At 45.5% G+C, this 144,179-nt stretch overlaps 1 protein-coding gene across 1 annotated transcript; it reads left to right on the forward strand.

Moving 5' to 3' along the window:
- Positions 1 to 30,742: 30,742 nt before the first annotated feature.
- On the forward strand, positions 30,743 to 109,440 carry LOC115081120 (extracellular calcium-sensing receptor-like). The gene is made up of 6 exons (XM_029585632.1): positions 30,743 to 31,000; positions 32,458 to 33,297; positions 63,810 to 64,019; positions 67,772 to 67,786; positions 71,591 to 71,714; positions 108,505 to 109,440. The coding sequence occupies exons 1-6, from the start codon at positions 30,743 to 30,745 to the stop codon at positions 109,425 to 109,427; spliced, it is 2,370 nt and encodes a 789-aa protein (XP_029441492.1). The 3' UTR covers positions 109,428 to 109,440.
- Positions 109,441 to 144,179: the final 34,739 nt, after the last annotated feature.

Consider the following 144,179-nt stretch of genomic DNA (forward strand, 5'->3'; position numbering starts at 1 on the left):
TATGCTACAAATGTTCCCTATAATGATTAAAAATAGCGATCTATTAAGTATACAAAAAGATTGCTCAAGGTTCGTTTGGAAAGGTTGGAAATCTCAGCTAACTCTGGCTAGAATGGCAGCCCTGGTGGAAGAAGGAGGTTGGGGGTTTCTCAGTTTTTTATTGTATAACATGGGTTGTTTACTAAGATCATTGGGAGACTTGATTTGATTGACTAATTTATACTCAGATGTAAAATTGGAACATTTGATGGTGGAACCTATTGATCTACAATGTGTGCTACATTCGCAGGCTGATAAGTCAACCAAACAGATCCGCAAAAATGAGTTAGTAAAAAGTATGAGAGGAGTATGGAAATTCTTGAGGCATTTGGTGGCCTTACCATGGAGAGCATCCTTATGGCCACCAATATGTGGCAATCTAGACTTTATGCCGTGGCAAAAGACAAAATGTTTTAGAGAGTTAAAATAGAGAAATATAGATAATATTAATCCTAAGATGGGAGTGATGCATGGGTATGTTCAATGTCAGGAAGTCTTGGGCTTTAAGGCATCAGATGTTGTTGTTGTGCTACCAGATCGCGTTCATACGCGATCCGGCCCCCCTACCTTCTCCAGCGGGTCCGCCCCGACTTCTTCTGCGCGCGGGCTGCGGCGCTCCGGCCGCGGCACCAAGATGGCGCCTTACCGAGGAGCAGCATCGGCAGTCACGGGGTTAGCCCCGCCCCTTATAGGGGTCGAGGCGCGGAAGAGAGGCCGTCCCCGGAAGATGACGTCAGCCAAGGCGGGAGATTTAAGGGCGATGCTGTGAGCAGCTGATTGCCTTTCAATAGGTTCCCTGTCTTGCCTGTTTCCTGTGCTGTGTTGGACTTCTGCCTTTTGACCCTGCCTTGCCTGCTGCCTGCCATTGACCCGGATTGAACTTGGACCCTGCCTTGCCTGCTGCCTGCCATAGAACCGGATTTGGACTTTGACTCTGCGTTGCCTGCTGCCTGCCAGTGACCCGGATTGAACTTGGACCCTGCCTTGCCTGCTGCCTGCTCTAGACCCGGATTTTGGACTTTGACTCTGCCTTGCTTGCTGCCTGCCTCGACCCGGATTGGACTTGGACCCTGCCTTGCTTGCTGTCTGCCTCAACCCGGATTGGACTTGGACTCCGCTTTGCCTGCTGCCTGCCTCGACCCGGATTGGACTTGGACCCTGCTTTGCCCGCTGCCTGCATAGACTCAGATTGGACTTTGTTCCTGGTTGTTCGCTGTCTGACTCGCACCGGATTCCACCTTCCGGAGACAAAAGGCACCAGGTTCTTCAGGTGGGTGACTTCTCGCTCTGGGCCAAGGGTCCACTATTAACAGATTGAAAGGCCATGGACCCGGTGGATCTGTCCAGTCTTCAGGCAATTCCTGGTCTTGCCCAACAGTTGATGCAGCAGCGACAACAGCAACAGCAGCAGCAGCTGAGTTTAGAGGCATTAACGGCTACCGTGGACAGATTAGTACGGCGGTTGGATGTTCCTCATGGAGCTGAAGCGGCAGCCCGACAGCCTCCTCCGCCCAGTAACTCAGCCTCAGTTTCACATTTACCAGCACCACCTTGTTTCTCTGGGGAGGCTAAGAATTGTCGAGGTTTCCTCAATCAATGCTTCATCCGCTTTTCCTTGCAAGAAACCCAGTTTCCCAATGATCGGACAAAGACTTCCTTCATCATATCTTTACTGGACGGGAAAGCAATGGCTTGGGCTTCACCCATCTGGGAGAGAGGAGATTCGATTTTAAACGATTTAACAAGATTCGTTTACCTCTTTCGCCAAGTATTCGACGAACCTGGAAGACTTGCTACTGCCTCGTCAGAACTTCTTAATCTGCGTCAAGGGTCAGGGACCTTGGCTGACTTTGCTATTGCCTTCCGCACCTTGGCTTCTGAACTAGGATGGCAATCTGACTGCCTCTGAGGCATTTTTCTGGAAGGATTGTCTCCTCGCATAACAGACGAACTGGCAGGACGAGACCTCCCGGAGGACTTAGACGCACTTATCGATTTGGCAGGTCGCATTGATCGAAGGATTCAACAACGGGCCAAAGAATCCAGACTTCCTCGTCGTCTGGTACCCTTGGCTCCCCACTTCTCCCGTCCTTTGGTGGCTCCTGCTACCACTGAGGTTTCTACAGAGTCCAAAGAAGAACCCATGCAGCTTGGTAGGAGTCGTCTGACGCTTGAAGAAAAACAACGCCGAAGGAGGATGGGTCTCTGCTTATACTGTGGCAACAAGGGTCATCTTCTCGCCCAATGTCCTGAGCGTCTGGGAAACTACCGATCCTAGGCATCTCTGAGGAGCAGACCCTAGGGGGAGATCCAGCTCCTCAGTTTGTGGTTCCTGTTACGTTGCAAGGAGGGCATGGTTCATTTACCACTCAAGCATTGGTTGATTCCGGAGCAGGAGGGAATTTTATACTGGCCGAACTGGTTCATCAACTCTAGATTCCCACACAGCCTTGCGAAATCCCGCTGTTTATTTCCTCCATCCAAGGGGAGAATTTGCCTGGACGAGTTACCTGTAAAACCGCTCCCATAGTGCTACTCACTGGAATTCTGCACAGAGAGGAGATATCTTTTTTTATTTTAGAAAAAGCTGTCCATCCAGTGGTCCTGGGCCTACCATGGCTACAAAAACACTCTCCAATCATGGACTGGAGGACCCTGCAGATTGCAGCCTGGGGGCCAGAATGTCAGGAGGTCTATATTCACTGTCTCACCAACCAGTGATACCGATGACCGCTACCGAGATCTGGCTGCCGCATCAATACTCCAAATTCTCGGATGTTTTTTCTAAGGAAAAAGCGGAGATTCTTCCTTGCCACCGTAGATTCGACTGTGCGATTAATCTACTACCTAACGCCATCCCACCTAGAGGGAGGATTTACCCACTTTCGGGACCTGAATCACAGGCTATGGCTGAATACATTGAAGAAAATCTTGCACGGGGTTTCATTTGACCTTCCACTTCTCCTGCTGGTGCAGGATTCTTTTTTGTAAAAAAGAAAGATGGGTCACTAAGACCGTGCATCGACTACAGAGGACTTAATGCTATCACTCGCAAGGATCGCTACCCGTTGCCCTTGATACCCGAACTGCTAGACCAATTGCATGGTGCCCAGGTATTCTCGAAACTCGACTTACGAGGAGCCTATAACTTGGTTCGAATCAAGCCCGGGGACGAGTGGAAGACCACTTTTAATACCCGCAATGGGCATTATGAATACCTGGTCATGCCTTTTGGCTTGTGTAACGCACCTGCGGTTTTCCAGAACCTGATGAATGAAGTTTTTCGGGACATGTTATATAAACAAGTGATCATTTCTCTGGATGATATTCTCATTTATTCTAAGGATTTGGATACCCATCGCAGAGATGTTAAGCTCGTTCTCCAACGACTAAGAGAAAATCACCTGTTTGCAAAGTTAGAGAAATGTCTTTTCGAAAGACAATCCATACCTTTCTTGGGATTTATTGTATCAACCACGGGTTTTCAAATGGACCCAAAGAAGGTGGCCTGTATTCAAGATTGGCCACAACCCAAGGGACTACGGGCCATACAGCGGTTCCTGGGGTTTTCCAATTTTTATCGGAACTTTATCCCACACTATTCTCACATCATTGCACCTATTACCGCCTTAACCAGGAAAGGAGCAGACACCAAGATTTGGCCCCAGGAGGCCATACAAGCATTTAAAGAATTAAAGACAGCCTTCTTAGAGAAACCATGCTTGCATCATCCGGACCCGAGTCGTCCATTTATCGTGGAGGTAGACACCTCTGAAGTAGCTGTTGGTGCTGTTCTTAGCCAACACTCTGCCCGAGGAGTGTTGTTTCCCTGCTCCTTCTTCTCTCGGAAATTTTCTCCCGCAGAGAAGAATTATGGAATTGGCGATAAGGAGTTACTGGCCATTAAGATGGCTTTTGACGAATGGAGACAGTGGTTGGAGGGAGCGTAACACACCATCACGGTCTACACGGACCATAAAAATCTAGAATATCTTCACAGGGCTCAATGCCTCAATCCCCGCCAGCCCGCTGGTCGCTGTTTTCTTCCGATTTGATTTCGTCCTTCGTTTTCGGCCTGCTACCAAGAATGGACGGGCTGATGCTCTCTCTCGCTCTTTCGAGGTGGAAGATCTTCCGGAGACTCTGAATCACATTATTGACCCCGCCAAACTGATACTGGCGGTCACCGACATGGTACCTCCCGGGAGGACGGTTGTACCTCTCAGATTACGCCCCAAATTACTGTCTTGGGCTCACGACTCTCTGGCGGCTGGACACCCTGGGTTTAAACGAACCTGGGAACTATTGGCTCGATATTACTGGTGGCCTAAGATGAAGGGGGATGTCCGGGCCTATGTGTCTTCCTGTCCTAAATGTGCCCAACAGAAGCCGTTACCGGGTCAACCTTGGGGGCTCCTCCAACCCCTTTCCCCTCCTCGTGAGCCCTGGACTCACATTTCCACAGACTTTGTCATTGATTTACCTGCGTCTGGTGGGAACCAGGTTATTTGGGTTGTGGTCGACCGTTTTTCCAAAATGGCTCACTTTGTCCCGTTACCCAAATTGCCCTCTGCCCCTGAATTGGCGGACCTCTTTGCTTCTCATGTCTTCCGTTTTCACGGCCTCCCACTCCACGTCACCTCGGACAGGGGTCCTCAGTTTACGGCCAGATTCTGGGGCGCGCTTTGCAAGAAGTTCGGTATTCACCTGGACTTTACCACTGCCTTCCACCCGCAAGGAAATGGTCAGGCTGAACGGGTCAATAGAGGTTTAAAATTGTTTTTACGCCTTTTTGTGAACCATCGTCAGGATGATTGGGCCGGTCTCTTACCGTGGGCCGAGTTTTCCCACAACTCACATGTGCATTCGGCCACTGGGCAGTCTCCCTTCCAGATCGTATTTGGGAAGCAACCCCGACCTCCTCTCCCGTTGCCTATTACGGTAGCTTCACCTGCGGCTCAGCTTTCGGCCAGAGGCTCCATGACCTGTGGGAGGCTACTAATGAACGCCTTCACAAAGCGGCTGAGACTGCTAAACGGATGGCGGATAAGCATCGCCGTCCCGCTCCGCAATTCCTTTCGGGGGACAGGGTGTGGCTTTCCACCCGTCATTTACGCCTCCGGGTTCCTTCCATGCGACTCGCTTCCAGGTACATTGGCCCCTTCCTCATCCGCGAATGTCTGGGTCCGGTTACCTACCGGCTTCGACTTCCCCATTGCCTTCGAATTCACGACTCTTTTCATGTCTCCCTTTGAAGCCTTTGGTTACTTCTCCGTTCCATGCCACTCCTCGCCAAGTTCCGCCCATAGAGTCAGAGGAGGATGCTATCTATCAGGTTCGTGAGGTCCTTGATTGCCGTCGCCACCATAGGAGATGGGAGTATTTGATCGCCTGGGAGGGTTTCGGTCCGGAGGAGAACTCCTGGGAACCGATGGCTAATATATTGGACAAGTCTTTGCTTCATCACTTTCATCTCACACACCCGGAGAAGCCAGGTCCCTCCAGAAGGGGGCGTAAGAAGTGGGGTACTGTTGTGCTACCAGATCGCGTTCATACGCGATCCGGCCCCCCTACCTTCTCCAGCGGGTCCGCCCCGACTTCTTCTGCGCGCGGGCTGCAGCGCTCTGGCCGCGGCACCAAGATGGCGCCTTCCTGAGGAGCAGCATCGGCAGTCACGGGGTTAGCCCCGCCCCTTATAGGGGTCAAGGCGCGGAAGAGAGGCCGTCCCGGAAGATGACGTCAGCCAAGGCGGGAGATTTAAGGGCGACGCTGTGAGCAGCTGATTGCCTTCAATAGGTTCCCTATCTTGCCTGTTTCCTGTGCTGTGTTGGACTTCTGCCTTTTGACCCTGCCTTGCCTGCTGCCTGCCATTGACCCGGATTGAACTTGGACCCTGCCTTGCCTGCTGCCTGCCATAGAACCGGATTTGGACTTTGACTCTGCGTTGCCTGCTGCCTGCCAGTGACCCGGATTGAACTTGGACCCTGCCTTGCCTGCTGCCTGCTCTAGACCCGGATTTTGGACTTTGACTCTGCCTTGCTTGCTGCCTGCCTCGACCCGGATTGGACTTGGACCCTGCCTTGCTTGCTGTCTGCCTCGACCCGGATTGGACTTGGACTCCCGCTTTGCTTGCTGCCTGCCTCGACCCGGATTGGACTTGGACTCCGCTTTGCCTGCTGCCTGCCTCGACCCGGATTGGACTTGGACCCTGCTTTGCCCGCTGCCTGCATAGACTCAGATTGGACTTTGTTCCTGGTTGTTCGCTGTCTGACTCGCACCGGATTCCACCTTCCGGAGACGAAAGGCACCAGGTTCTTCAGGTGGGTGACTTCTCGCTCCGGGCCAAGGGTCCACTATTAACAGTTGTGGCATATAAACAACTGTCAAGCTATATTAGATCAATTATATCTTATCAGAATACTCACCTTGCATCTAAGGCTTTTCAAAAGCTGTTGCGGATTTATCGAGCAGGGAAAAATAGATTGTCAAGTATTTATAAGTATTTGCAAGAGCAAACGGACTGTAAGTTACTTGTTGGGTGGCAGATAAATGGGAAAAAGACCTTACTGAAAGAATTTAGATCTGAGTGAAAGCTTTCTCTTGATACACAAAGCTCTGGTGTCTGCTACATTATTGATCAACATTTGCGCATAGTGCATAGGTTAGTGGTATCACCTATGAAAGCATTTAAGATGGGAATAGCTAAGCCGGTGATTGCGTCAAATGCTCTTATGACCATTCCACCTTATTTCACAATTTATGGGAGCAAGCAGGTGCAAAAAATTCTAGGAGATAATTTTACACGAACTGTCAAATTAGCTACAAATCAGTTTGCCTAAGCAGGCCCAGTTATGTTTATTTGGGGATGACTTTGGCAGAGTCTTGTGCAAGTATTGGATGTTTAAGATTTACAATTAAAAGCTTGGCAAATGCGAAAAAAATGTATTTTGACATATTCGCTTGCACCAGACGTACTCGCTAAAGAATACTGGGCTGCAGAAATGCTGGAATTGATGATATTGGATTATAGACGGGATCAATGAGATTTAAGAAATCACCTAAACAATTTTTGGAAGTCCGAGGGGTATATATGGGCAAGCTTACCAAAGGAGCTTCAGGAGAAATTTGGTTTGACGCTTTGCACAACGGTGTTGGACTAATTTAAGCCGTATAATTTTAATACTGCCATGCACTCATTCGGGTATCAGAAATGTACAATTCAGCATAATAGGAAGGTTAATAGTGGTGCTAATTCAGAATGTTTGCAGGGTTGTTTATAGTATGCTGTTACGGATAATTCTATAATGATATATTCTTTAAGACTCCTGATTGTTGGAGGGGGGAACTGGGAAGGGAGAGGAGAGAGAGGAGTAAGATGGGAAGAGGGTTTTATATTTGTTTGGCTTATATGTGTAACTTGGATAAAGAATGAGATGATGTTAATGCAGAATGAAATGTCAATAAAAACATTTATACAAAAAAAAGTCAAAGTGTATAGAGGAAAAGTCCGATCTGGTATATAATATCCTTGACCTGCACGTCTACCACATTATGGAATGTTCAGGCCTTCTGGTAAAATGAAGTCAGTCCGGGATGCACAGTCCAATTCCATACAACAAATATAGGTTTCCACATTTGTGGGACTAATGATAGTATAAAGTCATCTGGCTCAAGTCTCCTCACGCAAGACTTTCAAAAAATAGAAAGACACACATCATACATATCCAAAATATAAGAAAACATCTCTGAGGCAGTCGTGAACTACTTTGTACAGTAGGAGGTGAATTTTAAAAGAATTGTTCATATAAAAAGGCTCAGATATGCAAGAATATGGGCCAAGCATGCACAACTCTTATTTTAAAAGTGGCAAATTACACGCATATGTGCATGCATGAGCAACAGAAAGCGTTTAAAAAAGGGGCACATTTGGGGTGTGTCGGGGCATTCTAGGGTAAGGCCAGCATTTACGTGCATAAGTCCCGATTTAAAACTGGCGAATGCAGCATGCCTAGGGCTGTTACCTGCGCATATTTACTTCTGCCCTTTATCAGGTGTAAGTGTGAGTAAAACTTGTTATAACCAAAAACGGACTGGGAGAGGGGTCTGGGTAAACTGGGGAGAGTGTCGGCTAAAGAACCAGAGGGATCTTGATGACCTTATCTCTAGGGCAAACTGGTGGACTACTTGGTCAACGTGGTAATTTCTTTCATGTGCGCATGTTTTAAAATGCGTTTACTTGCACATGTAAAAGCCAACAAGTCCTAAGGAAAGGTAAGAATAACATTCACTCCTATAACTGCTTAAAATTAGGAGCCCACATGTGTGTACTAGGCATATTTTATAGTGATGTGAATCGTTTTTTGACGATTTATTTATTTATTTATTTATTTAAGTTTTTCTATACCGACATTCACGAAGAATACCGTATCATGCCGGTTTACAATTAACAAGTGGTGAAGGAACACAAAATAATAATAAATAGTAATAATAAACATTAACAGGTGTTTGATAAAAGGTTGCAGTTACAATAAAACAAAGGGAATTATACAACTTGGAACCGAGAAAATGGGCTAGGAATTTAACATAGAGAACAAGTTTGCCAATTAATGGTGAGAACTAAGTTATAGCATTTGCAACGTCAATCAATTACCCTTTTGACGTAGAGTTATTATTTACCATGGTAAGAAAAAGTCTAAGCGTTAGTTAATGGTAAATGAAGGTTCAGTTGGGGTCTGGAAAGGCTTCATAAATAACCACGTTTTGAGTCTTTTCCTAAATGTAGGAAGGCAGGGTTCCTGTTGCACATCTGGTGGGATGGAGTTCCATAGTGTCGGTCCTGCAGTGGAGAAAGCCCTGTCTCTGGCGGTTATGTGCCGAGTGGGTTTTGGAGTGTGGTACTTGTAGGGATTCTCTGTGGGACTCTCTGATGGGTCTGGAGATGTATATTTTCTGAATGGAATTTGAGGGTTAAGCGGAGAGTATTGAATGATGGCTTTGTAAATAGTAGTTATTGATTTATATAAGATTCTGTAGTGAATTGGCAGCCAATGAAGGTCTTTGAGGATTGGAGATATGTGGTCTCTTCTCCGAGTGCTTGTTAATATTCTTGCTGCCGTGTTTTGTACCATCTGAAGGGGTTTGGTGTGAGATGACGGGAGACCTAATAGAATAGAGTTGCAATAATCTAATTTAGTGAAGATTGTTGATTGCAATACTGTTCTGAAGTCGTGAAAGTGGAAAAGTGGTTTTATTCTTTTTAAGACTTGGAGTTTATGGAAGCAGTCGTTGGTAGTTTGATTTATAAATGATTTTAGGTTTAGCCTGTTATCAAAGATAGCTCCTAGGTCTCTTACTTGTGAAATTTGTAAGTTGTGTGGAGGATTTGTGTTGATGTTACTGTTTTCAGTGGAAATTAGAAGGAGTTCACTTTTTGAAGAATTTAGTATTTGGTTTAGGCTGGGGAGGAGTCCGTCGATTTTAGAAGACAAGATTCCCAGAATTCTAGAGTTTTTGTGTAGGATACTTTGTGGGGGATGACGATCTGGACATCATCCGCGTATAAAAGTGTTTAAGGTTTAATTTGGTTGGCAGTTGGCAGATTTTAAAAAATCATCCGATATTTTTTAATCGTGAAAAATCGTTTGCGTGTGCGATACAATAGAAATTCCCCCGATTTATCGTGAAAAATCGTTAATGGGTTAGTGTCCACTAACGGAATTATTTGGGGGGAGGGCGGGAAAACTGGCACACCAAAAACAACTCCTAAACCCACCCCGACCCTTTAAAACTAAACCCTTACCTTCCCCAACCCTCCCGAACCCCCCCAAACCTTTTACGAGTACTTGGTGGTCCAGTGGAAGCCCCGGGACTGATCTCCTGCTCTCAGGCCATCGGCGGCATTTGGCTGCCACTAATAAAAATGGCGCCGATGGCCCGTTAAAAAAAAAAACCCACCGACCCTCTAAAATGACCCCTTTGCTTCCCTCACCCTCCCTCACCCCCCCAAAACCGTTTTAAATAACCTGGTGGTCCAGTGGGGACACGGGGAGCGATCTCCCGCTCTCGGGCCGTCAGCTGCCACTATAAAAATGGCGCCGATGGCCCTTTGCCCTTACCATGTGACAGGGTATTCATGCCATTTGGCCGGCCCCTGTCACATGGTAAGGGCAGAGGGCCATCGGCGCCATTTTTATTAGCGCAGCCGATGGCGTGAGAGCGGGAAATCACTCCCCATGCCCCCACTGGACCACCAGGTAATTTTAAAATTGGTTTTGGGGGGGTTCGGGACGCAAAGGATCATTTTTGAAGGGTCGGAGTGGGTTTTTTGTTATCGGCTCAAGCGCAGCCGATAAACAAAAAACCAATCGTGCCGGACTATAAAAATTGTAAGATTTGAATCAGAACCGGAACCGAACCGATTCTGGTTCCGATTCACATCTCTAATATTTTATATAATATGCATGCACTTGTGTGGATGATTTAAAATTCCAGCGCAGGTGTACTCGCAACTACAATTACACATATATGAGCGTTTGCCTACTAGTTACCATCTAATTTTGGAAATCTTAATAACAGGAGGAAAAACATGTATCTAACAAGTTTAGTCTAATCTTTAAGGAATTTCTGGAACTTTGATGTAACAGTTCTTGTAACAAAGAGCAACAAACACAGTCCAGTCCTTTCAACAAGGTAGGAACTCCCTCGACAGGCCACATAATGGGCTGGATTGGATATTAGGGATATGCATTCGTTTCAACGAATGTGCAATACGCTATGAATAGGACCCTGTTCGTTTGATTCGTGGGTCTGTGAAACGCATGGCAATCCCGCACAAATAAAACATATCATATTAGTTTCATTCTTATGGTTCGCAGTGCTTTCTTAACAGCCGTTTGAAATAAGAGAAGGCCATGTGGGAGTATACATAGCAACAACCAGCCCTTTCCTGTGAGTCATAAGTGACCTCACAGCCCTGTCATAGAATGGGTCAGACAGGTTGGCAAGGAGACCAGAATGCCAATGTATCAGAGCGAAGCATTTTTCTAATTTAGCCAATCGCTGCTCTTAGTGCTCTGTGATGCTGTTCCTGCTGTATTTCTACCTTAAGCAAGCATAGCACGCGGCACGCCATGCAGTGCACTTTCTTTTGGCTTTGTCTGAGGAGGTTGCTGTACTCAGAGCTACTGTCTGAGTGTCTCAAATCTGTATTCAATTGCTATTGCTTTCTTCTTTGATAGAATTTGCCATTGAAAAAGATATTTGTTCGTTTTTGCTGCTGTGCCAGCCAGGCTTTTTTTTACTGCACTTTTTTTTTATTGAACTCAGACTATCTCTCTGTCTCAGTGGTGTCGGTGGTGTGGGTGGGAGATAGTGTGAGAGTTGTAGTGGCTGTCTCAGAGTTGGTATTTTCAAAGAACAAGCAGTATCACTGTAGGAATTTGGCTTGCTCAGGCTTCCAGTCTTTTCTCTGCAGTTTAATTGTTTGTGCATACAGAACAGTCTCAGTTATAGTGTACAGCAAGACACTGCACTGTGTGTCTGTGTGTGTGTGTAGTTTTCCATACTCACCTATATTGGTACAGCGGTATTCTTTTAATCCAAATCCCGAGTAGGCATCTGGAGTTTTAATTGTGTTTTGTACACATACAGCAGTCTCAGTTGTAGTGTAACAGCAAGGCAGTGCACTGTGTGTCGGTGTGTGTGGATAGTTTTAACACACTCACGTATATTGGTACATAGGTGTTCAGTCACAATAAAGAAATAATTCTTTTCATTGAAATCCCTAGTAGGAGCAGTGACATGAAATCCATGATGCCAGGGAAAGGTAGACGTGGTCGAGTGATTGGGACTGGCAGGAGGAGGCACTGGCAGAGGAGGGCACTTCAAAAGGCAGTACTGGTCCCCCATTAAAGTTAAAAAGGGAGCTGTTCCAATTTAAAATCTATGGAGGGTGCAGGCAGTTCCATCCGGAAAAAAAATGAATTTAAAGATTGATGCAACCGCCACCACCTGGTTTCTGACCCTGTTGTTTTGGAGATGAGGGAAGGGGAGGCTGAGTCATGCCAAGACAGAAGGGTGAGACCCAAAAGCAGCAGTGCAAAAGCAGACTCTAGTTAGCACTGAAAATGTAGCGCAGACCTATTTGCTTCTGATTCCGATGAAACAATCATCTTGTGTGGGTATTCTCATCATCAGAAAGGAAGAAGTAATAGCTGAAGAAGGTTTTGGAGGATTAGTTAGTTCTGTCTTAGCCTCCACTTCAGTGCTGCAGGGGAGAGATGAAACTGATGAGGAGGAGGAAGAGCAGTCCAGCGCAGGGCACAGAGTGTGACTGATGCCTCTGGCATTGCTTCTCAGGGTGCACCCACTACTTCAACTCCAGTGCCAGCATCTACCCCCCCGAAGGCTATAGAGACAGGATCACAAAATAAATCTGTGAACTGGAGCCACTTTAAAGTGACAGAGGAGCTGCGTTTTCTCAGTGTAATTACTGTGCCAGGGCTATTAGCAGAGGCAAGCAAATGGGACATCTAACTGAATTTTGTCATGATGCAGAAGCAACACCCAACAGTACTGCCAACTGGGGATTGTGGAAGTACCAGTCAGGGGACCACTTTTCCAGCAGCGTAAAGTGGTTGAAAAAGGATCATAGTCATCCCACGCCCCCAGCCCCTTCTAGCAGTCAGGTGGCAGGCCAGCAGCCCCCTGCCATGTGTCAGAAGTAACAATCCACCATGGAGGAAATGGAGTGGGTGTTTCAGTAACGCTGTCTTGGGGAAAGAGGCAGGCAGCCTCAAATGTTGTAACCAGGAGCATTGGGGAAATGATTGCCATTGATGACAAGCCCTTGCAGATAGTGGAGAATGTGGGTTTCAAGAGCATTCAAGACTTTGTAATTTGGAACTAAGGTCTTAGTTCCAAATTAACAAAGTCCCCTCCAGAACCACATTTAAGCAGAAAGGTCTTCCCAAGCCTGTACAACCAGTGCCGCAGTCGCATCCAAGTCTGCTAGCTAAGGCAGAAGGGAGTGTGCATTTCACCTGCGATATCTGGACCACAATGAATGCTGCACACTCTTACCTCTCCCTGACAGCACACTGGTGGTACCTGGCTGAGGCAGGGGCAGGTAGCAGCTCTATTAGTGAACAAGTATCAGGGTGGAGGTGGGCTTTACTGCACACCCACTGATGGATGATGCCCATACCTCAGCCAATATCTAGCATGCATCAGACAGATGCTGGCGGCTGGCAGCTACACCAGCGAGACAGGAATCTTCAGGCAGGTTCTTTGTCACAGACAATGGTGCAAACATGGTAAAGGCAATAGCCGATGGGCGCTTTCAGAACATCCGATGTTTTGCACACACTCTGCACCTGGTAGTGAAGTCAGCCCTGGGGTTGGAGTATCACCTAGAGAATGAATACCTGCATATGTTAATACACAAGTGCAGGAGCATAGCAGCACACTTCCACAGAAGTGTGAAGATGGGGCAGGTTGTCTGTGAAAAGCAGACTGATTTGAGGATGCCTACAAGTCATTCAATACATTGGCACCCGATGGAATTCCACATATATGATGCTGCAGAGGTTAGTAGAGCAGCAGACACTCCTTCATGACCTTTCTGTGGAAATGGACATAGGTGTGCAGAGTCCCTTAGGCATCATGATTGGTTAGTCATGAGTCAGCTGGTAAAAATCCTAATGCCTTTCAAGGATGCCACGGAGGAGCTGAGTTCCAGAAATGCCACCTTGCTGACATCATCCCTATAGTTAATTTTCTGGAGGAAAATTTGGAGGGCTTTAAACAGGAAGAGGGAATGACAGCTGAGGTGCTGCATTGTCTGGACGTTTTGCAGCAGCAGGTGCAAGAGAGATTAAGACCTTTAACAAAAGACCACAGTACATGCTCGCGACACTCTGTGATCCCCGTGTGAAAGGGAAACTCGCCCTACAGTCTGATTGTCTCACATATGTAAAGGACCTGCTGTTAGTAAACATCCGTGAACAGGAGCAACATAGGCAGAGACAGATTAGGCATGAAGCAGAGGAGGAAACAGCGGGCACTTCAGAGAGTAGTGCAAGCCCAAGCAGGAGCAGCACTCTGTCAGTGCCAGCTAGTACTTCCTCCTCCACTTCAGTACGCCAAAGCCATGTTGCCCCTAAAAATCATCTGTTCTGGAACGGGAAAGAGCAAAGCAGCTGGCAAGAAGAACTCTCAGCCCACTCAAGCAAAGGAGACACCATGACAAATGTCAGTGACACGGTATCTCACAGATCCCATATAGGACATGCAGGCAGATCCACTGGCATATAGGGCACACAAGTCCACTGTCTGGCCACACCTAGCCAAAGTGGCTTAGCGATATCTGTCATGTCCACCAACCAGTGTACCCAGTGAATGTGTATTTTCAATGACAGGGGATATCATGAGCCATCATCACTCAAGACTTGCACCAGTTTGTACCTGACCTCAACCGCTGTGCCTGTCCATCCAGCCCTTACATCACTACAAGGGCCTGACCTCAACTGATGTGCCTGCCTGTCCAGACCTTACATCACTACAAGGGCCTGACCTCAACTGATTGCCTGCCCATCCAGCCCTTACATCACGACAAGGGCCTGACCCCAAACGCTGTGCCTGTCTGTCCACTGTCCAGTGTCCAGCCCTTACTTCACTACAAGGGCCTGACCCCAAATGCTGTGTCTGTCCAGCCCTTACGTCACTACAAGGGCCTGACCTCAACTGATGTGCCTGCTTGTCCAGCCCTTATGTCACTACAAGAGTCTGACCCCAAACGTTGTGCCTGTTTGTCCAGCCCTTACTGCACTACAAGGGCCTGACCCCAAACGCTATGCCTGTCTGTACAGCCCTTATGTCACTACAAGGGCCTGACCTCAACTGATGTACCTGCCCATCCAGCCCTTATGTCACTACAAGGGCCTGACCTCAACGGATGTACCTGCCCATCCAGCCCTTACGTCACTACAAGGGCCTGACTCCAAACGCTGTGCCTGCCCATCCAGCCCTTAATTCACTACAAGGGCCTCACCCCAAACACTGTGCCTGTCTGAGTTTAGTTCTAGTATCTCTAATTTCAATGTCATGTATTTGTGCAACACTTCTTTCCGGAAAATTCTTTTTCCTGTTTTGCAACATTTGGAATGTAAGAACATAAAAAGCTGACTTAAGATGTTTGGATTTTGCATATTTCATATGCTCAATAGTTTTCATGACCTTCATAATATGGGCCATTTCCCGTAAATCTTTCTTAGGAGCCTACGTTAATGTTTCTAGTACTATAGAAAACTGGTGGTGGTAGTTGTACTCTAGTTCATCCTCTGTGTTCCCATAGTTTACAGAGGCACTGTGTAGGGTACAAAGTCAACATAGGTTGATATTGTAGATTTGGACTTGAGTAGCAGTTTTCTTATTTCTGAGAGCTCTTCAAGTTCCTTTGTCATCAGCTGAAGTCCATTAGTACAGTTAATAGATTCTGGGTATTCACAAATAATCTCCAGCTCAGTTCTTGCTTCACAAATGGCAGTTTCTATTGTTCTAAAAGCATCCTCTGTTGAATTAGTTTCACAAATGAAAAAGATGCCATTTTCTTCTGGCAGTGAACCAGTTCAGGAAGAAGTGACAGATCAAGTCATCCACGTCGCAACACTTTCCGAGTCTCGTGCCCCACTTGGGTTAACCCATTTTAGGGAGCCCTTTCCTGTGCAAAGGAAAGGGATCTCTCCCCAGGTGTCACCTATCTCTTAACACCCGCTGACATATGTTGAACCGCTGTTCACATGGAAACCTACCCCACATCGCCACACTTTGAAGGCGGCGGGCCCCACTCTGGGGCGAACCCATTCCAGGGAGCCCTTTCTTGCACAAAGGAAAGGTAACTCTCCCTGGGTGTCACGTATCTCTTAAACCCGCTGACACATGTTGAACCGCTGTTCACATGGAAACCTCCTCCACATCGCCACACTTTGAAGGCACTTACCCCATTCTCGGGGCGAACCCATTTCAGGGAGCCCTTTCCTGCGCAAAGGAAAGGGAACTCTCCCCGGGTGTCGCCTATCTCTTAGTTTATTTATGTATTTATTTTTACGCTTTTATAGACCATCCTTTAAATGTTAACTATCACAACCTTTTACAGTAAGGCACCCAATAAATTACAATATAAAAGTTAAAAGTGCCATCCTATTATATCCGGTTACAGAGTAAAACATAAAAATGGTAAAATCAAATCCAAAATCTTAAATCATAACTATGCATAAAATCTTAATCATCTATAAAATAATAAATCATGTAAATAATAAAATTGTAATACTAACATTAAGACTAAAATTTTTAAATGTCAAATCATTAATAACTTAACTATTTTTAAATGTTTGGTGATACATGGTGATCTAATTACTATATCATTCATTGAGTACACAACCATTCTTTATCTCTCCTGTTCTTTGCAAAATGCTTGTTTAAAGAACCATGTTTTCAGAATTCCTTTAAATAATTTGTGATTTTGTTGAATTCTTAGTTCCAACGGTATTCCATTCTATAAGGTGGGTCCAGCTAATGTCAATGCTCAATCCAGCATAGCTCTCTGCTTCAACGGCAGGGGAGAAGAAAAACTGATACTTCACGCAAATCCAGCATAGCTCTCTGCTTCAACGGCAGGGGAGAAGAAAAACTGATACCACACGCATATCCAGCATAGCTCCCTGCTTCAACGGCAGGGGAGAAGAAAAACAACCAATAAGGGCTGAATAACACAGTCTGGGTAAAACAAATAAGCATGGGTGTAGCTTGCTTATTGCGGCGGTTACTTCCCCTACTACCCATAACTAATCAAGCTTGTTATTTCACTTGGTTGCAGCTCCATCACTGCTCTCTACATTAAAGGCGGGGGTGGAAGGGAAATAGAACCAAAGAGCTAAGAGAAACAGATAAGTATGAGAAAAAAATGTGAAGCTTGCTGGGCAGACTGGATGGGCCGTTTGGTCTTCTTCTGCCGTCATTTCTATGTTTCTATGTTTCTAATCCCTGACTTGTGTCAAGCGTGCTGATTTTAATGAGGATATTGATAGTAATTCTTTATTAGCGGAATGAAGATTTTTTTGAGGTATATATAACCGCAAGACCAGCGACACATGTTGAACCGCTGTTCACATGGAAATCTCCTCAATGTCGCAACACTTTCCGAGTCTCATGCCCCTCTCTGGGGCGAACCCATTTCAGGGAGCGCTTTCCTGCACAAAGAAAAGAGAACTCTCCCCGTGTGTCGCCTATCTCTTAACACCCGCAGACACATGTTGAACCGCTGTTCATATGGAAACCTCCTCCACCCTGGTCTTCAAAATTCTCGTTTGTATATCTGCTACGTCCACCAGATTTTAAAAAACCAGTGAGAGCTCACTAGACACAAACGGAACCACCACACTCTAGGGGCGAACCCATTCCAGGGAGCCCTTTCCTGTGCAAAGGAAAGGGACCTCTCCCCGGAGCTCTTGTTTGAATATTTGCTACTATCTCCAAGTACTACACCCGCAGCAGCTCCACCCCACCCAGGCATAGTTCATCATGTTTCAGGTCCTCGCACACGTGTTAGACTCCTTGGTCTGTGTTTCAAGAGGGGTCAGGTGGACAGTACGCCCAGGTTGACAGTCACGCCGCTAGCAGGGGGCCCCGTCCCCTTCACCCCCGCTCCCCTCTTCTTGGGTTCTATCTGAGAAGCTTGTTTGCTGTTTGAGCTCTCTCAGAGTGTCTCAGATCTTTATTCATTTGCTATTGCTAGTTTGCTATAATTAATTTTCTATTGCTGGAAAAGATATTTGTTCTTTTTTGCAGCTGTTCCTGCCAGGCAGCAAGGCTTTTTTTTGCTGCACTTTTTTTTATTGAACTACTTGCTGTCTATCAGTCTCGTGCTGGTATTTAGCCTTAGATGGGGTTTACCACCCACTTTCGGCTGCATTCACAAACAACCCGACTCCGAGAAGACCTGGTTCCGGCACGCCGAGGGCCACTACTACCAGCCTAACACCATCCGCGGGCTGAGCCTCATGTTCTTTTGCTTCCTTGTCTTTCCCCTATCAACCCTCAAATGCTGCGGGTTAAAGGAGAGCCCGCAAGAAAAGAAGTTTCGCAGTGAATTCGCCGCATCAACGTTATTTGAAAGACGACCCGTGATTTCCCCTGAAGCAGGACAATCGTCCGAAACATGGCCATGTCGGGACTTATGGGACTTGATTATTTTGGGATAAGTATTCCTCTTCAATTATGCGGTATCTAATTGGGAATTTTCCCTATAATTTTCGTATGGTTTCTTTTAAAGAAAATTTGAAAAATTTAGCAAATTTGCATGATTTATTAAAGCAAATTAGACCTCTATGGGAAACGAGAAGCTACTTTTAAATGTCTTACTCGTGAATAGACGGGTCTTACATTAGTATCCTGGCGATAGAGTGCTTTCTATTTAAAATTAGACCAATACATTTATTGCTTTGTCATTTGTTTCCCCTATCAACACCACAGCGGCCTGACTACCTCCGCTCTGCCTGCCTATCTTGCCCCTATCAACATTCTGCCACTCTGCCTTGCTGACTGTTGTGTCCGTCAGTTCCCGACGCCCTCTCTCCTCCCTCCTTACCTCTTTGGCGCCTCCCTCTTTGCCCACGGGAAGTTTGGCTGCTGCGGCGTCCTCCTTCCGAAGTCCTCCAGCGTCCCCGGACCGGCTAGACGTTTCACACCCCCATGTTTCCTGGAGGCCTAGGGGCGCGCACGTGGCGCGGCCCCGACTGAAGTACTGGCATTGGCGCAAACCTCAGGGGCATCCCCCTGAGATGACATCATCCGCTATGGATATATAAGGTCTTAGAATTTGATAACAGATAGAGTTAGCAAGGGTTAATCTACCTAAGCTACTCTGCCTCCTCGGACTTACTAGGGTTACCTGCTCCTCAGGGGCCTCGCTCTCTCCTTTGTTTTTCAGGTGACAGTCTGGAACCAGTACTCGCTCCTCGAGGGCCCTGGTTCCCAGACTTACTTGGTACTCTCTCTCTACCTGGAAGTCATCACTGCCAACTACATCAGTGAGTTACCATCGCTCTCTCAGAGCTTTCCCTGGAACCAGGTACTCGCTCATCGAGGGCCTACACATTCCAGCTCCTGGGCTTCTATGAGACATTGTGGGAGTGCTACCATCAGGTTCAGTACATGAACACTGCATACCTTGCCTACTCACTATCAGCCCGATCCAGTAAAGTCCGTGGGAGAGCGGACTAACGCCCGCTCTCCCGGCGCGCGCACCGGCCCCGGTCCTGCGAGCAATCCAGTATTTAAATTAGGCGACACGGTGCAAACGAGGAAAAGGAGGCGCTAGGGACACTAGCGCGTCCCTAGCGCCTCCTTTTGGCCTGGAGCGGCGGCTGTCAGCGGGTTTGACAGCCGACGCTCAATTTTGCCGGCGTCGGTTCTCGAGCCCGCTGACAGCCACGGGCTCGGAAACCGGACGCCGGCAAATTGAGCGTCCGGTTTTCGGTCCGACAGCCGCGGGCCGAATTCAAAATTTTTTTTTTTTTTTTTTTTACTTTTGGGGACCTCCGACTTAATATCGCTATGATATTAAGTCGGAGGGTGCACAGAAAAGCAGTTTTTACTGCTTTTCTGTGCACTTCCCTGGCGCCGGAAGAAATTAGCGCCGACCTTTGGGCGGCGCTAATTTCTTAGAGTAAAATGTGCGGCTTGGCTGCACATTTACTTACTGGATCGCTCGGGAATACCTAATAGGGCCATCAACATGCATTTGCATGTTGAGGGCGCTATTAGGTGCCGCGGGTGGGCCGCGTGTTTTCCTCCCCTTACTGAATAAGGGGTAAGGGAAAACACGCGTCCAGAGCAGGGTGACAGTGCGCTCCGACGGAGCACACTTTACTGGATCGACCTGTATATTTCAGTTTCTCTACAGCTCAGCCTCCAGGAACCCGCTTTTTCCAGTATCTGAGGGACTACAGTCATAGAAACATAGAAACATAGAAATGACGGCAGAAGAAGACCAATCGCGGCCCATCCAGTCTGCCCAGCAAGCCTCACACTTCTTTTTTTCTCATACTTATCTGTTTTCTCTTGGCTCTTAGTAACCTTTGGTTCTATTTTCCCTTTCACCCCCACCATTAATGCAGAGAGCAGTGATGGGAGCTGCATCCAAGTGGAAATATCAAGCTTGATTAGTTAGGGGTATTAACCGCCGCAATAAGCAAGCTACACACATATTTATTTATCCAGACTGTTATTCAGCCCTTATTGGTTGTTTTTCTCTCTCCCCTGCCGTTGTAGCAGAGAGCTATGCTGGATAAGCGTGAACTATTAGTTTTACTTCTCCTTGCCGTTGAAGCAGAGAGGTATGCTGGATATACGTGAACTATTAGTTTTACTTCTCCCCTGCTGTTGAAGCAGAGAGCTATGCTGGATATGCGTGAAGTATTAGTTTTACTTCTCCCCTGCCGTTGAAGCAGAGAGCTATGCTGGATATGCATGAAGTATTAGTTTTCTTTCTCCTGCTGTTGAAGCAGAGAGCTATGCTGGATATGTATTGAAAGTGAAGTGTCAGTCTTCCTCCCTTGCCGTTGAAGCAGAGAGCTATGCTGGATATGCATGAACTATTAGTTTTACTTCTTCTCCTTGCCATTGAAGCAGAGAGCTATGCTGGATAGGGATGTGAATCGTTTTTTGACGATTTAAAATATCGTCCGATATATTTTAAATCGTCCAAAAAATCGTTAGGGCCACGATACAATACCAATTCCCCCGATTTATCGTTAAAAAAATCGTAAATCGGGGGAAGGGGGAGGGCAGGAAAACCGGCACCACTAAACCCCCTAAAACCACCCACCCCCCGACCCTTTAAATTAAATCCCCCACCCTCCCGAACCCCCCCCCCCCAATGCTTTAAATTACCTGGGGGTTCCGACCGCCGCTGAACGACCTCCTGCACTCGATCTCCTGCCGGCGCCATTTTCCGTACGAAAACGATTCGCGGCAAGAATCGCTCCCGGAACCCCGCTGGACTCCCAGGAAACTTTTGGCCAGCTTGGGGGGGCCTCCTGACCCCCACAAGACTTGCCAAAAGTCCAGCGGGGGTCAGGAACGACCTCCTCCGTCGAATCGTTTTTGTCTATGGCCGCCGCCATTTTGCGGCGGCCATTTTGAAATATGGCGCCGGCTGAAGACAACATGATTCTATTGAGGGGGCCGTTCCGGACCGCCGCCATTCTGGACCACCGCCGGATCCCCAGGTAATTTAAAGCATTTGGGGGGGGGGTTTGGAGGGTGGGGGATTTAATTTAAAGGGTCGGGTGGGTTTTAGGGGGGTTTTAGTGTGCCGGCTCACGATTTTAAACGATTTTTCACGATAGTTTACACACCCAAACGGCAACAATACGATTCCCTCCCCCTCCCAGCCGAAATCGATCGTTAAGACGATCGAGGACACGATTCACATCTCTAATGCTGGATATGCGTGAAGTATTAGTTTTTCTTCTCCCCTGCTGTTGAAGCAGAGAGCTATGTTGGATATGTATTGAAAGTGAAGTATGCATTGAAAGCCACATTATCTATCAACAAATATTGAATAAGCCTAATAATTGGTAATACCTACCTATAGCTTATGAACTCTTCGTTAATTTTACATACTCTTGCCCACCCCTGTTTTTTTTTTTTTTTTTTAAATTTGGAGATGGCAGGCCTCCATCCTTCCGCTCAGTGAAGGTGGAACACCAACCACTGGCCACTGGCATCCCACAGTCCAGCCGGGCATTCCAGCTCACTATTGCCACCTCTGGTGGTTCAATATATTGTCTAATAAAATAACTAGTGTGTGTCTGTCTCCATACTCTTAGCCCTACCGGTGGTCCCTCTCTGGATATTCCCCCAGGGGCGTGGTCATCTGCCACCGGCCCAAGGATCCACCCACAACTCTCCTAAATAACAACACTGCCATACACCAGTCGACTCACTCTACTCCTTGTGGTGTTCTTGCCACTATCATGGTTCCTCAGTGTGTTGGCGCTAGTCTTTCTGCTGCTTTGTCTCTTTATCGGCGCCTTGTGGTTTTTTCTGACACTCTTTCTGCTTGCTATGTTCCCCCTTCATTGTGCTGTAGGATGTTGATGCCACTTGTCTTGCCACTTTGCCTGTCGTGCTGCCTTTGAGGGTTCATGCAACTGTTATCGGTGCTCTCTTTTGAAGCTGTGGTGTGTTTTTTACACACTCGCTGCTGCTTTGCACCTCTGTTAAAGCATTCTTGCCACTCCTGGTACCCCTTTGCCCCTTTACAGTGCCTTAGGCTATTCATGCCACTTTGGTGCCACTTTGCCACAGTCTAAGTACCTTGGAGCACTTTTCTCATTCTGATGATTGCTCCCCAGAAGTTTCATCAGAATTGATAAGAAAATTCCAATTCTGCAGCCAAAAATAGGCTGCAAGTGCTTCCCCCATTGAATTTAATGGCAAAAGAAAAACAAATGAAACTAATAAATGAATTGGGTTTTTCCCCTTTGAAACCAATGAAATGAATTTGGGTTCCTGCGAAACAAAAAACAAAACCAAACAAATTGTTTCCTTCTGCACATCCCTATTATTTACCTCTCTGGTGACAAAGGTATAAATCTCCTTTTCTTCAAAGCAGACTTTGAGCTGGCACATGGGCTAACTTGTGTAAAACTTAATTCCTCTCTTAATTTTACCAGTCTCTCTTTTTCAGACATTCCACTAATTCTATTCAGAATGGAGCCGGCACTGAGGAGTATGGAACTTATTTTACTGAGGAAAAGCTGAACAGGAGTCAGTTCGACAACATACTTTACTTTTGAAATCCAAAAAGTTCCCATTTTGCTCCCAGAACAACAAAATGTTGCCCATTACCATTCACCACAAGTCTGAAGAAATACCAACTCCCCCACAACCCAAAAACGTGTTCGTTGGCATTGATGCGGATGCCCAAATTTAAAAATCCTCAATATTTTCATTCCAAATATAAATGTAGTACTTATTTATTTAATAGCTTTCTTATACCGGTATTCGTGGGTACATCATATCGGTTTACATATAAATGAGTGAAATACAAAAAACAGGGCTGAGGAGAGGGGAGCAGGGGGTGAAACCAAGTGAGAATACAAAGGGGGAAAGAGACGAAAAAAAAAGGACAGGAAATTAACTGTTGGAGGAACCGTACTTTGCAGGAAAAACAATGTAACTTGGAATACATCTTACTAATATACAATATAAGGATGCACCAAGCTAGAAGTTTTTAGTAACCTGCATAAGCATATTAATGTTAAAATCAAACTGCCTAATTTGTTCCTAACAATCAGGTTTAATTTACATACCTAGTTTATTATTTTACATTGTTATAGTACTATGATGGCACACGAGTAATTTGTAATTTATACCACCCATATTTCTCTATTCGTGCCCTTCTGTAAACCGTTGTGATGGTATTTAACTTAACAACGGTATAGAAAATTTTTTAAATAAATAAAATAAATAAATAACATGCAATAACATATTTAAGAGCTTAAATTGGGTACTGGAGAGAGACTATTAAATGGGTACTAATGGCGAGGCGCCTTGTACAATTGAGCATAGTAAATGGCATAATTAAGGGGATAAAAAAGGGGTTGCTAAGGCTCTAATATGAGAGAGGCAAAAGTTACAAAAGAGCAGGGGAAAAGCATAATTAAGAGGGATACCCAGCCCCTCCTCTGGTGTCCCCATGGTTTGTTCAGTTTAATTTTACCCATTTTATGAGGTTTTTACCCCAAAAGCAAGCCAGGAAAATGCCGTGATTTTATAAATATTTCATAGCACATTCTCCATGAAGTAGGGGCTTGCACAGTGCCCTTAACTACTATATACCTGTCCCGCATGGTTGTTTTATTTAATTTTACTTTCTTTCATTTTATTCATATTACCTTATATGTTCCAGTCCAGAGCCACAGTAGCCTTCTGATGCCATTGATGATAGCAATCTATAGCTGTAATATATCTGTTGGAATTCTGCTTGGGAGTAGCAATCTGATGTAAATCTGTTAAGAAAGCTGGGAGTTAGATGGAAGGAGCAATCAGAATGAATGGCTCCTAAGAAGGAGGAGTCAGCTATCTCGTAGTGTCTCAGATTCTGTATATTCCGCTATGCTGGGAGTAGCAATCTGTTAGGGTTCTCCGTGAGGAGTTAGCAGTCTGTTATGAATCTGAGATAGTAGTTGTGAATCCCTGGGCTGGTGGGCAGATGAACACGCCCCCGGGAGGATACCCCGAGAGGGACCACCGGCTAGGCTTGAGTATGGAGTATGTACCTCTGGTAAGTCCGAGGAGGCAGAGTAGCTTGGGAAGAAAGCTGAAGCAATCCCCTTTCTAACTCAGTTAGATAATGAATTAGAGACCTTTAAATATGGAAGCAGATGACGTCATCTCAGGGGGACGCCCCTGAGGTTCGCGCCTTTGCTGGTACTTCAATCAGAGCGCGAGCGCCGCCCTTGGTCATCAGGCAACATAGCAGATCGGCAACGTTGAGCCGGTCCAGGGACGCCGGAGGGAGACGGCATGGAGACGCCGCGATAGCTAAACTGTCCATCAGACTCGTAGGTGAGTCGCCACAGAGGTAAAGAGGGCGGAGTGAGGGTGTCGAGCAGCGACGGACACAACATAGCCTTCATCTTTACATCATGCAAGGGGCTTCTTGGAGTCACCAGGCATTTGAGAGAGCCTTGTTCCTTAAACCATGGCCATGCAAACTTATTTTCTTCACTGCCATGGCCGCTATCATCAAATGAAACGGAAGCAGCAGCCTGATGCAGTGCTGGCCCACTCCAGCCCATCCCCCATATGACCTAATAATGGATTCCTTAGTACCATGGGAGCCTTTCCCTAGATCATGTGGCACTTTCTTCAATACATCTTTCAGGCCACTCAAGGCAGCCATCTCCACCCAGGGCTCTCCTGCCTTTGGCTGCTTCCACCAACTTTCAAGCAGCTCCTGGGAGTGCCTTTACAGACCTTGCTCCTGCAGTCTGGACCTACACCCAGGCCTTAAGTCCAGCTCCAGCCAGCACAGTGCCATGCAGCCATAAACAACCTGGACTCTTCATTAGACCCCCACAACCAGCCCTTGACAATGCAGGATTCTGGTGCTGGAGCAACCTTATGCTACCCTCCAGCCATGATATCCAACACTGGTCCAAAATTGCTCTTAGTTGTCTAGCCTGAACCACTAAGACCCTCACGCTGGTCACCAAGTAGTAGGGATGTGAATCATGTGCCCCGATCGTCTGGCAGGAGAAGAAATCGTGTTTGGCATGATTTTTTAGTAAAAAAATCGTTTTTTTTTTCCGATTAGTTGCGCACTAACGGGAGTTAGTACGCGTTAACAGGAAGTTAGTGCGCACTAACCATTCTTAGTGCGCACTCACAGAAAATGATACAATTTGACACTTTTCAGGGCAGTTTAAGGTCAGTTTAGGAATGAATACGTATTCCTATTGGCTGCCCTCTTATTTGTTCATGTTACCAAGGTCCCACTGACAATATATGGGGGATGGGAAATGGAAACGTTGGTAGCTTGACAAAAAAAGTAATGTGATCAGTCAATGTGACTAGAACTTGTGCCCTATCCCTGATACTGGGAGAGTTGTGATTTTCCTGCAGGCAGTGCTGTATCCCTGATACCGGGAGTGTTGTGATCTTCCTGCATGCAGTGCCCTATCCCTGATATCGGGAGTGTTGTGGTCCTTCCTGCATGCAGTGCTGTATCCCTGATACTGGGAGTGTTGTGATCTTCCTGCATGCAGTGCCCTATCCCTGATACCGGGGGTGTTGTGATCTGCCTGCACACAGTGCCCTATCCCTGATACCGGGGGTGTTGTGATCTTCCTGCACTCAGTTGCCATATCCCTGATACCGGGAGTGTTGTGATCTTCCTGCACTCAGTGCCCTATCCCTGACCACCGGGAGTGTTGTGATCTTCCTGCAGGCAGTGCCATATCCCTGATACCCGGGAGTGTTGTGATCTTACTGCATGCAGTGCCCTATCCCTGATACCGGGAGTGTTGTGATCTTCCTGCACACAGTGCCCTATCCCTGATACCGGGAGTGTTGTGATCTTCCTGCACTCAGTGCCCTATCCCTGATACCGGGAGTGTTGTGATCTTCCTGCACACAGTGCCATATCCCTAATACCGGGATGTTGTGATCTTACTGCATGCAGTGCCCTATCCCTGATACTGGGAGTGTTGTGATCTTCCTGCACACATCCCGCTATCAGGGATGGGCACTGTGTGCAGGAAGATCACAACACGTCCTATTAGCGTGCGCTAACTTCCTGTTAGTGCGCACTAACTCCCGTTAGTGCGCACTAACAAAAAAAAACGATTTTTCAAGATAATCGGGGGAATTTCTATTGAATCACACTCTTTACCAATTAATGACGATTTAAACCTTATCGGGACGATAATCTAAATTGTTGAAAAACGATTCACATCCCTACCAAGTACAGTCACTGACTCTACAGTTCTAGCTCGCAAGACCTCTGCCAAGCCCAGTGCACCTACCCCCATCCCCTCCCCATGAATCCTACCTTCCAAAAAAACTTCAACCATGGTGCTTTAGGGTGCCCCTCCCCCACACTTCTATCCCATATGTTGAAAACAGATCCTGGTGATCTAGAGGCCTCCAGACTCCCTGCCCGCTACACACACACACACACACCTAAAGAAGACTCGTTGGTGTTATGGAGCGGCCCTGAGCACTCATAGCTCTGGATGGTTAATACCTTTTTCAAATGTTGCCAACAGGTCTTTGCTCCTAACATGTGCTGGGCCTTATGATGGCAACACCCATGGCCTGTTCCTCAGTAACATTCAGGGCAGGGTGCAGGCAGCTTCCTTTTGCAGGGTATGTAGGGTAAGCAGAGTTTGCCCTTTATGGGGATGAGGTAGAATGAATCATAAGGATGACATCACAATAATGGTGTTGCTGACATCACAGTGACACAATAAGATGTCTGCAGATAACTTACTCCTTATCCTAGCCTACGGCATCACCTTAGACCTGGCCTTTAACATGAAATACTGAATAATAACTGAAGACAAAGACATTTCTCACACTCATCTGTTGCTGCTGATATGAGCTTTACATTTCATTCCACAGTGAGGAAAATGGCAGATAGCTTTTAACCTTTTATGCATAATTGCAGCCTGGGTAAAATAGCAGCTCTTTTTTAGCATCTGTCCTATATAGCAGAGTAGTAAGAGTAATTTCCCTTAAATGTGCTCATTTCAAAGTCCATGGCTTTGTTTATCAATCGCATTCTCCTCCGTGGCTTGTGAAAACCACAGAACAATTAGCAATTATTCCATCATGGAAATTGGTCCTTGCAATGGGGGAATACCTGAAAAGTAATAAACCAGGAATCAACAGCACCAGCATCAGACCCCAGGAGAGAGCTCCAGCTTCACTTCAAGGAGGACGAGCAGAAGTGCGTAAGCTTTTCAAATCTCATTTATTGAAGAGACATTAGAACGCAGTCACAAATCTGAGCAGACAGATTTGGGCAAAAAAGGTCCAAGAAAAAGGCCTCAATTCATTTGGTTTTCCACAAGTTTGAAACAGGGCAACGTCTTGAAGGGGCAAAAGATCCACCCCAGCACAGTGACCAGCGAACACGTGTGCAGATAGCAAAGGGGGGACTATTGTCCCTCGCATGGCTGGAATGTAAAAACCAGGCAAATGTCCCTGGGAGTCTCACACTTTTCTCCTGGCTCCATTTTACTGTGCATTTTATTTAGCACTTCCTAGATGATGCAGGACATTAACAGTGGGGGCAAAACCTGTGCCACTTAAAACTTGTGTGAAGCCAACTGTCTGGTAGCCCGGGATTGTTTTCTTGTTTTGCATTTCTTTTGCCTAACACTTAGATAAGGTCCTTATTCTTGCAGGGCATAGAAAGAAAAAGTTTCTTCTCCAGAGATTTCCCATCTGTCTGACATTTTCTAAGTGAATCAGCTTTTGGCAGGCACTGCTAATGCTTTCCACCCTCCCTGCCCCTCTCTCTCTCATAATATCTCTCTGCTTATTGCCCCCCCTCCCCCCCCCCCCCCACTTGCCCCCTCCTCTCTTCTGCACTTTGTGTGCTTCTCATTAATCCCCCTTGGTTTCCTGTACTTGTTTGCTTCTTAAAATCAAATCCTTTGCAGGAGCCGAACATGAGAATTCTCCAAACAGGTCAGTGAGTGTCTTTTACTGAGAGCACCAAGCTGGCCTTCTCCAGATCAACGTCTGGAGATCTTTAGCTAGGACATGGACGAAGGGACTCATAGGATCTCCAAGACTCACCTTCAACAGCCCCTTTGAATGATTTGTATGTTGATCCTGCAAGGAATCCAGCTTCCTCCAGGACCGGCACAATGCTCCCATCAAAACAGAGTCAGCACCCAACAGAAAAAGGGGGGAAGGTGGAAAATGAACTGAATTTCATAAAAAATAAACATTAAAACATAATAAAATAATAATTTATTTGAAAATAAATGATAAACAATAGCAGTACCTTTACCAAAAGTCGGTAATCTGCATCCATGGAGGTTGGAGACTAGAGTGGAGGGCGAAGTCCATGGCCACATTTTACCTGTGAACTTGACATTGGTTCTCAATGAGGAAGGACATTCATGATATTTCACACTGGGAAAAAGGACCTGGGGACATCTGCACCAGCGTTTTATGACTTATTTTCTGATCCTGCCCAAAACAAACCCCAAGGAACACCTCCCTTAAATGTAGCTTGCTGAAGAACACGTGCACGTGTAGATGGGCTGAGGGAGGGCAATTTCAGAGAGGCAGTTTAACTGAGTAAGTTATCTTTCACCCATGTAAATGGCTTTGAACCTTGTCCCTGCAATATTTATAGTTTTTTTGATGCATGTTTTCTAAAAAGCAGTCTTAGGAATAGAGTTACTCATTTATTCAACTTTGCAAGTCATTTTAAAGAAATTTCACTCCTCTTTTTTAATCTTAGCCAAAAAAACTTTATAAATCAGGCCTTCAGTAATGGAATCCTTCACAGAACCTATGACCACCCCTAACCCTAATCCTAGCCCTATCACAAATCCTAACCCTTACCCTTACACTGAGCCTTCACATAACCCTAACTTTAATCCTAACCTTCACTCTAACCGTAATCATATCTATAATCCTCTTTCTAACTTTATCTCAAAATCTAACCTTAACTCTAATCCTATGACCCTGAACTTCACTCTAACCCTAACAATAGACATAACCATAAACCTGATGCTAACTCTAACCCCAGCCATACTCTTTCACAGTCAGATGAGATAACAAAGTTCTTTTTTTCCATTCCACCCAAGGCAAAATCTGCAAGAAAGACAGGTAGAGATTGGCACAGCTCGATGCAGGAAATTATGTTGATGGCACTGACTTATTTCCTGATATTGTCCATCCCTGTTTATAATGCTGCTAAAGTCAACTCTCAGCCAAGCACTGCAAAGGTAACAGGATACATAAAGCAGGGGGACATCATTATAGGGGGCATCATCCCTATTCACAGTGCTAAAGCCAAACTCCCCCCGATTCCCTTCACTGAGACTCCCAGCAACCAGCCTTGTGACACGTAAGTGACAGATTATTTTCCCCATGCTTCTTTTTCCATGCCATTATAATTAATTTCATGACAGCATCATCATACAATTGTTAATTGTGCATTAACTAAAAAAAAGACTTTTAAAATTTAATTTAAATCTGCTATTTCTTAGTTTCAAGAAATATCCTCTAGAACATAAAAAGTGCCATGCTGGGTCAGACCAAAGGTCCATCAAGTCCTGCATTGGTCTCCGATAGTGTTCAATTCAAATCGCTAGCAAATACCCGGCAGATCCCACTCCTGTTTTATAAAGCGGGTGAATGCATGCACATCTCGCATCAGAGGAAAAAGGGTGGTGGTATGAGTGGGGCATGGGTGTTCTGGGGCAGGCCCAAGAGATGTGCACGCATTTACCTATGTGGCTGGGTGTGCCCCCAGGTTCAGTGCCTCGTAACTTTACTTCTGCTATGGAGGAGATGGAAATAAAAAAAAAATACAGAATCTGTGAGGGGTTTGTGTGGTTTGGAGTAACTGGGAGGAGTGCATGCTAAAAACCAGGGGGATTGAGAGGAACAAGGAGAAAAATGGGCAAACTGGTGGACAAACTGGTGAGACTGGTCCACAGCTGGAACTGCCTCTGTTATAAAATACCCTCATTTGCATGATCCAAAACTGACTTACACTGCTGTGAGCTCACAAGCTTCAAATTAGGAGCCCATATACACACACCTAGCCTATTATATAACAGGCGCACATATTATAAAACAGCCATGTCTCTGGTCATGCATCAGTGCACATGTGCATATGTGCGCCCATTTGAAAGTTAATGTGCCCATGTATTCATTTAAGTGTATATGCATAATTTTGTCTGCAAAATAAGTTGATATTTCAACTGAATATATACGGGTACCTTGTTTTTGAAAATCAGCTGAATTTGTGCATGGCCAGATGGGTGCTCTATTAGAAATTCACCATTACATGTACATTTGCCTGTCTTCCATTTATATCACACATTTCTGTTGTTTTTATAGACTACAATTAATTTCTTACCAGTATATGCAGGCCATGGTATTTGCCTTGGATGAAATTAACAGAAATGGCACCCTGGTGCCCAACATCACCCTGGGGTTCTGGATATATGCCTCCTGTGATACTGCATCCCGGTCTCTGCAAGGCACAATGTGGCAACTCACCGGGCACAAAGATCCCATCCCAAATTACACCTGCAGGGGAACATCGCCGTTAGCTGCGGTGCTTGGAGATGCTAAGTCTCGAATGTCCATAACTATGGCTCAGCTACTGGGGGTCTACAAATATCCACAGGTATGGACCAATTATAATGAAGTCTGGAAAATCCTATTGCTGTGGTTATTTGTAAAGGTAATTTAAATTTGTTGTTTGGAACCCTTTGAAAGCCAGATTGAAAATGTGGTTGTACAGGTTTGGTTGCTATTAATTAGAGATGTGTATCGTTTGATCCATCGTCTTAACAATCGATTTTGGCTTGGGGGGGGAGGGAATCGGATCGTCGCGGTTTTGTTTTTTTAAATATCGTGTAAATCGGGGGAGGGCGGGAAAACCGGCACCCTAAAACAACCCTAAAACCCACCCGACCCTTTAAAATAAATCCCCCACCCTCCCGAACCCCCCCAAAATGTCTTAAATTACCTGGGGTCCAGTGGGGGGGTCCCGGTGTGATGTTCCACTCTCGGGCCACGGGTGCGTTGATAGAAATGGCGACGGCGCTAACCTTTGCCCTGTCAGGGCAAAGGTAGCGCCGGCGCCATTTTAGTTCCTGTCCCCCGACGTCACGAGCGTAGGAGATCGCTCCTGGACCCCCGCTGGACCCCCAGGGACTTTTGGCCAGCTTGGGGGGGCCTCCTGACCCCCACAAGACTTGCCAAAAGTCCAGCGGGGGTCCGGGAACGACCTCCTGCACTCGAATCGTGTTGCCATAATGCAAAATGGCGCCAGCCATACGGCCGGCGCCATTTTGCAACGAGTATTGCAAAATGGCGCCGGCCGTATGGCCGGCGCCATGCTGCATTACGGCAACACGACTCGAGTGCAGGAGGTCGTTCCCGGACCCCCGCTGGACTTTTGGCAAGTCTTGTGGGGGTCAGGAGGCCCCACAAGCTGGCCAAAAGTCCCTGGGAGTCCAGCGGGGGTCCGGGAGCGATCTCCTATGCTCGTGACGTCGGGGGACAGGAACCAAAATGGCGCCGGTGCTACCTTTGCCCTGTCATATGATAGGGCAAAGGTAGCGCCGGCGCCATTTCTATCAACGCACCCGTAGCCCGATAGTGGAACATCACACCGGGACCCCCCCACTGGACCCCAGGTAATTTAAGACATTTTGGAGGGGTTCGGGAGGGTGGGGGATTTATTTTAAAGGGTCGGGGTGGGTTTTAGGGTTGTTTTAGTGTGCCGGTTTTCCCGCCCTCCCCCTTCCCCTTCCCCTCCCCCTTCCCCCGATTTACGATTTTTGAAGATAAATCAGGGAAATTCATATTATATATCGCCTCTAACGATTTTTGATGATTTAAAATATATCGGACGATATTTTAAATCGTCAAAAAACGATTCACATCCCTACTATTAATCATTGTCAAGAAGTAGAGTAGAAAGTGGAGGTAAATTGCTTGATTACCTTTGCACAAAGGGACACTATTAGGGTGGGAAAACTTTTAGCATGTCTTGAGATAACCTTTAAGAAAAAGGGAAAAAAATAATGCATATTGTCATTCTCATAACTGATATTGTTGATGAAATTCTTCTAGATCAGCTATGGCGCTTCTGTGGCCACTCTTAGTGATAAAAGTCGATTTCCTTCTTTCCTCCGCACTACTCAAAGTGATGAGTACCAGTCTCTGGGCATTGCCCGGTTGATCACCTTCTTCGGTTGGACCTGGGTTGGAATCCTCGCTGAGGACAGTGACTATGGACAGATAGGGAGTCAGATGCTAAAAGAAGAGCTGATAAAGGCTGGGGTCTGTGTAGCCTTCTATGAAAACATCCCCTTATTTTACTCTGAAGTGAAGATACAGCACATTTTGGAGGTGGTAAAGAAAATGACAGCCAGAGTCATAGTGGTCTTTTCCACCCCTAATAATCTCTATCCAGTCATGCTGGCAATTGCAAAGAGTGACATATCTGGGAAAGTCTGGATTGCTTCAGATTCCTGGTCTGACTCTACAGTATATAACGTAAAGGAGTTCTCAAAAACTCTTAAAGGAACCATTGCATTCTCTATTCCTACAGGGAACATTCCAAGGTTCAAAGACTACCTCTATGATCTTCATCCTTTCAGAACTACAGAAGACATCTTTGTTAGGGAGTATTGGGAAAAAGTTTTTGGCTGCAGGTGGGATGACCCCAACATGGAGCAGGACACTCTTCAAGAACTAAGCAGAAAAGGGAAACTCTGCACAGGGAAGGAAGACCCAAGGACACTTGATATTCGTTTCTTTGATATGACAAACCTAAGGTATACGTATAATGCTTATTACACTGTGTACGTGGTGGCTCATGCCCTGCATGCCATGCAGTCCTGTAAACCTGGAGAAGGACCTTTCTTCAATGGATCATGTGGGGACATCAAACACTTTAAGCCTTGGCAGGTAAGTGCCAGTGTTTGTTTGAGATATGTGATTTTAAGTATGCTTGACCCATACAGTTCACTACATGACAATGACAAACAGTATGAGGTACATTTTTAAAAGGGCATTTAACTGCAAAAGTTCACATATGCTTTTCAGTCTGCAGAAACTCAAGTGATCTTCAAACACCAGGTACTCATAAGAACATAAGAAATTGCCATATTGGGTCAGATCAAGGGTCCATCAAGCCCAGCATCCTGTTTCCAACAAAGGTCAATCCAGGCTACAAGTATCTATCAAGCACACAAACACTAAGTAGATTCCATGCTACTGATGCCAGTAATAGCAGTGGCTATTGCCTATGTCAACTTGATTGATAGCAATTAATGGACTTCTCCAAGAACTTATCCAAATTTTTTTAAACCCAGCTACACTAACTGCACTAACCAAATCATCTGGCAACAAATTCCAGAGCTTAGTTGTGTGTTGAGTGAAAAAGAATTTGTTATGAATACCAGCCGTGGCAAGCCGCGACCGGGACCTACCGCTGTAACCAGGGGCCGGACGGAGCATCGGCGCTGACGGGATCCTCAGCAGCACAGCCTCTTCAATATGGCAGCGGCGTTTTCTCCGCGTGGCTTAGCTCCGCCCCCTGACTAGCTGCTAGGGCCGCGCGGGCGGCTCTGGCTCAGATTTAAAGAGATACTCACAGGATGTGAGTTAGCTTCTTCCTGCTGCATCCTGATTGGCTGGGACTATTTAAGCAAGGTCTGTGCCCTCAGACCTTGCCTTGACTTCTTGGCTCCTGAGTTTGTTCTGTTCCTGGTTCCTGGTTGTCTTCCTGTGTTGATTCCTGGTCCGGCTGACGTTTCTTCTGGTTCCTCGATCCCTGGCTTGGCGACGTACTACCTCTGGCTCTTGATTCCTGGACTGGCTGCGGACACCTCTGGCTCTCGACCCCTGGATTGGCTGCAGACACTTCTGGCTCTCGACCCCTGGACTGGCTGAGGACATCTCTGGCTCTTGATTCCTGGACTGGCTGCAGACATCTCTGGCTCGCGATTACTGGACTGAACTCCTTTAAGAGATCCTCGGGGTTTGCTTCTCGACCTGCTGGAGGCACCAGCATCTGGATTACACGACCAGCAGGAGGCGCCTGCATTCAGATCCTCTTCATTCCTATCTGCAACTCCAAGGATCGGCCTCGCCTACCGACGGTGGCCTAATCAGTCATCGTCGGACCAAGGGTCAACTTCGCTGAGCACAACAGAATTTTCTCCAATTAGTTTTAAATCTGCTACTTGCTGACTTCAGGGAGTGCCCCCTAGTCCTTTTATTATTCAAAAGAGTAAATAACTGATTCCCATTTACATGCTCTAGACCTCTCTTGATTTTAAAGACCTCTATCATATCCCCCCTTCAGCCATCTTTTCTTCAAGGTGAACGGCCCTAACCTGTTTAGCCTTTCCTCATAGGGGAGCTGTTCCATCCCTTTTATCATTTTGCTTGTCCTTCTCTTTACCTTCTCCAGTGGAACTATATCTTTTTTGAGATATGAGAACCAGAATTGTACACAGTACTCAAGGTATGGTCTCACCATGGAGCGATACAGAGGTGTTATGTCATTATCCATTTTATTTACCATTCCCTTAATAATAATTCCTAACATTCTGTTTGCTTTTTTGACTGCCGAGGCACACTGAGTCAATGATGTCAATGTAATAACAGCTATGACGCTCAGATGTTTCTCCTGAGTGGTAGCTCCTAATATGGAACCTAACATTGTGAAATTATAGCATGGGTTATTTTTCCCTATATTCATCACCTTGCACTTGTCCACATTAAATTTAATCTGCCATTTGGATGCCAAATCTTCCAGTCTTGCAAGGTCCTCCGGGAAACTACAGACCGGTTAGCCTGACTTCAGTGCCAGGAAAAATAGTGGAAAGTGTTCTAAACATGAAAATCACAGAACATTTAGAAAGACATGGTTTAATGGAACAAAGTCAGCATGGCTTTACCCAGGGCAAGTCTTGCCTCACAAACCTGCTTCACTTTTTTGAAGGAGTTAATAAATATGTGGATAAAGGTGAACCGGTAGATATAGTATACTTGGAATTTCAGAAGGCCTTTGACAAAGTTCCTCCTGAGAGGCTTCTAGGAAAAGTAAAAAGTCATGGGATAGGTGGCGATGTCCTTTCATGGATTGCAAACTGGCTGAAAGACAGGAAACAGAGAGTTGGATTAAATGGACAATTTTCTCAGTGGAAGGGAGTGGATAGTGGAGTGCCTCAGGGATCTGTATTGGGACCCTTACTTTTCAATATATTTATAAATGATCTGGAAAGAAATACGACGAGTGAGATAATCAAATTTGCAAATGACACAAAATTGTTCAGATTAGTTAAATCACAAGCAGATTGTGATAAATTGCAGGAAGACCTTGTGAGACTGGAAAATTGGGCATCCAAATGGCAGATGAAATTTAATGTGGACAAGTGCAAGGTGATGCATATAGGGAAAAATAACCCATGCTATAATTACACAATGTTGGGTTCCATATTAGGTTGGTTCTACAACCCAAGAAAGAGATCTAGGTGTCATAGTGGATAACACATTGAAATCGTCGGTACAGTGTGCTGCGGCAGTCAAAAAAGCAAACAGAATGTTGGGAATTATTAGAAAGGGAATGGTGAATAAAACGGAAAATGTCATAATGCATCTGTATCGTTCCATGGTTAGACCGCACCTTGAATACTGTGTACAATTCTGGTCGCCACATCTCAAAAAAGATATAATTGCGATGGAGAAGGTACAGAGAAGGGCTACCAAAATGATAAGGGGAATGGAACAACTCCCCTATGAGGAAAGACTAAAGAGGTTAGGACTTTTCAGCTTGGAGAAGAGACGACTGAAGGGGGATATGATAGCGGTGTTTAAAATCATGAGAGGTCTAGAACGGGTAGATGTGAATCGGTTATTTACTCTTTTGGATAGTAGAAAGACTAGGGGGCACTCCATGAAGTTAGCATGGGGTACATTTAAAACTAATCGGAGAAAGTTATTTTTTACTCAACGCACAATTAAACTCTGGAATTTGTTCCCAGAGGATGTGGTTAGTGCAGTTAGTATAGCTGTGTTTAAAAAAGGATTAGATAAGTTCTTGGAGGAGAAGTCCATTACCTGCTATTAAGTACACTTAGAGAATAGCCACTGCCATTAGCAATGGTAACATGGAATAGACTTAGTTTTTGGGTACTTGCCAGGTTCTTATGGCCTGGATTGGCCACTGTTGGAAACAGGATGCTGGGCTTGATGGACCCTTGGTCTGACCCAATATGGCATTTTCTTATGTTCTTAATTTATCACAATCCATGTGTGATTTAACTACTCTGAATAATTTTGTATCATCTGCAAATTTGATTACCTCACTCATCATATTCCTTTCCAGATCATTTATATATATATATATATATATTGAAAAGCACCGGTCCAAGTACAGATCCCTGAGGCACTCCACTGTTTATCCTTTTCCACTGAAAAAATTAACTATTTAATCTTACTTTCTGTTTCCTGTCTTTTAACTAGTTTGTAATCCACGAAAGGGCATCGCCTCCTATCCCATGACCTTTTTTTTATTTATTTATTTATTTATTTATTTAATCGGGTTTTATATATCGTCATTCGAATTCATCATTATAAATCCATCATAACGGTTTACAAATATGAAGGTTACATGTTAAGGGATTAACAGAGTTTCAAAAAGGTTTAAACTGTTGTTAAACATAGGGGAGACAAATGTTAGTTAATTACTGTTCTGGTTTACGTTTAACTTCATAGTTATAGTCCATAGTTGAGATAAGTTCATATATTCATTTAATCTTCAGGTTGAAGTGGAGGGTGAAGTTGTTGTGTTGTTCATTGGGTGAGTTGGTATGCTTTGTTGAACAACCATGTCTTTACCTCTTTTCTTAATGTTTTCAGGTTTTCTTGAGTTCTGAGTTCAGTTGGTAGGGAGTTCCAGAGTTTTGGGCTACCTAGAGAAATTGCTCTCTTTTGGGTTGAGGTGAGTTGCTTGGAATGCGTAGGAGGTGTTTCTTGAAGTCCCTTGTTTGCTGATCTGAGGTTTCTATTTGGGGCATGTAGTTTTACAGATCAGCTTAGCCAATTTTCTTGTTTTTCATATATAATTTTATGGTGGATGGATAGTACTTTGTATTAAATTCTGAATCTTATTGGTAGCCAGTGTAGTGAAATAAGTATTGGAGTGATGTGGTCGCATTTTTTGGATCCAGTGAGGATTCTTGCAGCAGCGCTCTGTAGGATCCATAGTGGGTGAATGGTGTTTATAGGTAGGTTGAAAAGGAGTGAGTTACAGTAATCTGTGTTGGAGAAAATTAGTAATTGCAGGACTGTTCTAAAGTCATTATTGGAAAGAAAAGGTTTTATATGACGGAGAGTAAGTAGTTTATGATATCCGTCTTTGATTTTTGTTGTGATATGGTTTTTAAAAGAAAGTTCTCTGTCAATTATTACTCCGAGGTTGCGGGCATGGTTGACTGGAGATATAACTGAACTTTGGTTCATGAGGTTGAGTAGTGGTATTTGAGGAGAGTTTTTTTTCTGTCTAATAAAATCATTACAGTCTTGTCGAAGTTGAGGATGAGTTTTAAGTTGGTTAGAATTTCCTTTATATTATTTAGGTAAGTTGCTGTTAATTTGTAAGTTTCTTCTAGTGATTTTTTCTTTGGGATGAATATTTGAATATCATCAGCATAGATGAAGTGTGTCAGATTGAAATTTGATAGGAAATGGCATAAAGGAAGCAGATAGATATTAAAGAGCGTTGCTGACAGAGTGGATCCCTGGGGAATTCCCGTGTTTAGATTGATTTTCTTTGAGAGGGAATTATTGAGTAGTACTTGGTAGGAGTGAGATAGGTAAGAGGAGAACCATTATAGGGTTGTTTCTTTAGCTCCAATTTTGGATAGACGGTTAATCATGATGGAATGATTTACTGTATCAAAGGCTGCAGAAAGGTCGAGTAGGATTAGCAGGTATCTGTGGCCTTTTTCAAAACCTTTGAGTACGAAGTCGTTCATTGCTAGTAGAAGGATTTCACTGTTCATTTATTTTCTGAAGCCAAATTGAGTGGTTAGCAGGATGTTGTTTTCTTCTAGGTGGTCAGTGAGTTGTGTGTGGATGACTTTTTCAATGATTTTGGCAATGAAAGGGAGGTTGATATGGGTCGGTAGTTCATTGGGTTTTCAGGATCAAGATTATTCTTTTTGAGAATGGGTTTGATGATTGCTGATTTTAGGCATTCTGGGTAGCTTCCTTCCGAGAGGGAGAGGTTTACAATTTCAGTTATCATTTTAGTTATTGGTGGTTCAAGATTTTTTATCGTTGTAATGGTAATGGCGTCAATAGGGTGTTTGGCTGGGTTCATTTTTTTAATGATCATTTGGACTTTTAAAGAAGATGCTGTCTCAAAATAGGGCCAGCTTTTTGTTTGAATGTTTGTTATTTTCTGGTCTTGTGAGTCATTTTTTAGGTTGTTCTTTATGAGGGTTTTGATTTTTTCATTAAAAAAAGTCTGCAAAGTCGTTACTAGAGATCTTGGATGTTGCTTGTGCTTGGTCATCATAAGATGATTTGGTTAGGCTTTTTACTATGTTGAAGTGCATCTTAGTGTTTTGTTGGTATTTGTTTATTTTGTTAGTGTAGAAGTCTTTTTTTGTTTTATGGATGGATTTTTTGTATTCAGCTAGTTGTGCTCTGTATGAGTTTAATAGTGTGGTTGTTTTTTTGTTTCTCCATGATTTCTCTTTTTTTCTGAGTTTCTGTTTGGCTGCTCTGATATTTTCATTGTACCAAAGGTTTTGATTTTTTGTTTCTTTTATAGTTTTCTTTATCAAGGGATTTATCTTGTCAGCTACAGTTCTAGTTATGGTAATCCAGGATGAGGTTGCATTTTTGGTGTTTGACAGGTCTATGTTAGTTAGTTCAGTTTGAAGATTTGCTTCAATTACCCCAATACTGACTGGATAAATGTATCATCAGGATAAATGTATCATCGGGTCACGCTAGAGAGATAACGTTCCTGGATGGAATAAATGATAGCTTAATGGAGCAATTGGTTCAGGAACCGACGAGAGAGGGAGCAATCTAATTCTCAGTAGAGCACAGGACTTGGTGAGAGAGGTAACGGTGGTGGGGCCGCTTGGCAATAGTGATAATAATATGATCACATTTGATTTAATGACTGGAAGAGGAACAGTGTGTAAATCCAAGGCTCTCGTGCTAAACTTTCAAAAGGGAAAGTTTGATAAAATGAGAAAAATTGTTAGAAAAAAACTGAAAGGAGCAGCTACAAAAGTAAAAAATGTCCAAGAGGCGTAATCATTGTTAAAAAAATACCATTCTAGAAGAACAGTCCAGATGTATTCCACACATTAAGAAAGGTGGAAAGAAGGCAAAACGATTACCGGCATGGTTAAAAGGGGAGGTGAAAGAAGCTATTTTAGCCAAAAGATCTTCATTCAAAAATTGGAAGAAGGATCCAACAGAAGAAAATAGGATAAAGAATAAACATTGGCAAGTTAAATGTAAGACCTTGATAAGACAGGCTAAGAGAGAATTTGAAAAGAAGTTGGCTGTAGAGGCAAAAACTCACAGTAAAAACTTTTTAAAATATATCCGAAGCAGAAAGCCTGTGAGGGAGTCAGTTGGACCGTTAGACAATCGAGGGGTTAAAGGGGCACTTAGAGAAGACAAAAAAGGGGCACTTAGAGAAGAGGGCACTTAGAGAAGAGGGCACTTAGAGAAGACAAAAAAGGGGCACTTAGAGAAGAGGGCACTTAGAGAAGAGGGCACTTAGAGAAGACAAAAAAGGGGCACTTAGAGAAGACAAAAAAAAGACAAAAAAAAGAGGGCACTTAGAGAAGAGGGCACTTAGAGAAGAGGGCACTTAGAGAAGACAAAAAAGGGGCACTTAGAGAAGAGGGCACTTAGAGAAGAGGGCACTTAGAGAAGAGGGCACTTAGAGAAGACAAAAAAGGGGCACTTAGAGAAGACAAAAAAATATCTGATCTCCTTAATCAGCTGATTACAAACACTACTGCTCCAGACAACTCATATCTCCCCCAAAACAAAGACATACAGCTAAACGCCTTCGAACCCATTACAATCACAGAGATACATTCGGTGTTAAAGAGAATGAAACCGTCATCACACCCATTTGATCAAATCCCTTCTAAAATGCTTCTTCTCATCCCTGACACTATAGCAAAAACCCTGGCAGAAATCATAAACTGCTCCCTATCACACGGTATCTACCCAGATGACCTAAAAACTGCCTCAATCAAGCCTCTGCTAAAAAAACCAAATCTAAACGCATGTGATCCCAACAACTTCCGCCCTATTTCCAACCTCCCATTCATAGCTAAAATCATGGAAAAATTGGTAAACACCCAACTATCCAAATACCTAGAGGACCACAATATTCTGTCCCCAAACCAATATGGTTTTCGCAAAGCCGCAAGCACCGAAACACTACTACTCTCTCTCACGGACTACCTCATTTCTGGAATTGATAAAGGCCAAACATTTTTACTAATCCTCCTAGACTTCTCGGCGGCCTTCGACAACATCAATCACGCCCTCCTTCTAAAACAACTGGCAAACATTGGATTGACAGGTGCTACACTAAACTGGTTCAAAACATTCCTAGAAAACAGAGGATATAGAGTCAAAATCCACAATAAAGAATCCCATTACCACCCTTCTAACAGAGGAGTGCCGCAAGGTTCATCACTTTCACCCACGCTCTTTAATGTCTACCTGTTACCACTATGTCAACTTCTTACAAAATTAAGCCTGAAACACTTCCTGTTCGCAGACGATGTACAGGTCGTGATTCCCATAAAAGAAACAATCTCAAAAACAATGGAATTCTGGGACAGTTGCTTATTAGAAATTAAACTTCTCCTCACCAGCCTAAACCTCGTACTCAATGCTTCGAAAACGGAATTCCTGCTCATATCACCGGAAAACAATAACTCACTTCCAAAACCACCCACACTCCTTCAAACAACCCACGTAAGAGATCTAGGAGCTATCTTAGACAATCGTCTCAACCTCAAAACATTCATTAACCATACCACCAAAGATTGCTTCTACAAATTACATATTCTGAAAAGAATTAAACCACTTTTCCACGCTCAAGACTTTAGAACAATCTTGCAAGCAATAATCTTTTCTAAACTAGATTATTGCAACTCATTACTACTTCTTATACCAAACCCCTTCAAATGGTTCAGAACTCTGCAGCCAGAGTGCTTACAAATTCCAGGAAAATTGACCACATCTCCCCCATCCTCAAAAACCTCCATTGGTTACCTATCCACTATAGAATCATGTACAAATCCATCAACATCATATACAAGACCATTAACCAACACACACAACTCGATCTACAAATACCACTTAAAAAATACACTTCCGCCAGACCCATCAGGGAATACTACAAAGAGTCACTCCAAATTCCAAATGCCAAAACCTTCCAACATAAATCCTTGAGTCTCAGAGCCTTCTCTTCAGCAGGTCCATCTCTTTGGAACTCTATCCCACCGGATTTGAGACAGGAACCATGCTCTCTAACATTTAGAAAAAGACTAAAAACTTGGCTTTTCAAAAAAGCATTTCCAAGCCTTGAATAAAACCTCCACTCTTCAACACAAACTCGCATGCAATAACTGGATCTAAATAAGAATCCAACTACCATAAACTTACGCACATCATTACCTGCGGAGTTTTATCATATTATTATCATTCACTACTGTGTCATATTTATTCTCTTGGTTACTTATTTTACCGTTTCATATTTATGTACTGTCCCATTTATTCACATAGGCTTATTTATTCACTCCGCTATACTACTACACTAATTGGCTGAAATGTAAATATTGCATTGTTCAATCTCTCCCCTCTTCCAGCTCCAAGTTAATTTTCCCTGTTTTATTGTTTTATTGTAACTTTCTCACCCTTCAATTGATTCTCTGTATTTAAAGTTCACAGTTCTATTGGGAATATTGTTATCACGTTACCTTATGCTTTTCACACATTGTTAATTGTAAACCGGGTTGATGTGATGCCAGTCATGAAACTCGGTATAACAAAAACAATAAATAAATAAATAAATAAATAAATAAGGCCATCACGGAAAGATTAAATGATTTCTTTGCTTCAGTGTTTACTGAAGAGGATGTTGGGGAGGTACCCGTAATGGAGAAGATTTTCATGGGTAATGATTCAGATGGACTGAATCAAATCACGGTAAACCTAGAAGATGTAGTAGGCCTGATTGACAAACTGAAGAGTAGTAAATCACCCGGACAGGATGGTATACACCCCAGAGTTCTGAAGGAACTAAAAAAATGAAATTTCAGACCTATTAGTAAAAATTTGTAACTTATCATTAAAATCATCCATTGTACCTGAAGACTGGAGGATAGCAAATGTAAACCCAATATTTAAAAAGTGCTCCAGGGGCAATCCGAGAAACTATAGACCAGTTAGCCTGACTTCAGTGCCAGGAAAAATAGTGGAAAGTGTTCTAAACATGAAAATCACAGAACATTTAGAAAGACATGGTTTAATGGAACAAAGTCAGCATGGCTTTACCCAGGGCAAGTCTTGCCTCACAAATCTGCTTCACCTTTTTGAAGGAGTTAATAAACATGTGGATAAAGGTGAACCGGTAGATATAGTATACTTGGATTTTCAGAAGGCGTTTGACAAAGTTCCTCATGAGAGGCTTCTAGGAAAAGTAAAAGGTCATGGGATAGGTGGCGATGTCCTTTCATGGATTGCAAACTGGCTAAAAGACAGGAAACAGAGAGTAGGATTAAATGGACAATTTTCTCAGTGGAAGGGAGTGGACAGTGGAGTGCCTCAGGGATCTGTATTGGGACCCTTACTTTTCAATATATTTATAAATGATCTGGAAAGAAATACAACAAGTGAGATAATCAAATTTGCAGATGATACAAAATTGTTCAGAATAGTTAAATCACAAGCAGATTGTGATAAATTGCAGGAAGACCTTGTGAGACTGGAAAATTGGGCATCCAAATGGCAGATGAAATTTAATGTGGATAAGTGCAAGGTGATGCATATAGGGAAAAATAACCCATGCTATAATTACACAATGTTGGGTTCCATATTAGGTGCTACAACCCAAGAAAGAGATCTAGGTGTCATAGTGGATAACACATTGAAATTGTTGGTTCAGTGTGCTGCGGCAGTCAAAAAAGCAAACAGAATGTTATTTATTTTATTTTATTTATTTTTAATTTTTATATACCGAAGTTCTTGTAGGGGCTACAAAGAATGTTGGGGATTATTAGAAAGGGAATGGTGAATAAAACGGAAAATGTCATAATGCCTCTGTATCGCTCCATGGTGAGAACGCACCTTGAATACTGTGTACAATTCTGTTTGCCACATCTCAAAAAAGATATAATTGCAATGGAGAAGGTACAGAGAAGGGCTACCAAAATGATAAGGGGAATGGAACAACTCCACTATGAGGAAAGACTAAAGAGGTTAGGACTTTTCAGCTTGGAGAAGAGACGACTGAGGGGGGATATGATAGAGATGTTTAAAATCATGAGAGGTCTAGAACGGGTAGATGTGAATCGGTTATTAGACTTAGTTTTTGGGTACTTGCCAGGTTCTTGTGGCCTGGATTGGCCACTGTTGGAAGCAGGATGCTGGGCTTGATGGACCCGTGGTCTGACCCAGTATGGCATTTTCTTATGTTCTTATGTTCTTAAGAGTTTCAATGCAAAAAGGTGGACGGTATGAGAAGGATTTAGTTGTGCTTTTTTAGTGGTCTGACCATGGTATTTTTGTTATCTTAGTTTGGTGATTTGACCAAATGGTAGTGTTGATGAAGACAGGCTCAAGTGTATGGCCTGCTTTGTGTGTTGGGGCATTGATAATTTGACTGAGCCTCAAATTTTTAGTTTTATAAGAAAACTTTTAGTTTTCTTATAAGCCTCTCATGAGGGACTTTATCAAACGCCTTCTGAAAATCCAAATACGCTACTTCTCCCGGTTCACCTTTATCCACATGTTTATTATCCCCTTCAAAAAGGGGTTAATAAAGCTAAAAGTCAGTGCTAACTGTTAAGACATATTCAGAAAAGTAAAATTAGGTCTCTTACTTGCAATTTTTATTTCCTGAAATCCATATGCTTGGATTTTTCTCCCCTATCAGCAGAGACAGGGAAAGAAAGTTTCACAGAAACTGCCTCATAAGGCAGTGTGTCACCTACAGCCTGTCAGTATTTTCTACCCAAAGCAATATCTGGAAAAGGAATGTTTGAGGATCAAGTAATGACTTAGAAATCTCGTTATGCTACAAACTGCGACTCTGCCCATTACATGCCCTTTGGCACCACCAAACCTCTGCATATGTATGCCAATGAATTCATTTCTTTAATCCACCATGCAATTATAGCTTTATAAGCCTTCTAACCTTTCTAATTCCCACTAAACAGCAGAAACAAATGATCTGATTACCTAAAATCGTTGGTTACCTTCAGAAAACACAACCCTCAGAAGCATGTGTAGTTCCGTCAGCTTTCTGCCCAAACCAGGTCTCTGAAAAAAACAGAAATTCCACTGACTGATCCATATGGAAAGCTGAGAACATGTTTGGCAAAAGGAAAGGCATTGTGCAAATTAAAATCCCTTCCAAAGAAATCCTCAAAAAGGGATCCCTAGACGGCAAAGACTGAATTTCCAAAACTCAGCTTGCAGAACAAATTGCCACCAGAAACATTGCTTTCAATGTCACTCTCTTTAGGGGCTCAAAAGGAGATGTTGACAAAGTAGCCAAAACCAGGTTGAGATTTCAATTGGGGAAGCATCCCAACCCTTTCAGGAAATGTACCACATCTGAAGGAGAAGCCAAAAAACTTGCAAAACTGTCCCTAGTATAAGAAGACAATGCTAAAAAAGCATTGACTGCAAATGCCTTCAGGTCCATCTGAGGAACCTCCCACTCAGACAGAATCCAAGTGATTGCCTTTCCCAACAATTCTCACTCTGGGATCCAGTGTGTCTGTTCAAATAATCCACTTAAATATTTTCCACTCCAGCAATGTACACTGCTGGTAATGCTAAAAGATAACTATCTGCTCCCTGGAGCAACAGGTTCATGTTTTGTCACAAACCATGCGCTCCTGATCCTGTCTGTAGCATTGTCCAAAAATATTCTCACTGCCTTTCCTTTCAGTAGTGGCAGAAACTTGAGCAAGGATTTCCTGATTGTCCTCATTTCCAAACATCAAGACTTCTCCTCCACACTCCAGAGATCTTGCACCATACATCCCTGCCAATGTGTTCCCCAACCATTGAGACTTGTATTCATGGTAATCACCATGCACTCCAGAATTTCCAACTCTGTCCCCCTTGACAAGTTGCCTATGGAGAGCTACCATAACAGACTGCATCTGGCCTCTGGAAAAAGGGTGTTAAGTACACCTTACGCTTAAATCCAGGGATACAAGAACACTTACACTTTGTAGAAAGTATAATTTCTTTGTATTAATCAGTATAAGTATTCTTGGGAGATGCTTGATGATGGATGTCCTTTCTCTGACAAACTGACCAGCATCTCCCTGTATACAGGAAGTGACCCTTCTTTTATAGATAACATTCAATATTGAACAATAGGGATGTGCATTCATTTTGAATGAATGCGCAATCCGCAATGTACAGGTCCCTATTTGTTGCATTCATGGGGTTCCAAAACGTTTGGCGAACCCCCACGAATGCAACGTATCATAACGAATAAACCCCCCACCCTCCTGACCCCCCCCCACCCAAGACTTGCCAAAAGTCCCTGGTGGTCCAGTGGGGGTCCTGGAGCATTCTCCTGCCCTCAGGCCATCGGCTACTGGTATTCAAAATGGCGCCAATAGCCTTTCTATGTCACAGGGGCTACCGGTGCCATTGGTCAGCCCCTGTCACATGGTAGGAGCAATGGAGGGTTGGCGCCATCTTGTGCTCCTACCAATATGTGACTATCCCTGAACTGACCTGATTACGCTTTTCCAGGTGTGGCCCATTTACCATCACTCTTTAGATAGTCCTTTGTTCTGTTAGAATCTTACTGGTCAGGACAATTAACATATCTATGTATCTATGGCTCTGTTTATAGAAACTCCTGAGAATAGTGCCTGAAGCTGCCTCCATTGGTGTCTTCTTTGTATGACCCAATGAATAGGCATCATCGTATGGAGCCAGCCTGTCCACATGTCCTGAGAAACCTGCAAGTCATTCTCAGTAAGTCACTTAGAGTTCATTCAGCCCAGGCAGGCTAAGAAAACCGAGGATTCTGGGGTTTTCTTTCTTCATGTTGGTTTTCTGTTCAGGCTTACTTCTCAAGGGGTAAATGGATTTCATACTCTTGAGAATAAGGATTTCACCAAGAGATGAGAGCTCTTTGCAATGGCCACATATGCACCTCTGCCCACCAGATCCAAATCCAGAGTAAAACATTCCTTTCAAATGAATGCAATGAATAAGGTTCTTTTCATTCCTGGGGGGGGGGGGTTGGCTCTAATTCATTTCAGGGCCCTTCAAATGAAATAAATTGCTTTTATTCATCGCATGTTTTAAATTCATTTGAAACAGATGCACATCCTTAGTTGTCATGGGTCCACTACTCATAAAACTGGGACAATCACTCCCCTATTCTCAGAAGTGACGTATGGACACTTGGACCTTAATTGAACAGCTTTTTCCTCCCCCTGAGCTCCCTCCAACACCATCATGTGCATCCTTGCAGCTCAAATAAAAGGACTGCAACTTACTGCAATACTGTTTCTGTGAATAAGCAACAGCAAATGAAGAGACAGTCCCTAAACCTTGGCCAATGATACTTTCTTTCTCTGTCTCCATCTGCTGGTAGATGAGAATATCCTAAGATATCCCAAGTCTGTGGACTGGTCTGGTAAGGATGATAAGGAATTCTTATTATTCTTATTTATTGCTGTTGCGATCCTGGTCGCGGGTCCCGCAACCGTGCTCTTACCTTCTTTGTCTGCCCCAGCAAGGAGCCGCACTCCCCGACGCTTCTTCAGACCTTTACAGGCCTTTCTCCGGGGCAGCATCTCCACAAGGGAGATGCCACCTAGCTCTCTGCCATAGCTCCGCCCATTAGGCACCCACGCAAGTGCGCAAGGAGCACAAATTTAAAGGAACAGAGGCGGGAAACCTCGGCTGGCCCCCCGAATGATGTCAGATGCCGGCCGGGTATTTAAACCCAGTCCCTGCTTTAGAACTTTGCCTTGCAACGAGGTTCACTCTTGAGTGTTTCTAGTTGCAGTTCCAGCTTCCGTTCCTGATCCAACGTCCGTTCCTGATCCAGCTTCCGTTCCTGATCTAGCCTTTGTTCCTGATCCAGCCCTGGCTCCTGATCCTTCTGCCTGTCTTCCTGGTTTCTGATTCAGTACGTCTTCTGGTTTCTCCTGTCTGCCTCCAGTCCTGACCTTCGGACCGACCCTCCGCTTTGTTCTCGACCTCCACTGTGTCATCTGGATTTCTTCTTGGACTTTCATCTCCGGGAGACTGCGCCTAAGTCCAAGCAGCTCGGGTCCTCACGGGCTCCTCCTGGGGGGACCTCGGGCTTCCAGTGGTGAAGCTCCTGACTGGTCTCCTGGCTCCTTCCACCTCCCGGCCACTTCATCCTCTGAGGAGATCTTCTATCCGCAGGCTGGCCCAAGGTTCCACAACTCATAACAGTTTGCAAGGCCATGGACCCGGTGGATATTTCAGGTCTACAGACCATTCCAGAAATGGCACAATGACTGCAGCAGCAGCAGCACTGTTTCGATGTTCTGGCAGCCAGAGGAGCTATTGGTGAATTGCCTGGATGTCCATCCACCAGAGGCTCCTCCGGCACATCCTCCGGTCCCAGTTCCTGGGCCAGCAGCTCCCACTCAGTTGCCAGTCCCTCCTCGCTATTCTGGTGCGGCTAAACACAGCTGTGGGTTCTTAAACCAATGTTACATAAGATTCTGTCAGTTCCTGTCTGACTCAGTGAAAGTCACCTACATCCTGTCACTACTGGATAGGAGGGCCTTATCTTGGGCTTCGCCTTTGTGGGAGTGCAATGACCCCATACTAAGGAGCTTCTAGCAATTTGTGCTCAACTTTAAACAGGTGTTTGACGAGCCGGCACATCACTCCACGGCAACCATGGAAATGTTACAACTTTGCCAGGAGACTCGGTCACTGGCAGATTACGCTATTGAATTCCGTACGCTGGCCACCGAGCTGGGTTGGCGAGAGGACAGCTTGAGAGGCATATTCTTAGATGGACTATCGACCCGCATAAAGGACGAACTGGCAGCCAGAGACCTTCCAGATGACCTCAATAGCTTGTTCGATCTGGCAGGGAGAATCGATCGCCGACTCCAGCAAAGGAATCGTGAGGTACGTCCACCCCAGAGACAGGTCTCCCTGGCTCCAGCCTTCTCGAGGCCCCTGATTCCCACTCAACCTCCATCAAACCTTCATTCGGATTCTCATTTTGAGGAACCCATGCAGTTGGGTCGTAGCTCCCTAATGCCGGAGGAGAGAAGATGATGGCGAACACTGGGCCTTTGCCTGTTCTGTGGTGGCAAGGGCCACTTTCTGGCCCAGTGTAAAGAGCGTTCGGAAAATGCCAAAGCCTAGGCGTCACAGAGGAGCTGTCCCTAGGCTGTGTTAATCCTGCTCCTCAATGTATAGTCCCAGTAAAACTGGAGTACCCTGGAGGGACCTTCTCTACAGTCGCATTTATTGACTCTGGGGCAGGAGGGAACTTTATTCTGTCTGACCTGGTACATCAACTCCAGCTTCCGGTTCTTCCTCGTAACTCACCACTCCGGATTACTTCCATTCATGGCACTCTGCTTCCTGGGTGCGTCTCAGTCTCTACCACACCAGAAACTCTCCGAACTGGAGTTCTTCACACTGAGAAGATAGCTTTCCTGGTACTAGAAAAAGCAGTTCATCCCATCGTACTGGGGTTACCTTCGCTCTAAAAGCATTCCCCTGTCATTCATTGGGATACTCTTCAACTGGCAGCTTGGAGTTAGAATTGTTTCTCGACTTGCCTACCATCTCTGCCTTGGCCTGGAGTTACTTTGATGGCTACTTCTCTAGCTATACCTTCCCAATACGAGGAATTTACAGATGTATTTTCCAAAGAAAAGGTGGAGCTGCTACCGCAGCATCATCCGTTCAACTGCGCTATTGACTTGCTACCTGGCACCACTCCACCCAGAGGGCGGGTTTATCCACTGTCCCTTCCGGAGACACAAGCCATGTCAAAATACATCTCAGAGAACCTTGCCCGCGGATTCATCCGTCCCTCCAAGTCACCAGCGGGGCTGGTTTGTTCTTTGTGGGAAAGAAGGACAGGTCCCTCCGTCCCTGCATTGATTATAGAGGATTAAATGCTATCACCCGACAGATCGTTATCCGCTACCTCTTATTCCTGAACTCCTCGACCGATTACAAGGGGCTAAGGTATTCACTAAGCTCGATCTTCGTTGAGCCTACAACCTGGTGCTCATCGGTCCCGGGGACGAATGGAAGACCGCATTCAATACCCATGATGGACACTACAAGTACCTTGTTATGCTTTTCGGGCTATGCAACGCTCCAGCTGTCTTCCAAAACTTGATGAATGAGGTACTTTGGGAGATGCTGTACTTGTCTGTTATTGTCTATCTAGACGATGTCTTAGTTTACTCTAAAGATTTGGCTACCCATCGTCAACATGTAAGACATGTCTTACAAATCCTGAGAGAGAATCGTCTATTTGCAAAATTGGAGAAATGCCTGTTCAAATAAGAATCACTCCCTTTCTTGGGCTACATTGTGTCTGCTACAGAGTTCAGGATGGATCAAGACAAGGTGTCCAAGAATGATCTCGGCCTGTGGGAATAAAAGCCCTTCAACGTTTTCTGGGGTTTGCAAAATTCTATAGGCACATCATCCCGCACTCCTTCCGAAAGGTGGCTCCTCTCACAGCTCTTACGAAGAAAGAGGCAGAAGCCAAGGAATGGCCCTTGGATGCGTGCGAGCATTCGAGGACTTGAAAGAGGCCTTCCTAGTAGACACTTGTTTACATCACCCAGATCCTCTGCGACCTTTCATTGTAGAAAAGGATGCATCAGATATTGCAGTGGGCGCAGTTCTCAGCCAAGTTTCCAGCAAAGGGAGATAACTTCCGTGCTCCTATCTCTCCCAAAAGGTTTTCTGCAGCCAAAAGAATCTATGGTATCGGGGACAAGGAACAAATAGCCATCAAATTAGCGTTCGAAGAATGGAGGCAGTGGTTGGAGGGGGCCCAACACCCTATTATAGTATATACAGATCACAAGAATTTAGAATTCTTATGTCATGCTCAGCGTCTGAACCCCAAGCAAGCCCACTGGTCCCTATTCTTCAGCCGCTTTGACTTCTCTTTACGCTACAGACCGGCAACCAAGAATATACAGGCTGATGCATTATCCCGCACCATCGAACTTGAAGAATTGGGTAACCCACCTCAGTATATCTTAGATCCAGTAAGGGTCAGTGTGGCAAGCACAGACATAGCCTCAGTAGGCAAGACTGTGGTTCCACATCGTTTCAGGAGAAATGATGTGGACACATGGACACATGATTCCCTCACTGCCGGACATCCGGGAAGAACTAAGACCTTGGACCTCCTAGCTCGGTACTATTGGTGGCCTCGCATGAGACAAGACGTCCGCATGTATGTCAAATCTTGCCCGATGTGTGCTAAACAGAAGCCTTTACCAGGTCATACTTGGGGTCTTCTTCAGCCCCTGCCAATTCCAGTGGAACCCTGGACACATCTATCCACAGACTTTTAGTGGATCTACCCACTTCGGATGGAAAGACGGTCATCTGGGTCACTGTGGACCGATTCTCCAAGATGGCTCAATTTGTTCCACTACCCAAACTACCTTCCGCACCAGAGTTGGCTCAACTCTTCATGCAGCACAACTTCCGAGCTCATGGCCTGCCTCTGCATATTGTGTCTGATAGAGGTCCGCAGTTTACAGGAAGATACTGGAAGGCACTATGCAAGAAATTTGGGTCCAGTTGGATCTCACCTCCGCATTTCATCCCCAGAGTAATGGAGAAGCAGTACATACCAATCATTCCCTAAAGTCTTTCCTGCGAACCTTCACAACAGAGAGACAGAATAATTGGGTGTCCCTGCTACCATGGGCTAAATTCTCATATAATAATCATACTCATTCATCCTCAGGGTGAACTCCATTCCAGCTGGTGTATGGGAAACAGCCCAAATTACCTTTACCACTCCCAGTAGTGGTTCCGTCTATGGCAGCCCAAATGTCAGCTCAGCAACTTCACGCCCTCTGGAACTCAATTTATAAAAAGCTCCAGCACACGGATGCTACAGCTAAAAGATTTGACGATCATCATGGCCGTCAGGCTCCAGTATTCCTGCCAAGAGACAAAGTCTGGCTAAGCACCAAGAATATTCACCTTCATCTACCTTCCAGGCACCTGGCACCTAAATTCTTCAGACCATGCAGAGTGGCTGAGAGAGTGGGTGCAGTATCCTATCGGTTACGTCTGCCCACTACATTGAGAATTCATAATGTATTTTCACGTTTCTCTACTCAAGCCTGTGATTCTCTCCAAATTTCATCGCAAAACACTTGACTCACTGGAGATACCCGCAACAGCGGAGACGATTTACCAAGTCCGTGAAGTACTGGAAGTACGTTTCTATCATAGTCGGTGGGAGTACCTACTATTTTGGGAGGGATGTAGTCCTGAGGACAATACCTGGGAACCTGCCAGCAACATTTTGTACAAATTGCTCTTGCATGAGTTTCATCTGGATCATCCTTGTAAACCTGGTCCTCCGAGGAGGGGATGTAAGGGGGGGGGGGGGTACTGTTGCGATCCCGGTCGCTGGTCCCATGATGGGCTCTTACCTTCTATGTCCACCCCAGCAAGCAGCCGCACTCCCCGACACTTCTTCAGGCCTTTACAGGCCTTTCTCCATGGCAGCGTCTCCACAAGGGAGCCGCTGCCGAGCTCTCTGCCTTGGCCCTGCCCATTAGGCACGTGCGCGCGCAAGAAGCCCGAATTTAAAGGGACAGAGGCGGGAAACTTCGGCCGGCCCCTGGAATGATGTCAGACGCCGGCAGGGTATTTAAACCCAGTCCCTGCTTCAGAACTTTGCCTTGCAACGAGGTTCACTCTTGAGAGTTTCTAGTTGCAGTTACAGCTTCCGTTCCTGATCCAGCTTCTGATCCAGCTTCCGTTCCTGCTTCAGCCTTTGTTCCTGATCCAGCCCTGGTTCCTGATCCATCAGTACGTCTTCTGGTTTCTCCTGTCTGCCTCCAGTCCTGACCTTCGGACCGTCCCGCCTCTCTGCTCTCGACCTCCTCTGTGTCATCTGGATTTCTTCTTGGACTTTCATCTCCGGGAGACTGCGCCTAAGTCCAAGCGGCTCGGGTCCTCACAGGCTCCTACCGGGGGGGACTCGGGCTTTCAGTGGTGAAGATCCTGACTGGTCTCCTGGCTCCTTCCGATTCCCAGTCACTTCATCCTCTGCGGAGATCTTCTATCCATCCTTCATCGTCTGCAGGCCGGCCTAAGGGTCCACAACTCATAAAAATTGCTTTGTGCAATTTGCAGCATACATAAAATATTATAACAAATATATAGGGTCATTTTCCAACTCACATGTGCAAAGCACCATAAAGCATGGTGCGATGCTAATTTTTAAAAGGAGAGGGGTAGGAATTTTGTAAAAGTGGGCTGGCTTCGCAAAGTGCAAAGCCATAAAGCATGATATTGCACAGTTTTAATGCTGAAAATAACTACAACTTTTTCATTGGCATTAAGTTGTGCGATATGCCCATAATGCAAATTGTGATTTTTTTTGTCAAATTCTGTTTTAGGCTGGGGATGGGCCTGAGATGGGGGAGAGAGAGAGAGAGGGAGGAAAAAAAAAAGAGAGAGAGAGAGAGCCTCTGGGAGTGGCACCATAGTAGGCAGCTATTTATGCTACTATAGGAGGCCCACTTAGTAACTCAAGGTGAGGTTTAGGTAGTAGTGTAGGGGTTAGGGGCCACTTTGATATGCAGAGTGAGACATACAAGCAGAACAGTGCACTCTTGTGAAGATTTGATGTCTTTCAGAGTGTGGAAACTCACACAACGATGAGATTTGTACAACATTCTCTCAACCTAGCTTGATGTTGCCCAGGTAGAGAGTCCATCAAGCTAGGTTGAGATAACATAGCTGGACAATAAGCAGCAGAGATCAGTAAAAGGATAAATGAGAGGTAGATGCATATGGAAGGTTTGCTGTCATGTAGGGGAGAAGTGTGATCTCTTGTTATTTTTAAATAATGGAAAGCTGATCTGAACAGCCAAGTCTTATAGTGTTTCTGAATCTCATGTGGTCCTTGACCTCTCATGTCCTATCGGATAGGGATGTGAATCATTTTTTGACGATTTAAAAAAATCATCAGATATTTTTTAAATCATCAAAAATCGTTAGAGTCGCGATACAATAGAAATTCCCCCGATTTATCGTGAAAAATCGTAAATCGGGGGAGGGGGAGGAGGGAGGGGGAGGGCGGGAAAACTGGCACACCAAAACAACCCCTAAACCCACCCGACCCTTTAAAACAAATCCCTCACCCTCCCGAACCCCCCCAAAATGTTTTAAATTACCTGGTGGTCCAGTGGGGGGGTCCCGGCGTGATCTCCCGCTCTCGGGCCATCGGCGCCATTTTGGTTGCCACTAATATAAATGGCGCCGATGGCCCGATAAAAAACCCCCACTGACCCTTTAAAATGACCCCCTTAGCCTCCCCCCCCCCAAAAAAAAACTTTTAAAATTACCTGGTGGTCCAGCGGGAGCGCGGGGAGCGATCTCCGGCTCTCAGGCCATCGCCTGCGTTAATAAAAATGGCGCTGATGGCCCGTTGCCCTTACCATGTGACAGGGCAAAGGTAGCGCCGGCGCCATTTTGAATATTGGCAATACGGCCTGAGAGCCGGAGATCGCTCCCCGCGCTCCTGCTGGACCACAAGGTAATTTTAAAACCTTTTTTGGGGGTTCGGGAGGGTGGGGGAGGGTTTTCTGATTATCGGATCGGGTGCAGCCGATAATCAGAACTCAAATCGGGCTGGGCGATAAAAATTATAAGATTTGGATCGGAACTGGAATCGATCAGATTCCGGTTCCGATTCACATCTCTACTATCGAATGGTGTACCACATTTTGTAGTCCAGGCAGGAGAATGCCTTCTTATGAGAAGACATTGTGGACCCTGAGCATAGGTGGGAGGCGGAGGCGGTAAGTGACTTCCCCACACGCGTTCCGTGACGAGGAATGGGCCGAGGAATGTGACGAGGAATGAGCCGAGGAATGTGATGAGGAATGGGCCAAGCGCATGGAGGGAAGCCGCAAGGGAACATATCTCATGCTTAACCATAATTTATCCCTGGGGAGAAAGGCTGGAGCTGGACTTCGTAGGCGGTCTGCGTACTTCTTAGCGATAATAGCAGTGCGTTGCAGTTTCAGTCGGGTAGAGGTCCAGAGACTACGCAACTGCTGGGCCGTGAGCTGTATGGCCGGAGATGGTACAACCAACGGCAAGGGCAAGGGAGGTCAAAAATGTTTCCCATACACCATATAGAAAGGAGAACTACCTGTGGCCGAGTGTTTGTGGCGGTTGTATGAGAACTCCGCCCATGGAAGCAGAGCCACCCAATCATTTTGTAAATCTCCCACAAAAAACTGGAGGAAAGTTTTCAACGTCCAGTTTGTGCGCTCCACTTGGCCATTAGCTTGAGGGTGGAAGGCAGTCTTGAAATCTAGCAGGACTCCAATTTTTTTACAAAGCGCCCTCCAATATTTTGCCATAAATTGTGAGCCCTGATCCGAGGCGATGTGTCAGGGGAGTCCATGAAGGCGAAAGATGTGGTGGGTAAACAGGTTTGCGAGTTCAGGTGCTGTAGGCAACTTAGCGAGGGGAATGAAGTGGGCCATTTTGGAGAACCTGTCAATCGTAACCCAGATCACCGTCATTCCTTCTGAAGGGGGCAGATCGACAATGAAGTCCGTGGACAAGTGGGTCCACGGTTTGGTAGGGATAGGCAGTGGCTGAAGAAGACCCCAGGGGTGGCTGGGAGGAGTCTTCTGTTGAGCACAGGTCGGGCAGGAGCTGACATAGAGCCAGCCATAGAGCTTGGAAAGTAATTCCTGGGTTCTAGCTACCCCTTGGTGACCTGAGGTCAGGGAGTCATGGGCACACGACAGTACCTTCTTCCGGAGGCGAACCGGTACTACCGTTTTCCCCATAGGAACCACGTTGGATGTCGCGAGAAGCACCTTGGGTGGGTCGAGTATGTATTGTGGCGGGTTAGGCCGTACAGGAGAGGGCGCCTGCCCGAATGTTCATGGACGCTGGCCTGTAGCTTAGGAGAAAGTTGAAGTGACTATAAAAGAGGGACCACCGAGCCTGTCGGGGGTTGAGGCGTTGGGCATGGCAAAGACATTCCAGATTCTTGTGATCCGTATAAACGATCACTATGTGTAGGGCTCCCTCCAACCATTGGCGTCATTCCTCGAAGGCCATTTTGATGGCCAGAAGTTCCTTGTCTCCTATGCCATAATTTTTTTCTGCGGGTGAGAATTTCCAGGAAAAGTAGGAACACGGAAGGGATCTCCCGCTGCCAGATATTTGGCTCAAGATGGCTCCAACCGCCACGTCGGAGGCATCAACTTCCACAATGAGCTGACGTTGGGGGTCCGGGTGATGGAGACGTGTGTCCTGAAGGAAGGCTGTCTTCAGTTCTTGAAAAGCTCGTAGCGCAGCTGCAGGTCAGTTTCTAGCGTCAGCCCCTTTCTTGGTGAGGGCCGTAAGCGGAGCCACCATCCTAGAGTAGTGGGGTATAAATTGTCAGTAGAAATTGGCGAAGCCAAGGAAGCGCTGAAGTGCCTTGACCCCCCCAGGTTGAGGCCAGTCCTTGATGGCCATTACTTTCTCAGGGTCCATATGGAAACCCGTGGAGGACACAATATACCTGAGAAAGGGTAGGGATTCTTGCTCAAATTGCACTTCTCCATTTTAGCAAAGAACCGGTTATCCCGAAATTTCTGCAACACCCTGCGGACATCTCTGCTGTGCGAATCCATGTCCTTTGAGTATATCAGCACATCATCCAGGTAAACGATGACCGACTTATGTAACATGTCCCTCAACACCTCGTTCATGGAACGCCGCGGGAGCGTTGCAGAGGCCGATTCATAGTGGCCGTCCCTCATGTTGAAGCGGTCTTCCACTCGTCACCTGTTTGAATCCTCACCAGGTTGTACGCCCCACGGAGATCCAACTTCGTGAACACCTTGGCTCCTTGTAGTCGATCCAGTAGCTCCGGAATTAATGGTAGCGGGTATCGGTCACATAGATTAATGTTGTTCAGACCACGATAGTCTATACGGGGCCGGAGAGACCCATCCTTCTTTGCCACAAAGAAGAACCCAGCTCCAACCGGGGAGTTAGATGACCGAATGAACCCTCTATCCAAGTTCTCCTGGATATACGCTGACATGGCTCGAGTCTCTGGGAGCGACAAAGGATATACCCGCCCTCGTGGCGGCGTGGTACCTGGGATCAGATTGATAGCACAATCAAAGGGTCGGTGCTCCGGAAGGAGTTCAGCTTTTTCTTTCGAAAAGACATCCAAGTAGTCTTGATACTGTAGGGGCAACGCAAGGGGGGTGGTCAGTAGAGGTATCAAGGGTCGAGGAACCACGGTCAGGCAGGTGTCAAAGCAAGATGAGCCCCAGGATGCAATCTGGAGAGTCTCCCAACTGATAACCGGGGAGTGCTTCCGAAGCTATGGTAGACCCAAGATGACTGGATGCATGGATTTTTCCAGTATGAGGAAGGAGATCTCCTCTAAATGCAGGAGTCCAGTGTGAAGCGTTAGGGGCTTGGTGCAAGTATAAATAGTCCCCGGAAGGGGGGACCCTTGAATGGAAGACACTCTGATGGGAGGCCTTTGAGGTTGGACCCCGGTTTGCAGTTGTTGGACTAAATCCCAGAGGATAAAGTTTCCCCCCACTCTGGAGTCAATCAGGGCTAGCGTATCGAAGTTTCCTCCAGGGAGGAGGATAATCACTGGGACAGTGCACAGGGAGGCAGAAGTGGTATTACCTAGGGTTAGCTCCTCGACTATGCCTAGGTCCTGGCGTTTCCTGGCTGCTCACCACACTGAGCAAGGAAGTGGCCCTTGCCACCACAATATAGGCATAGGCCCTGGGCACGACGTCTTTTTCTCTCTTCCTGAGAGATTTGGCCCCGGCCCAACTACATGGGTTCTGGGACTTGACTCCCTGCAGAAGCGGAAGAAGAGGGTACAGGTCTGGAAAATGGTATACCAGAGTTCCCGAGTCTCCAAACAGACCTCCCCTCCCAGAACCGGCGTTGGATGCGGCGGTCCACACGACCCGCCAAGTCAATGAGGCTGTTCAGGTCGCCCGGGAGGACCCTGGCCGCCAGACCTTCCAGGAATACGCCGTGAAGACTGTCATTACCCCAGTTCAGTTTGGCTGCTAGTGTCTGGAATTCTACTGCATACTCGGACAGGGGCCGGTTGCCCTGACGGAGCTGAATAACTCCGAGGCGGCAGTAGGCCTGTGGGAAGGCACATCGAAGATCTGCCGGAAGATTGTGACAAATCGTTCCAGGTTAGCCAGGCAGGAGTCCTGACACTCCCATAGGGAGGACGCCCATGCCAGATGTTTCCCGTCCAACAAGGTAATAATGTAGTTGGTTTTAATCCGATACGTGGGAAACTGGGCTGGCAGAAGGTTGAACCGGATGAAGCATTGATTAAGAAATCCTCGGCATAATTTGGGCGTCCCCAGAGTACCGTGAGGGCGCGGGTAGTTGTGTGGGCGTGACCAGTCAGATATCAGCCACCGATATGGGTACCAGAGGGCTGAGTGCGGCGGCTCCATCTATTTGCTTCGCTAGTCTCTGCACGGCCATCATCAGAGAATCAATGCATATTTGTTGTTGTTGCAATCTCTGTGCAATACCAGAAATGGCTTTCAAGCCCGTGGCATCCGCCGGGTCCATGGCCTTGCAAACTGTTACAGGTGTGGACCCTTGAATCGGCTGAGACTGATGGTGATGCACTGTGGGAACCACAGTGGATGTCGCAGCCGGGAGGAAGCAGTGAGGAGAAGGCCCTGGAAGACTTCACCCTTGGAAACTCGCGTCCCTCCGGGAGGAGCCCGGGAGAACCCGAGCCGCTGGTACTTAGGCGAGATCCTCTGCAACCGAGGACCTGAGGAGTCAGGCCTGGGACTCTTTAATGCTGCTCCCCCAAGGGGAGGAGCTAGCAAGTTGTAATACTCCGAAGGCGGAGTTAATGATCTATTGTGGGTTGGCTCCCACAGAGTGGCAGTGTAAGGAATAAACACTTATTGGAAATTGGTGAATCCCTGGGCCAATGGCAGATGACAACGCCCCCAGGAGGATATCCTGAGAGGGACCACCGGCTAGGCCGGAGTATTGAGACAGACACAGATAGTTCTTTATTAGACAGGCAGTAGAACCACCAGAGGTGGCAGTAGTGAACTGATGTGCCCGGCAGGGCAGAAGTCCTTCTGATACTGGAATTGCAGACTCTGGGTTGCTGATTTGCGATATCGTCTTAGACAGAAGGGAGTCTTCGGAGATTAGGATCATAGGCCCTGGTGGGGTGAGTACCAGTTCCTATCTGTATTTGAACTCACAGTATTCACGTCTGCGATCGCTTCCAGGCAGTAGGAGTCTTCTGAGCATTCAGGGACGTAGGCCCTTGTGGAACGAGTACCGGATCCCGTCTTCATATCTGAAATCAAGAAGAGAGAGAGCGGAGCCCCTGAGGAGCGAGTACCCCAGGAAGTACAAGAAGGCAGAGTAGCTAGGATGAATCGATACCAAGACAAGTAAGATTTGCGTCCTTGCTAACTCTATCCGTAGTTGCAAGTAAGGACCTTTAAAGTGGAAGTGGATGATGTCACCACGGAGGGACACCCCCGAGGTTCACTCCCTTGCCAGTACAAACTCTAGAGCACGCGCATGTGTGCCCTTACATCACCAGGAACATGGCGGATCTGCAGCGTCGGGCCAACCCGAGGATTCCAGAGAGACACGGCAGGGAGATACCGTGCCAGCAGCCGTCCCTCAGACCCGGGGGAAGACACCACACAGGTCGAGAGCGTGGAGCAAGGGTGAAGAGCAGGCACGAACACAACAGGGATGCAACCGGCACCAGGAGGTCGATGAAGACTTCACCCTTGGAAGCCCGCGGTCTCCCCGGGAGGAGCCCGTGAGGACCCTAGCCATTGGGACTTAGGTGAGGCCTCCTGGTGGGCGAAGAACTGGATGCCTGAGGATGAAGAGAAGCCAGAGTCAAGAACAAGAAGACCGAGACCGAAGAGAAGATCAGGCATCCAGACGCAGCAACTAGTAACTCTGAGGAACAGTGAACCTCGTTGCAAGGCGAGGTTTAGGCCAAGCTGCAGGGTTTAAATACCCTGCAGCATCTGACATCATCCAAAGGCTGTCCTCCCTCTTCCCGTGCTGGCCCCTTTAAATGTTTGAGCTCCTGCTCACGCGCTCGCCTAGGGGGTGGGGCCAAGCGCGTCAGATCGGAGGCGTCTCCCTCGCGAAGGGAGAGTCGCGGCAGGAGCCAAGTCGAGCCTAGGCGGCCGAATAGGAGCTCCTGCTGCCCTGGCCGGCCCTGAGATTGCTAATGGCGACCCTTCTTGGTGCCCGCCGACCATCAACCGTTAACCATGCGTCGTACTCTTTTTCTAATGGCATCGACCGGCTTCTGCTGGTGCCCCCATTCATGTCCATCACAGACCCCCACGAAGTCTCTGTCCATTGTCTGGGGGCTTCCCACGATGTCTGTGTCTCTGATCTCTGTGCCCAGATGACCCTGAAGGGTCAGTCCCACTTCAATAAAATAAAAAAACCTTTCGGGTCCAAGCATTCAGAGCCGTCCTCGGCATCGGGAACATCCACTCTACTTGGAAAGGTACTCCCGGCTCCTACTCCATCAGGTTCTCCTCCCCCCATCATGTCTGGTCCTGAGATAAGCACAGAGTACCGTTAGTTGTCCCTGTCATCTTTTCCCAGTCTGGATCATTGACGTCGCCATTGGTATTGGGAAAGGACCGCGGTATTCATCGAGAAATATCTAAGAAGCATCGGCATTGGTCCTCTTAATCCACAAAACCAGACCATGAGAAGGCATCAACCTTAGTGCCTGCCACAAAGCGGTCCAAGGTGAAGGAGGCCATTCCCTCCGACCCCACCGATGCCTCCAAGTGGCCTCCACCGACACGGGTGGATGGCTCAGACACGCTTACACAGGGGTATGTACCGATTTTGCCAGCTCCTCCTCAGGCAGTGCTCCCCTCGCCACCCTTGGAAGAGGAGATAGAGAGGCACGTGCAGTTGGCGGTCGGCCAGGTCCTGCAGGGCCTTTAGCCTTTGGTTTCCCGAGTACTGCCTCTGCTGCAAGAGCCTGCTCCACCGGGGCTTGCACCCTTAATGGAGCGGCTCGACTTTCTTATCGGTATTTTACCGACACAGCCAGCTCTGGTACCCCAAGCCCCTCCGCGGCCCATGGGCGCAACACTGCCACTGCCACCAGTCCCCATACCAGTGAGCAACTCCTCCGAGGAGCGGCTTGGAGATGCATGGTTTCATCACACCTGCCAGCTCTCCCAGGGCTATCGGGGTCAGTTCCACCAATTCCTTCAGTGCCCCTATTCCCACTGAAGCCATCGGACCCCATGTCACCCTTGCAGTCTCAGGACCTCCTGATGCCCCTGGCACCCCTGCCGGTGCCCTCGAGGACCAAGCCACACACGTCAATGGGCCTTCGACCCTCTGCATCCCTGGAGGGTCGCAATGAGGGAGAAACTCCCTATGACCCCTGCTGATATTCATTGCGGTTGCTATGTTCGCCATGGCTAGAAGGCGAGCTACATCTTTACCTTCTTCACGGACTATAACATAGAGATATCTGCTATGCTTGTTTCATTCGGAAGTCGTGTCTGAAGTACTACAGCACTATTAGATCCAAAGAAGATATCTCTAGCTACCAGCCTGTTTTGATTTCCTGGTGCTGCCACCATCTCTCTTCCAGCTTCATCTACGGAAGAGTTATCCAGAAGTGCGTTTTGGACTTACCCCAACATTGCCATTTCTGTTGAAGGTTCTGTGACATCCATAGCAGCTAAGTCATTGCTGCTGAATTCAACATCTCATCCAGTTACTCACTGAAGAAGTTACCTTTAGAAGTGGGGTTGGACGTACCCCAACATTGCCACTTCCGTTGAAGTCTCAGTGGCGTCTATAGCAGTTAGCTATTGCTGCTAAATACTACCATCTCTCATCCAGCATCATCTACTAGAGAGTCATCTTTAGAAGTGGATTTTGGACATTCCTTCAAACATCACCACTTCCACTGAGTTCCTCAGTGATGTCCACAGCAGCTCTTCCCATTGCTGCTGATATCAATAACACTCTGAAAGATTCTTCCAAATCTCAAGATCCATCTGTCACCTTTGCAGAAGACGAATTAGAAAACAAGATCAAAGAGATTCTGGATGTTCATTACAGAGGCAAGATTGTTGAATACCTTCTGATTTAGGAAGGCTTCGGCCCTGATTTGATCACTTGGGAGCCTCAGACCAATATCTTGGATAAAGAGATGCTTCATCAGTTTCACTTTGTGCATGCCCTGCACACATTGGATTGCGCTTCCCTTTTACTTGCAATGGACAGCACCCCACCGTACCTCCACTCAGCTTTTCATCTCCTTTGAGAGAAAAAAATTAGGAGTCACTGTCTCCAAGCAAACTCTATCCCACTGGCTAGCGGATTGCATCATTTTCTGCTACGAACAGGCGGGATTGCAACTTGATGGCCACGTTAAAGCTCACTCTGTCTGGGCCATGTCGGTCTCGGTGGCTCACTTGCAGGCAGTACCCATTTGTGAGATTTGCAGAGCAGCATCCTGGAGTTTCCACCACACTTTTGCCTCACATTATTGCCTGGACAAGGATGGCCAACAAGAAAGTCATTTCGGACAGTCCATCTTTATTTATTTATTTATTTACAAGCATTTTTTTACCATCATTTGGAACTAGCCATCACAATGGTTTACAAATAGACACAATAAGAGTAACAGTCTGTAAAACAATAAAAGAAATCTAAAAATCAATTAATAATAATTAACAATGACATCAATAAGAGAATAAATTAGACAAGTTTATCTTAGTTAAAAAAAACTATCTGGATATCATGAGCATAGATAAAGTATGTTAGGCCTAAACCAGACAGAAGTTGACATAGTGGGAGAAGATAAATATTGAAGAGGGTCGCTGAAAGAGAGGAACCCTGTGGGACACCTGTGTCCAGAGTTAATGTATCTGACTTGCTGGAATTGAAGTGTATCAGGAAAGTTCTATTGCTTAGGTATGAAGTGCACCATTGTAAAGTTGACCCAGTAAGACCAATTTCAGTCTGCAGATGAGAGTTTTATGATTGACCATGTCGAACGCAGCAGAGGGATCGAGAAGTATTAGGAGGTATCTATGCCCATTATTAAAACCCCTCATGATGGTGCCATCCTCCGTAATCTATTCCAGCCATGAAAACCTAACTCTCCCTCCATGGGCCCTGTCCTTGGGTGCAGGCCTGCTCCAATGGTGGCTGCAGTTCCAGTTGTAGTGCACATTGGCACCTGTTCTCTGCTGCCCATGTTCGGAGAGGCCTGGAGCTACTTAATCACCCATGTGTGAGGACTACCATCCTGCTTGTCCTTGGAGAAAGCAGAGTTGCTTACCTGTAACAGATGTTCTCCAACGACAGCAGGATTGTAGTCCTCACAAAACTCGCCCACTACCCCACACAGCTGGTTTTTCTCACGGTTTATTTTATTTTTTCACAAACTCTATGTTATAAAGCTGAAGAGGGACCCTGCGTGGTCATGTGCTTGGTGGCATGCTGGACATACTCAGTGTACTTATCAAAGTTTCCATGCCAGGCTCCATCCAATGTTGTCACCCATGTGTGAACACTAACATCCTGCTGTCCTTGGAGAACACCTGTTACAGGTAAGCAACTCTGCTTTGTTCAGGACATATGAGATGTCTAGGACTCTATGCTACTAGATATCTACAAAGAAACCACAGGAGAATCATGCTGTTCTGAGCTGTCTACAGAACTCTGCTGAAACCAGGAGCAATTTTAGTGGTCTGTGATGTGTTTCAATTATAGTGAGCAATCAATGAGAAACACCTCTACAAATCTCCTCCATGAAGGCAAACTGCTACTGTATAAAATCAATGTATCTCCTTTTCTCGGTACAGCTCCTGCATTACATATGGAAGGTGCATTTCCAGAACACCATGGGCCGGGAGATTTTCTTTGACCAAAAAGGCAACCTGCCAGTTCCTTATGATATTTTGAACTGGCACCTATCTTCAAGTGACTCCTTCACCTATGTAAACATCGGCCACTATGATTCTACAGCAGCCAGTGGCCAGGACATCAAAATCAACACCAGTGCGATTGTGTGGCATGACAACTATACACAGGTTAGGTGACACTTCTCTGTCTTCACAGATAACAGATTGATAAAATGCTCAGAAGCAATGATGGGAGGAGCCTTCTTTAATCTTATTGAAATCCAATTGAATATTTGACTTGGATGGACTTGATCAATCAAATTCAGGTTCACATTGTTTTGAATCTAACTCGGATTTATTTTTCATTAATTAAAAGATGTCTGGGATCACCACTCCATATTCCAGGAGTTTGCCAGTCTTTATTTTGGGAAGGCTTTTATGAAAAGACATAGAAAAGGTTAGCAGTAGTCAACAATATGTTAATAGTATACTTTGGTAACTAAAGAGAGGTATTACTACTGGAAGAAGTGAAGTAATAATACCTCTGTACTCTACAAATCTCTGGTGTAATGTCATGTTGAGTATTGGATGGATTATGTAAACTATACCAACAAAAGCCGGAGACAGTTCAAGGAAGGATCAATAAAATGCCCAAAAAATGGTGCATGGCCTGTCTTGTTTTATTTATTTATTTATTGAAATATTTATTGACTGCCATTCCAAGGGTCATGGCAATTTACAATAATACATTCTTAATATAACATAACTTTTATGTAATACAATTATGAAATAAAAACCATTAAAAAATAAAGACCACTATAAAGAACAACACACCATAAAATCAAAAAATATGCACTACAATAATATAGATAATACAATAAAATATAAACTGCAATAAAAGCTATCTTGACCATTCTGGTAAATGTAATCTTTGCCTGTTTGATGTTATCCACCATCCACCATCTTACTTGTAACAATCAATATTTAATTATACTATCCTTAAAAGTTAGATTAAAAAGCCATGTTTTCAAACTCTTTATAAAAATCTTACTGTCGGAAATGTTCCCACCCATGAGCCAACAGAGTAGTCAAGAGAATCTCACAGGCAGGAGGCAACAGAACAATATCCCCATGAAGATTAAAGTCACCCATAACCATAGTTGAGGACAAGTCAAGTTTCAGATCAGAAAGCAATTAAATTTCCGGTGATGTATTATGCTGAAGCAACCCTGGAAGGCAATAAACTAAACAGATATTTACCCTATTAGATATGACCAACAACACCTCAAAAGGACAGGCAATCGACACATCAATCTTTCTAAAATTCAAATCATAATGATACGTAATCATTAATCCTCCACCTATCTTCCAAGTCTAGGTAGGGATAAACAAGAATAATCAGGGGTCAAAATCTGATTGATAAGCACATTATCTGAATCTCTAAACCATGTTTTGGTAAGACATGCACAAGAAAGCTTCTGATCTTTAAGAATATCGTAAATTAAATAACTTTTTTAGTCAAAAACTGAGCATTTATCAGAATTATCAATTACAGTAAATAAGAAGGAATAATATTATGCTGCATAGGAGTAATAGGTGTCAAAACCTCTTTGCATTTAAAAATCTTGACTTAAATTATGTGGAGAGCTGTCTGTACCTTCCATTTCTACTAATAACTTTGATGTTTTCTGACACCATGATAAAATGAAAAAGCATTACAATATAGATATCTGCAAATCAATAAGGATCACATAGGGCTCACAAAGTGCACGCGAAGGGGCGTGTGAAGGGGTGCACTGTTTTGTCATACTCCTTCAGCATACAATACCCCAGCATGTGGCACCTCCAGTGTCGCTCTCCACCCTTATCTCAGAGGCCAGGTGATGATGTGGCAAAGTGGGTAAGTCATCTAGTCCCACCAGGATGGGGAGGGAGGGTGCTCCTGGTGACAGCAGAACAGAGTCACTCACCAGGAAGACTCCCAAGATGGACGTAGGGAGCTACACAGAGCTGGAATTCAGGCAGGTTAGCTGTGTCAGAAAGGTTCTGGTGTCGCTTTGTGTGTCATGCAAAGAGACAGTGATATGTAGCTTGTGAAGATTTCTGCATCAAATGAATGATTTCACACTTTTTAGCATCCATGTTTATTTTCAAAGCATTCTTCCTGTCTTTTAAATTTCCCATTCATTTTTTCATCTCTTTCATCTCTTATGTACCATTTGTTGTGCTCGAGGGTGGACCCTTGGTCCTGTGGTAGTACAGGGACTGTCCATAGCGGGCGGAGCACGGAGGGAGACCTTTGAATGGGCGTGGGATAAACAGGATCCATAAAGTCTAGAGGATGTGAATGAAGAGTGGGTGGCTCGCGGGAATGACAGTTACTACCTGGAGATAATATCCTTATTCAATAAACATACACACGGTTGATGCGACTCCAACATTGCTCTAAGCTTCAACGGCAAGAGGTAATGTGAAAAAAGGATTTCCATTCACAAAAAAAGCGGGGAGTAGCTTGCTTGTATGGCGGTTACTACCCCCAAACCTAATAAGCCTTATACTTCACTTTCAATGCATATCCAGCATAGCTCTCTGCTTCAATGGCAGGGGAGAATGAAGAAAAGTGGATCTATATACAGAAAACAACCATCAAGGACTGAATTACATATTCTGGGTAAACAAATAAGGATGGGTATAGCTTGCTTATCGCGGCAGTTACTATCCCTAACTAATTAAGCTAGATATTTCACTTAGATGCAGTTCCAACACTGTTCTCTACATTAATGGCAGGGGTGGAAGGGAAATAGAACCAAAAGCTTACTAAGGGCCAAGAGTAACAGATAAGTATGACAAAAAAAAAAAAGAGTGCGAAAGCTTGCTGGGCAGACTGGATGGGCCATTTGGACTTCTTCTGCCGTCATTTCTATGTTTCTATAAGAGCTTCACTACTGGAAGCCCGAGGTCCCCCCGGGAGGAGCCCATAGGGACCCAGGCCGCTTGGACTTAGGGGGCCTCGCAGGGTCTCCTAGAGAGGTGGAAGTGCGGCATGCCCACAGACAGGTGAGGGGCGCGATCAGGTTCAAGACTAGAGATCAGAGTCCAGAGGACAGTCCGAAGGATGGTCAACAAGGCAGAGATCAGATGAAGTCACAGACAGGCCGAAGTTAGCAGGCAAGCGGCAGGCAGGCGAGTCGAGGAACAGGAAGAGGTCACAGGCAGGCACAGGGTCGTTCAGCGGCGGTCCGGAACCCCCGCTGAACGACCTCCTGCAGTCGATCTCCTGCCGGCGCCATTTTCCGTACGGAAAACGATTTGCGGCAGGAGATCGCTCCCGGACCCCCGCTGGACCCCCAGGGACTTTTGGCCAGCTTGGGGGGGCCTCCTGACCCCCACAAGACTTGCCAAAAGTCCAGCGGGGGTCCGGAACGACCTCCTGCAGTCAAATCGTGTTGGTCTATGGCCGCCGCCATTTTGCGGCCGCCATTTTGCAAAATGGCGCCGGCTGAAGACAACACAATTCAATTGCAGGAGCCCGTTCCGGACCGCCGCTGGACCCCCAGGTAATTTAAGGCATTTGGGGGGGGGGGTTCGGGAGGGTGGGGGATTTAATTTAAAGGGTCGGGGGTGGGTTTTAGAGGGTTTTAGTGTGCCGGTTTTCCAGCCATTGGTTTAGGGCAAGTAAGTTCCTGCCCTCCCCCTTCCCCCGATTTATGATTTTTTAACGATAAATCGGGGGAATTGGTATTGTATCGTGGCCCTAACGATTTTTGACGATTTAAAATATATCGGACGATATTATAAATCGTCAAAAAACGATTCACATCCCTACTGAGTATTAAACTTGGTAGAAGAGCTCTCCACTGAAGTTGATAACAGAAGCAATGGTGAGGTCATAGTGAGACCGAGGGGTATTGATCCTGTGATTCCCTGTTGGGAAGAAGGTTCTCTCTTCGCAGGGCAGCGAAGACAATGGCGGCCCTGGTCTCCGCAATAGAGGCACAGGCCCAGTTGGCGACGGCGGGATTTCTCTGCTTCTGATAGATGGGCACGACTGATTTGCATTGGTTCTTCAGTGTTCTCTGAAGTCAGGAACTGGTTTTCAACAGTGGAGAAAGAAGTCCTCGAGCGGTTCTTCAGATTGAGTCGGTTTTCTTGGACCCGCTCTTGATGTCGTTGTAATGAGGCGGTGTAGGTAAGGAAATGGGTGACCGTCCTTGGTCAAGAGTTGGCGCAGGTGTCGCCGAAGGCGGTAATGGAACATTCAACCAGTTTGGGAAGTCCTGTCGAGTAGCCAGGTGATTCATATCCGCTACCACTTGATCCAACCGGGTTTGTAGGCGTTCCAGAGAAGCGGACAGAGCTTCAACACATCATTGTTGTTCTTGGACTTTAGAAGCCAGGCCCAGGATGGCCTGTAAGGCAGGAGACTCCGCCGAGTCCATGGCCTTTGCAACCTGTTGCACTCGGGGGTGGACCCTTGGTCCTGTGGTAGTACAAGGACTGTCCACAGGGGGCAGAGCATGGAGGGAGACAGAGGCAGACAGAGGCAGAGAAGAGCTTCACCACTGGAAGCCCAAGGTCCCCCCGGGAGGAGTCCGAAAGGACCGGGCTGCTTGGATATAGGTGGGCCTCGCAGGGTCTCCTAGAGAGGCAGATGTCCGGTGTGCCCACAGACAGGTGAGGAGCGTGATCAGGTTTGAGACTAGAGATCAGAGTCCAGAGGACAGTCCGAATTTTCTGCTCTTCTCCTCCAGAGGGGAGGAGTTAGCTATCTGTATCGCTCACCCCGCTAGGAGGGCAGAGTTATCAATCTATTCTGCTTTTCTCCTGAAAGAGGGAGGAGTTAGTAATATGACATGATCTGCTCCTCCAGAGGTGAAGAGTTAGCTATCTGTGGTGCTTACCTCGCCAGGAGGGCAGATGTAGTAATCTGTTAGCGAACTGCTATTAGATGCTCCTGTAAGGAAGGAGGTAGTAATCTGTTATGGAGCAACTCCCAGGGAAGAGGAGTTGACAATCTGTTCAATGATACTCTTCTGAGAAGAGAGGCTAACAATAGGTATATTGTACTTTGCTACAGAGATTGCAATCTATCATGCCTCTGCTACAGAGTAGCAATCTGTTCTATATATAGGCTGCTGGCAAGTCCCATAGAAAGAGAAGGTAGCTTTCTATATAATACTTCCGTAAGAGGTGGTAGTGGTCAGTAGTGGTTGGCTCCCACAAAGTGATTGTAGTATAAGAAATGACCACTAGGAGGAAATGGTGAATCCCTGGGCCGATGGCAGATGACAGTGCCCCCAGGAGGAGATCCTGAGAGGAGCCACTGGCTAGGCTAGAATATGAGATAAACACAAACAGTTCTTTATTAGGCCGGAAGCTGAACAACCAGTGGTGGCAGTAGTGAGTCGAGGTGTTCGGCAGGGCTGAAGTCCTTCTGATACTGGAATATAATCTCTGGGTCGCTGAGCTGTAGAGAGAGACTAGAAGTCGTGAGTAGACAGGGTATACTGGATACAAGATGGTACACTCACAATAGTAGATGTCTGCAATGGTCTCTATGCCACAGAGAGTCTTCACTATATTCAGAAACAGGAGCCTTAGGCGAGCACTGGTTCCTATAAACAGTCTGCAATAAGAACTCACAATAGCTGTCTATGAGATGGCTTCTAGCATAGAAGAAAGTCTGTAAAGGATTCTAGGAACATGGGCCCTTGTGGAGTGAGTACCGGTTCCTATCTGCAATCTTGCCAATGTAACTCTCGATCTCCGTACCTGCGATAACGTATTGGACGGAAGGGAGTCTTCAGATCTATAGGAATGTAGGCTCTCATGGAGCGAGTACCGATTCTTATGTACAATAGAACTCACTGTGTTCACGTCCGCGATCGCCTCCAGGCAATGAGGAGTCTTCTGAGTATCCAGGAACGTAGGCCCTCGAGGAGCGAGTACCGGATCCCGTCTTGGCAATCTGAAATCAAGAAGAGAGAACGGAGCCCCCGTGGAGCGCGTACTCCTGGTAAGTTTGAAAAGGCCGAGCAGTGGAGAAGGATTCCCCTCACTGACTCGGATCGTTGTTGCAAGTATCGTGGACTGCCGAAGCAAGTCCTGTTGGAGTTCCTTGTTTCAAGTAGCATGGACTGCCGAAGCAAGTCCAGAGGAGTTCCTTGCTAACTCATTAGAAGTTAGCAAACAAAGACCTTTTAAAGTGGTAATGGATGACATCACTACGTGGGGACACCCCCGAGGTTTGCGCCCTTGCTGGTAGAAAGTCTGGAGCGCGCGCGCCCTTACATCATCAGCAACATGGCGGATCCATAGCATCAAGCCAGCCCGGGGACACAGAGACCAAGAGGCAGGGAGAAGCCGACGCTGCATCTGTCCATCAGAGCCAAAAGGAGTCGCCAACAAGGTAGAGAGGGTGGAGCCTGGGGCGAGAAGAGGCACGAACACAACATCGAAGGATGGTCAACAGGGCAGAGATCAGATACCGGAGGTCAGACAAAGTCACAGACAGGCCAAAGACAGGAGGCAGGTAGCAGGCAGGCGAGTTGAGGAACAGGCAGAGGTCACAGGCAGGCAGCAGGCAGAGAGGCAGATCAAGAACCAAGCCGGGTTCAGCACCAAGAGTCAGTCCAAAGGTACTACCTGGGGGAGCGCAGGAACAGACAGGTGATGAGACAACAGGGCGACGGAACAGGACTGGAGGATAAGCATGGTCAATCAGCAAATGTCGGATTCCTGAGGTCAGACATGGTCAAAGAATAAGCAGAGGTCGAAGTCAGGCAGAGGTCAAACGACAGGATCCTTAGAGACAGGCACAGTAGCAGGAGCCCAGACAACTATGGAGGAAGCCAGTTACAAAGGCAAGCCCTGATTGCAAGAGCTTGCCTGAAATACTCCCAAGGGAGTGACATCATCAAAGGGAGTCCGGAAGCCCTAGCGCATCATGGCCCCTTTAAGTCTCGGGAAAGGGTGCACACGCTCGCTAGGGAGACTCCTGTCCAGAACGGGGCTCGAAGTCGGAACGGTGGCACTATTCAGTGCGAAAGCCGGTGTCTGGCGAACTGCCATGGTGCGAAGGCTGCGGGCTTTCGCAGGCCCGACCCCCCCCCCCCCCCTGTTTTCACAGGATTCATCATTATGCTAAGAATGATGAATCCTGGCCTTATTTAGCAAATCTTTTGAAATACTACATTCCTGCTCGTTCTTTGCAATCCAGTGATAGGAAGCTACTAGTTATCCCACCAGCAAAGGAAGTAAGATTAAATATGTCAAGATCTAGAAGTTTTACTGTGATGGGGCGTAATCTATGGAACTCCTTGCCAGAGAAATTGCGTACAATTGACAAAATTTGTCTTTTTAGAAAATATTTAAAGGCCCATTTATTTAAGCAAATTTTTAACCTGGAATTAGTGTGTTCTCATTGATGGCTAGCATGATAAAAGGTTTGTTGTAGATTTTTATGTATTTGAATTATATATATATTTATTTATATATTTGTTTGTTTAGGTGTTTTATATACCGTCATCCAAGATAAGATCACAGCGGTTCTTATCTGCTGTATTTTAAGATTGTTTGAATTTAAGATGTTGCAACCCACCTAGTACAATTGTTTTGCAATAGACAGGATATATATAGTAATAAATAAATAAATAAAACATTTTTTGTCTGAAAAAGAGTCCCTTGGTTCATTATTAATAGATAAATTTGCTCTGTTCCCCTCCACATTTCTCTCTGTTAAGGCTCCTGTCTCTATCTGCAGTGAGAGCTGTGGTCCTGGGTTCCGGAAGGCCATTCTGGATGGGCAACCTGCCTGCTGCTTTGACTGCGTCCCCTGCTCTGAAGATGAGTTTAGTAACCAAACCGGTGAGTGCTATGAATTCCACCCTGTAATGAGCACTTCTTGTAGGATGGAGGGTTGGTATTAGAATGTATGGTGGTTCCATCTAGATCAGTTCAATGGGCAAAAGTTTTGCTGGAATTTCAATTCTGAGCAGGTGCTAATAGACAGACATCTTCCAACATATATATTGCAATCTTAAAAATTACATTTCCCAACAAGAATTATATTGTATTGTATGTATTTATGTTGTGATCTCAGAGGAGACCTATGAGGTCGTGGAAGGTAACAAACAATCTATATCTAAAATATGCATGGTGAAGTCTGTCTGTTGGAGGAGGAGGGGTTTGCACAGTGTGCATGGATACAATGGAAGCCACCAGGGAGCGCTGTTCATCTACAGTCATGCATACTATGCAAAGCTGCTGTTGCGTTCGTGCCTCTTCTCGCCCCTTGCTCCACCCTCTCTACCTTGTTGGCGACACCCTTCGGCTCTGATGGACAGATGCAGTCGTGGCTTCTCCCTGCTTCTTGGCCCTGGTGTCCCCGGGCTGGCTTGACGCTACGGATCCATGTTCCTGATGAAGTAAGGGAGCGTGCATGCGCGCGCTCCAGACATTATACCAGCAAGGGCGCAAACCTCAGGGGCGTCCCCCCGTAGTGACATCATCCATTACCACTTTAAAAGGTCTTTGTTTGCTAACCTCTAACGAGTTAGCAAGGAACTCCTCTAGACTTGCTTCGGCAGTTCATGCTACTTGAAACAAGGAACTCCAACAGGACTTGCTTCGGCAGTCCACGATACTTGCAACAACGATCCGAGTCAGTGAGGGGAATCCTTCTCCACTGCTCGGCTTTTTCAGACTTAACAGGAGTACCCGCGCCATGGGGGCTCTGCTCTCTCTTCTTGATTTCAGATTGCCAAGATGGGATCCGGTACTTGCTCCTCGAGGGCCTTCATCCCTGGATACTCAGAAGACTCCTCATTGCCTGGAGGCGTTCGCGGACGTGAACACAGTGAGTTCTATTGTACATAGGAATCGGTACTCACTCCATGAGGACCACTATTCCTATAGCTCTGAAGACTCCCTTCCATCCAAGACGTTATCGCAGGTACGGAGATCGAGAGTTACATTGGCAAGATTGCAGATAGGAACCGGTACTCGCTCCATGAGTGCCCATGTTCCTAGAATCTTTTACGGACTCTCTTCTATGCTAGAAGCCATTCCATATAGAGCTATTGTGAGTTCTTATTACAGACTGTTTATAGGAACCTGTGATCGCTTACGGCTCCTTTCCTGAATATACTGAAGAATCTCTGTGGCATAGAGACCATTGCAGACATCTACTATTGTGAGTGTACCATCTTGTATCCAGAATACCCTGTCTACTCACTACTTCTAGTCTCTCTCTACAGCTCAGCGACCCAGAGATTATATTCCAGTATCAGAAGGACTTCAGCCCTGTAGAACACACTGACTCACTACTGCCACCACTGGTGGTCCAGCGTCCAGTCTAATAAAGAACTATTTGTGTTTATCTCATATTCTAACCTAGCCGGTGGTTCCTCTGAGGATCTACTCCTGGGGGCACTGTCATCTGCCATCGGCCCAGGGATTCACCATTTCCTCCTAGTGGTCATTTCTTACACTACAATCACTCTGTGGGAGCCAACCACTACTGACCACTACTACCACTTACGGAAGTATTATATAGAAAGCTACCTTCTCTTTCTATGGGACTTGCCAGCAGCCTATATATATAACAGATTGCTACTCTGTAGCAGAGGCATGATAGATTGCAATCTCTGAAGCGAAGTACAAAATACCTATTGTTAGCCTCTCTCCTCAGAAGAGTATCATTGAACAGATTGTCAACTCCTCTTCCCTGGGAGTTGCTCCATAACAGATTACTACCTCCTTCCTTACAGGAGCATCCATCAGCAGTTCGCTAACAGATTACTACCTCCACCCTCCTGGCAAGGTAAGCACTACAGATAGCTAACTCCTCACCTCTGGAGGAGCAGATCATGTCATATTACTAACTCCTCCCTCTTTCAGGAGAAAAGCAAAATATATTGCTAACTCCGCCCTCCTGGCGGGGTGTGCGATAGCAGATAGCTAACTCCTCCCCTCTGAAGGAGGAGATCGTAACAGCTGCACATCCCAGGAAAACACAGAGGCAACAACTGATGGAGTAAAGGGGCCTGGAAGGCTATGAGGTGAAATTTAAGACATAAGAACATAAGAAATTGCCATGCTGGGTCAGACCAAGGGTCCATCAAGCCCAGCATCCTGTTTCCAACAGAGGCCAAACCAGTCCACAAGAACCTGGCAATTACCCAAACACTAAGAAGATCCCATGCCACTCATGCAATTAATAGCATTGGCTATTCCCTAAATAAATTTGATTAATAGCCGTTAATGGGCTTCTCCTCCAATAACTTATCCAAACCTTTTTTGAACCCAGCTACACTAACTGCACTAACCACATCCTCTGACAACAAATTCCAGAGCTTTATTGTGCGTTGAGTGAAAAAGAACTTTCTCCGAATAGTCTTAAATTTGCTACTTGCTAACTTCATGGAATGCCCCCTAGTCCTTCTATTATTCGAAAGTGTAAATAACTGATTCACATCTACTCATTCAAGACCTCTCATGATCTTAAAGACCTCTATCATATCCCCCCCCCTCATCTGTCTCTTCTCCAAGCTGAACAACCCTAACTTCTTCAGCCTTTCCTCATAGGGGAGCTGTTCCATCCACTTTATCATTTTGGTTGCCCTTCTCTGTACCTTCTCCATCGCAACTATATCTTTTTTGAGATGCGGCGACCAGAATTGTACGCAGTATTCCAGGTGCAGTCTCACCATGGAGCGATATAGAGGCATTATGACATTTTCCATTTTATTAACCAGTCCCTTTCTAATAATTCCTAACATTCTATTTGCTTTTTTGACTGCTGCAGCACATTGAGCCGACAATTTTAAAGTATTATCCACTATGATGCCTAGATCTTTTTCCTGGGTCGTACCTCCTAATATGGAACCTAACATCGTGTAAGTACAGCAAGGGTTATTTTTCCCTGTATGCAACACCTTGCACTTGTCCACATTAATTCACATCTGCCATTTGGATCCCCAATCTTCCAGTCTTGCAAGGTCCTCATGTAATTTATCACAATCCGCTTGTGATTTAATTACTCTGAATAATTTTGTATCATCCGCAAATTTGATAACCTCACTCATCGTATTCCTTTCCAGATCATTTATATATATATATATATATATTGAAATGCACCGGTTCAAATACAGATCCCTGAGGCACTCTACTGTTTACCCTTTTCCACTGAGAAAATTGACGTACTCTCTGTTTCCTGTCTTTTAACCAGTTTGTAATCCATGAAAGGACATCGCCTCCTTTCCCATGACTTTTTAGTTTTCTTAGAAGCCTCTCATGAGGGACTTTGTCAAATGCCTTCTGAAAATTCAAATATAATACATCTACCAGTTCTCCATTATCCATATGTTTATTAGGGATGTGAATCGTTTTTTGACGATTTAAAACAATCATCAGATATATTTTAAATCGTCAAAAATCATTAGAGCCACGATACAATAGCAATTCCCCCGATTTATCGTCAAAAAATCATAAATCGGGGGAGGGCGGGAAAACCGGCACACCATAACAACCCTAAAACCCACCCCGACCCTTTAAAACAAATCCCCCACCCTCCCGATCCCCCCCAAAATGTTTTACATTATCTGGGGTCCAGTGGGTGGGGTCCCGGCGCGATCTCCCGCTCTCGGGCCACGGCTGCGTTAATAGAAATGGTGCCGGTGGCCATTTGCCCTTACCATATGACAGGGCAAAGGTAGCACCGGCGCCATTTTGGTTCCTGTCACCCGACGTCACGAGTGCAGGAGATCGCTCCCGGACCCCCGCTGGACCCCCAGGGACTTTTGGCCAGCTTGGGGGGGGGCATCCCGACCCCCACAAGACTTGCCAAAAGTCCAGCGGGGTTCCGGGAGCAACCTCCTGCACTCGGGCCGTATTGCCAATATTCAAAATGGCGCCGGCGCTACTTTTGCCCTCACTATGTCATACGGTTCGTACGACATAGGGAGGGCAAAGGTAGCGCCGGCGCCATTTTGGTTCCTGTCACCCGACGCCACGAGTGCAGGAGGTCGCTCCCGGACCCCCGCTGGACTTTTGGCAAGTCTTGTGGGGGTCAGGAGGCCCCCCAAGCTGGCCAAAAGTCCCTGGGGGTCCAGCGGGGGTCCGGGAGCGATCTCCTGCACTCGTGACGTCGGATGACAGGAACCAAAATGGTGCCGGCGCTACCTTTGCCCTGTCATATGGTAAGGGCAAAGGGCCACTGGCGCCATTTCTATTAACGTAGCCGTGGCCCGAGAGCGGGAGATCGCGCCGTGACTCCCCCACTGGACCCCAGGTAATTTAAAACATTTTGGGGGGGTTCGGGAGGGTGGGGGATTTGTTTTAAAGGGTCGGGGTGGGTTTTAGGGTTGTTTTGGTGTGCCGGTTTTCCTGCCCTACCCCGATTTACGATTTTTTACAATTTTTTAACAAAAAAAAACCATGACGATCAGATTTCCCTCCCCCCCAGCCAAAATCGATTGTTAAGACGATCGATCACACGATTCACATCCCTAATGTTTATTAACCCCTTCAAAAAAATGAAGCAGATTTGTTAGGGAAGACTTCCCTTGGTTAAATGTATTACAAATCCTGACACGGCATTACAAATCCTGACACGGCACTACTATCCTGGAATTATCTCACCACCACCATTGCCAATGAGATTTGCCCCATCATCCACAAGGAAATTCCCCTTACACAAGTTGAGAAAAGAAAACCGTGGTACTCCATTGAATTAAAAAAAAATTAAACACTACCTAAGATCCAAAGAACGAGCATGGCGCAAACAACCATCGGCCACACACAAAGCCACCTTCAACAACACTTTACACACATACCATCAAGCTATCACCCAAGCCAAATGAGACTTCTACGCTGCAAAAATCCATGACTATCAATTCAACGCGAATGCCCTATTCGCATATGTCACAGAACTCACAAACCCCTCCGCCCCCACACACAACGAGACAAATGCCAGTGACAGATGCCAAGAACTAGCAGTGTACTTCAAGAATAAAATTGATAACATCCTCACTCACTTCCCCACCAAGCACCCCCCTCCCCCACTACGCAATGATAATAACAACAACCTTAGAACCTTCGACCTCACTACAAATATGGAAATTGAGAGTATTTGAAAAAAGAAGAAACCAGCCTCCCACATCCTAGACACCATCCCCTCAAAAACCCTCCTCTCCATCCCTTTCACCATTGCAAAACCCATTGCTGACCTAATCAACTGTTCTATCACATCTGGCAGCATCCTAGACCCACTTAAACTTGCAGTAGTAAAGCCCCTTCTCAAAAAACCAAATCTTGACCCCTCAGACCCTGGTAATTACCAACCTATTTCCAACCTGCCTTTCATCTCTAAAATTCTGGAAAGGGTGGTTAACAAACAACTTACTAACTTCTTAGAAGACTGCAACATCCTCCACCCTTCACAATTTGGTTTCCGTAAAGCTCATAATACGGAATCCCTATTACTATCAATGACAGATACTATACTCAAAGGCATGGACCACAGAAACTCCTACTTGCTCGCCCTCCTAGACATTTCGGCAGCCTTTGACACTGTCAACCACCAAATCCTAATGACCCGCCTGGCTGAAATAGGTATTGCAGACACAGCTCTTTCCTGGTTCTCCTCCTATCTCAATCACAGAGAATACCTATTCAAAATTGATAACCACCAATCCTCACACATCCCCATCACACAAGTTGTCCCCAAAGGATCCTCCTTATCCTCCACCCTGTTCAACATTTACCTCCTACCCCTATGCCACCTGCTGTCCGATCTAGGCTTGAAATTTTTCTTATATGCAGACGATGTGCAGATTCTCATCCCGATCCAAAAATCAATAGATGAATCCTTGCACTTCTGGGAATCTTGCCTTACCTCCATTAACTCCATGCTTTCCAACCTTCACTTAGCTCTAAACACCTCAAAGACTGAACTACTCATCATCTCCAGCCATCCTGACCGCACTCCCCACCACACACCCCAGAACACAACCACAGCCTAATACCAGTTGCATGCAGTAAGAGACCTGGGTGTCCTCATTGATCATCACCTAAACTTCAAACCCTACATCAAATCTCTCCTCAAAGGAGGTTTCAACAAATTAAATGTCCTCTAGAAACTCAAACCCCTACTCCACACTCAAGACTTCCGTACAGTAGTTCAGACCACCACGCTTACGAAACTGGACTACTGTAACTCCCTTCTACTCGGCCTTCCCGCCTCCACCATTAAACCACTCCAGATTCTACAAAACTCCATGGCTAGAGTCATAACTAATGAATTACACAAATTCAACCACACCTGGCTAGACGAAATGCCTCACTTCTGCACCACTGACCGCCCCACTAGAAGTACCCTTGCAGGCACCCTACACACACCTTCCCTTAAGTCTACGCATGTGTCCATCACCAGAGAAAGGGCCTACTCATCGCTGGTACCTCCCTCTGGAACTTCCTACCCACGCCCCTCTGTCTAGAGACATCCCTGCACAAATTTAAAAAAGGAGTCAAAACATGGCTCTTCAAGCAGGCCTACCCTGATAAAAACCAAATGTAGGCTTTCTCCCTGTACTGCACCTCCATTTTGGCATCCTTCCTTCCACCCGCCCCTCCTCACCTCCTCTTTCCCTCCCACCACTAGCTCCCCTTAACCTCCCTCCCACTCCTCAGCCTCTCTTCTTCACTCATGCACTTTGTGAACAGCCTTAGCATACGAACTCCATTGACAAAGATAGTGATTTATAGGATATACATAGTTCCTCTATGTACTCACCACTATGGGATATATAATGATACATAAGATGTATATAGTTCCTTGTTGCAGTCACTTCTCTCTGGTACATAGTTGCTTTATACCCAGTTTTACTGATTTCCACTTCCTTCCTTTCACCTCCACCTCCCTTTCCCTTTTCTCCCCTACGTGCCTAATCCCCTGTTTTCGTTTTATTGTATTTTCCTCCTTTCAGTTCAATGTAAACCGGCATGATGTGCCTTACAAATGTCGGTAAAGAAAAGCCTATAAATAAATAAATAAAGAAATCTATGTTGACTGTGTTCCATTAAACCATGTCTTTCTATATGCTCTATGATTTTGATCTAGAGAATAGTTTCCATTATTTTTCCCGGCACTGAAGTCAGGTTCACTGGTCTATAGTTACCCAGATCACCCCTGGAGCCTTTTGTAAATATTGGGGTTACATTGGCCACCCTCCAGTCTTCAGGTACAATGGATGATTTTAATGATAGGTTACAAATTTTAACTAATAGATCAGAAATTTCATTTTTGAGTTCCTTCAGTACCCTAGGATGCATACCATCCGGTCCAGGTGATTTGCTACGCTTTAGTTTGTCAGTCTGGCCTACTACATCTTCCAGATTGACAGTGATTTCATTCAGTTCATCTGACTCATCACCCCTGAAAACCATCTCCGGAACTGGTATCTCCCCAACATCCTCATTAGTAAACACGGACGCAAAGAATTCATTTAGTCTTTCTGCAATTACTTTATCTTCCTTAAGAGCCCCTTTAACCCCTCGGTCATCTTATGGTCCAACCGACTCTCTCACAGTTTTCTTGCTTTGGATATATTTTAAAAAGTTTTTATTATGCGTTTTTGCCTCTATGGCCAACTTCAATTCAAATTCTCTCTTCACCTGTCTTATCAATGTTTTACAGTTAACTTGATAATGCTTATGTTTTATCCTATTTTCTTCAGATGGATCCTTCTTCCAATTTTTGAAGGATGATTTTTTTGTTGAGTTCCGTGCCCGTGGCCATCCATGGGCGTGGCCCCCTACCTCCTCCGATGACCAGGGCAGCATCGGGGCCGACTGCCCTGCCCCGAGCTCCGCACCCCCGCGCGATGGTGCGGGCCTTCGGGCTGGCCGCCGAGATCGGAGCCGTCCCTGCTCCTCCCGCACGGCCGCTGCTGCTCTCCTCCGCAGCCCGAATCCAAGATGGCCACCGCCATCCTTGGACACGAGGCCACGCCCCTTCACCAGAGTTAAAGGGGCCTCGCCCCTTTAATTGCGGCAGCTGATTCTTACCTCCAGGGCCGGAGGAAGTATATAAGGAGACTTCCTCTGAACATTCCTCGACTTGGCAACATCCTCCAATGCTGTCTAGTCTGCTTGCTTCGGTGAGTTCCTTGTGCTCGGACTCTGGTTCCTGTTTCGTCTTGGTGTTCCTGATTCCTGACTTCGGATTGGCTTATGGTGATTCTCTGGTTCCTGATTTCGGATTGGCAGGCAGTCATTCTCTGGTACATGACTTCGGACTGGTGAGCGTCGACCCTCTGGCACTTGACCTAGGACTCCTTCAAGACCATCGTCTTCAAGGGCCCACCTATGTCCCAGCGGCTCCTCCTGGGGGGACCGCGGGCTTCCAGGGTGAAGCTCCAGTTGGTTTTTGCACCGATACCCTGACCTCTCTAGGTCCACCTAAGTCCCAGCGGTCGGGTCCCTACGGGCTCCTCCCGGGGGGACCGCAGACCACCAGTGGTGAAGATCTCTCATCTGCTCATCTCCTTGTCCGTCTCCACAGTAGCTTCTGTCTTCAGTGCCAAGGGTCAGCTGCTCTCCTCTTCTGTCCTGCCTCGCCACCCGACGAGAGAACCTACGGATCCTCCGCAAGGTGTACATCCCCTCGTCGGCCCAAGGGTCCACAAGCCTGAGCATAACAGATTGCCAAGTCCATGGACCCAGCAGAGGCATCTGCCGCCAGGCCATTCCTAGAATGGCCCAGCGCCTGAAGGAGCAACAACAGACCCTTGATGCCCTGGTCTCTGCGGTACAGGTCCTGACCCAGCGCCTCGAGACATTAGGGCCCACGAACCCTATGCTTCCATCTCCGCCTGGGACTCAAGGAGGCCGCCCTACTCAGCCGCACACCGTCCAAGCCTCCAGGAGCGACCTGGGACAAGGAAGCTCCACTCAACTCCCTGCACCTTCTTGATACACCGGAGATGCAAAGTTGTGTCGAGGCTTCCTCTGTCAGTGCCAGGTCCATTTTTCCCTGCTTCCTGTGCAGTTTCCCAGTGACCTAGCTAAGACCAGCTACATTATGTCCCTGCTTGACGGGATGCCTCTGATCTGGGCCTCTCATCTGTGGGAGAGACGGGACCCTGTCTTCGAAAACCTGAGTCAGTTTCTGTCTGCCTTCCGGCAGATTTTTGATGAACCCGTCCGCAAATCCACGGCAGTCTCTGAATTGCTCCGATTGCGACAAGGTACTCGAACTGTGGCCGAATACACAACGGAGTTCCGTACCTTGGCCGCAGAGCTGAATTGGAGAGACGATTGCCTCCACGGGATCTTTCTGGAAGGACTGGCCTCCCGCCTTCAGAACGAGCTAGCGGTGAAAGAACTTACGGAACCTCGACGGCCTGGTAGAATTGGCCAATCGAGTAGATCGCCGGATGAGGCTTCGCCTTCCAGTAGTCAAGGCAGCGAGGAGGTCCTCACCGCCTCCCAAGAATGCTACTGAAGTTCCTGGAACGTCCGCCGAGGAACCCATGGAGTTGGGTCGCGGAAGGGTCTCCCCACAGGAATGCCGGAGGCGGATAAGGGAAGGACTCTGTTTTTACTGCAGAGCAGCGGACCATCAGATAGCGGTATGCCTGACTCAGCTGGGAAACGCTCGGGCCTAGGACCGAAAGGAAGTCTCATCCTGGGCCGTGCTTCTCCAGTACCTCCACTAATGCTACCAGTTGCGTTAACCTTCGCCGGTGGCGAGTTCCACACTTTGGCCTTGGTGGACTCCGGCGCCGGGGGTAACTTCATCATGAAAAGTCTGGCGGAGCATTTGGAGTTACCACAAGCTCGCCTTCCAGCACCCCTGGTCATCTCCTCCATTCAAGGGAAACCTCTCCCGGAGCGAGTGACACACACCACGGTTCCTGTCCCACTGAGGGTTGGAATTCTCCACCAGGAGCGCATGCCATTGTATGTTCTGGAATACTCCATACACCCGATTTTCCTGGGCCTTCCCTGGCTGCAGGAACACGAACCTCAGTTTAACTGGAAGACTTTGCAGCTGTCTCGCTGGGGGCCAAAGTGTCACAACAATTGCCTCCAATCCGTGGTTCCTGTCTCCTCTCCTGTGGCTTCCACCAGCCTTCCGGGCCTGCCGGCCCCCTATGGCGCATATGCGGATGTGTTCTCGAAACAGAAGGCTGAGATACATCCACCCCATCGCTCCTTCGATTGCGCCATCAATCTCCTTCCTGGTACTGAGCATCCTCGGGGCCGCACATACGCCCTCTCGCCTGCTGAGACACAGGCCATGAGCAAATGCATTAAAGAGAACCTGGAGAGGGGCTTCATTCGGAAGTCTAAATCCCCTGCCGGGGCTGGATTCTTCTTTGTCGCGAAGAAGGATGGGAGTCTCCGCCCCTGTATTGACTACCGGGGCTTAAATGCTATTACAGTCAAGGATCGCTACCCCTTGCCCCTCATCTCGGAGCTCTTTGACCGGCTCCAAGGGGCGAGGATCTTTTCCAAATTGGACCTCCGAGGGGCCTACAACCTCATCCAAATCAAGGAAGGTGATGAGTGGAAGACGGCCTTCAAAACCCGAGACGGCCACTATGAGTATCTAGTGATGCCGTTCGGGCTCTGTAATGCTCCTGCGGTGTTCCAGAACACCATGAATGAGATCTTCCGCTATCTCCTATACAAATGCGTGCTGGTATACCTGGATGACATTTTAGTATTCTCAGATTCCCTGACCACGCACTGTCAGCACGTCATCCAGGTATTGCAACGGCTCTGAGAACATCAGTTGTACGCAAAATTAGAAAAGTGCCTCTTTGAGAAGGAGTCCCTTCCCTTCCTGGGACACATCATCTCCAGTGAAGGGTTCCATATGGATCCTCAAAAGCTGAAAGCCATTGGGGAATGGCCCCAGCCGTCCGGATTAAAGGCACTCCAACGATTCCTGGGATTCGCAAATTATTATCGGTCATTCATTCTCCACTATGTGTCCATAGTTGCCCTGATGACGGCCCTGACCCGGAAAGGCGCGGATCCCAAGAAGTGGCTTCCTGGAGTGGAAGCCGCCTTTCATCGCCTCAAGGAGGCATTCCTGCAGCAACCATGCCTTCGGCATCCAGACCCACAGCGCCCGTTCATTGTTGAAGTGGACGCCTCATCGGAAGGCATAGGTGCCGTCTTGAGTCAGACGTCTGATAATCACAAACTTCGTCCGTGTGCCTTCCTCTCGCACCAGTTCTCCCCGGCGGAGAGAAATTACGCCAGAGGAGATAAGGAGCTGCTAGCGATCAAGGTCGCCCTCGAAGAATGGCACCCCTGGCTGGAGGGAGCACAACACCCGTTCACGATTTACACGGACCACAAGAATCTCGAATACCTGCACCGGGCACAACGGCTCAACCCACGGCAAGCACGGTGGGCCCTGTTTTTCACCCGGTTTAATTTCGTGCTCCGCTACAGACCGGCTGAGAAGAATGCCAAGGCCGATGCCCTATCGCGGGTATTGGAATCAACAGAAGGCTCAGAGGAACCGCGATACATCATCGAGCCGTCCCGCATCCTCTTGTCTGCTACCACGACAATCCCTCCAGGGAAAACCTTAGTTCTCCCGGGCTTGCGGAAACAAGTCTTGGCATGGGCCCACGACTCCCGCTGTTCTGGTCACCCAGGGCAATCCCGGACACTACAGACCCTGCGCCGGTACTACTGGTGGCCGAAGATTAACAAAGATGTCCGGGCGTATGTGGAGTCCTGTCAGACGTGTGCCCGCCACATGAGGATCCCCGGTTCAGCTCCGGGCTTACTTCAACCCTTACCAGCGCCCTCAGAACCCTGGACTGATGTGGCAACTGATTTCGTGGTGGACCTGCCACTATCCAGCGGCAACACAGTGATTTGGGTGGTCGTCGACCGTTTTAGCAAAATGGCGCACTTTGCACCATTGCCAGGATTGGCGTCCACTCCATAGCTGGCCCAGCTCTTCGTCCAGCATATCTTCCGGCTACACGGCCTGCCCAAAAGTATCTTGTCAGATCGAGGGCCTCAGTTTACTGCCAAGTTCTGGAGGGCCCTCTGTCAGAAGTTTGACGTCACGTTAGATTATACGTCAGCCTATCACCCACAGACCAATGGTCTCGCGGAGCGAACCAACCAGACATTGAAGCAGTTCCTCCGCATCTACGTTAATGAGAAGCAAGATTAGTGGGCTAGCTTGCTACCTTGGGCTGAATTCGCTCTTAACTCCCATCTCTCCACGGCTACCGGATCTTCCCCGTTCCAAATAGTGTATGGGAAACAGCCGCGTCCGCCTCTGCCTATGCCCATCGCAGTGCCATCCCCGGTAGCCCAGCTCTCTGCTGAAGAACTACACCGCCTGTGGGTATCCACACAACGCGCCCTAATCAAGGTCAGTCAGGCGGAAAAAAGGTATGCTGACCAACGAAGAAGGCCTTACCCACCTCTCCGGCCAGGCCAAAAAGTTTGGTTAAGCACGCAATTCATCCGCCTGAAGCTACCATCAGCGCGTCTAGCCCCTCGATTCATCGGGCCATTTCCCATCATCTGGCAGGTGGGTGCAGTCTCATACCAGCTTCGTCTTCCCCCGTCCCTCAAGATACACAACACCTTTTACGTATCCCTCCTGAAGCCTCTAGTACTGTCATGGCCTTCCAGCACGCCTCCGACTCCTCAACCAGTTCCCTCCGAGGATGATCTCACCTACCATGTCCGGGAGGTTTTAGATGTGAGGAAGCATCGAAAGAAGTGGGAGTATCTGCTAGCGTGGGAAAGCTTCAGCCCAGAGGAGAACTCCTGGGAACCATTGGCCAACATCCTGGATCGGGGATTGCTGGAGCAGTTCCACCGCAGTCATCCAGATAAACCCCGGCCTCCGGGAAGGTGCCCTAAAGAGGGGGGGTACTGTTGTGTTCTGCGCCCGCGGCCGTCCACAGGCCCAGCCCCCCTACCTCCTCCGACGACCAGGACAGCGTCGGGGCTGACTGCCCTGCCCCGAGATCCGCACCCCCGCGCGACGGCTTGGGTTTTCGGGCTGGCCGCTGAGATCGGAGCCGTCCCTGCTCCTCCCGCACGGCCACTGCTGCTCTCCTCCGTGGCCTGAATCCAAGATGGCCATTCACTGTCTTTATTAAGACCTTTAGGGGAAACCGTGTCCAAGGTAAAAATCCATCTCTGTTCCCTCCGACCAAGAATCTCGGGGAAATCACCACCCCGAAATGGGCGATGAACCACCTCTATTACCGTGAAGGAGAGATCAGAGATGGTGTGGCCATGGTGGGACCAGTGAGACACCAGGGGCTCATCCATCCACAGGGAACGAATATTAGAACAATGTTCTATCATTCTAGTTTTTAGCATCCTGGTGGTCTTACCTACATATAAAGATAGAACATTGTTCTAATATCCGTTCCCTGTGGATGGATGAGCCCCTGGTGTCTCACTGGTCCCACCATGGTCACACCATCTCTGATCTCTCCTTCACGGTAATAGAGGTGGTTCATCGTCCATTTCGGGGTGGTGATTTCCCCGAGATTCTTGGTCGGAGGGAACAGAGATGGATTTTTACCTTGGACACGGTTTCCCCTAAAGGTCTTAAAAAAGACATTGAATGGTTCCTCTTTGACTGAGTGAATGGATCCGCTGATTGATAACTGACTAGGTCTCTGACAGCTCTCGCGAGACTACCCGCGTTCGCGCCTTTTCTTCCCCTTTAAATGCCAGTCACCTGTGAGGGCGCTCGCGCTCCTGGTAACGCTCTTACAGGTACGTGGATTGTATGCAAAAATCTTCTATAGTTTGTGTAGCCTTTTCCACCATTTATTTACTCATCGATATATGCCTTGTATTTTTAGATATTATCATGTTTTTGGTCCCTCCCGATGCAGCCTAGCGAAACACGGGACCATGTCACGGAGTTGCCATTTCAAGTTTCTTGTCACATTCAATGTGTTTGGAATAATAAAAAAAGTCTTTACTTCAAACTTCTGGTGGTTATAAGTCTCAGCTTGCACCAGTGTTCTCTGGTAATTGAAATCCCCCATTATTAATGCACTGCCAAATTTGTTAGCTTCCCTGATTTCTCTTAGCATTTCATCATCTATCTGCCCATTTTGTCCAGGTGGACGGTAGTATACTCCTATCACTATACTCTTACCCAACACACATGGGATTTCTACCCATTTAGATTCTACTGAGCATTTAGTCTCTTGTATGATCTTTATCCTGTTGGACTCTATATCCTCCCGGACATAAAGTGCCACACCCCCACCAAGTTGATCCTCCCTATCATTGCGATATAATTTGTACCCTGATAAAGCACTGTCCCATTGGTTATCCTCCTTCCACCAAGTCTCTGTAATGCCAATTAAGTCATTCTCATCATTTGCTGCTATACACTCTAATTCTCCTACATGTGCACATCTGCGCATGTTTGCCAGCTCGCGCACATAGACACAGCGATTTTATAACATACATGCGCATATGCATGTAAGAACATAAGAACATAAGAACATGCCATACTGGCTCAGACCAAGGCTCCATCAAGCCCAGCATCCTGTTTCCAACAGTGGCCAATCCAGGCCATAAGAACCTGGCAAGTACCCAAAAACTATTTCATGTTACCGTTGCTAGTAATAGCAGTGGCTATTTTCTAAGTCAACTTAATTAATAGCAGGTAATGGACTTCTCCTCTAAGAACTTATCCAATCCTTTTTTAAACACAGCTATACTAACTGAACTAACCACATTCTCTGGCAACAAATTCCAAAGTTTAATTGTGCATTGAGTAAAAAATAACTTTCTCCAATTAGTTTTCAATGTGCCACATGCTAACTTCATAGAGTGCCCCCTAGTCTTTATATTATCTGAAAGAGTAAATAACCAATTCACATCTACCTGTTCTAGACCTCTCATGATTTTAAACACTTCTAACATATCCCCCCTCAGCCGTCTCTTCTCCAAGCTGAAAAGTCCTAACCTCTTTAGTCTTTCTTCATAGGGGAGCTGTTCAAATCCATTTATCATTTTGGTCACCCTTCTCTGTACCTTCTCCATCGCAATTATATCTTTTTTGAGATGCGGCAACCAGAATTAGTACACAGTATTAAAGGTGCGGTCTCACCATGGAGCGATACAGAGGCATTATGACATTTTCCGTTTTATTCACCATTCCCTTTCTAATAATTCCCAACATTCTGTTTGCTTTTTTGGCTGCCGCAGCACACTGAACCGGCGATTTCAATGTGTTATCCACTATGACACCTAGATCTCTTTCTTGGGTGGTAGCACCTAATATGGAAGATAACATTGTGTAACTATAGCATGGGTTATTTTTCCCTATATGCATCACCTTGCACTTATCTACATTAAATTTCATCTGCCATTTCGATGCCCAATTTTCCAGTCTCACAAGGTCTTCCTGCAATTTATCACAATCTGCTTGTGATTTAACTAATCTGAACAGTTTTGTATCATCTGCAAATTTTGATTACCTCACTCGTCGTATTTCTTTCCAGATCATTTATAAATATATTGAAAAGTAAGGGTCCCAATACAGATGCCTGAGGCACTCCACTTCCCACTCCCTTCCATTGAGAAAATTGTCCATTTAATCCTACTCTCTGTTTCCTGTCTTTTAACCAGTTTGTAATCCACAAAAGGACATCACCACCTATCCCATGACTTTTTACTTTTCCTAGAAGCCTCTCATGTGTAACTTTGTCAAATGACTTCTGAAAATCCAAGTACACTACATCTAGCGGTTCACCCTTATCCACATGTTTATTAACTGTTACGAGCTCGGCCTCGGCCGCTGTTACGAACTGAGGCACGTTCGTTTCTGAAGCGGGTGCTGTGAGCCCTTGAGCCACAGCATGACTCAGGGAGGAGCCCCAAGACACACCGCGGGAAGTGAGCTGGTGCGAACATGGGTAACGAGGAACAGGGCAAGGCTGAAGCGAAGACAAGGATACAATGTCTGTCCCTCTACCGGACCTGCACACCCCAGGATGACCAACAATGCAATGTTGATCGATGAACAGTCCTCCGACCGTTCCAAGCCCTTTCGGACCTGCTGCAGGGTATGGCAAGAGGCGGCAGGCTGGACAGAGGATGAGGGCAGACAGAGTCCTTAGAACACAGAAGACTTGGGCCGAAGACTATGGCGAGGAAACTGTAGATGAAGGCTGAAGCGAGGACACTGTTGACAAAGTCAAGGATCAAAGCGCTGGGTCGAGACTGCGAGGCAGCTCACCCTACACAGTCTACCCATGTGACTGGGTGCGGTCCACGCTGGGCTCGAAGCAGACTCTAGGAGAGAAAGTGGAAGCTGATATCGGAACATGACGAAGATACTGAAGAGGCCTGCACCGGGGCGCGCCCTACATCCAACCCACAGGACAGGTCGCGGACCACGCTGGTGCAGAGCAGGTTCAAACAGAGTCTTTACATGGAGGGATGCGAATTGTAATAGGCTCCAAAGACCGGGACAAGACTCAAGCACAGGATTCAATTCTCAAGGATAAACAACTTAGGACTGAAGCAGAAGTCTTCCGGAGGGTTGCACTGCGGAGATGTAGATGGCCTTTGTATCATGAGGCGCCCTACAAAGCCCACCCATGGGACTGGTCGCGGACCACGACTACAGCACGCCAAGAAAGTGGATATCAAGGAACCAGGGCATGGAGGCAGAGGTGAAGGCAAAGGCATCAGGAAGGACATTGGACATCAGGAGGTAGAAACGAAGAACATCAGGAACATGAAGACAACTGAAGACCTGGACGAAGGACATGAGGAACACAAAGACGACTGGAGACCTGGACGAAGGACATCAGGAACATGAACACGACTGGAGACTTGGACGAAGGACATCAGGAACATGAACACGACTGGAGACTTGGACGAAGGACATCAGGGACAAGAAGACGAAGCCGTCAAAGCAGGAGAAGAGCACGGAGGACCTGGACCGGTCAGAAGACACAGACAACTGTGGAACCCGATCTGAAGGCCAGGAATGACTGAAGAGGTGGCCCTCTTATAGGGCTGAAGCAGGAAGTTCTCATCAGGTGGAGCCCGGGGCATATCCGGCCGTGGGCCCTTTAAATGCAGTGAAGAGGCGTGCGCCGGTGCCTAAGAGGAAGCAGGAAGAGAGAAAGGACCCTGGACAGTGGCGCCAGCCACACGGAGGAAACAGCGCAGGGAGGAGCAGGCAGGCTTCAGGGAGGCCTCCTGCCATCCGACGAGGACCCCAGTGATGACGTCGCAGCTCCCGGCCATGGAGGCAGGCCAGCAGGCTTCAGAAGTGGCCTCCAGGCCGCGGATGTCAGCAGGACAGCTGCGGCTTCCCCCGGCTGCACAGGAGGGATCTCGGCAGTGGTATCATGCCGCAGGGGGGACGTCAGCAGCGGCAGCTTAGCGGCGCAACCAGCTCTGCCAAGCAGGGCAGGAACTGCTGTGGCCTCCGGGCCACAGGGGATGGCAGCAGCGGCAGACTGCCGTGAAACTAAGGCAGGTAGGTGGGGAGTGTGCCCGCGGCATGTGGGCAGATTCACAACATTAACTCCTTCAAACACGTGAAGCAGATCTGTGAGGCAAGCCTTGCCTTGGGTAAAGCCATGCTGACTTTGTTCCATTAAACCTTGTCTTTCTATATGTTCTGTGATTTTGATGTTTAGAACACTTTCCACTATTTTTCCTGGCACGGAAGTCAGGCTAACCGGTCTGTAGTTTCACGGATCGCCCCTGGAGCCCTTTTTATATATTGAGGTTACATTAGCTATCCTCCAGTCTTCAGGTACAATGGATGATTTTAATGATAGGTTACAAATTTTTACTAATAGGTCTGAAATTTCATTTCTTATTTATTTATTTATTATTTTTGTTATACAGAGTTTCATGATAGGCATCACATCAACCCGGTTTACAAATAACAATGTGTGTAAAGTATAGCGTAACGTAATAAATATTTCCAATACAACTGTGAACTTTAAATACAGAGAATCAATTAAAAGGTGTGAGAAAGTTACAATAAAACAGGGAAAATTAACTTGGAACTGGAAGAGGGGAGAGGTTAAACAATGCAATATTTACATTTCATACAATTAAAGTAATAGTATAGCAGAGTAAATAAATAAGCCTATTTGAATGAATGTGACGGTACATAAATATGAGCGGTAATATAAATAACCAAGAGAATAAATATGACACAGTAGTGCATGGTGATGATATGATAAAAACTCAAAAGGTAATAATGAGTGTAAGTTTGTGATAGGTGGATTCTTATTTGGATCCAGATATTACATAGGAGTTTGTGTTGATGAGTTCTTAGTTCCTTCAGAACTCTGGGGTGTATACCATCTGGTCCAGGTGATTTACTACTCTTCAGTTTGTCAATCAGGCCAACCACATCTTCTAGGTTTACAGTGATTTGGTTCAGTCCATCTGAATCATTACCCTTGAAAACCTTCTCCAGTAGGGGTACCTCCTCAACATCCTCTTCAGTAAACACTGAAGCAAAGAAATAATTTAATCTTTCCGCGATAGCCTTATCTTCTCTAAGTGCCCCTTTAACCCCTTGATCATCTAACGACCCAACTGACTCCCTCACAGACTTTCTGCTTTGGATATATTTTAAAAAGTTTTTACTGTGAGTTTTTGTCTCTACGGCCAACTTCTTTTCAAATTTTCTCTTAGCCTGTCTTATCAATGTCTTACATTTAACTTGACAATGCTTATGCATTATCCTGTCTTCTTTAGTTGAATCCTTCTTCCAATTTTTGAATGAAGATCTTTTGCCTAAAATAGCTTCTTTGACCTCCCCTTTTAACCATGCCGGTAATCGTTTTGCCTTCTTTCCAACTTTTTTAATGTGTGGAATACATCTGGACTGTGCTTCTAGGATGGTATTTTTTAACAATGACCACACCTCTTGTACACTTTTTACCTTTGAGCTGCTCCTTTCAGGTTTTTTCTAACAATTTTTCTCATTTTATCAAAGTTTCCCTTTTGAAAGTTTAGCACGAGAGCCATGGATTTGTTTACTGTCCCTCTTCCAGTCAGTAATTCAAATTTGATCATATTATGATTAGGGATGTGAATTGTGTCCTCGATCGTCTTAACGATCGATTTCGGCTGGGAGGGGGAGGGAATCGTATTGTTGCCGTTTGGGGGGGTAAAATATCGTGAAAAATCGTGAAAAATCGTGAAAAATCTAAAAATCTAAAAATCGCAAAACCGGCACATTAAAACCCCCTAAAACCCACCCCCGACCCTTTAAATTAAATCCCCCACCCTCCCGAACCCCCCCCCAAATGAGTTAAATAACCTGCGGGTCCAGCGGCGGTCCGGAACGGCAGCGGTCCGGAACGGGCTCCTGCTCCTGAATCTTGTTGTCTTCAGCCGGCGCCATTTTCCAAAATGGCGCCGAAAAATGGCGGCGGCCATAGACGAACACGATTGGACGGCAGGAGGTCCTTCCGGACCCCCGCTGGACTTTTGGCAAGTCTCGTGGGGGTCAGGAGGCCCCCCACAAGCTGGCCAAAAGTTCCTGGAGGTCCAGCGGGGGTCAGGGAGTGATTTCCCGCCGCGAATCGTTTTCGTACGGAAAATGGCGCCGGCAGGAGATCGACTGCAGGAGGTCGTTCAGCGAGGGTTCCGGCGCCTCGCTGAACAACCTCCTGCAGTCGATCTCCTGCCGGCGCCATTTTCCGTACGGAAAATGGCGCCGGCCATACGCGTATGGCTGGCACCATTTTCCGTACGAAAACGATTCGCGGCGGGAAATCGCTCCCTGACCCCCGCTGGACCTCCAGGAACTTTTGGCCAGCTTGTGGGGGGCCTCCTGACCCCCACGAGACTTGCCAAAAGTCCAGCGGGGGTCCGGAAGGACCTCCCGCCGTCCAATCGTGTTCGTCTATGGCCGCCGCCATTTTCGGCGCCATTTTGGAAAATGGCGCCGGCTGAAGACAACAAGATTCAGGAGCAGGAGCCCGTTCCGGACCGCTGCCGTTCCGGACCGCCGCTGGACCCGCAGGTTATTTAAGTCATTTGGGGGGGGGTTCGGGAGGGTGGGGGATTTAATTTAAAGGGTCGGGGGTGGGTTTTAGGGGGTTTTAGTGTGCCGGCTCACGATTCTAACGATTTATAACGATAAATCGTTAGAATCTCTATTGTATTGTGTTCCATAACGGTTTAAGACGATATTAAAATTATCGGACGATAATTTTAATCGTCCTAAAACGATTCACATCCCTAATTATGATCACTATTGCCAAGTGGCCCCACCACCGTTACCTCTCTTATCAAATCCTATGCTCCACTGAGAATTAGATCTAAAATTGCTCCCTCTCTTGTCAGTTCCTCAACCAATTGCTCCATAAAGATGTCATTTATTCCATCCAGGAACTTTTTATCTCTAGCATGTACCGATGATACATTTACCCAGTCAATATTGTGTTAATTGAAGTCTTTCATTATTACTGCACTACCAATTTGGTTAGCTTCCCTAATTTCTCTTAGCATTTCACTGTCAGTCTCACCATCTTGAACAGGTGTATATGTGCACCTGTTATAAAATCAACTATATGCGCATACATGTGCACATGACTTTATATTGTTGTGCGCATGTGTGCACAAATGCTGCCTCGATCACTTAAGTGGGGGGGGGGGGTTTAGTACATTCATGCACTGATGCAATTACCTGCCTCCCCAGTTCTTTCCCCATTTATCCCAGAAAAGGAGAGGACTTCCTAAACCCCGTAGCGAACTTCCTCACGTTTACCCTATTAGCCCCAACCCTTAAAACCCCACTAAGTTTTTGTTATTGTCTTACTTATACGCCATTCCTAGCAGAAGTAAAGTTACGCAATAGGAGACCCTAGCAGGTGCTCGAGCACATAAATACTTACTCACAGACTTCATATTAAAGACTTGGCCTGCCCATGCTCCACCCCTTTCTTGATCTTTTTCATTTGTGTGCATACCAGGAGATACACGCATACTTGCGCGGTTTTTTAAATCTGCGCATTGCACGCCAGACCAAGTCACACACATATCTCCCGGCTTTGGCGCGTGTAGCATTTTTAAAATCCGCTAGCAAATGAAAGAGGATGAATGCAGACTCACAAGTGTGCGGGGGGATATGGACGAGAGTGCTAGGTTCAAGTGTAATTATTTCCCACCGAAGTTTCAATAGGTGTCAGCTAACTTATCTGGCTAACGTAGCCTACCACCCAGCTGAATATATCTGGCTAGCTTTAGGACACCTCTATGGAGGGACAAGTGTTAGCTGGATAACTTATCTGGCTAACTCACCTCTCCCCGTGACGCCCATTCTCTTCCCTCCACTTAGGAGGATAAATAATTTAAAGTGAATTTGAAAAGCCCGATGCGTGCTGAAATTATCTTCAAAGCTCCGAAATGCACACAGAACTTGGGCTGCGCGCACATCTCACAGAGATTCAAAAAAGGGGTGGGCGTGGTATGGGCGGGGCATGTGTGCTCCGGGGCAGATCCAAAAGATGTGCATGTCAATACTTACACACCTGCTTGCACACCCAGGTCCCATGCTGTGTAATTTTACTTCTGCTATGGCAGAGGTTTAACTTACAAATAACAAAAATAGCCATTTCTCATGGGTTTAAAGGGACTGAGGAAACTGGGGGGAGTGCAGGCTATTAAACCAGGGGGGTTTGGAGGACTTAGCTTTTAACTGGGTGAACTGGCAATGGTGCGGATGAGCGCCCATTATGAAATACCCTCACTTACATGGTAGAAATGGGATTTACGCACCTAAGCGTGCACCCACTTACAACTGAGCAGACGTGTGCGCGACCTGAGCATTTTATAGCATGCGCGTGTATGCACCTGCAAGTTATACAATTGCCGCACCCCTGGGCTCCGCTTTGTAACCGTCTGAAAGGTGAATTTTAAAAGCCTGGCACACACATTAATTAGAGGACAAACTAATAAGTCAGGATTGTTCATCGAGTGGATTTCAAAAGCCACCTGAATCCGTGTGGATCTCCAGGAATGCGCGCATCAAAGTTTTCCAAAAAGGGCAGCATGTGGGCATGGTCTGGGTAGGGAATGGGTGTTTTGGAGCATGAATAAGAGATGTTCACATAAATACTTACGTGGCTGGGCACACGCCCAGATCCCCTGTCCTGTAAGTTTACTTCTGCTATAGAAGAGGGGTAAATTATAATATAAAGAATAATAGGCAGATCTGCGGGGTTTTAATGGTCGGGGTTAACTGTGGAGAGTGAAGACTATTAAACTTGGAAGACTTACCCTTTAATTGGGTGAACTGGGGATAAACTGGTTTAACTGGCAATGGTGTCAGCGCATGCCATGTTAAAATCCCCTGATGTATACAGTAGTGGTTAAGGCATTTAGTGTAGCTGGGTTTAAAATGGTTTGGATAATTTCCTGGAAGAGAATCCCATAAACTGCTATTTATCAATAGGGATTAGCCACTCTTTGTTACCAGCATTAGTAACTTGTGATCTTTTTAATGTTTGGGTACTAGCCAGGAAATTGTGACTTGGATTGGCCACTTTTGGAAACAGGATACTGTCTTGATGGACACTTGGTCTGACCAGGTATGGCGTATCTTATGTTCTTATGTAACCGGGATTTGCACACCCATGCGTGTGCCCAGCCACTTAAAATTTGGTGCACAGGTGCATGTATCCAACAAATAACTAGTTATGAATGTGACTCTTTGCTGTCAAAAATCGCTAACATTATTATTGCTCTAGTGTATAGTTTTACTGTTAAAAATATAAACTTTATTAATCACTCAATCAAATTACTGTAAGGAAAAAAAATTATAATAGAGGGAAGACCTCAGTATTGGCAAAGGATCCGATTATCTCAGAAACTTATTGATAGCCAATTGTTTCAGTCACTGGTCTTTTATGCCCCCTTAATTTTGTTTTTTCATTAAAAGTTCTTTTTGTTATCTTCACTTAAATTCTGCTTTCACACAGCTGATGATCTTCTTTTAATATCTTCAATTAAATAGTCTTCAGCCATTTTACTTTATAGCCCTACTTTAGTTCCGGATGGGAAACCTTATACCGTTCTGAACCTTAATTAACAGAACATTGCTTTATATGTCCTATAATATGAATTTTATCCCGACATCTTTTAACAACAAGGCACTTATCTTTTTGCTCGTTCTCAGTTGTTTTTTCTTCTGATGTCAATACCGTACCTTTCGCCAACACCATATATTATTTGGCTGCCGCGAACATGGCCATCATTTCGCTTCAACACTGCATCAGGGTGGACTCTATAATTGAAACCATAGATGAAACAAACTTAGTTATTACCTTCATTAATATTTTTCTATGACTGCTGCTGTCGGAAATACTCACAATTTTATCTCTACCCTCTTTCTTGGTTGCCGGGCTTAATTTAAATGTTTGAAACATGGCTGCACATTTTAAACAGCTGACTTGCTTGAAAAAGAACCAATCATTAAGCACGTAATAATGTAGGTTGTAATCTGATGTCAGGTTTAAATGTCTTGACTCTTTTGACAGATCCGCACATGCCCAGCCATGTATCTGATTGCTGGCCGCTGATCCGTCTGTCTTTAGTGAAGTAAACTGTTCCATTCAATCTTAGAATTAAGACCAATGGGCTCTTCTGAACGGAACTTGAAAATCCATTCTTGTTCTCTTCTAAACAGTCGTTTTTCTCGATTACCCCCTCTCAGATCTTGTTTAATGGCATCTGTCACAAACCACCGCAATTCTCTTGCATTGTGATTTTCTTTGATGCAATGTGCAACAATTGGAGCGGTTTCCTTTCTGTTCTTTAAATAGCTTTTGTGCTCACAGATTCGTAATTTCAATGATCTTTTCATTTGACCCACATAGATTTTGTTACAGGGACATTTTATGATGTAAATAACAAAATCCGTTTGACATGTTGTGAAGTTATTCAACTTGTATCGGTACTGAGATTGAGAACAACTAAATTCTTTAAGTTCCAAGGTTTGGTCACAAATCTTACAATGACCACACTTGTGATGACCAAGTGGAATATTCCCATCAATGGAATTTATTCGATCTGATTTTTCATATAGGGGGTAATTTTCAAAGGAGTTACGCATGTAAATGTGACATACTATCGTAGCAATTTTCAAAAGCTATTTACTCGAGTAAAGTGCACTTACTTGAGTAAATCCTATGGACAATTCAATGGCATATATTGTAGCAATTTTGAAAAGCCCACTTACTTGAGTAAAGTGTATTTACTCGAGCAAAAACCAGTTTTGCTCGAGTAAATGCTTTTGAAAATCTGGCCCATAGTGTAGATGGACTTAAAATTTCCTTTAAATTTTTGCTTCTTGAAAAAGCCACTCTAAATTCCAAATTTTCCACATCACGTAAGCGTGATGTGGGCGAATACTTGGTGACACAAGTGACTACTTCTGGATCTTTTTGTTTGCATTGTGGGGTTAACAGGGCATCCCAATCATAATATAATGCTCTTTTAAACGCATTTTTTATGCATTTGTTGGGATAACCTCTCTGTTTGAAATAATGATATTAATGGAGTTGATTCCTGTATATAAATCTGGGTATTTGAGCAGTTTCGCTTATATCTCAAAAACTGTGAGAAGGGAAGAATGTTTTTTTAATGGCAATGGATGTGCACTTTCAAAATGTAACATAGGTTTCTTGAAGACACTTTTAATAATATCTCCTGAATCTACTTTCTTCAACAATACATCCAAAAATGATATTTCCAAAAAATTATAGTGCATTACAAACTAGGGATGTGAATCGTTTTTTGACGATTTAAAATATCGTCCGATATATTTTAAATAGTCAAAAAATCGTTAGGGCCACGATACAATACCAATTCCCCCGATTTATCGTTAAAAAATCGTAAATCGGGGGAAGGGGGAGGGCAGGAAAACCGGCACACTAAAACCCCCTAAAACCCACCCCCGACCCTTTAAATTAAATCCCCCACCCTCCCGAACCCCCCCCCCCAAATGCTTTAAATTACCTGGGGATCCGGCGGTGGTCCAGAACGGCGGCGGTCCGGAACGGCCCCCTCAATAGGATCGTGTTGTCTTCAGCCGGCGCCATTTTTCAAAATGGCCGCCGCAAAATGGCGGCGGCCATAGACCAAAACGATTCGACGGAGGAGGTCGTTCCGGACCCCCGCTGGACATTTGGCAAGTCTTGTGAGGGTCAGGAGGCCCCCCCAAGCTGGCCAAAATTTTCCTGGGAGTCCAGCGGGGTTCCGAGAGCGATTTCTTGCCGCGAATCGTTTTCGTACGGAAAATGGCGCCGGCAGGAGATCGACTGCAGGAGGTCGTTCAGCGGGGGTTCCGGACCGCCGCTGAACGACCTCCTGCAGTCGATCTCCTGCCGGCGCCATTTTCCGTACGAAAACGATTCGCGGCAAGAAATCGCTCTCGGAACCCCGCTGGACTCCCAGGAAAATTTTGGCCAGCTTGTGGGGGCCTCCTGACCCCCACAAGACTTGCCAAAAGTCCAGCGGGGGTCCGGAACGACCTCCTCCGTCGAATCGTTTTGGTCTATGGCCGCCGCCATTTTGCGGCGGCCATTTTGAAAAATGGCGCCGGCTGAAGACAACACGATCCTATTGAGGGGGCCGTTCCGGACCGCCGCCGTTCTGGACCACCGCCGGATCCCCAGGTAATTTAAAGCATTTGGGGGGGGGGTTCGAGAGGGTGGGGGATTTAATTTAAAGGGTCGGGGTGGGTTTTAGGGGGGTTTAGTGTGCCGGCTCATGATTTTAACGATTTTTCATGATAGTTTACACACCCAAACGGCAACAATACGATTCCCTCCCCCTCCCAGCCGAAATCGATTATTAAGACGATCGAGGACACGATTCACATCTCTATTACAAACTGTATTTTCTCATCACAGGTGTTAATCTATCTTTCAAAAGATAACTCTTTGCCTGTTCCACTCCACAAGTTAAAAATATCGTCAATGTAACATTTGTAGAAAACAACCTTTGTCAAAAATGATACATTATTGAGCCACTCTTTTTCAAATTCTGTCATGAACAAATTAGCAATGGTAGGGGCCAAAGTGGCACCCATCGCCATCCCAAAAATTTGCAGGTAATACTTTTTTGGAAGGAACCAATCAGAAGGGCTTGAGCAAGACAGAAGACTAGAACCAGAAGGAGAAGGAATGAGGAGACCTTCTTGCTGAGGCAATGAAGCCAAGTCCAAGCACGCTAAGTAGTCTTGAGTGTGTGACATCATCATCAGGGTGGATACCCAACTCTCCCACCATCATGTGCCAAATCATGCACACCGATGCGCACATACTTCCTAAGCATCTCTTTGCCGGGTCTTAGTATCACACATGTCAGAGCATCCAATGGTGGCTCCCTGCTGCATGGTGAACTTCTGCCACCAAGGAATTTGGGAAGGTGACTGGATTCCAACAGTACTCCCTCCTCAAGTCCCCTTATCAAGCCTCTTCTCTTTGACTTCTCAGGAGATGAATGTACTATTTTACCAATTGTGGGCTCGGGGGTCCAGTCCCAGGATCCAGAGATTCTTTGGTTTCTAGACTGGACTGAAAAACCATTCAAAGCAGAAGACTTAACTGAAGAAAATTTGAAAGCTTGGACAAATACTGAGACTAGTCCTAATCAATGGACAAATGTTTTTTGGCAGGAGGACAACACAGTTCAGAATTCACGTGGGAAAAGGATGTACATTGAAGTAGCAAAACCTGCACTTCAGACGAGGTGGTTTGAAGTGAAGAGGCCAGAGACAAAGATGAAATGATACAATGTTTTCGGCAGGATGGACCCCATTTGTTAATCTGTAAGAAATTCTAATCAATAGATGGTTGATGAAGATTCAGCCAGGGTAGTTCAAGTACAAGAGGGCTGGATGCTTTAGATAGTACATAAAACTTAATGTTTTCTTGGAGAGACCCAATCTGAATCATGATGGGTGAGGAAGCTGTCATCACACAACCAGGTAAGGGTTCTCCGTTAATGGATGAAATGACAAAAGGGTGGTTAAGCTGTAGTAGGGCAACCACATTGATGTAGCAATGATTCTTGAATAGAGTTGCACCCAACTCCGGAATCTACTAAAGCTTTAGTGTTTTCCATAGGTAATACACATCAGAACCATTAGTAGTGGAGAGGAAGCAGGATGGTGCAAGGCTGCCTTCCCGATGAGACTTCTGTTTATAGAGTTTTCTGGTCTCAAGAGACACTAATGGACAAAATGATCTTGTGCGGCACAGTAGAGACAGATATTTTGCGATCTTCACTTTTGTTTCTCATCAAGGGAAAGTTGGGTACTACCCATCTGCATGGGTTCTTCGAAGGTAGCCATTTTAGGTGCTTCCAGGATGGATTGTGAATGATTCAGAGGTCTGGAAACCACGAGTGATGTCACTGAGAATTCTTATTTTCACGAGTCTGTTCCTGGAATCTCAGATTAATAAGATTTGCAAGGCAATGAGTGCTTCAAGGGATAGAGGAAGGTTCTGGGCTGTAAGTTTATCTTTTATTCTCTTGGATAATCCCTGTCAAATAATGATGGTTTGGCTACCTTGGCCCCAACCTAGTTCAGAAGCTAAGGTATGGAATTGTACCAGATAGTGACCAACAGAACAATTGCCCTGATGAATATGAAGGAGCTCTGTGGCAGCGGACGAGACACACCTAGGTTAATCAAAGATCAGATGAAATTGCTGAATGAAATTGTCCAAATTCCTGAGAAGCAAATCATCTTCTTCCCACAAGGGAGAGGCAGCTGGACTGTCCAACAGGGAGAGTATATACATGATCTTGACATGGTCAAAGAAAAAGCAAGCTAGCTGTAATTCAAATTGCATCTTGCACACATTAAGGAATCCTCTGCATGCTTTAAGATAACTCCCATACCTTGCAGTGGCGGTAGTTGAATCAAAGACTCACCAGTCCGGATAGGTGCCAGTGCAGGGTTCACAAGAAGTGGAACTGAGGATGGACATGAGTCTTTTACTTGATCGAGTTGCTGCTGGGCCTGTTGCTTGAACGGGTGCAGGAGACCAATCAATTCTGTTTTTTGCTTCTGCATCTTGGTGATCAAGGCAGTGATGGCCTGTCACAGGGACGCGTTCACTGAGCTCATGGCTTCAGCAAACTGGAAGGAACTGCGTATGCGTGAGCCGATATTACCGTAATGCAGCCTCGTAGGTAGAATTCTGAGACCAATGCCAGCAGTAGGTGAGTGAGTCTTGGCACTGGCCAGATTATTACTGAGTCCAAAATTTTATGCAAACACCAGACTACGGATGAAACCAAGCAACGACTAGACTGATGGCTTGAGGTAAGACTTATGGCTTGCGACAAAGTTGATGCCTTGAAACAAGGGTGAGGCTGAAGTGGAGCTGAAGTCTTCAGTAGAGCCACAGGCAAAGAGTGAAGCAAAGCTGAAGGCTGAGAAGATGGAACCAAGCAGAAGGGCTTGAGCAAGACATAAGACTAAAACCAGAAGGATCAGGAACCAGGAGACTTTCTTGCTGAGGCAACGAATCTAAGTCCAGGCAGGCTAAGTAGTCTTTTTGTTGTTGTTGTTGTTCAAATCTGTTTATTGATTTATAATTACAAGTTACAGCAAAAAAACTGAAAAACAGGTTATTAAACAACACAGAAGTCTGAAAGGTAAAACTGCCTCTCCAGAAAGAGGAAATAAACAAAGGATGAGTATATTAACATACAAAATAATATCTACGAAAAAAAACAAGTTACTGTGGAGGGTCAGTGAGGAGGTCCAAGAGTAACATATGAACACAATGCTGAAACTGCAGGTAGCGATAGAACTGGTAAGCATGTAAACCATACATGGACTTTGGCTGGGAGAATGAGTGCCAACTGGACCCTGATACTAGATGGCTTAGAGACCAGATACCAACTTGAATCCAAGGAATCCAATCAAAAAATGAGAGTTACACCAAATTAGAGTCAAAGAGGAAGTGCCCCACGGTGTAGTTAAGTGCTCCAAAGTGGATTCTAGATAGTGAAACACAGAGCAAGTAGCATAAATGGTGGGGTAACTTCAGAGATGGAAAATTGACCAAAAGCCCAGGAGTGCAAAAAGAGGGAGAGGATGTACAAAATATACTTCAATATCATGCCAAATCGGTTTTGTAACATCGGGAACATGACCTGCCAATCAGGCAGTAGCTTGGCGTAAAATGAATGCTGAATGATACACTCTGAAATCGGGTAACCTTACAGCACCACTATCCCTAGGTAGTTTAAGTGTGGACAGAGCACTCTGTAGAGTCTTATGCTTCCACAAAAATAAAGGGAGCATTCTATCCAAGCCGATATAAAATCTTTTATAAAAAAAAAAAATAGGAAGCATACGAAGTAAAAAATTAATTTTAGACACTATGACCATTTTGATAGTATCCAAACGGCCCCACCAAGAAAGATGTAAGGGGAATCATCGATTAGTAAGTTCAGATACCGTTGCAGCTTTAGCAATAGCTTGATCAAGTGTAGGACAGAAATACATACCAAGATACTTTAAACCACTAGTAACCCATTGAAAAGTAGAAAACGTAGAGGCCAAAGAAGTCACATGGATATTAAAAGGCATCATCTCAGATTTGCTCTAGTTAACATGGTAGCCAGAAATAAGAGAGAAGGAGGAAATATGTTGAATAATATGAGGTAATACTATCTCAGGTTGAGAAACGTATAAAATTAAATTAGCAGCATAAGCTGATAATTTATATTCCATGTTATTACAAGTAAGGTCTAAAACATGTGGGTGTTGTCATAAAGCAAGTAATAAAGGTTCCAATAAAAGGTTGAATAAATAGGGAGAAAATGGGTAGTCTTGCCTCATACCTCTGTTCAATATAAATGAGTCAGAAGACGCTCCATCAATTGAAACAGAGGTGGCAGGCAGGTAATAAAGAGAGTTAATATAGAAAATGAAAGAAGTGCCACAACCAAACCAGCAAAGGATTTCAAACACAAAATCCCATTCACATGATCAAATGCTTTTTCAGCTTTGAGGGATATGGCCACTAAAGGGGAAGACAAATTATTATAAATTTGAAGTATATCCACAAATAAGAGGGAGTTATCTGTAATAAATTGACCTTTCATAAAACCAGATTGAGTTGGGTGTATAAGTTTATCCAGAACCTGTTCCAGATGGGAGGATAATATTTCAGCTAATGCCTTATAATCAGTGTTAAGAAAGAGATGAGTTGATAATTATCAGGAGATAGCGGATGCCAATTCAGTATAGGAAAAACCACAATTTTAGCTTCATTAAAGCAAGAAGAACTTGAATCCTGGTTTCCCATATACAAAAATAAAGCATACAACTTAGGATCCAAGAGGGAAGAGAATGCCTTATAAAATTTGAGTGAAAAGCCATTGAAACCCAGAGCCTTACCCACTTGTAGAGAAAAGAGAGCTTTCTTCACTTCAGAGACAGTTAAAGGAACATTCAGGTGGTCACTCTCTAGTAGGGATGTGAATCGTTTTTTGACGATTTAAAACAATCGTCAGATATATTTTAAATTGTCAAAAATCGTTAAGAGTCACAATACAATAGAAATTCCCCCGATTTAGTGTGAAAAATCGTAAATCGGGAAAGGGGGAAGGGCGGGGAAAACCGGCACACCAACAAAACCCCTAAACCCACCCCAACCCTATAAAACGAATCCCTTACCTTCCCCCACCCTCCCGAACACCCCCACAACTTTTTATGAGTATGTGGTGGTCCAGTGGGGGCACAGGGACCGATCTCCCGCTCTTGGTCCATCGGCGCCATTTTGGCTGCCACTCAAAAATGGCGCCGATGGCCCTTTGCCCTTATGACCATATGACAGGGTATCCGTGCCATTGGCCGGCCCCTGTCACATGGTAGGAGCACTGACTGGCCGGCGCCATCTTTAAAGATGGCCACCGCCGTCATAAAGATGGCCACCGCCATCTTTAAAGATGGCACTGGCCATCCAGTGCTCCTACCATGTGACAGGAGCCGGCCAATGGCACGGATACCCTGTCATATGGTAAGGGCAAAGGGCCATCGGCGCCATCTTTATGAGTGGCAGCCGATGGCCTGAGAACGGGAGATCGCTCCCGGGACCACCACTAGACCACCAGGTATGTTTTGGGGGGCTTGGGAGGGTGGGAGAAGCTAAGGGGTCGTTTTTAAAGGGTCGGGCGGGTTTTTTTTTTATCGGGCCATCGGCGCCATATTTGAGTGGCAGCCAAAATAGCGCCGATGGCCCGAGAGCGGGAGATCGGTCCCCACACCCCTACTGGACCACCAGGTAATCGTAAAATGTTTTGGGGGGGGGTTCGGGAGGGTGGGGTAAGGTAATGGGTTAATTTTAAAGGGCCGGGCCTCACTACAAAAAAAATAACGATGTGAATCGGAACCAATTCCGATTCACATCACCCACATCCAGATTTTTTCCCCCCTCTAGCCGAACCCGATTGTGAAGATGATCGGGCACACGATTCACATCTCTACTCTCTAGAGATGATAAAGTAGGATGAGTCAAATTGGAGAGGAAATTAGTAATTAAAGTGGGATCATGCTGTAATTCAGAGGAAGACAAGTCTTTATAGAAATCTTGAAATTGGCATAAATCTCTTCCCTCTTGATGACCAAGGTACAAGACTTGGACTTAAGAGCAACAATCCTCTTATGTTCCTTCAGCCTCTGTAAATAAGTAGCCAATAGTCACCCAGACTTGTTATTTTCTGCATAGTAACAGGAGTTTTGAAGGAAAATGGTTTTACCCGCAGAAGCACTTAAAAGTTTATTGTAGCGATATTTGAGTTTATATAAGGAAGCAAGAACTCTGCTATTCCAGGTAGATATATGCAGAGATTCCACGAGGCTGGTTTGAGATTCTAAATCAAGTAATTCACTAGACCTGATTTGTTTAAGGTGCGCAGAATAACTGATAATCATACCCCTACGAGTGGCCTTAAAAGCTTCCCAACCAATGGGTAAGGGAGTCTGAGGGACCTCATTAACAGCAAGAAAATCAGAAATGGTGGTCAATATTTGAGAAATAAAAGATGAATCCTCCAAGAAACCGCATTAACACGCCAGCTAGGTATATCAGATAATGTAAGGTTCCAGTGAAGGGAGAGAGAAATCAAAGCATGATCTGAGAGCAAGATGGGAAACGTTTTTGTCATATAAGCCAAATATAAAAGACTTTTAGAAATTAAAAAATAATCAATACAAGAGTAGGATTAATGTGGAAATGAAAAATAATTGAAATCCTTATCAGTGGAATGTAAGAGCCAACACAGATCCACCAAACCATGTGTGTCCATAAGTGTGTGAATAAACGTAAAGGAAGAGGAACATCTACCAGCAAAAGCAGAGCAAAAAAGAGCCACGCCAATCCCACATATGGACATAAGTGAAGGAGTCTGTGAGACAAGGAGTAGGCGATCCCAAAACTCCAGAAAACAATAAGCGTGGTATTGAAAGCAGAGATATCAGTTGTATGATGAAAAAAAACCAGCAAAAGTATTGTAAGGAGAATGTCTAGTAGGCAATAGAACTGGAGAATTAAGAAAGTTATAGGCAGCTGCCAAGAAGGTAGATCACAGTCAACAAAGTTGGAAAATGATGAAGGTGAAGGAGTCCATCCAGAAGGAAAAATAAGAAGTCCAGCCCCACAAAAAAAGGCATCCAGATGAGAGAAAAAAAAAAAAAAAGGAAAACAGTATATTCAACCCACCATGGCTGAAGAAGCAGGCAAAGAGGCCAAATAAGAATGCAGGTCATCTGGCGTATCATAGACTTTGGTAGAATTATTATTTGTTACCCTCATCCTGGCCGGATACAATAGGCCATATTTAGCACCAGCATCCCAAAGTTGAGGCCACAGCACCAAGAAAGTTATTTTACTCTGTGCCGTCATTTTGGCCAAATCCAGCATTAAAAAATCTTCAATGACTCAAAATGAATTGACTGGCGCAATTTTGCAGCTTGTAAAATAGCCAAGATTGGTAGTGCAGTAGTTTCAGGATCACCGGACGAGGAAATGGCGCGTTAGGTGTGGAGTGAGACGGAAGCCAATGTGCCCATTCTATCTCCAGTGGCAGGCCACATGAGATCTGTAGGCATGCCAGAATAAAGGTATGTAGATAAGAGAGAATATTTGTGCCCTCCTTGCCTTCAGGGATCCCGAGGATACATAGGCTGTATCTGCGATTGCGATTAGAGAGATCCTTGATGTCAATTTGCAGTGCCGCCATCTTGATGGAGGTCAATTTCAAATCTGCAATGGCGTCCTCACATAGGCTGATCCGGTGTTCCAGGAAGTTGAGGTGCGGCTACAAGGAAGCCACCGCCAAGGATAAATCAGCCAGCTCCATTTTAATAGCACGGGTAGTTTCAGTGTTCAGTCGTAGCATTTCTTTCATTTGCTGGAGCTCTGTAATGATGAGATTAGAAGCTGATGCATTTTTATTCGGCGGCTGCTTTTCTGGTGTCGGGGATCATGTTTGGTACATTTTGATCCAGAAACAGCTGCAAAGGCTGCTTCTATCTTGTCTGACTTGGGGATAGACATCCTGGAAGGCAGAGAGTAGCACAAGTAGGCAGAAACAGTGGCTTAATGCTCCGCAATAAGCAAAAACGAAAAGAAGTTGACGGGAACTGAAGTTTCAGGCAGCCATCTCCCTCGGAGCTCAACAGCGCCCCCCCCAAGCTAAGTAGTCTTGAGTCAGTGACATCATCGGGGCAAGTACCCGAAACTCCCGGCAACGTGTGCTGAATCGTGCGCACCAATGTGCACATACGTTCTAAGCATCTCTTCCCGGGTCCCAGGATCACACGCATCAGAGCATCCAATGCAGCTCCAAGCCACACGGTGAACATCTGCCACTGAGGTATCTGGGAAGGTGGCTGGATTCTAACAAATAAATCACAAAATGTCTTTAATTAAAATGTACGTACAAATAAATCTATATATTCATAAATCATAATCTGAAAAACACAAACATAAAGTTCAAGGCAAGCATGAACAATACATAACAACAATAATTAAATAATTGTATACATCCAACACAACCTACCCACCCACAACCCACCACACTTATTATAATACCAATACAACCCAAAACAGACATAAATACAAAAAAACTCAGTAACATATAACAAATGAAATATTACATTAATTAAATACATAAAAATCCAGACCCACCCAGTAAAAACCTAAACTAAAATCCTCAAGAGGAAATCAATCTTTCTCTTACAGTACATAATAGACATGTGATTCTGCCAAACCTTTTTTTTCTGCCTTCGTTATCGGCTTGCCACGGGAAATTTCGTTTTCCCGCAGTTCGGGCCAATTTTTTTTGGCCACCCCGAATTTCGGGGTTAATGCGCACTAACCCCGAAAAACAAATTTTCACGAAATTTCGGGAAAATCCGCTTCGATTTTCGGGGTGGCCGAATCAGGATAAATGCACATCCCTAGTACATAAACACAGAATGGTTCAGTAGGAAATATACATTTAAAAGCCTCAATAGTTAATGTTTTTAACAGCTCTTCAATGGCTTAGGGGCTACACTAACATTCCTGTCTCCAGGATTAGATACTCTGCCTGTATCTAATGACTCAGCCCTTTTCTGGCACCAGGTTTATAACTCTGGAAGAAAATCCACAAGAGAAAGAAAACACAAGCAGAATGTGCAGGCCGCACTGGCTCTGAGGCATACTCCCATCTCTGATTGGTTCAAGACAGGTCAGCAGGGATCCTAAAGGCTAAGCATACTCATCCTCCCTCACTCTCAGCCTGAACATTAACCCTGTAGAGGCAGGTCTGCATTAAACCTGGCATAGTAACTGATTTCTGCAACTAAACTACAGAACCTGAGCTTTAGGATGGCATTGCAGGCACCACAGTAGCAGTTCATTAATCTCAAATCCAAAAAATACCCTCCCATTACATAATCTCCTGGAATCAGGTGTTTAAGAACATAAGAAAATGCCATACTGGGTAAGACCAAGGGTCCATCAAGCCCAGCATCCTGTTTCCAACAGTGGCCAATCCAGGCCATAAGAACCTGGCAGGTACCCAAAAACTAAGTCTATTCCATGTAACCATTGCTAATGGCAGTGGCTATTCTCTAAGGGGTAGATTTTAAAAAAGGCGCCCTCGCGTACTTTTGTAGGCGCATCAGGCACAAACAAAAGTACGCTGGATTTTAGAAGATACGCGCGTAGCCGCGCGTATCTGCTAAAATCCCGGATCGGCACGCGCAAGGCTGCCGATTTCGTGTAGCGAGCCGAGCCGCGCAGCCTACCTCCGTTCCCTCCGAGGCCGCTCCGAAATCGGAGCGGCCTCGGAGGGAATTTGCTTTCACCCTCCCCTCACCTTCCCCTCCCTTCCTCTACCTAATCCACCCCCCCCCGACCCTGTCTAAACCCCATCCTAACTTTGTCGGGGGATTTACGCCTCCCAGAGAGAGAAGTAAATCCCCGTGCGCCTAGACGCGACCCGGGGGCGGTTCAGGAGGGCGCGGCCACACCCCCGGACCGCCCCGGGCCGAAACCATACCCCCGGGCCCACCCCCGAAACGCCGCGTCCCGCCCCGAAAACGCCACGCCGATCGGCCCCGCCCCCGTCACGCCCCCGACACGCCCCCTCGAGAAACCCCGGGACTTACGCTAGTCCCGGGGCTCTGCGCGCACCGGCAGGCCTATGTAAAATAGGCGCACCGGCGCGCAAGGCCCTGCTCGCGTAAATCCGGGCTGATTTACGCGAGCAGGGCTCTTAAAATCCGCCCCTAAGTGAACTTAATAGCAGGTGATGGACGTCTCCTCCAAGAACTTATCCAATCCTTTTTTAAACACAGCTATACTAACTGCACTAACCACATCCTCTGGCAACAAATTCCAAAGTTTAATTGTGCGTTGAGTAAAAAAGAACTTTCTCCGATTAGTTTTAAATGTGCCCTATGCTAACTTCATGGAGTGCCCCCTAGTCTTTCTACTATCCAAAAGAGTAAATAACCGATTCACATCTACCCGTTCTAGACCTCTCATGATTTTAACACCTCTATCATATCCCCCCTCAGTCGTCTTTTCTCCAAGCTGAAAAGTCCTAACCTCTTTAGTCTTTCCTCATAGGGGAGTTGTTCCATTCCCCTTATTTTGGTAGCCCTTCTCTGTACCTTCTCCATCGCAATTATATCTTTTTTGAGATGCGGCGACCAGAATTGTACACAGTATTCAAGGTGCGGTCTCACCATGAAGCGATACAGAGGCATTATGACATTTTCCGTTTTATTCACCATTCCCTTTCTAATAATTCCCAACATTCTGTTTGCTTTTTTGACTGCCGCAGCACACTGTACCGATGATATGTTTGATCATATTGTGAGTCACTGTTAGGGGTTAAAGTCCTGGTAGAAAGTAATCAGAGCCTAGCAATTTACTATCCCCCTCATACTTAAAACTCAACAAGTTCTGGCAAAACGTAGTTGGCAAAGGATAATGCCTCTGTAAAGATGAATCATGTTCACTTTCTCATTTTATTCCTGTAATGATTTTCCCTGATCTAAGCCACACATGGAATCTCTTTTTTCCTACAGATGCCACAGATTGCATGAAATGCCCTGATGACCAATGGCCCACCAAGAGAAATGACGGATGCCAGGAGAAGTCCATTGAGTTTCTGTCCTACCAAGAACCCCTGGGCGTGACGCTGGCTGTTACCTCAGTGCTAGGAACCCTGGTGCCAGCCGCTATACTTGCAGTTTTCATCTGGAAACACCACACTCCACTTGTGAAAGCGAATAATCGTGAACTGAGCTACCTCCTGCTATTGGCCCTTATCCTGTGTTTCGGCTCCTCATTAGTGTTCATAGGCCACCCCACAAACCCAGTCTGCATGGTGCGTCAGATTGCATTTGGTGTTGTATTTGTCATCTGCATCTCCTGCTTGTTGGCCAAGACCATCATAGTGACCATAGCCTTCAAGGCCACCAAGCCAAACAGCAATCTAAGGTCATGGGTAGGACCACAACTGCCCAGCACCTTGGTGTTAGCCTGCAGCCTGATCCAAGTCCTCATCTGTGTCACTTGGTTGATCGTGGCTCCCCCGTTTTCCCAAATAAGCATGAAATCTCAGATGGGGAAGATAATCTTTGAATGCAACGAAGGGTCATTGATTGCATTCTGGTGCATGCTGGGATACATGGGGCTTTTGGCTGCTATCAGCTTCATTGTAGCTTTTTTAGCTAGAAGGTTACCCGACAGCTTTAATGAGGCTAAGTTCATCACCTTCAGCATGCTTATATTCATTGCTGTCTGGCTCTCTTTCATCCCTGCTTACCTAAGCACAAGAGGGAAATACACGGTGGCTGTGGAAATATTTGCAATTTTGTCCTCCAGTGCTGGGTTGTTGGGTTGTATATTTTTCCCCAAATGTTATGTCATTCTAATCAGACCAGAGATGAACACCAAGGAATTCCTAATGGGGAAAACCACAGGGAACCTAAAAAATGCAAAGTAATTTTATTGTACCCCCATCGCTTCTACCAGTACTGCAACTACTTATCACTTCTATAGTGCTAATCAATGTACACAGTGCTGTGCAAAAACACATAAGAGATAGTCCCTGCTCCATAGAGCTTACAATCTAATCAAGACCAACATATAATGCAAAAGAAACATTGGGAATTTCATTTATTAAGAAAAGGGTTAAAATCAATAAAGCTGAAAGAGAAATTATCAGGTTGTAAAGGTGTAAAAGTGGCATAAAAAAGGAGGGGATTTAGACTGGATTTGAATAAGGCCAAAGAGAGTACATGAGGCACCATCGATCAATAAATATTCCTTAGAACTTAGGTGTCCCCTCTAGGACCCAGGAATCAGCCCTCAAACACAATGTTAGATGTTACAGTCCTCTCTTAGAGGATAACTTTGATACCGGAGTGTGGGCACATATGTACGTGCGTATGCCAGCTTACGCCCAGAGACCCAGCTATTTTAGAACATATACGCGTATATGCCCGCATGGTATAAGGTAGGCTGTTCATGTGCATGCAAATGCTGCTTCTACTGTGAAAATTGGTAGAATTTTAGTAGACGCGCGCCGATGCAATTACCAGTTTCCCCTGTTCGTTCCCAGTTGGCCCAGGTAAAGGATAGGGCTTCTTAACCCCCCCTAATTAAATAGCCTCCCTTTTACCCCATTAGCACCCACCCTTAAAACCCCGCTGACTGGCATAGTTTTTTTATTTTATTACTTACACGTTATCCATAGCAGAAGTAACGATACATGGTAGGGGACCCTGGCACGTGCCTCTGCGCGTAAGTATTTATGCACTGGTTTCATTCATAAATCCAGGAATACTCATTACACACCACGTCCTGAGAATGGAAGATTAGTCTTCTAGGTCCCATGCGTTGTACCATCATCTAAACCACTATTAATCAAACATTAAAGTCCATTGTAAAGTTGGTAGGCCTCACCATAGTATAAAACAATCATCCTTACTCTTCCCTTGCTTTCTCAAACTGAACCCCTAGTGTCTTAAATGGCTGGGCTAAATAGTCTTCAGGCATCCAAGCTAGATCTTCCAGTTGGGAGGGATTGAGGGGTATGGATGGCCCTTTACTAGAGAGTGTTAAAATTTCAGGGATAGTGACATCTGGTGGCCAGACCAGGAGGGTCTGTCACACAAGCATTGAGGCAGTTTTTAAGCTTCTATTCCAGAGCTGGTGGGAAGGATTCTAACCCAATTTAGTTGTTTTAATTAAAAGTCCCATTTTGTATAACTTTACCTCAGTTACTCTTTGTTCTTCTCTGTTCTTCACATCAGACCTGGTTGATGCATTTCTGCTCCTTTCTTCCTATTAATCTCATTGAGATGACATGGACACAGCTGATTGATGCCACTGGTCTTCTCCTCTTGTTCCTTACTCCTTCTTCCTTGGAATTAATGTTGATTCATTCCTCCATGAAGACACTAATGGTTCTATGGTTCTCTCTCCGTGAGAGACATCACTTCCTCTAATGTTAAAGAATTGAGTCGTGGGCCTTAGGGTACTCAGGCAAAGAACAAATAGAAAGTTCTCAAAAAAAAAGAAAAGGGGAAACCAAATAAAAGGCAGGAAAGGAGGAAAATATCCCTCTTCAAAATAAAAGGTTTCCAAAATCATAATAAATACAGGTATCCTCTCTTCTTTCTTTATCCTTGTCTCAATCAAAGAGACCCCAGGGACCTTCCCTAGAAAATAAAGCAAAGAGGGAAGAGCAAAAGAACATGCAATTCCTGGGATGGTCAACTAGAGATTCCACAATTTAAGATGGTGGCAGGAGCTCATCATCTCAGACTTCCTCATGGGGGAACTAACACCTGCTCTGATACTATATCTTTTTCGCCTATAAAGTTGGACTATTCCCCTTAGTAGGAACCCACAGAGTTCTCTATACTCTCCCCTGGATGTTTGAAAATTTGGAACGCAATCATAAATTTATCTTCAAAACATACTAAAATTACAGCACCATACACAAGGCTGTATCTTTCCCATCTTTTTTTTAACTGTGTATTTTAATTTTTTCAATTCATCACTTCCTACATTGATTCAGAATTGTGGGTTTAGGCTCTCTCTATATGCCGATGATATCCAGATAGCTGCATTTTTCAATACTAAAACATCATCTTCTATAGCATCTTTAATAATTGTTTCCATCTGATTGCAAACTGACTCCTCCTCCATTAGTTAAAGGTCAACCCTTCTAAATCAGAAGCTATTTGGATTTCTGAACATGAATGTTCTCTGTTACTTCCTCAGCCCATTATGTTAGGTAATGTTAGGTATTCTCAAAGATGTAATCTCCTCTCTTGAAGGTGAATTTTAAAAGTTGTGCATGCGCCACAATCGTGAGAAGTCCACACATGTAGAATACATGCATGTACAAGTCCCAATGCACAAATATCTCACTTCAGAGAAAAAAAGGGTGGGGCGTGATGTGGGCAGGGTGTGGGCATGCCAGCATAGGGCCAAGAGATGAGTGGGTAAGTACGTATGCACCTGGGTACACACCTAGTTCTAGTGTCACATGACTTTACTTCTGCTAATGAGGAGGTCTACGTGTAAATAAAACTGTTTGCAAGCATCTTTGAGGTGTTTTAGGGGTCTGGGTTAACTGGGCAGGTATGCAGGCTAATGAACCAGGGAGGTTTGGAGGACCGAGCTGGAGAATGGACAAACTGGTGGACGAACTGGTGAAACTGATCATGGCGTGGATACTTGCCTGTTATAAAATTCCCCCACTTGCAAAACTGAAACACGACTTTACCAGGCCCACTTGCAAAATTAGATGCACACATACACATGCCAGAGCTATTTTATAACATACGCTCCTACATGTGCACGTGCGCATCAAGTCCTGTGCCTTGATTGACTCAAAACTGTCTATGGTTTCATATATTTCCTGTATTATACAGAAATCATACTTTCTTTGTATATTTGATTGCTTCATCAGCTTTTAGATTACCTTGATCTTAAATTGCTTACACATGCATTTTGTTGTGATACCTGGCCGCGGTAGCCCCTGGCCATGACCCTTACCTTCGGTGGTTCACATCGGGGAGAGCGTGGCAGACTCCGCCCCTTAAAGGAGTTGTTGGCTATAAAAATGGCTTTCTTTGTATATTTGATTGCTTCATCAGCTTTTAGATTACCTTGATCTTAAATTGCTTACACATGCATTTTGTTGCAATACGCGGCCGCGGTAGCCCCCGGCCAGGACCCCTACCTTCGGTGGTTCGCCGGAGCGGGGAACCCCCCCCCGACGCGGCGGTCGGCGCAGCAGCAGTCGGCGCGACTCCCCAGGCGTCCCTGCAGGCAGCATCGGGGAAAGCGTGGCAGGCTCCGCCCCTTAAAGGGGCCATGGCGCGAAAACCAGGCTGGCCCCGGAAGATGATGTCATCAACCAGGGAGATTTAAACCTCTCCCTGGGATCTACAGGTCCCAGGGAGACCTGTAGATCTCCCTGGGAGATCTACAGGTCCAGAGTCCAGACAGAAGGTGGTGTTACCTGCCTTTGCAAGGCAGGTAACACCACCTGCCTTGCAAAGGCAAGGCAGGTGGTGTTACCTGCCTTGCCTTTGCAGTTTTCTCTCCTGGCTTGACTTCGGACTGGTTTTTGGTTTTCTTCTGTGTGCTGCCCGCCCTGACCTTGTCCTGGACCCCGACTCCGCACCTTGCTGCTGGCCCCGGATCTTCTGTCTGGACTCTGACTCCGCACCTTGCTGCTGTCCCCGGATCTTCTGCCCGGACTCCGACCTCGCACCTTGCTACCAGCCTCAGAGTTCCGGTTGGGCCCGTCTCTGCTTTTCTCCACCTGTCTCAGACCCTCGGACCGGTCTGTTTCTTCGTAGTACCCGATATCTATAGGAACGTCTGTAGTACCCGCTCCTCGGCGACTTCCGGGCGCTTCCAGGCTATCCGTTCCTCAGAGGGCCTCCTGGCAGTGCTGTGGGACTTTCTCTTCTATAAGGCTGTCGCCCATACCACCTTCCAGAGATGAGTTCATCAGGGCTGATCCTCGGTGGGTTATCATCCTTCGCTCCGGACTAAGGGTCCACATCTAGTACAGGTTGCAAGGCCATGGACCCGGTGGATTTGACTGGCCTCCAGGCTATTCCAGGCCTGGCTCAACAACTTATGCAGCAGCGGCAGCAGCAACAGCAGCAGCAGCAGCAGTGTCTAGAGACTTTGACCGCCACCGTTGAACGCTTGGTAAGCCGCCTTGATTCGGTTCATGGAGCAGAAGCTGCTGTCCCTCCTCCAATGATTCCGAGTACTCCGACTTCAGTGACACACATACCTGCTCCACCCCGATTTGCAGGAGAAGCCAAACAGTGTCGAGAGTTCCTGAACCACTGTTTCATTAGGTTCTCCTTGCAGGAACAACAATTCCCAATGGATCATGTGAAGACTTCATTCATCATTTCCTTGTTAGACGGGAAAGCCCTGGCCTGGGCATTCCCACTCTGGGAATGCAGAGACTCCATTTTGGGTGACTTGCCTCGATTTGTCCAGACTTTCCCCCAAGTATTTGATGAGCCTGGTCGTCTGTCTACAGCTTCCTCAGAACTCCTAAACCTTCGTCAAGGCACACGCACGTTGGCCGATTTCGCACCTTGGTGTCCGAGCTGGGATGGCGTACAGATTGCCTATGAGGTATCTTCCTGGAGGGGTTGTCTCCCCGCATTAAAGATGAGTTAGCAGCATGGGAGATTCCAGATGACCTGGAGGCACTGATTGACCTAGCGGGCCGTATCGACCGGCGACTACAACAGCGGGCCAAAGAGTCGAGACCAGCCCGGCGTATGGTTCCTTTGTCCTCTACCTTCTCCCATCCCATGGTTACCCCAACCACTTCAGAGACATCATCAGAGGGTAGGGAGGAGCCCATGCAGTAGGGGAGGAGCCACCTGACTACCGAGAAAAAGCAGCGCCGAAGGAGGATGGGAACAAGGGACATCTACTGGCTCAATGCCCTGAACGTCCGGGAAACTATCGGACCTAGGTGTCATCGAGGAGATGACCCTAGGGAGCAATCTCGCTCCTCACTGTACTGTTCCAGTTACGCTACATTATTTCCAAGGATCCCTCATGACCTTGGCCCTCATCGATTCAGGGTCAGGAGGAAATTTCATCCTAGCGGAACTGGTCCATCAGCTACAACTACCGGTACTTCACCGCAAGTCACCCTTATTCATCTCCTCCATCCAGGGGGAGAATCTTCCAGGTCAAGTCACTGCCTGTACAACACCAATAACTCTCCATACGGGGATCCTCCATAAGGGGGAGATATCCTTCTTCATTCTGGAAGAAGCGGTCCACCCAGTGGTACTGGGCCTCCCTTGGTTACAAAGACACTCATCCATCATTGACTGGAAGACTCTTCAGATCACAGCTTGGAGTTCGGAAATGTTTCACCACTTGTCTAGATCAGAGACCGCAATCCAAGATTCAACTAGCCGCCACTAAACTTCAGCTGCCTCCTCAGTATGCAGACTTTTCAGATGTCTTCTCCAAAGAAAAGGCAGAGATCCTCCCGGCACACAATACATTTGACTGTGCCATCGATCTGCTACCTAATACCAGTCCACCTAGAGGGCGGGTTTATCCACTATCTAGCCCGGAATCACATGCCATGTCCCAATATATCAAAGAGAATCTCGAATCGGGGTTCATCCGTCCCTCTACGTCTCTGGCTGGTGCGGGCTTCTTTTTTGTTCCTAATAAGGACGGGTCATTGAGACCATGCATTGACTACAAGGGACTCAATGCAATTACTCGCAAGGATCGATATCCTCTTCCACTGATTCCAGAACTATTAGACCGCCTTCACGGAGCCAGAGTATTTTCTAAACTAGATTTGCGTGGCGCATACAACCTGGTCCGTATAAAACCGGGAGATGAATGGAAGACCGCGTCTAATACACACGACGGTCACTATGAATATCTTGTGATTCCGTTGGACTATGCAATGCGCCTGCGGTATTTCAAAATTTAATGAATGAAGTATTTCGGGACATGTTGCATAAAGGAGTAATCATTTATCTTGATGATGTTCTAATCTATTCCAAGAGTTTGGCCGCCCATTGCACAGATGTCCGACGAGTTCTTCAATGCCTAAGAGAAAACCGGTTATTTGTAAAGCTGGAAAAATGCCTTTTCGAAAAGCAATCTTTACCATTCCTGGGCTTCATTGTCTCCACTACCGGCTTCCGAATGGACCCGGATAAGTTAGCTAGCATCCGGGAGTGGGCGCAACCAGTGGGACTCCGTGCATTACAATGCTTTCTTGGCTTTGCCAATTTTTACAGGAATTTCATTCCACAGTATTCGCACATTGTGGCACCCATCATGGCTCTGACCAAGAAGGGGGCGGATCGCAGGAATTGGCCCAGCGAGGCTGTACAGGCCTTTGAGAGACTCAAGACAGCATTTCTGCAGGAACCCTGTCTCCATCACCCAGATCCCACTCGGCAATTCATTGTGGAGGTAGACGCCTTCGACGTTGCAGTAGGGGCAGTACTTAGCCAACACTCCAATCAAGGAACACTACTCCCCTGCTCTTACTTCTCTCGCAAATTTTCTTAGGCCGAGAAGAACTACGTATTAGGGATGTGAATCGTTTTTTGACGATTTAAAACAATCGTCAGATATATTTTAAATCATCAAAAATGATTAGAGCCGCGATACAATAGCAATTCCTTCGATTTATCGTCAAAAAATTGTAAATCGGGGGAGGGGGAGGGCAGGAAAACCGGCACACCAAAACAACCCTAAAACCCACCCCAACCCTTTAAAACAAATCCCCCACCCTCCCGAACCCCCCCCAAATGTTTTAAATTACCTGGGGTCCAGTGGGGGGTCCCGGCGCGATCTCCCGCTCTTGGGCCACAGCTGCGTTAATAGAAATGGCGCCGGTGGCCCTTTGTCCTTACCATATGACAGGGCAAAGGTAGCGCCGGCGCCATTTTGGTTCCTGTCACCCGACATCACGAGTGCAGGAGATCGCTTCCGGACCCCCGCTGGACCCCAGGGACTTTTGGCCAGCTTGGGGGGGTCTCCTGACCCCCACAAGACTTGCCAAAAGTCCAGCGGGGGTCCGGGAGCGACCTCCTGCACTCGGGCCGTATTGCCAATATTCAAAATGGCGCCGGTGCTACCTTTGCCCTCACTATGTCATACAATTTTTTAACAAAAAATACCATGACGATCAGATTTCCCTCCCCCCCCAGCCAAAATCGATCGTTAAGACGATCGATCACACGATTCACATCCCTACTACGTATTGGGGATAAGGAGTTGTTGGCTATAAATATGGCTTTCCAGGAATGGGGGCAATGGCTGGAGGGGGCGCAACACACAATTACGGTCTACACAGACCATAAAAACTTAGAATACCTTAGCAAGGCACAACGGTTGAATCCACGCCAAGCCCGCTGGTCGTTATTCTTCAGCCGCTTTGATTTTGTGTTACTCTATTGCCCGGCAACCAAGAATACTTGTGCAGATGCCCTTTCCAGGTTATACGAGATTGAGGACATGCAAGAAACCCTTAGCTATATTATAGATCCAGCTAAGGTGGTACTTGCCACTACAGATATGGCACCACCAGGGAAGACGGTGGTTCCCCTCCACCTTCGTCCCAAAGTACTCTCCTGGGCACATGATTCCCTTACTGCTAGCCATCCTGGAAGAGCACGTACCTTGGGACTATTATCTCGCTACTATTGGTGGCCCCATATGAGTCGGGATGTGCATGCCTATGTTGATTCTTGCCCGAAGTGTGCCCAACAAAAACCGTTACCTGGCCAGCCATGGGGCCTCCTCCAACCCCTTCCACCGCCTCAAGAACCCTGGACCCATATATCCACTGATTTTGTAGTGGATATCCCTCCTTCTTCCGGGAATCAGGTAATATGGGTTGTGGTCGACCGATTTTCAAAGATGGCACACTTTGTCCCATTGCCCAAATTACCATCCGCCCCTGAGTTAGCAGGGCTCTTCTCTCTACATGTATTCCGCCTTCATGGTCTTCCACTCTACATAACATCTGACAAAGGCCCACAATTTACTGCCAAATACTGGGGTGTGCTGTGCAGGAAATTTGGAGTACAGTTGGACTTTACCAAAGCCTTTCACCCCCAAGGGAATGGGCAGGCTGAACGGATCAACAGAGGATTGAAGATGTTCCTACGTCTATTTGTGAACGACCACCAAGATGATTGGTCCACGCTCTTACCCTGGGCCGAATTTTTGCATAATTCCCACGCGCACTCAGCTACTGGGAATTCTCCATTCCAGGTTGTCTATGGCAAGCAGCCACGGCCTCTCCTTCCTCTACCACTTTCCGTCGCCTCCCCGGTGGCCCACCTTTCAGTACAACAGCTGTATGAGCTATGGGAGGTTACCAACGCTAGACTTCTACATGCTGCTGAAACTACTAAGCGGATGACGGACAAACATCGTTGACATTCTCCACTGTTTAACACAGGAGACCGAGTTTGGCTCAGTACGCACCTCAGGGTTCCGTCCATGAGGCTCACTCCCAGGTACATTGGACCTTTCTTCATCAGTAAACGCCTGGGACCCATACCTATCGTTTATGGCTTCCATCCAGTCTTCAAATCCCTAATTCCTTCCATGTCTCCTTGCTGAAACCGTTGATTTCCTCTTTGTTCCACGCTGCTCCACCTCGACCTTCGGCTGTTGAATTGGATGATTAGATTTGTTTAGATGATTACATGTCTAACTATTGTTTAGCCTGTTACACAAAAATATCTCTCTATTTATTGTTTATGGTTTATGGTAATACCAGTTCTCCCAATTTTAGTTGTTCCAAGTCAAATATTCCTTGTTCTATGTAATAGCATTCTTACATGCATGTTAATGTTAAAATGTAAACCAAATTGATTTGTAACTCTGCTACATGAACGTCGGAATATAAAAATGCTAAATAAATAAATAAATAAATGATGATCCGATCTATCTAGTACGGGAGATTCTTGACGACCATCGTAACCACAGATGGTGGGAATATCTGATTGCGTGGGAAGGCTTTGGTCCGGAGGAGAACTCATGGGAACCATCAGCAAAAATCTTGGATAAGACTTTACTTCAGCACTTTCATCTAACACATCCTGGTAAACCCGGTCCTTCCAGGAGGGGGCATAAGATGGGGGGTACTGTTGTGATACCTGGCCGCGGTAGCCCCCTGCCAGGACCCCTACCTTCGGTGGTTCGCCGGAGCGGAGGACCCCCCCAACGCGGCGGATGGTGCGCGGGCCACGGCGCGACTTCCCCGGCGTCCCTGCAGGCAGCATCGGGGAGAGCGTGACAGGCTCCGCCCCTTAAAGGGGCTGCGGCGCGAAAACCAGGCTGGTCCCGGAAGATGACTTCATCAACCAGGGAGATGTAAACCTCTCCCTTGGACCTACAAGACGCCTTGCAACTAGGTCCCTGTGGTGTTACCTGCCTTGCCTTTGCTGTTTTCTCTCCTGACTTGACTTCAGACTGGTTATTGGTTTTCTTCTGTCTGCTGCCCGCCCTGACCTTGTCCTGGACCCCGACTCCGCACCTTGCTGCCAGCCCCGGATCTTCTGCTTGGACTCTGACTCCGCACCTTGCTGCCGGCCCCAGATCTTCTGCCTGGACTCCAACTTCACACCTTGCTACCAGCCTCAGAGTTCCGGTTGGGCCCGTCTCTGCCTTTCTCCACCTGTCTCAGCCCCTCAGACCGGTCTGTTCCTTCGTAGTACCCTATATCTATAGGAACGTCTGTAGTACCCGCTCCTCGGGGGCTTCCTGATGCTTCCAGGCTATCCGCTCCTCAGAGGGTCTTCCTGGCGGTGCTGTGGGACTTTCTCTTCTATAGGGCTGTCGCCCATTCCACCTTCCGGAGATGAGTTCATGGGGGCTGATCCTCAGTGGGTTATCATCCTTTGCTCCGGACTAAGGGTCCACATCCAGTACACATTTGTTATCTCAAGGTTTGACTAGTGTAACTCTCTCCTCTTGGGTCTGCCACAATATCAACTAAAATGCTTACAAGTTCTCCAAAATATGTCAGCAAAACATATTTATGGTCTAAAAAAGAAAGAACATGACACTCCAATTTTACAGTCTCTTCACTGGCTACCTATATCCTATTGGATCAAATTCAGAATCCTTTGTCCTTTTGATTCCTTCATTCTGGTTTTCTGCTCTACCTCTCAAAACTCCTGGTTCCTTATTTACCTTCATGTAGTCTGCACTCCTCCTAAAAGTGCTTTCTTCAACTTCCTCCCTCCTCTGTCATTAGAATGGAAATTACAAAGGATTGCACGTTTTCTTATCAAGTACCTTTCCTTTGGAACACTCTACTTATGGACGTTGGAGCAGAAGTTAATTAAAATTTCAAAAGAAGTAAAAACCTCACTGATTTCACAGGCCTTTGATTGTTAACTCTTGGCAGATGGACATTTTTCCAGTTTTGGGCAGGCTATTTTTACTATGGTTAGCTAACTTAAAGTTCTGTCTTACCAGTTTTGTATTGTCCAAAAACTTTAAACTTTTTATGCATATGGTTTATTATGTATGTTTTTTATTTGTAAACCACTTGGATAACTGTTTTACAGGCAATATATAAAATTGTATAAAGTAGATAAATAAAATAAATAAGATCTATTTCTCTTGTGACTGAGCACTATAACCACAACAGGCTTTATACCTGATATTGTTGCACTCGGGGGTGGACGCTTGTCCTGGGGCAGTGAACGACGACTCATGAAAGGGAACAGGAGGTAACTGCCCCCAGGGAGCAGCGCACTGGAGGAGACAGAGGCTGTGTAGAGCTTCACCACTGGAAGCCCCCTGGGAGGAGCCTGTAGGGACCCAGGCCGCTTGGACTTAGGTGGGCCTCGCAGGGTCTCCTGAGAGAATGGAAGTCCGGCGTGCCCACGGCCACAGGGGGAGCGTGATCGGGTTCAGAGTTGGAGGCTGGTTGGAACACAGAGAACCAGAACAGAGTTGGTGATGACAAGGCAAGGAACAGAGCCAGAATCTGGAGACAAGGTCAGGCAGGCAAAGGTCAAGATCCAGAGGTCAGTCCGAGGAATGGTCAGCAAACCAGGGGTCAGGTACCGGAGGTCAGATTAGGTCAAAGACAGGCTGAGGTCTTGAGGCAGGCGGCAGGCAAACAGGCAGGTCAGGAGCGAGCTGAAGTCAGAACAAAGTCAGCATGGCTTTACCCAGGGCAAGTCTTGCCTCACAAATCTGCTTCACTTTTTTGAAGGAGTTAATAAACATGTGGATAAAGGTGAACCGGTAGATATAGTATACTTGGATTTTCAGAAGGCGTTTGACAAAGTTCCTCATGAGAGGCTTCTAGGAAAAGTAAAAAGTCATGGGATAGGTGGCGATGTCCTTTCGTGGATTGCAAACTGGCTAAAAGACAGGAAACAGAGAGTAGGATTAAATGGGCAATTTTCTCAGTGGAAGGGAGTGGACAGTGGAGTACCTCAGGGTTCTGTGTTGGGACCCTTACTGTTCAATATATTTATAAATGATCTGGAAAGAAATACGACGAGTGAGATAATCAAATTTGCAGATGACACAAAATTGTGCAGAGTAGTTAAATCACAAGCAGATTGTGATAAATTGCAGGAAGACCTTGTGAGACTGGAAAATTGGGCATCCAAATGGCAGATGAAATTTAATGTGGATAAGTGCAAGGTGATGCATATAGGGAAAAATAACCCATGCTATAATTACACGATGTTGGGTTCCATATTAGGTGCTACAACCCAAGAAAGAGATCTAGGTGTCATAGTGGATAACACATTGAAATCGTCGGTTCAGTGTGCTGCGGCAGTCAAAAAAGCAAACAGAATGTTGGGAATTATTAGAAAAGGAATGATGAATAAAACGGAAAATGTCATAATGCCTATGTATCGCTCCATGGTGAGACCGCACCTTGAATACTGTGTACAATTCTGGTCGCCGCATCTCAAAAAAGATATAATTGCGATGGAGAAGGTACAGAGAAGGGCTACCAAAATGATAAGGGGAATGGAACAACTCCCCTATGAGGAAAGACTAAAGAGGTTAGGACTTTTCAGCTTGGAGAAGAGACGACTGAGGGGGGATATGATAGAGGTGTTTAAAATCATGAGAGGTCTAGAACGGGTAGATGTGAATCGGTTATTTACTCTTTCGGATAGTAGAAAGGCTAGGGGGCACTCCATGAAGTTAGCATGGGGCACATTTAAAACTAATCGGAGAAAGTTCTTTTTTACTCAACGCACAATTAAACTCTGGAATTTGTTGCCAGATAATGTGGTTCGTGCAGTTAGTAAAACTGTGTTTAAAAAAGGATTTTATTTTATTTTTTTATTTATTTAAGGTTTTTATATACCGGCAATCATGAAAACATATCTTGCTGGTTTACATGGAACGGGAGTGCATTAAATACATCAATTCGAACTGTGGTGACCGAAGAAACAGTTACAAATAACAAGGGTAGCAGAACTTGGAGAAGAAGGAAGAGATAGGAAAGAATAAACGGTTAAACGGTATAAATAAATTAAATGCTATGTACAAAAGGCATGATTAGTGGTTGAGAGTTTTGTGGAGTCCTTGGAATATGTCCTTGAATTGTGTTATTAGATTGTGTCTTGGAAAGCTTGCTTGAATAACCAAGTCTTAAGTCTTTTCCTAAAAGTTAAGAGGCAGGGTTCCAGTCTGAGGTCTGTAGGAATGGAATTCCACAGGGAAGGGCCAGCTGTGGAGGTGGCACGATCTCTTAAGGTGATGTGTCTGGTCATTTTCGCAGGGGGAACTTTGAGGGCGCCTCTGTGAACATCTCTGATCGGTCTTGTCGAGTTGTATACTTGGAGGGGGATTTGTAGATCGAGGGAGATGTGCTGATGAATAGTTTTGAAGATGATGCATATGGCTTTGTACATGATACGGAAGTGTACGGGTAGCCAATGTAGCTCTTTCAGAATGGGAGATATGTGGTCTCTCTTTCTTGCGCCTGTTAGTAATCGGGCTGCTGAATTTTGAACCATCTGTAATGGTTTGGAATAGGATGAGGGCAGACCTAGCAATAGGGAATTGCAATAGTCTATTTTTGAAAAAATGACTGCTTGGATGATTGATCTGAAGTCTTGAGCATGGAAAAGAGGTCTTATCCTCTTCAGAACCTGGAGTTTATAGAAGCAGTCTTTGGTTGTTTTGTTGATATGTGCCTTGAAGTTTAGCCGGTTGTCAATTATCACTCCTAAGTCTCTAACTTGTGTGGTAGGTAGGTTGGTAGGAAAAGTAGTATTAGTGTTATTGTTTTCAGGAGAGATGAGTAGGATTTCAGTCTTGGATGAGTTTAAGATGAGGTGTAAGCTGTTTAGTAATTGTTTGATTTTCTGGTGGCATGATTCCCAGTAGTCAAGAGTTTTAGAGTATGTGTCTTTGATGGGGATGATAATTTGGATATCATCTGCGTAAAGGAAATACTTTAGATTGAGGTCGGTGAGAAGTTGGCAGAGAGGAAGAAGGTAGATATTAAATAGAGTCGGAGATAATGAAGAGCCTTGTGGGACTCCTATGACAGAGTCAAATCTTGAGGATTCTTTGTTTTGGAGTTTAACTTTGTAACCTCTGTTATTGAGAAAGGTTTTGAACCAGGATAGGACCGTGCCGCTGATTCCTATGGACGAAAGCTGGTTTAGGAGGATGGCATGGTTGACCGTGTCGAACGCTGCGGATAGGTCTAACAAGATCAGTAGGAAGGAATTTCCTTTATCAAGGCCCATTAAAATATGATCTGTCAGTGAGGTGAGGAGGGATTCTGTGCCTCTATTTTTTCGGAAGCCGTGTTGTGGGGTGAAGAGAAGATTGTTGTCTTCAATGAAATCTGAGAGTTGAGAGTTCACTAGTTTTTCCATGATCTTGGCGATGAATGGGAGGTTAGCTATGGGGCGGAAGTTGTTGGGGTCCTTCGGGTCAAGGTTAGGTTTCTTTAGGAGCGGTGAGATTGAAGCCATTTTGAGATCATCAGGGAAGGTTCCTTGGGCTAGAGAGCAGTTGATGATATTTGTCAAAGATGTGGCTATTGTGTCTGGAATAGATAGAAGAAGTTTAGAAGGGATGTGGTCTGCAGGATGAGACGACGGTTTCATTCTTCTCAGGATGGCTTGTATCTCAGTGGAAGCAACGGGTTCAAAGGTGTTTAAGCTGGCGTTTTTGTGGGCAGGTTGTTGATGTGTCTGGAGGGCGGCGGGGTCGGAAGGCAGTTGTATTAAGAGATTGGTGATTTTATTTTGGAAAAACTGAGCGAGTTCTTCAGCTTTGGATTGAGCCATGTTGCCGGGGATTTCTCGTGGTATGGTCTGAGTGAGGCTGGAGACATAGGCGAAGAGAGCTTTGGCGTCAAAGACCAGGTTGTGAATCTTAGATGCATAATAGTCTTTTTTTGATTTTGAGGTGAGGGATTTGTACTGATATAGTGTGGCTTTGTATGACGAGATGGTGGTGTCGCAAGGGGTTTTACGCCAAGTCGCTTCTTTTTTTCTTAAACTTTGTTTTAGTTTCCTGAGTTCGATGGTGAACCAAGGTTGTCTGTTGGCTGCATTGGTGTGAGATTTTTTTGTAGTTGAAGGACAGAGCTTATTGGCTATATTTTCTGTTATGTTGTTCCAGGATCGAATGGCAGTGTTAGGGTCGGTGAAGTCTAGTAGGGGGAGCTGTGAGACCAGCTGTGTGTTAAGGTCTTCTGGGGAGCAACGCTTCTTGTAGTGGAATGCAGGTGAGGGGATGTTAGGAGTGTTGGTTTCTTTCAGCGCGAAGGAGGTGGAAATGAGAGTGTGGTCTGACCAAGGAACCTTTTTGTTCTTCAAGTTGGAAGTGGTCGTAATGCCTTTGTTGACGAAAATCAGGTCCAGGGTGTGACCCGCTTTGTGTGTGGGTTCGTTGATTAGTTGTTGGAATCCCATAGCAGATAGGGCTGTGAGGAGGGTTTCGCAGCTGTTGGATGGTGAAGGATTGTCTATGTGCAGATTGAAATCTCCTAGGATGATTGCTGGAGTATCCAGGTTGATGAGCATAGTGGTGATTTCAAGGATGGGGGAAACATTGGATTCTAGGAGCCCCGGGGGGGCGTATACAAGCAGGATTTGAAGATGTTGTGAGGTAAAGAAGGATTGGATAAGTTCTTGGAGGAGAAGTCCATTACCTGCTATTAAGTTCACTTAGAGAATAGCCACTGCCATTAGCAATGGTTACATGGAATAGACTTAGTTTTTGGGTACTTGCCAGGTTCTTATGGCCTGGATTGGCCACTGTTGGAAACAGGATGCTGGGCTTGATGGACCCTTGGTCTGACCCAGTATGGCATTTTCTTATGTTCTTATGTTCTTAAGACAGGAATCACAGAATAGAATTAAATGGACAATTTTCTCAGTGGAAGGGAGTGGACAGTGGAGTGCCTCAGGGATCTGTATTGGGACCCTTACTTTTCAATATATTTATAAATGATCTGGAAAGAAATACGACGAGTGAGATAATCAAATTTGCAGATGACACAAAATTGTTCAGAGTAGTTAAATCACAAGCAGATTGTGATAAATTGCAGGAAGACCTTGTGAGACTGGAAAATTGGCCATCCAAATGGCAGATTAAATTTAATGTGGATAAGTGCAAGGTGATGCATATAGGGAAAAATAACCCATGCTATAATTACACAATGTTGGGTTCCATATTAGGTGCTACAACCCAAGAAAGAGATTGAGGCGTCATAGTGGATAACACATTGAAATCGTCGGTTCAGTGTGCTGCGGCAGTCAAAAAAGCAAACAGAATGTTGGGAATTATTAGAAGGAATGGTGAATAAAACGGAAAATGTCATAATGCCTCTGTATCCTCCATGGTGAGACTGCACCTTGAATACTATGTACAATTCTGGTCGCCGCATCTCAAAAAAGATATAATTGTGATGGAGAAGGTACAGAGAAGGGCTACCAAAATGATAAGGGGAATGGAACAGCTCCCCTATGAGGAAAGACTAAAGAGGTTAGGACTTTTCAGCTTGGAGAAGAGGCGGCTGAGGGGGGATATGATAGAGATGTTTAAAATTATGAGAGGTCTAGATAGGGTAGATGTGAATCGGTTATTTACTCTTTCGGATAGTAGAAAGACTAGGGGGCATTCCATGAAGTTAGCAAGTAGCACATTTAAGACTAATCGGAGAAAATTCTTTTTCACTCAAAGCACAATTAAACTCTGGAATTTGTTGCCAGAGGATGTGGTTAGTGCAGTTAGTATAGTTGTGTTTAAAAAAGGATTGGATAAGTTCTTGGAGGAGAAGTCCATTACCTGTTATTAAGTTCACTTAGAGAATAGCCACTGCCATTAGCAATGGTAACATGGAATAGACTTAGTTTTTGGGTACTTGCCAGGTTCTTATGGCCTGGATTGGCCACTGTTGGAAACAGGATGCTGGGCTTGATGGACCCTTGGTCTGACCCAGTATGGCATTTTCTTATGTTCTTATGTTCTTAGGGTACTACCTGAGTAGACAGACAGACGAACACCGGAACAAGCAGGACGCAGGAACTAGGATGCAGGAACAGGTATGGAACAGAAAGATCCTGGAATGAGACTAGGAACAAGCAAGAACAGGAACAACACAGAGGCAATTTTAGAACAAACCGACCCAATTGCCAAGGCATGGAAGCATAGCCAGGAACTTTCTTATAATGAAGGATCAATCAGGGCGTGCCGCGGAGCTAGGACCCGCCCTCGGCCCTACATGAGTCCGGGCGGTCCACGCACGTAGGGCCGTGGCTAACATGGCAGAGCACACCGAGCCTTGGTGTGAGGCCTGGCACGCAGTGGAAGGCCCGGCGACTGCCGCCGCAGGTCGTCGGGGCGTGGGAGTGCTGGCAACTACCGCGAGGGAGGTCGTCCCGGGACCTGCTGTGGAACCATGAAGGTGAACAGGCCCATGCGCAGGACGGCCGCCAGCGCGGCGTGTAACAGATATAGGCACTCTTATGCACAAGCCCATTGTGTTGCGGTCTCGGGCCATGCCCCGGTCCCTCCACCTACCTCGGGTCTGTTTCCAGGCCTTCTTGGGCCTGCAGCACTTCTAGCACGTCTCTCCCTCCTCGGGAGAGACGCCGATGATCCGCCGCAGCTAGCTCCACCCCCTAGACGCGCGAGCGAGGAGGAGTCCCTCTTAAAGGGGCCAGCACTGGGAAACCTTAGCCCTGCCTTGGGTGACATCAGACGCCATCAGGGTATTTAGACCCTGCATCTGGACTCCTTCAGGGCCTTGCAACGAGGTTCGCACAGGTCCGCTGTGTCTCTAGTTGCTGCGTTGGACTCCGCTTCGTTTCTGATGACTCCTGGCTCCTGATCTGGCTCCGTTCCTTGACTACGTAAGAACATAAGAACATAAGAAATTGCCATGCTGGGTCAGACCAAAGGTCCATCCAGCCCAGCATCCTGTTTCCAACAGAGGCCAAAAACCAGGCCACAAGAACCTGGCAATTACCCAAACACTAAGAAGAACCCATGCTACTGATGCAATTAATAGCAGTGGCTATTCCCTAAGCATAATTGATTAATAGCCATTAATGGACTTCTCCTCCAAGAACTTATCCAAACCTTTTTTGAACCCAGCTACACTAACTGCACTAACCACTCCTCTGGCAACAAATTCCAGAGCTAGTCCTTCTATTATTCGAAAGTATAAATAACCGAGTCATATCTACTCGTTCAAGACCTCTCATGATCTTAAAGTCCTCTACCATATCCCCCCCTCAGCCGTCTCTTCTCCAAGCTGAACAGCCCTAAACTCTTCAGCCTTTCCTCAAAGGGGAGCTGTTCCATCCCCTTTATCATTTTGGTTGCCCTTCTCTGTACTTTCTCCATTGCAAATATATCTTTTTTGAGATGCGGCGACCAGAATTGTACACAGTATTCAAGGTGCGGTCTCACCATGGAGCGATACAGAGGCATTATGACATTTTCCGTTCTATTAAGCATTCCCTTCCTACTAGTCATATTCCTTTCCAGATCATTTATAAATATATTGACAAGCACGGGTCCCAAGATAGATCTCTGAGGCACTCCATTGCCCACTCCCTTCCACTGAGAAAATTGTCCATTTAATCCTACTCTCTGTTTTGAAATGTTTTCTGTCTTTTAGCCTGTTTGTAATCCTCGAAAGGACATCTAGTCATGGTGGTGAGTGGAGCGGCTAGCTTGGAGTAGTTGGCGATAAAGTGATGATAATAGTGTTTTAAGAGGATTGGTAAGTATAGTTTTCAGAAATTTTTGGGCTTATAAACGTTTAGTGAAAGGTGAAATTAAGGGATATATTCTTTAGAGTTTGTGTGTGTCTGAGGTAAAAAGCAAGGACCCAAAAAGCACAAAGGAAGGCGATCTATAAAAGCCGTCAGGGTGAACAAAAGGATAGATGCCTAAAGTCTTTTGCAATTCCTTTATTGAAGTGGAGAAACAAGGGTAGCCCGACTCTGGCCGAGTTTCGCCGTCTCAAAACGGCTGCCTCAGGGGCTAAAACATAAATAAATAATTTAGAATAATACAAACATTATAAAAAACAATTATTAAAAACTATATAACGTAATAACAAATAAATAAATAAATGTGAACTGGATACACAATTGGATTATTTGAAAAAACACAACATTTGTTTTGATATCATTCATGAGGATTTTAAGAAGAATGTGGATGTATTCACAAAAGATTTGAAAACCACTAAGTTTGAGAAATTCAAACGGGACGAAACAGATTATAGGAACAACCATGTTTATTCATGGCAATATTCCAACAAACCAGTTTATAAAAAGAATGATTACACTAGAAATGGGAAAGATAAGACAATTGTTAGAGAAGATAGGAATGATAAAAGGTTACCAACTAGTCCGAATGTAGATAGAAATGCTAAAAGAGTCCGTAGCAATAATGAATCAGATATTGATCCATCAGCTCCATTGTTCACTATTGGTGATAAATATAGACCGTATACGCAACTAAATGAGATAGGAAAGTTTTGGAGGCGTGATTCAGATAGAGATGAAAATATTACATCTAAACCATCAACTTCGTTTTTCAGGGGAAGAGGAGAGTGGAGGGGGAGAGGGAGAGGGAGAGGGAGAGGAAGGAGACCGAGTTACAACAATCATTATCAAATTCAACAAGATTGGAAAGCTTAGAATCAAGACCAGGAACAATAAATATAGATAAATCTGTACATATTAAAGATAGAATTATAAACATCTCATCAAGAATCCTTAGTAAAGATGAAGTTAATATATTAAACAAAGGACTTTCATTTATTCCTACTCCCTCATATAATCCATTTCGTACTAGGATTGAGTTATTCAAATTCATACGGAAATTAAAAATAGTAGATTTATTTTCAAATAACCAGTCACCTAATACAGACATTTCGATTGTGAAGAAACCCAGTACATGGATTCCGCCTGGTGTGGTCAATCCGGTCATTCAAACATATGAAACACTGATTTTACAAGAGATACATAAACTTGAAGATGAAGGAATTAAAAAATTTCATATCATCACCCGGAAGGAGAGAGAAGCTATACAAGAATTGAGCAAAGATAGTAACATTATCATTAAACCTGCTGATAAGGGGGGAGCAATAGTGGTAATGGACACTGACAAATATGTTGGAGAGATTGAACGCCAACTATCGGATCATACATGCTATCTTAAATTAGACAGTAATCCTACCACTACCATCAAAAAAGAAATTGACTCCCTACTATCTATTGCACATGATAGAGGTTTTTTGACTAACAAAGAATTACAATTTCTCAAAGTTGACAATCCTATTATGCCAACTCTGTATGTATTACCTAAAATACATAAATCACTTTCAGACCCACCAGGTAGACCTATAGTTTCTGCCATAGGTTCATTGCTTGAACCCCTCTCAACCTTCATAGATAAATTCCTCAGACTTAAGGTTATAGAGACACCATCTTACATACGTGATTCGTCACATTTTATTAATATTTTAGAAACCCTTGCAGAGATAACAGAAGAAGTTTTAATGGTGACACTAGATATAGAGGCCTTATACACAAATATTCCGCAGTTAGCAGCACTTGATATTGTTGCTCAAGAATTAGATAAGCGTACCATACACAAAAGGATACCAGATGAGTTTTTGATGCAAATATCAGAAATAGCTTTAACAAAAAACTTTTTTTGTTTCAAGAACACAATTTTCCAACAAATCAAAGAGGTAGCCATGGGCTCTACGATGGCCCCCTCTATAGCCAACCTATACGTCGCCAAATTTGAACATGATTTTCTAACAGAGCATGAATTCAAAGAAAACATCATCCTATGGAAAAGATATATTGACGACGTTTTTTTTAATTGGAAAGGCAATCTTGACACTTTAAAAGCATTTTTTATATGGCTCAACACTTTAGATCAGAATTTGAGGTTTACAATGAATTATAATAACAGCTCTATTCCTTTTTTAGATATTCAAGTTAGCTTTATAAATGGTTTTTTCTCCACAGACATATATAGGAAACCTACAGACACAAACAAATTATTGCATTACAAGAGCTGCCATAACAGATCACTACTTAAGAATTTACCGTACTCCCAATTTTTGCGTTTAAGGAGATTATGTGCAGACGATTCCACTTTCCGCAATAGATCAATAGAAATGAAGGCGAGATTTTTAGAAAAAGAATATCCTGTTCAACATATAGAAGATGGATATAAAAAAGCTTTGAAACAAAAAAGATCAGATTTACTGACTAAGAAAGACAAAACTTCATTAGACCGGATGGTGTGTCCCCATACTTATACCCATCTTTCACATAATATCATCACTATTTTGAAGAAATTTTGGCCGATTGTTCAAGTATTAACTACATTTAAAGACAAAGGACTAATGATAGCTAACAAACGAGATAAGAATTTAAGAGACATGTTAGCACCATCAGCTTTACCATCAAATTTAGTCCGAGATTGTAGGCCTCCTGGCCACCGCCCGTGCGGATCGTGTTCCGTCTGTACAGTTAATTTGAAAACAGATCATCTGCAGATACCCAATCAACAGAGAATTTTTAAACTTACTTCCTTTACTAACTGCAAGAGTAAAGGAGTAATATATATAGTCATGTGTCCGTGTAACAAGTTTTATATAGGGAAAACCATCAGAGAGTTCAACAAGAGGATTATAGAGCACAAAAGTGCTATAACACGTAGTGTTCCGTCTAAACCATTAGTTGAACATTCGATTGAATATATACATAAATTCATAGATTACAAATTCTGTGTTCTTCAGAAACCAGTGTTAAATTGGAGAGGAGGTAATCTAGATAGTTTGTTATTGCAACTTGAACAAAAATTCATATATGAATTTGACACTCTATCTCCAAATGGTTTAAATGCGGAAATGGATTACTCTGTGTATTTATAAGAGTTTTTATATATTTTAATACATTTTAATGCCTCATTGATGACAGATGTCACATTTTTAGCCTCACGGTTTTACACTATTTTTCATAAGAGATTATTGATTTAGTTATTACTGTTTTTAAAACATTTTTTTGTTTGTGATTTTTACAATATTGGTACCTGATTTTAAATGAGTTCCCTATTTTTATTGTTATTTTTAAAGTTATTCGCAACAGTTTATTTCCTCTTGCTTTATCAGTATTAGTCATTCAACTTTTTAGGACTGTGCATATTTAGTTTTAATTCATTATTTACATATACTTCATATTAGTGATATATTGATACCTGATTATTCATCTCATTTTGATCAAAATTGTTCAAACATATACATTTAATAACAATTTAGAGACACTATTTCATGTGGTGGTTGCATAAATAAGATGGCTTATAATTTAAGAAAAATTTACATTGTATTTTATATTGATATTAATTTTCACAATGAATCAATTTGATACTAAGTTTCACAATGAATCAATTTGGTGGTTACAAAAATATGATAGTACATATAATTCAAGTAAATTATTGATATAACAATCATCTCGGTATCTAGTTCTACATATTTAAAAAAAATTTTCCATCAGCGTTGTCACATCTGTGACACGCCCCCGAGATGATTGACAGCTCACCTCCGTTGTTTTTTTGAACAATAATTCACATACATGACAATTCATTGTAGTTTGTTATTCTGTCACTTTTCCACATATTATAATGCATGATTATTTGAAGGTTTGATTAAATAAATTTTTTTATAAGCGTTCTCGCTTTATAGACACGCCCCCAAGATGATTCACAGTTTTTTTTCTTTTATTTTTATACACATTTTTTATACAAACTTTATAGCATTTATTTTTCTTCAAGTTTGGTTCTCATTGTACATATACAAATATTTTATTATCTTTCTATTTACTTTTTTGATACGGCCGGCAGTGATTGACAGCCGAAATTTGGCGCAAATTTCGAGTATAAACACTGTCTAGACAGAGCATTCTCAATGTTTGACCTCTCAAGTAGAGATCCGTTTCTGAATGCGTTCAAAAGGTAAATTGTTCTTCTGATTCCTTGGCTTTAATAGCTTAGAATTCAGTATGTTTGATGCCAGCTAGTTTTTTAAATGATATCGAGTGGTTAGTTTTTTTTTGGTGTATTTTAGACAAATCCCCGTTCAGCACCGACCGCTAGAGAAACAGCTCCTTTTGTTTGCTTAAGATACTCAGCTTCACACCGGCGTTTTCATACTAACATCAACTATTAGAAAAGATATTAGATGAGATCTTAGCTATTTTAGTGATTTAGTTAAAATTTGTATCGAATCGATTGAGCTTCTTCATCATTATACTTTTGTGTTTGAGTTAAAGACATAAATTATATTTTTCTATTTTGAAACGCTAAACAGAATATTTTTTTGTTCATTTGCCAACTTAATATTTTTTTATTTTATATAAATCACTACGGCATTGGTTGGTAATAACGATTTATTATTCACGTTCAGTTAAGTAACAGCGATCTTGTAATATTAAATACCATTAGTAAACACATTTTAGATTTTTTTTGATTTAGCATTTTAATCAACAAGAGTTCTCCATTTTTACAGCTCCTATATTTTACTAAGCCACTTCACAATTTAATTTTATCTAATCATACACTATAATAAATAGCACATTTTGAATTTGTATAAATATTAAATTCCATAAAGATCGCGGCATCATTTACTGGACAATAACTTTCATTTGTCCATACTTATGTACACATCGGTAATTTTTGTATTAGCATAATATAGATCATAACAATTGGCACTTTTTAATTGGTTTTGTTTGATATAAGTTCAGATTTGGGTAAGTTCCCCCTCCTTCATAGTATTATAGTTAAACAGTTTTAGTTTGTTGAACATATATATATACACCATTTTAACATTTATACGTAGCTAACTAATTGTCTATGAACAAATTATTTTATATATGCATGATCATATAGAAGTTATTTGGATGGTGCAAATAAATTTGATTTTATCAAATTCATAAGAATATTGTTGCTTTAGTTCACACACTGCCGTCCTTTGAATAATTAATCTTTCATTAGGTACTTTTTTATTATCATTTCATTTATATTGTTATTAAACTTATTTCAATTAGAGAACACAATAATTACAAGCATCACATTTGGCATTTTTTGATTTTAAGTAAGAATATTCATTAAGGCATTAAAACTTTATATGAGATTTGTTATTATCTTTAATTATTCACACTGTTGCACTTTTCATTTTTTCTATATTTCAATTTAATTTGCTATTAATATAATTGTTATATCACTAGGTGGTTTTCACTTAATTATATCACTTGTCACCTTTTTGTTCATTCACGCTATACATCAATACACTTTTTTAATCTCAATAAGTTAATATTATTTTATTTAAATAATCTTACAGAATATATCTGTATAAACAATAAATGACATAGTTATACAGGTCAGAAATTGATTTAGTACATGTATACAAGATATCATTTCCATCATTGATCCAATTAATACATATTGCGAATTACACATATAATATATTTTTGAGATACTTGAAGAAGGATTGTTTAGATATATACAGAACAACTGTTTTTTATAAAAAAAAAAAAATTTCCATTGGTTCAACGTTGATTCTTTATGAATATTTTCCTTAAAATGTTGATTACAATGTTCTTTGTAATATTGCCATCCTTTTTTGCATCATTACAGATTGAACACTGTTGTGAATCATATAGCTGCTTATATGATCCTTTATACACATTTTGTTTGAACTTAAACTGGGAACTCAAGAGAATATATGTAAGGTAATACTACTTTTCATACCAATATTGTTTTAATCCACCAGTATCTCTGTGCCAACCGTGAGGTTTTTATAAGTGGTATTAGATGAATATGCTGTTTATATGTCACCATTACTCTGCTATGTTTACAAATAGATGTTATGTTATAATATTTATTTATTATTACGTTATACAGTTTTTAATAATTGTTTTTTATATTGTTTGTATTATTCTAAATTATTTATTTATGTTTTAGCCCCTGAGGCAGCCGTTTTGAGACGGCGAAACTCGGCCAGAGTCGGGCTACCCTTGTGTCTCCACTTCAATAAAGGAATTGCAAAAGACTTTAGGCATCTATCCTTTTGTTCACCCTGAGGTAAAAAGCAAGCCAGAGATAGTTAATTCTAGTGTCTGTCTTTCCCACCCACTCAACCCTTGATTTTTAGGCACAAGACACTTTCCCACACTTGATTTTTAGGCACAAGACACTTTCCCACCCACTCAACCCTTGATTTTTAGGCACAAGACACTTTCTCATTAAAAATCAATCAGGGTATTATCTAAAACATAATATTGTACCAGCCCTTATTGAAAGTTTAATCATCCCCTTGTAGGACACTAGCTGATTAATTACTAAATTCACCTGTAAATTTAAAGTACTCTCATTCCAACTCCCTTAGTATCCTAAACTTAACTAGGAACTCAATAAAACTAAGATGAAGGCAGCAGTCCTGCAGCAAGAGGGGGGCTTTCCAGTCTTTTGCATTGAGTGTCACATGTATGATTTTGTACCTGCCGGTGAGAGATTGTATGTGTGCACTTGGTACAAAGAGCTCCTGGCTCTCAGGGAACAAGTCCTATCTGTGGAGGCTAGAGTAGCAGACTTGGAGGAGCTGTGGGAGACAGAGAGGTACATTGACGAGACCTTCAGTGACATAGTAGCCAAGGGACATAGTAACCAAGTCCCAAATCCATTCTGGCAGCCCCAGTGCTGCCTTGGATCAGAAATGTCTCCCCATAGGAGAACATCACCCTGGTGTAGCAGGAAGTGATCCTGTAGCAAGGACCTGCTCTTCAGGTGATGTATTGTCCTCTCGCACTGAGGACAAATCTCCCAGGGCTACTGCCCAGGAGGGAAGGGTTAGGCCAGCCATCATAGCTGGTGATTCGATTATTAGAAATGTAGATAGCAGGGTGGCTGGTGGAAGTGAAGACCACTTGGTAACTTGCCTGCCTGGTGCAAAGGTGGCAGACCTCATGTGTCACCTAGATAGGATCATAGACAGTGCTGGGGAGGAGCCGGTTGTCGTGGAACATGTGGGCACCAACGACATAGGAAAATGTGGGAGAGAGGTTCTGGAAGCCAAATTTAGGATTTTAGGTAGGAAGCTGAAATCCAGAACCTCCAGGGTGGCATTCTCTGAAATGCTTCCTGTTCCACGTGCAGGTCCCCAGAGGCAGGCAGAGCTCCAGAGTTTCAATGCGTGGATGAGACGATGGTGCAGGGAAGAGGGATTCAGCTTTGTAAGGAACTGGGGAAACTTTTGGGGAAAGGGGAGACTTTTCCGAAAGGATGGGCTCCACCTTAACCAGAGTGGAACCAAGCTGCTAGCACTAACTTTCAAAAAGGAGATAGAGCAGCTTTTAAACTAGAACAAGGGGGAAAGCCGACAGTCACTCAGCAGTGCATGGTTCGGAGAAATGTATCCTTGAAGGATACTAATGAAACAGGAGAGTTAGGGCATCCCAACAGAGAGGTTCCATTAAATGCAAACATAGTTCATATGCCTATGTGTAAAAAATCACCAAAGCTAATGATTTCCGAATTATCCCAAACAACTGAAAAGCAGGTTGTTAAAACAAGCAAAAAACACAATTTGAAATGTCTGTATGCCAATGCCAGAAGTCTAAGTAGTAAGATGGGAGAGTTAGAATGTATAGCAGCAAATGATGAGTTTGTTATGAATTCCGGTTGCGGCAAGCTGCAACCGGGACTTACCGCCATCCCCAGGGGCCGGTTGGACCGCCGGCACTGAGGCGGATCATTTAGGCTCCTCAGCGGCAGCAGCCGCTGCCTTTCCAAAATGGCCGTGGCGTTTCTCCCCGCGCGGCTTAGCCCCGCCCCCTGACTTCTGCTAGGGCCAAGCGGGCGGCTCTGGCTCTAAATTTAAAGGAACACTCACAGGATGTGAGTTGGTTCCTTCCTGTGGCAATCCTATTGGCTGAGGACTATTTAAGCAAGGTCTGGACCTTCAGACCTTGCCTTGACTCCTTGGCTCCTGAGTTTGTTCTGTTCCTGGTTCCTGGTTGTCTTCCTGTGTTGATTCCTGGTCCGGCTGACGTTTCTTCTGGTTCCTCGATCCCTGGCTTGGCGACGTACTATCTCTGGCTCTTGATTCCTGGACTGGCTGCGGACACCTCTGGATCTCGACCCCTGGACTGGCTGCGGATACCTCTGGCTCTCGACCACTGGACTGGCTGCGGACACCTCTGGCTCTCGACCCCTGGACTGGCTGCGGACATCTCTGGCTCTTGATTCCTGGACTGGCTGTGGACATCTCTGGCTCGCGACTACTGGACTGAACTTCTTTAAGAGATCCTCGGGGTTTGCTCCTCGACCCGCTGAAGGCGTCAGCTATTATTGTCTCGACCCGCTGGAGGCGCCAGCATCTGGATTACACGACCATCAGGAGGCGCCTGCATCCAGATCTTCTTCATTCCTACCTGCAACTCCGAGGATCGGCCTCGCCTACCGACGGTGGCCTAATCAGTCATCGTCAGACCAAGGGTCCACTTCTCTGAGCATAACAGTAAGTCAAGGCCATGGACCCGGCGGAGGCCTCAGCTTTACGAGCCATTCCCGGCCTGGCTCAGAAAATCATGGAGCAACAGAGTATGCTCGAATCCATGGCCACCTCCATGGAGCGGCTCAACGCCCGGCTTGATGCGGTGGTGGCCAACCAGCCTGGTGTATCTGCCACAGCTCCACTGGTTACACCTGTTCCACTCCCAGCACCGAGCAGCCTCCGTCCAGTTCTTCCACTTCCAGCACCACCACGATACGCCGGAGATCCTCGTCTTTGCCTGGGGTTTTTGGACCAATGTACAATGCATTTCCGACTACAATCTCCCTTCTTTCCAGATGACGTCACCAAGACCACCTATATTCTGTCCCCGTTGGAAGGCAAAGCTCTCACCTGGGCTTCTCCTTTTTGGCAACGATCGGATCCAGTGTTGCAGAACTACTCTCAATTTATTGAGCTGTTTTGGACTACCTTCAAGGAACCTGGGAAACAAGCTGCTTCCGCCACTGACCTACTTCATCTCCGTCAAAGAGGACGTTCTCTCACGGATTACAATATTGACTTCCAGCACGTTAGCCAATGAACTCCATTGGGAGGAGAGTGTTCTTCGGACCATCTATTTAGAAGGACTTACTGCAAAAATCAAAGATGAGTTGGCCGCCCAAGAACTTCCGGCTTCTTTAAATGGCACCATTGAATTGGCCACGAGGATCGACCATAGGCTACAAGAAAGAGCACGAGAGGATGGTAACTGGAGAAGACGGCCTACGTTTTCCCAGGCCCCGCCGCCCGCCACTATGACTCCTCGAGAAATTCCTACCAGTGAGGGTCCCAGGGATGAACCTATGCAGCTTGGAAGGGGCCCGTTGACTCCAGAGGAACGTTTGAGACGACGCAGATCTGGGCTTTGCTTGTACTGTGGTGGTTCCGGACATCGTTTAGCTAACTGCCCTATTCGTCCGTGAAACTTCAAAGCCTAGGGACTTTGGGGGGCGTTTCCCTGGGCCTTTCTTCTCCAAAACCCCCACTCACTCTACCAGTAACTCTTCATATGAATGGACGGGAATTTACCACCTTGGCACTGGTGGATTCTGGAGCCGGAGGATATTTCATTCTGCAAAACCTGGTGGATGAACTCCACATCCCAGTCCGACTTTGTCAAACGCCTCTAGTCATTTCCTCCATTCACGGGGAACCCTTACCCGGCAGGATTACGCATCAGACGGAACCTCTGGACTGTTTCATTGCACCGGACCATTCTGAACAAATCACGTTCTATGTCCTGGAGAGAGCCATCCATCCTGTGGTATTGGGCATACCTTGGTTGTAACGCCACAACCCCCAATTTGATTGGGCTTCCTTACGACTAACACAGTGGGGTCCTGAATGCTCTGGGACTTGTTTGAAGGACTCTGGTTCCGCTTCCAATTATATCTGTGCCTCGATTCTGGGGGAATTGCCTCCTCCATATAAACAATTTGCAGATGTATTCTCTAAGAATGCGGCCGATACCTTGCCTCCTCATCGGACGTTCGACTGCGCAATCAAGTTGGTGCCTGGTTCCTCACCACTGCGTGGGCGAGTCTATCCTCTGTCTGCTGCCGAAACTCGAGCTATGACTGAATATATTAAGGACAACCTGCAAAAAGGATTTATCCAACGATCCACCTCGCCTGCGGGGGCTGGATTTTTCTTTGTGGAAAAAAAAGACGGGACTTTACGCCCTTGCATCGATTATAGAGGCCTCAATGCTATTACAATCAAGGATCGGTATCCCTTGCCTCTCATTGCGGAATTATTTGACCGTCTGCAAGGAGCTCAAATTTTTTCTAAACTGGATCTCCGTGGTGCATACAATTTGGTACGAATACAAGAAGAGGATGAATGGAAGACTGCGTTCAACACCAGAGACGGACATTATGACATGACATTATGAGTACTTGGTGTCCCCCAGGGATCTTCCCTATCCTCCACCCTTTTCAATATATACCTCCTCCCCCTCTGCAACTTACTCTCAAACCTAGGCCTGGACTTCTTCTTATACGCCGATGACGTACAAATACTCATACCCATTCAGAAAACACTCAATGAAACCATCCTTTTCTGGGAAACCTGCCTAGTCACCATCAACTCCCTACTAACCAACCTTCACCTTGCTCTTAATACAACCAAAACAGAACTACTCTTTATATCCAAACAACCTGAACACGACTCCTCCACTACCCCCCTCCGTAAGAGACCTGGGAGTCACACTTGACCAACACCTGAACTTCAAGCCACACATCAAGTCCCTGCTCAAAACAGGCTTCTACAAACTCCAGATCCTTAAAAAGCTCAAGCCTTTACTCCATACCCAAGACTTCAGACTAGTCCTACAGTCCACCATTTTCACCAAAGTGGACTACTGCAACGCCCTGCTACTAGGCCTCCCATACTCCACCATCAAACCACTACAAACCCTTCAGAACGCCATGGCACGAATCCTTACTAATACACGTAAAAGAGAGCATATCACACCCATCCTAGTAGACCTACACTGGCTGCCCATCCATTTCTGCTCCCAATATAAAACCCTAACGATTCTTCACAACACTCTCTACAAAAACAACTCCCCCTGGCTTAAGGAAATGCCCCACTTCCACCTCTCAACCCGTCACACAAGATCCACCTCTACAGGCACCCTCCACACACCCCCCCTCAAAACTGCCTGCCTTTCCACCACCAGAGAAAGAGCCTTCACCATCACAGGCCCTGCCCTTTGGAACTCCCTCCCCACACACCTCCGTCTTGAACCCTCACTACCCAGTTTCAAAAAGGCATCAAGACCTGGCTCTTCAGACAGGCCTACCCCGACACCAGCCCCTCGTAGTCCACCCCCCCGAAACCCCCCTAGCCACACCCCCTGCAATCCTCCCCTGACCCACCCTCCTCACCCTACCTACCCTCTCCGCACCCCAGGCTCTACACCCCACTGTAACTCAAGTTAAAATGTACAGCCCCTGTTAAATGCTAAGTTAAAATCTACAACCTATGTTAAATGCTAAATAAGATATCTTTTATAACCTGCTATAACCGTTGTAAATAAGCTACTATATATATTAGAGATGTGAATCGTGTCCTCGATCGTCTTAACGATCAATTTCGGCTGGGAGGGGGAGGGAATCGTATTGTTGCTGTTTGGGTGTGTAAACTATCGTGAAAAATCGTTAAAATCGTGAGCCGGCACACTAAACCCCCCTAAAACCCACCCCGACCCTTTAAATTAAATCCCCCACCCTCCCGAACCCCCCCCCCAAATGCTTTAAATTACCTGGGGATCCGGCGGTGGTCCAGAACGGCGGCGGTCCGGAACGGCCCCCTCAATAGGATCGTGTTGTCTTCAGCCGGCGCCATTTTTCAAAATGGCCGCCGCAAAATGGCGGCGGCCATAGACCAAAACGATTCAACGGAGGAGGTCGTTCCGGACCCCCGCTGGACTTTTGGCAAGTCTTGTGGGGGTCAGGAGGCCCCCACAAGCTGGCCAAAATTTTCCTGGGAGTCCAGCGGGGTTCCGGGAGCGATTTCTTGCCGCGAATCGTTTTCGTACGGAAAATGGCGCCGGCAGGAGATCGACTGCAGGAGGTCGTTCAGCGGCGGTCCGGAAACCCCGCTGAACGACCTCCTGCAGTCGATCTCCTGCCGGCTCCATTTTCCGTACGAAAACGATTCGCGGCAAGAAATCGCTCCCGGAACCCCGCTGGACTCCCAGGAAAATTTTGGCCAGCTTGGGGGGGCCTCCTGACCCCCACAAGACTTGCCAAAAGTCCAGCGGGGGTCCGGAACGACCTCCTCTGTCAAATCGTTTTGGTCTATGGCCGCAGCCATTTTGCGGCGGCCATTTTGAAAAATGGCGCCGGCTGAAGACAACACGATCCTATTGAGGGGGCCGTTCCGGACCGCCGCCGTTCTGGACCACCGCCGGATCCCCAGGTAATTTAAAGCATTTGGGGGGGGGTTCGGGAGGGTGGGGGATTTAATTTAAAGGGTCGGGAGTGGGTTTTAGGGGGTTTTAGTGTGCCGGTTTTCCTGCCCTCCCCCCTTCCCCCGATTTACGATTTTTTAACGATAAATCGGGGGAATTGGTATTGTATCGTGGCCCTAACGATTTTTTGACGATTTAAAATATATCGGACGATATTTTAAATCGTCAAAAAACGATTCACATCCCTAATATATATATCCTTTTATATACACTATATTTCCTCATTAACCGTTATAATTAAGCTACAATGTTTAACCAACGCCAATTAGTCACTCTTGTAAATACTGTTATGTTCCTCTACTTTCTCAGCTGCTATCCTTCCTCCTTTACCTTCTCCCCTCTCTCCCTCCCCTTTTTTTCGCTCCTGCTCCATTACCCACCCCCTGTTTTTTGTAACTTTCCTCCTTTTCAAGTTTATTGTAAACCGGCGTGATGTGCTCGCACGAACACCGGTATATTAAAAGCTGTTAAATAAATAAATAAATAAATAAATAAATAATGCCGTTTGTTTAACTAATGCTCCTGCAGTTTTTCAAAATTTTATTAATGAAATCTTTAGAGACCTGTTATATACTTGCGTGGTGGTATATCTTGATGACATTTTGATTTTTTCCAAGGACTTACTAACTCATTGTCAACACGTGCTACAAGTATTACAAAGACTCAGGGACCATCGGTTGTATGCTAAACTGGAGAAATGTATTTTTGAAACTGAGTCTTTGCCGTTCCTGGGTTACATTATTTCTAAACGAGGTTTCCAAATGGACCCTACTAAAATAAAAAGCATACAAGAATGGGCTCAACCGAAGGGGCTTAAAGCCTTGCAGAGATTTCTTGGTTTTGCCAATTACTATCGACATTTCATTAAGGACTTTTTCAAATTATCTGCACCACTCACTGCACTCACACATAAAGGAGCTAATATCACTAATTGGCCCACTGCCGCAGAGGAAGCATTTCAGGCTCTTAAGGACTCCTTTTTACAACAGCCCTGTCTTCGCCATCCTGACCCAAGTCGCTCATTTACTGTTGAAGTTGATGCATCCACTGAGGGAGTAGGAGCAGTTTTAAGTCAGACTGATGCCAAAGGTACGTCTTATCCCTGCTCATATTTTTCAAGAAAGTTCTCTTCTGCTGAGCGCAACTATGCTATTGGCGACAAAGAATTACTAGCCATTAAACTCGCATTGGAAGAATGGCGACAATGGCTGGAGGGGGCCCATCACAGAATCACTATCTTTACAGACCATAAGAATCTGACTTACCTACAACAAGCCCAACGTCTTAACCCACGACAAGCTCGCTGGGCATTATTTTTTTCTCGCTTTGATTTTGAACTCCGGTATCGACCTGCAAGCAAGAATATCAAGGCGGACGTGCTATCCCGTTATTTCATCTGCGAGGATGGAGAGGAGGTCCTGCAGAATATCATTGATCCAGCCCGTATTATCCTTGCTATAATTACACAATGTTGGGTTCCATATTAGGTGCTACAACCCAAGAAAGAGATCTAGGTGTCATAGTGGATAACACATTGAAATCGTCGGTGCAGTGTGCTGCGGCAGTCAAAAAAGCAAACAGAATGTTGGGAATTATTAGAAAAGGAATGATGAATAAAACGGAAAATGTCATAATGCCTCTGTTTCGCTCCATGGTGAGACAGCACCTTGAATACTGTGTACAATTCTGGTCGCCGCATCTCAAAAAAGATATAATTGCGATGGAGAAGGTACAGAGAAGGGCTACCAAAATGATAAGGGGAATGGAACAACTCCCCTATGAGGAAAGACTAAAGAGGTTAGGACTTTTCAGCTTGGAGAAGAGACGACTGAGGGGGGATATGATAGAGGTGTTTAAAATCATGAGAGGTCTAGAACGGGTAGATGTGAATCGGTTATTTACTCTTTCGGATAGTAGAAAGGCTAGGGGGCACTCCATGAAGTTAGCATGGGGCACATTTAAAACTAATCGGAGAAAGTTCTTTTTTACTCAATGCACAATTAAACTCTGGAATTTGTTGCCAGAGGATGTGGTTCATGCAGTTAGCATAGCTGTGTTTAAAAAAGGATTGGATAAGTTCTTGGAGGAGAAGTCCATTACCTGCTATTAAGTTCACTTAGAGAATAGCCACTGCCATTAGCAATGGTTACATGGAATGGACTTGGTTTTTGGGTACTTGCCAGGTTCTTGTGGCCTGGATTGGCCACTGTTGGAAACAGGATGCTGGGCTTGATGGACCCTTGGTCTGACCCAGTATGGCATTTTCTTATGTTCTTATGTTCTTATGCAGCTACCTTCTCTGTCCCGATGGGGAAAACCGTGGTTCCCAGCAGACTCCGCAACAGGGTACTGAAATGGGGACATGATTCCCAATTCGCTGGACATCCTGGCCATAAGAGAACACAGGATCTCCTTCAATGATTCTACTGGTGGCCGGGGATGTGCAAAGACATTCGAGCGTACGTAGATTCCTGTCCCGTTTGTGCCCAACATAAAAATCCTGTGGGGAGGCCGTGGGGACACCTACAACCACTGCCGGCGCCAACCAAACCTTGGACTCATATCTCCACCGACTTTGTGGTTGAGTTACCTGCTTCTGAAAGACACACGGTTATCTGGGTGGTGATTGATCATTTCTCAAAAATGGCTCATTTTATACCCCTGCCCACCCTCCCCTCTGCTCCTCGTTTGGCTCAACTATTTATGTCTCATATATTCCGGCTTCGTGGTCTACCTCTGCATATTACCTCCGATTGAGGTTCCCAATTCACCGCTCGATATTGGCGGAGTCTTTGTGCCAAATTTCATATTACATTGGATTTCACTACCGCCTTCCATCCACAAGCCAATGGACAGGTAGAACGTACCAATCGTTCTCTCAAGCAGTTCCTACGGTCGTATATTAATGCACGCCAGGATGCCTGGGCTGCCTCCGACAGCCCCGGGATAAACAACCCCGATAACCAGGAAATAAGGAAAGTTGCCTTTTTTATTATACAGCAAAAAATGAAAAAATCGAACATTGATGTCATTTGGACCAATTGATTAAACATGACCCTGTGAAAGTGCAGAAAGTGCAAGTATAACTTGTAAGCACTGGGGGTGGTATGATGGTCCTTAAATATACATTGTAAACATTGACAAAAAGATTTATATAGCGTTGTGATTGTTTAAAACTATCAAATACCACGTCTTTCTATACAAAGATTTCAATTAACCCAATATTGACTGGGTAAATGTAACATCAGGACTTGCTAGAGACATAAAGTTCCTGGATGTAATAAATGATTGCTTCATGGAGCAATTGGTTCAGGAACCAACAAGAGAGGGAGCTATTTTAGATTTAATTCTTAGTGGAACGCAAGATTTGGTGAGAGAAGTAACGGTGGTGGGGCCACTTGGCAACAGTGATCATAACATGATCAAATTTAAACTAATAACTGGAATAATTTGTTGCCAGAGGATGTGGTTAATGCAGTTAGTGTAGCTGGGTTCAAAAAAGGTTTGGATATGTTCTTGTTTAAGTCAGTCTTTGATGATCCTGCTCGGTATTCGACAGCAGGATCAACCTTGGTTCATCTAAAACAAGGTAATAAACC

Source organism: Rhinatrema bivittatum, chromosome 19 (genome assembly GCF_901001135.1).
Source record: "Rhinatrema bivittatum chromosome 19, aRhiBiv1.1, whole genome shotgun sequence".
Classification (NCBI taxonomy): Eukaryota; Metazoa; Chordata; class Amphibia; order Gymnophiona; family Rhinatrematidae; genus Rhinatrema; species Rhinatrema bivittatum.

What these genes read in the sequence shown, in the direction of transcription:
- LOC115081120 (XM_029585632.1), top strand. Translation starts at nt 30,743, where the DNA reads ATGGTATTTGCCTTGGATGAAATTAACAGAAATGGCACCCTGGTGCCC. An exon ending in GGGTCTACAAATATCCACAG is followed by an intron (nt 31,001 to 32,457) that starts GTATGGACCAAT and finishes AAATTCTTCTAG; the next exon opens with ATCAGCTATGGCGCTTCTGT. An exon ending in TGAGTTTAGTAACCAAACCG is followed by an intron (nt 71,715 to 108,504) that starts GTGAGTGCTATG and finishes TTTTTCCTACAG; the next exon opens with ATGCCACAGATTGCATGAAA.